Source organism: Dendropsophus ebraccatus, chromosome 13 (genome assembly GCF_027789765.1).
Source record: "Dendropsophus ebraccatus isolate aDenEbr1 chromosome 13, aDenEbr1.pat, whole genome shotgun sequence".
NCBI classification, from domain to species: Eukaryota; Metazoa; Chordata; class Amphibia; order Anura; family Hylidae; genus Dendropsophus; species Dendropsophus ebraccatus.
In genome coordinates this window covers 36,588,997-36,718,199 of record NC_091466.1, presented here as the reverse complement: position 1 = coordinate 36,718,199, position 129,203 = coordinate 36,588,997, and the positions used below count along the sequence as shown (strand labels likewise).

At 44.1% G+C, this 129,203-nt stretch overlaps 1 protein-coding gene across 3 annotated transcripts; it reads left to right on the top strand.

Annotated features, from left to right (window-relative positions):
• The first annotated feature begins 20,853 nt into the window (after positions 1-20,853).
• LOC138770287 (death-associated protein kinase 2-like) lies at positions 20,854-113,535 on the top strand. 3 transcript variants are annotated; one of them, XM_069949268.1, is made up of 14 exons: positions 20,854-21,110; positions 79,806-79,908; positions 82,080-82,151; positions 90,926-91,062; positions 94,482-94,703; positions 98,875-99,013; positions 100,064-100,193; positions 101,712-101,760; positions 102,732-102,758; positions 106,096-106,248; positions 109,244-109,289; positions 109,650-109,739; positions 109,855-109,938; positions 111,707-113,535. In XM_069949268.1, exons 3-14 carry the CDS (start codon positions 82,119-82,121, stop codon positions 111,785-111,787), a joined length of 1,191 nt encoding a protein of 396 aa, XP_069805369.1. In that variant the 5' UTR covers positions 20,854-21,110; positions 79,806-79,908; positions 82,080-82,118; the 3' UTR covers positions 111,788-113,535. The 3 variants fall into 3 exon arrangements, with proteins under 3 accessions (XP_069805369.1, XP_069805371.1, XP_069805370.1); XM_069949269.1 differs by lacking the exon at positions 20,854-21,110 and adding an exon at positions 21,289-21,460; XM_069949270.1 differs by lacking the exon at positions 82,080-82,151.
• Positions 113,536-129,203: the final 15,668 nt, after the last annotated feature.

Genomic DNA, 129,203 nt, shown 5'->3' with positions numbered 1-129,203 from the left:
TTTTAATAGTATTTTTGTCTTGTTTTATAGCGTGCTTGTGGTGTGTTTTTTGTTATTGGCATTTAACTCAAAATGCAGTGTGCACTGGGTAAGGCAGATTTTCTTGCATGGAAAAAGCCTTGCCATAGTAAGACTTTTTGTGAGTTTTATTATTAAACACTTAATAATCAGCATGATTTATTATGTATTTTCTAATGGATTTCCCTGCGGATTATGGGTTAAGTCTATTGGTGACCTTTTTTGCATCAAAATTTTTAATTTAATAAAGCATATTACCTGACATTACATTACCTGTTATGCGACTGACAGGGGTAAACAGCACCATATCCTTAATAAAGATTTTTGTACCTACCCTCTTGGTCCTGGTGACGCTCTGAAAGCCAGTTGTGTTGACGAGAAATGCTTGTTTCTTCTCTTTTTGCACTCATTATGCTAATGAGCAGAGATGAGTCTGACCCGTAGGGTTATTTGGTTGCTTTCCTGGGGGATATACAGTACTTGGAAAAGTGAAAAGCCACTTACTCTGCTCTTATGTTTAGCATTCTATGTATGACCTGCAGTGCATTATACCTCTCAAAACAATGAGGCGCTTTATTGGCTCCTATTTTCTCATGTGAGCGTGTTATAGTGAAAGCCAAATAAACCACAGTGGACAGTCGCTGGTAAAAACAGCAAGTGCCATGACTGCTTCCAATCACAATTCAGTTGAATAGGTACCATGTAATACTACATTTCCCCTGCTGTTTTAGCAGCAATCAAGATCACCATCATTCAGATTTGAACAGTAATCACCTTGAAGGCCTTAGGCTTCTTTCCTACTGTAGATTAATCTCTAATAACAATCTTTATATCACAACTATATGTAGGACTAAACAAAAAAAAAAAGGCTTTCTGACACTGGTCACGTTGTGACCCAGTAAATCCATGTTCCCCTATGAAGTGCTATGAGAAAAACTGAAAAATATTTATAGAAATATCGTATATCCATTCAACAAATGCAGAGGAAATAGTGGAATCTGTGCAAAAATGTGCAACAAACTGCAAGTGACATATAAATTGTGTTTATGCAGATAAGATCATCAATGCCAACAATTGTGGGAAAATGTAAATACAACTCAATAGAAAAATCTGATGCTTTCGAAGGGGATATGGAGATTCCAAATTCTTCTGCAGGCCAAACACAGACTTCCACACGCTGTCCCTTCCTACAGCCAGAATATTCTAGCCTACTACTTCAAAGTGCTAATTCACTCTCTATTATTTCCATAACTCTGTGGATATGCAATAAATACTGGATGTTAGAATGCTTGCCAGTGAGCCAATAGGTATTCTGTAAAGATGATATTGGGATAAAGTCACCAGGACCACCCAATGGCTTGGAGCCCCATTCCCAGCTGAAATTCTGTGCAATAGGGGGGCTATCGGAAGGTTAGATTCGTCTAACCTGCTGATAGTTCCCCTTTCAACAGGTTCACTTAAAGCTTGTACAGATAAAGTAGCTGGAATTCAATGAATTTATAATTATAATACAGGCGACAACATATCAGTGTAAATGAATTATGTTTCTAGGTCACTGTTGTAGTATATAGGCCCCTCTGTGCCCCTGTATAGTGTTAGGACCCCATACTGCCTTCATATGAAAAAACAAAAAGAAGAACAACTCAACTCTGGCAACATAAAAAATGGGACATATAATTTTCCGCTGTTCTTCTGCAGGCCTGGTCTAGGAGCTGAGGGATATCTGGGGGACCATGGTTGCTACCATGCTACCATGTCCATGGAACATACGCCTGTAGTACAGTTATGCTTCCCTAGCTTGCTTCGAAGCGATCTGAGGCAGGTCATTTACTTGGAAATCTTCGCCCAGCCCCGTAAACCACACAGAAAACTTTGGATAGAAAAATCAAGTTCAATTTGGCTGAAATAAGTACTTCGTACGGGACCGCATGGAAATCCACGGCCGCGAGTTTCAACATTTCCGTCCTCAAACAATGGTCTTGTTCGTTTTTCACGGCGCCGTATACGATCCGGCCGTAAGCTCATACGTAGTGTGCACTGTGCGGGCGTATATCGTATACTTTCAAGCGAACACATCAACCTCAAAACTACGTGCGTATATTCGTGGTTCGCACTACGGACGGATTCATACGCAGTGTGAACATAGCCTTAATGTAGAATTCTCCCCTCATGGCTCCATGCGTGTTTTAACCTTACTTACTCCCACCATATATTATCAGCTAGGCAAAACCAAGATCTTAAGTCCGGCCATTCTTGCAACCGCCCACCTTGAATCACATTCTCTATCTTAGTGATCCCTGCTGCAAACATACCAGGAAGGATCCCCAACTTATACACTTCCTTAAAGTTAGAGTTATACCAGATCAGAGTTATTCTAAAATAGCCCTCTGCCCTGACCAGCTCTTTAAATCTATTCCATACCCGAAATATTAGATATGTTAATGGGCTCTGACTATACTTCAAATTCATGGGGCACCCTCCCTCTAAATACTAAAAAAAAATCTGTGTATTTTACATTCCCACTATCCAACAAAAATGTAAAAAAGGGGATTTGATAACACAACCAGACAGTGGGCCCTGGTCTGAACCCACCCACTGTCCCTGCCTAATTGCCTCAGTCGACCCTAGGCGGTCGCAGACAACCACGAAGACGTTCCCTGCTCTGAGTACGTGGAACACAAAACACGACAGACAGACAAAACACAATAGAGAGTAGTGAACAAGCTGAGTCAAACCACACGGGCAACGCGGTACAAAATCTGCATACAAAGAATAGTCACAGGTCAGGCGGGAGGTCAGGAACACGAGTAACCAAGCAGAAGGGAATTAGGACGGGAAACGCAGGAATAGACAGGGGAGAGCTGGGACCAGGGGATACCTAATAGCCAGCGATTTCATACTGGCAATGCTTAGACTTTATACTGGACCAGGAGCCCGGACCAAAGGCTGATTGGTCCAGCCTCCTGAGTCCAGTCTCACGGCAGCTGGTGCACTGCAGGCTGAGCGGCCGGGTGACCTGTCACTCAGCCTGAGTGCAAGACACAGCAGCTGCGTGCCGGCCGGCCGGCTGATAGCCACGTGAGACCACGGCGTCTGACCGCCGGAGCCGAGCTGGAAGGAGACGCCGCTGGAGCCAGGTAAGGTAAGTTCCTGACATTACCCCCCCTCTTATGAGGGGCCTCAGGACCCTTATCTACTGGACCGGGCCTAGACGGGTTCTGAGCATGGTATCGTCGGAGCAACTGAGGAGCGTGCACGTCCCTAAGTGTTACCCATGTACGCTCCTCTGGTCAGAAGCCCTTCCAGTGGACCAAGTACTGTAATGATCCCTGTACCCAACGGGAATCCAGAATTCTCTCCACCTCATATTCCAACTCACCCTGGATGACAAGTGGGGCAGGAGGAAGTGATGGGAACACCGGCGGCACATATTTTTTTAACAGAGCTTTGTGAAACACAGAATGAATTCTTAAAGATGTGGGCAGTTTAAGTCTGAAAGTAACAGGATTAATGATTTCCAGAATGGTATATGGTCCGATGTATTTGGGTGCTAGTTTCCCGGATTGTACCCTTAGTTTAAGATTCTTGGTAGAGAGCCAGATCTTATCACCTACTGCATATTGGTGGCCAAATATGCGTCTTTTGTTAGCATACTTTCGGTAGGATTCTTGGGCTTTAACCAAGCTCTGATGAGCTTGGGCCCAAACTGTGCACAGTTTTGAAAAAATTGCTTCAGCAGAGGGGTTTACAGACTCAGCGGAGTGAATGCATGAGTACCTGGGATTAAAACCATAATTACAAAAAAAAGGCGACATTTTGGTAGAACGTTGCTCATGGTTATTGATTGCAAATTCGTCGAGGGAAATGAAATCACGCCATTTGTCTTGAGTATCTGACACAAAACACCTTAGAAATTGTTCCAGTGACTGGTTGACCCTCTCAGTCTCAGGATAACGAGGTACCCAATTTACCACAAAATTCTCTCCAAAACCTAGCAACAAACTGGACCCCTTTGTTGGAAACAATGTTCTCCGGTACCCCATGCAAGCGCAGAACATGATTGAGAAACAGCGTGGCTAGTAAGCGAGCACTTGGGAGTTTATGTAGTGGGATGAGGTGACACATTTTAGAGAAACGATCCACCACCACCCAAATGACCGTCTTACCCCTAGACTCAGGTAAATCTGTAATAAAATCCATGGATAAATGCGTCCAAGGTCTCGTAGGAACCGGCAGGGGATGTAATAGCCCCTCCGGTGGTCTACGGGGAACCTTAGACCTAGCACAGATTTCACAGGCTTCAACAAATGATTTAACATCACGAGCCCAGGTTGGCCACCAAAGGTGACGCGAGAGCAAGTACTTGCTACCTGCCACCCCCGGATGCCCTGCCAACACAGAACTATGGATCTCCTCCAACACTCTGAGACGAAGATTCGGCGGCACAAACAGGAGAGATTCAGGTGTGTTATGGGCGGCTAGGTCTTGTGACTGCTCGATTAGTGTCACTAGGTCTGGTTGCAGGACGGACACCACAACCCCGGGCCTTAAATACGTATCGACCTGATTTTCGGAACTGTCTTCGAGATCAAAACTGCGGGAGAGGGCGTCAGCCCTGATATTGCGAGAACCAGGTCGATAGGTGATCTAAAAGTTGAATCTAGCAAAGAATAAGGCCCACCGGGCCTGACTTGGAGAAAGACGCTTGGCAGTATCGAGATATACTAAGTTTTTGTGGTCAATTAGTACAGTAACCTTATGCTTGGAACCTTCTAAAAAGTGCCTCCACTCATCAAATGCCATCTTAATGGCTAGTAATTCCCGATTACCAATATCATAGTTGCGTTCTGCTTGCGAGAATTTCCTCAAGAAGTACGTAACTGGCCGGAGGTTCGTAAGGGTGTCTGATCCCTGTGACAAGACTGCTCCCACCCCTACCTCGGATGCGTCCACTTCAACAATGAATGGGCGCTCAAAATCCGGCTGAATCAAAACTGGAGCCTCTGAGAAGCAGTACCGAAGTGTGTCGAAGGCCTTGATAGCCTCTGTGGACCAATGTACCAGATCCGCCCCCTTTTTGGTCAAATCTGTAAGAGGTTTGGCTATCATAGAAAAACCCTTGATGAATTTTCTATAATAATAAGCAAAACCTAAAAACCTTTGTTGCCAGGTCGCTCCCGATTCTCAATGGCTGCTACTTTGATGGGATCCATACTAAACGAATCAGGGGTAATATTATAACCCAAAAACGAGACCTTTTGAATACCGAACTGGCACTTCGACAACTTGGCACAAAGATTATTATGTCTCAGAAGCTCCATTACAGTACGAACATGCTGCAAATGAGTCGCCCAGTCTGAGGAAAACACCAGAATATCATCAAGGTATACAACAAGGAAACGACAAAGGTGTTCCCGAAAAATGTCGTTAACAAAGTGTTGGAAGACCACCGGGGCATTACACAACCCAAAGGGCATGACGAGATACTCGAAGTGACCCTCTGGGGTGTTAAATGCGGTCTTCCATTCATCACCTTCCCTGATGCGAATCAAATTATATGCCCCCCCGCAGGTCGATCTTCAAAAACCATTTAGCACCCACAATCTGATTGAACGAATCGGGGATTAGGGGCAGCGGATGTTGATTCTTAACAGTGATTTTATTTAGTTCCCGATAAACAATACAAGGCCGGAGACCCCCGTCTTTTTTACCCACAAAAAAGAACCCTGCCCCCATGGGGGAAGAGGAGGGACGGATATGACCCTTACGTAGACTGTCTTTAATATATTCCCGCATAGCTTCCCTCTCAGGGCAGGACAAGTTAAAAATGCGACCTCGCGGGTATTTGACACAAGGAACTAAATCTATGGCGCAGTCATACGGTCTGTGGGTTGGCAACACCTCTACCGCCTTCTCATCAAAGACATCAGCATAGTCTGACAAAAATTCGGGAATTTCTCCTTCCTCAGGAGGGCATCCAGAGAGAGACACAGCAATACAATGAGAATCACAACCAGGCCCCCACCGGACCAGTTCCCTGCTCGCCCAATCAAAAACTGGATTATGTGTCTCCAACCATGATAACCCCAGAATTACATCCAATGACAAATTATGCATAAGAAGAAAATCAAGACTTTCAACATGGACCGACCCCACCTTAGCTTCCAGGCATGGGGTCACATATCGTACGTCCCCCTGGGCAAAGGGAGCAGAGTCTGCTCCAGTGACATTAACAGGACGCTGGAGCAGCAGGGGGCATACCTCCAAACCAGAAAAGAACACAGGATTAATTACATTTGCGGAGGATCCAGAATCAATCTGGGTGTACCCATTGATACTTTTACCTCCCAAAGACAGAGAAATAGGTAACAATAGCTTATTTTTGGAGGGTACCTGTGCGCTTGAGAGACCCCCTCGATAATCTCTCAGCCTAGAAGGACACTGTCGGATCTGGTGTCTAGTCTTCCCGCAGTAGAAACACAGATTATTCTGTATGCGATGGGCTCTTCAGGTGCGGACAAGACAGGAAGGGAAGGCTTAGGGTTAGTAAGCGGTGAGACAGGGTTTTTAGGGAAGGGGTACCTCTCTCTCTTTGTCGGTCCCTAAGTCTCCCATCCACCCGAATAGCCAAAGTCATGCTTTCTTCTAGTGAGTTAGGAGGGGGGTATGCCACCAACATATCCTTCAGCCGGTCACTAAGACCTACCCGAAACTGGAATCAGAGGGCCGAGTCGTTCCATGTGGAAAGACCGCTCCACTGTCTGAACTCCGAACAGTATTCTTCCACTGGACGTCGGCCCTGTCTCAACCCAGTCAACTGCTGCTCGGCATTGGCTGCACTGTCCGGGTCGTCATAAAGTAACCCTAATGCCGTAAAAAATTGGTCAGCAGTCTGCAAGTCAGGGGAGTCAGGGGGCAAGGAAAATGCCCACTCTTGCGGTGGCCCTTGGAGGAGGGATATAATGATGCCGGCCTTCTGAGACTTGTCTCCCGATGAACGGGGGCACAATCTAAAAAATAATGGATTGGAAAAAGAGGGATAGCAGGTCCTCAAGACAGACTGAAAAATTAGGAGAGTGATTGGAGAGCGATAGAGTATAGTTATAAAACAAGAAATTTATTAGCTAAAAATGCCCATGATATACATAAATGATGAATGATGTTAAATTAAAATACTAATAAATATCAATAACACATCAGAGTGCAGAATAATAAACAGAATTAAAAATATTCAGTACATTTATGTATATAAAAATATCTCTAAAATAATAGAGATGGGTAGGTGGTAGTCTCTGAATTAGTTTTCTTTATGTAAGTCTCTGAGCCAACCAGCAAGGGGTGATCAGCCCCGAGAGGGTTGGAAGATGGTGAAAACTCAGGACAAAATCCGTAAAATATAAATTAAAAATAAAAATTAATAGAATAAAGGTTGCAATGTCCTTATATGTAATACATATAGATATAGCCGTATATCAGGACTGACACCGCAATGCGATAGTATCGATGGCCCGTTTTGGCAGCAGTAAGGTGTTATATATAAGTATTGCCCGTAATTGCAACAAACAGCAGTTGGTGAATAGATAGATAAATATCACAAGACGGCGTGTCTGTATGAATAGCCAATATGCTGTGGCTTAATGTAGCTTTTACTGATGGTTTGAGTTATTGAAGGTGCTAATAGCACCGCTTACCCGTCTTGGCGTGGAAGGTGCTCCGTGTGGTGTCAGGCCGTTTAGTGGAGTCCCCCGTTGGGAAGTGCTGTTTGGTTCCGGGCGCTTGCGTAAGCGTTTGTGGAGTGCTCACTTTTATGATGTGGCAGTCCTGCGCATGCGTGTAGTCCTCTGTTGCCCGCTGAACCTCGTGGGGATTTGGCGGCTAGTATAAATGTGGACGGCAGGATGAGTATTGGTATAAAAATTCATTAATAGAATGTCGAATGCAGCCACAAGTGACATTCTGTTAATGAATTTTTATACCAATAATGGTGGACTGCAGGCTGAGCGGCCGGGCGACCTGTCACTCAGCCTGAGTGCAAAACACAGCAGCTGCGTGCCGGCCGGCTGATAGTCACGTGAGACCATGGCGTCCCCGGTTACTAGGCCGACTGCCGGAGCCAAGCTGGAAGGAGACGCCGCTGGATCCAGGTAAGGTAAGTTCCTGACATTTGAACTGCAAGAAAATAACTCCTTATATGTGGAATTCCCAAGCCCCCCCTGTCAAGGGGGTGGGATAAAGTGGAAATCTTAATCCTTATTCTCCTTCGCCCCTATATTAAGGAATTAAATATCGCAATTATCCTCCTGTAAGTAGCCTCATCCACCCACAGGGGGGACGCACCCCAGGTATGTAAGATTATAAGAAGACACACAGATTTAATCAATACTATTTTATCCATTATCGTAATTGGAAGCCTATTCCAGATTTCTGCCTTTCTTTCTAGCTCCCGAATCATTGTATTGAGCTTGTGGAAGTCAGCGATCTTACTGCTAATGAATATACACAGATATTTAAATTCCTCATTCTCCTGAATAACTCTAAGATTCTCTGTCACATGAGACCTATAATTCCCTAGAGCAAGGAAGACTGATTTTGCCCAGTTTATCTGTACTCCGGAGAATCTGTCAAAATTCTGAAAGATTTCTGCCACACTTGGAAGGGATCTCTCTGGTTGGGCTAAATACAGAAGGATATAGTCAGCATAGAGAGAGATGATGTCCCCTGCCCCCCTAGCCCCAAAACCCTCAATCGAAGGGTGAGATCTTATAGCAATAGCCAAAGGCTCTACCACTAACACAAACAAAAGCGGGGACAGGGGACACCCCTGCTTCGTGCCCCTTTCAAGCACAAATCCTGCCGTGCTCTCCCCGTTGACCAACATCGATGCCCATGCCTCTTGATACAGAAATTTAACCATCCCTATAAATCTGGACCCCGAAGCTCTCCAACACTGCCCATAGGTATTCCCACTCCACCCTGTCGAATGCTTTAACAGTGCCCCCCCCCCCCCCTCGGGCTTAACCTGGATGTTGCTGAACAGTCTATGAATGTTATATTTGGCCATTCTACCTGGAATAAATCCATTCTGGTCTGGATGAACTATATCAGAGACCACCTTTTTTAACCTGTTGGCAAGGATCTTAGCGTAGAGCTTGATGTCAGTAGTTAACAAAGAAATAGGCCTATAAGACTCAACCATGACCGGGTCTTTTCCCTTCTTAGAAATTAGAAATATCAACACTTCCCTCATAGACTCAGGTAGTTGGCCCTTCTATAGTGCTGACTGCAGGGTTCTGAACAAGGGAGAGAGCATGGCATCCCCAAACCTCCTGTACAACTCGAAAGGGAGTCCATCCTTGCCTGGGGCTGAGTTCCCTTTACAAGTCCTCAAAGCCTCTTTTAGGGTGCGTTCATACCTACCGGATCCGCAGCGGATTTTCATGCTGTACTGTGCTGTGAAGCTCAATGGGTCCCACACACGCAGCGTGCATCCACTGCCTGCATGGGACCCAGCACCTTTAACCCCTGCATCTTGCAGCCCCGGCCCCCTTAAACCCCCGCACGCCCGATTGCCGCTCCGCCCCCCCCCCGCACGCCCGATTGTCGCCCCCCATCCCCCCCGCACGCCTGATCACAGCCCCGCCCGTACGCCCGATCGCAGCCCAGGCCCCCTCCGCACGCGCGATTGCAGCCCGGCCCCGCACGCACGGCCTATCGCAGCCCCGGCCCTGAGCATACATCACCTGCTCGGGCCGTGGCTGTGTGATGCTCTCGGCTCCCCAGCACGGCAGCACTGATGCTGATGGGCAGCGAGGGGGGGCCGGGAGCATCACACAGCAACGGGCCGAGCAGGTGATGTATGCTCAGGGCTGCGGGGCGGCGATCGGACATGTGGGGGTCCGGGGCAGCGATTGGGCGTGCGGGGGGCGGGGGGAGGGCGGGGCGGCGATCGGTGTGGGGGTTTAAGGGGGCCGGGGCTGTAAGCTGCGGGCGGCGCAGGGGTTAAAGGGGCCGGGTCCTATGCAGGTGTATGGGACCCATTGAGCTTTACAGTACAGGATCCGCAGCTGATTTTGCTGCAAACTCGCAGCATGAAAATCCGCTGCGGATCCGGTAGGTGTGAACGCACCCTTAGTTTATACATTTCCAGAGGGGAATCCAGAAATTCCCTCTGGTTGCTGGAGATTCTAGGTAACTCAACCTGGCCAAGAAAGGAATACAATTCCTGCTGTGTGTACCGGGATTCAGACGTATAAAAATTAACATAGTACTCATAAAATTCCTGAGCAATAACTTGAGGGCAGTTACTCAGCCCACCATCCCTAGTTCTAATAGCTGAAATAGTACCACCACCTTTCTGGCTTTTTATAACGGACATTAACAACCTATTTGGTGTACCCGAGTCCCTATATTTTTTATGGTCCAGGAAAGAGAGTCTACTTCTCGCTTTTGCCATCAAATAACCCTTATATTCCCCCTGTGCTGATTCCCATCTCTCCCTATTAATGATATTCGGGGCCTAAATGTAGTGCTCCTCCAACTTTTTCACCTGCTCACACAATCTAACTTCCTCCCTTCGGAATTCTTTATTAATCCCATTAATGTGCTGTATTAAAATACCCCTCAAAAAAGCTTTTGCTGAATCCCATACAATTCCCTCATTGGTGGTGCCCCATTTAAATTAAAAAAAGACAAGAGCAATTTTATAATTCACCACAGTACATATGTATCGATTAACTACATAAGCAGTTAACCAAGTAAAAAAAAATTCCCCATATTAAAAATCAAATCACTCTCTTTTCTCCATGTTTCAAATAAAAACTCGTGCAATATTAACATATTTGGTATCTGATTCCCATTTTTTAAGTTTTCGCCACTTCTCCATTGATTACAATAAGAGCTTCAAAGCAGGACAGCGCAGAAATTAGTGACATGTCAATGGGAGAATGTTATATTTAAGATTAAATCATGCTGTTTTTGTCCATGTGCACATAGTCTAACCTAAATGTATTATTAAAGTTGTATTTAAGGGATTTTTCAGACAAAGCAGGCTGATGAGCTATCCACAGGAGAGGTTATCAGACACTGATTGGCGGGATGCTGAAACCAGACACCCCTGCAGATTAGCTGCTCAGAGCCTGCAGTACAACTGCTTCCAGCCCTGTTCACTCTGTAGGGCACTGAACAGCTGATCAATGGGAGTGCCGAGTATTGGAGTCTGCTGTCAGGGTGACCCAGCAATACCAGACCACCTAGGCCACTGCCTGATCACTGAGAGAACTGTGCAGCCATTCATAAACACACAGGAGCCTTCTTAGCCTGTCTTAAAAACATTGGGCAAGATTCATCCACCAGCCTCACAGTAAGAATGTAAGAACTTAACAGGGAGCGATCTTCTTTAGGGGGGCTGCAGAGGGGGTCCTTCTACTAAAGAGAGACTACACAGGAGGCCAACTACTAAAAAGGGGACCTACACAGGAGGCCATCTTCTATAGGGGACTACACAGGGGGCATGTACTAAATGGGGCACTACACAGGGGGCCAGCAACTATAGGGGGACTACACAGGGGGCCATCTACTATAGGGGGACCTACACAGGGGCCATGTACTATAGGGGGACCTACACAGGGGGCCATCTCCTGGAGGGGGCCCAGGGTGGGTTGACTACCCGGAACCCCGGTACATTTAATCTGGTCAGAACATGGTGATGCAGAGATTTTTTTTTTTTTTTTAAAGAAAATATTGAGAATCATGTTACTAAACTAGTTGTAAATTCTAGTATCATGATGTCCCTAGTTCTAGAAAATGTGCCCACAACAGCACTAACAGGGTACAAAAAACAAACACATATATAACATTATTATTAGTACAACCATTTTCTATGAATGATATAAATAAGAGATGAGCACAACTCAAAGATGCTTGAGTCCAATCAGTCAGCATTTGAATACTGGTGGCTGAAGAAGTAGGATGCAGCCCTAGGGAGTCCTGGAAAACAGCCTATGTCTGTATTCATATTTTCCAGGACACCCTAGGTCTGCATCCACCTTCTTCAGCCACTGGTAATAAAATGCTGAACAATTGGGCTTGAGTTCTGCTTATCTTTAATAATAATGTATATTTCTAAATAACAATCATACATGTACCAAATAACACCAGTATACAAGGAGCAAACAGTATATATATATATATATATTACCAGTACCATTTCCATCACATAATGACTGATATCACCATCATGTTACTGAGGGAAATTAACTATACAAATACTAAGATTCCCCCAATGCTGTGTCCATATAGAGTTAAATACCAGCTGTATACTGGCTCTGTACATTGTATAAGTGATTATAGTGCAGTTACATCTAGCGACTTTAATGGGGCATCTTTTCTGATTGGAGTCCTTCACTTTTCCTTTTCTTCGACATTTGGCCCATTTCTGCCACCATGAAGACGTCTCTTGGCAATCTTTGCAAATTCTGACTAATATTTTAGGCTTTTTGCTCCGGTGCCATCCTCACCTGTATACAAATTTCCTATCTAACAGTGACCCCATTATAGTAGTAAGAACCCCACATTGTGCGCACATATAATAGTAAGGTTCCTACACTGTGCTCCTATATGGTAGTTAGGCCTTCTCTTTGCCCCTATATAGTAAGTTCGTTCTCCTATGTGCCTTAATATAGTATATTCCTCATTGTGTCCCTATACAGTATTGGACCCATGTCTCTGTATATTATTGGACCATTCTGTGCCCCTGCATAATATCATGTCCCTCTGTGTCCCTGTATGGTAGATTGACCCCTCCCCCTTGTATGCCCCCTTTATACTATTAGGCTACCTCTGTGCCACTGTATAGTAGTTAGGCCCCGCTTTCCACTTGTACAGTCCATAGGTCCTTTCTGTGCCCCTGTTTAGAGATAAAATCCCACATGGTCCCACATATGAGCAAGAAAAGAAAAAGAACAAGTCACCTCTGGCACCGCTCTTCCGAATCAATGTGGGTCACACGCATTATGTCTTGTGCATGTTCGTAGCCACGGAGAGCCAAACTTCTGCCTGGAGAGTGGACTTTACCGCTGACCCAGCAGCACCCCTCATAGCAGGAACACTTTAAAGGTGCACACTCCCAGAATGCACACTTCACAGAAGGGACCCTTTTCTTTTGTGGGTCTGCTTACAGTACATCCTCTAGAAAGGATAAGGTGGAGAGATGGAAGCACAAGGCTACTTGTCCCTTTATTGCAGTTTAGGGTAGTTGCAAAATGCCTGACTGTTCTGCGTTTTTCCAAAAGTAGTCCCAAAGACAGGAGGAGCCCTACCAGACACATATCTATGGTATATGCTGCTGAAATCTGTCCCGCTTCAGTCCAAATTGCCAGGATAACCCTCTGACCAGAGCAATTAAGACTGCATGCTGTTTCAGTTTGGACACTAGAGGGCGCTCAATGAAAAAAAATGTTTACACAGCAAACTGTAATGGTTAATATCAGCTGTGGTAATGTATACTGTACGCTTAGTGACCACTTTGAAACTTTATATCCAGCTTTCAGCTTTCATTTTATTCTGTATCTCTGAATTTAAAGGTTTTGTGTGTTGTGTATTTTCCTCATTCACCTCATTTTGCTTTGTATAAAATGTAAACCAGTGTTTCTAAATCTTTTTAAGCTAGGTACCCCTAAATGATAATGCGATGCCCAAGCCCCTAGGGGCCTCTCCGCTGATAGGTGTAGTTACTGGCAGGAGTCGGAGCAGCTGCTGAGCAGAGGATTGTCACGGTTTTGGCATGAGGGTAACACAGCTGAGAACCGGGCTCCTGACCATGCAGAGGCTGGGCATGCGATTCTTCGTTGTCCTTAGTCAGGGCACCAATTATCACACCAATGCCAAGGTTCAGAAACAACGGTAGTTGTATATTTATTGTAACGGTGGTAACTAGTAGCAACAGTCTCTCCGGATGCAACCGGGAATAAGGCAGACTTGGATAAGGCAGAGTAATGGGTGATGCTGCAATAGGCTGTGCTGATAGCGTACTGAATGATGGGAGTCATAGTGATACTGAGGATAAGATGCTGGGTGGAATGCAACTGAGATGAATACTTGCTGTTGATGATTAGAGAAGATGATGAGAGGAATGACTGAAGAACGGCACCCAGATCTGGAGAATAGATGAGAATCTTGAGGACTTGAGAATAGCACACAGCCAGAAATACTTCTTGTGGAACTGGAGCAGCAGAGCACACATATCTCTCTCCTGACAGGGGAGAGAAGTCACACACACAACCATGTCCCTCTGATGGTGGAGGACAAGACTGAGCTAGAACAGGAAGTCACATGGTATTCCCCAGCCAAAGCTCGATGGCCATTGGAGTTACCATGGAAGCAGGGGCAATCACGTGACATCCAGCCATTGCATCATCACACCATTAGGCATATACAGTGAAATATAAATGAGAAGTACCATACTTGAACACTGTGGGGGCGACATAATACCCTTAGGCACTGATACCTGAATATGCATACAAGAAATGAATAGAATAGCAGACCTGAACACTGAGAGGGGTGACACAATACACACAGTTTGCAGTGGACCATAGCTTTCCAGAACATAACTGGTTATAATAAAAGTGTGAGGATAAGAGGGCCTGTTCTGGGACACTGCAATAACATGTTCTAGTTGATTACCCCCTGCTGACAAAATATATTACTGCTGCTATAGGCTTGGTTACAGATTACAGATTAGATCCCCTGTAACAATGACTGATCTGTATGTCCCAGTAAAAATTCCCCCGTAACCAGTAATAATGTCCTCCTATAGTCAGTAACAATGCCCCCTATAGCCAGTAATAATGTCCCCCAACAGACGGTAATAGTTTCTATTGTAGCTAGTAATAATGCCCCCTGTAGCTAGTAACAATGTCCCCCCATAGCCAGTAATAATGCCCCCAGAGCTGTTATTAATGCCTCTTGTAGCCAGTAACAATTCCCTCATAGCCATTAATAAAGCTTCTTGTAGGCATTAACAATCCCCATTTTCTTAACATTTTTTTTTTTTAGCTTACCTCCTCACTGTTGGCACAATGAACTGACATTGTATCCGCTGCCTCTGCCAATAAGTAGAAGCCCCTGGCTGTCAGAATCACTTGTAGGCTCCAGGCATAAAGCAGCCCGCAGTGGCTCAGTAATGCCCAGCAGAGCCATCATACCCCTCATCTCCATTGCCTTGAGACATAAAGGCACAATCACAATGGGTGAGGGCAGAGTTTTCTATCCTTGCCTTAGGCCAAATAAATGAATTTGACCAGTCATTGTAGTGTTGTAGTGCTGGTCTGTGAATATTACAAAAGCATTAAAAATCTATGGAATACAGTAAAAATTCCACATCTTCATAGGGTATTATCCTAAGGCCTCATTCACACGTCTTTAGTTCTGTCCGAAGTTGTGGACCCGCAATTGCGGACAGCACTACACACTCATTAGTTTTAATGGCCCTGATAACATGTCTGTATGTGTTATGGGCCTGTGATCCGTGCCGCAAAATGACCCGCAATGACTATCAATATTCTTCAATGAATAGGTCTGGCACAGCTGCCCCACTATAAAAGTACAGTACCGCAAAGGTTTAAACACTTGTGGCGTGGTTTGTGATCCTGGTCTGTTGCACATCTTCTGTGCATGGACCATATTCATGGATCATGTCAATGCGTTCTAAGGGTGTTATTCTGCATGTAGGCACCACAAGGAGTTAGCTACACAAGTGCTTACTCAGCTATATGATTATTTAAATTACTGTGTACAATTATGTAAGCAGTGAGCCCCCCCCCCCCCCTTGTGGATTTTGGCATTCTTCTGTATGTGCATATTGTACAGTGTATGCCTAAAAAAGCATACCTGAAAGCCTAAAAACATGTCAATAGGGCCTATGTTGCTGGCATATGTTGGGATACCAATATTGCTGACATTTCCCAATTCCCTGCTCTGTTCTAGCACTACCGAAAAGCACTATACAGACCAAGATTCAGTCCCCCCCCCCCCCCCATTTTCTCTATATTCTTATATACAGTGTCACCGCTCCAATGTGCTAGAAGCAGAGCGAGCTGTAATAGCAATGACCCCCTACAGAGGTTGCCGGACACAGCGATTGTGGTTGGCAGCCCCCATATACAGTACACAGGGGGAATGGGACCCTGCTTGGTATAGTGGTGTTCGGCAATTTTATGGTCCATCTCCAGAGTACCCCTTTAACAGCCTTGTGCCAATTAACTTCAATAGATCAATGACTGCAACTATTGGTGCGTTTACACAGACAGATTTATCTGACAGATTTTTGAAGCCAAAACCAGGAACAGACTATAAACAGAGAACAGGCCATATAGGAAAGATTGTGATTTCTCCTCTTTTTAAATCCATTCCTGGCTTTGGCTTTCAAAATTGGTCAGATAAATCTCTCTGTGTAAACGCACCATATGTTTTGTCTATCTTCTCAAACAAATACATTTTGTTATATAGTGTATGTCAGAAGGTTTTTTTGACTGCATTAAGTTAGATACCAGGGACATAGCCCGAAAACATAATGTGGCCTTGATGAGGCCTTAGAAGTTTGATTCTGTTTTCGCTGAATCACACACACAGTATAAATAACTAAAGCTCAAGTTACAGGGAGGAATTCAATAAAACAAGAGAAACACAAGTTACAAAGCCGAGCAAGCAGGAACAAGAGGTCAAGGGCCGAGCCCAGAGGCAGAGCAAATCCACCAGACAAAATAATAGCGCTGAAGCTACATACAAGACATTGATTACGTGTAATAAATGTAGATAAGGATACAAAGTGTAATGCTGACAGATACTGGACTGGAAAAGGGAAACTTATATTATCGTAACTTACATATAGCTATGACTTTGGTCCCAGGATCTGATTAAGGCCTCATTCACACGTCCACAAAATTTGTCCGTAACTACAGATCTGCAGTTTAAAACTAATAGGTTTATACCTGCCTATTTACGTATCCACAATTTTTGGAGATCCGTAAATAGGCAGTGATCAGTGAAAGGTATCCGGATCAATGCGGATCCGCAATTGCGGCATGGATCTCTGTCTAGAATGTAAAGGTCTGTAAATTGCGAACCGCTACAGGGGAACAAAGTGCTTCCCACAGTTGCGGATCTGTGAATGCAGCTTTAGGCGTTGAGATATTTTCAACTGGAAATCCCTGAATGCATAGGCAGAAAACCCAATGGGGTAGATTTATCAAAGGGTGTAAAATTTAGACTGGTGCAAACTGCCCACAGCAACCAATCACAGATCCTCTTTCCTTTCACCAGAGCTGGAAGCTGAGCTGTGATTGGTTGCAGTGGGCATTATTCACCAGGTGTATATTTACACCCTTTGATAAATCTCCCCCAATATCTACACTGCAAGGTCACTTTCTTAGTGGCACCCATGTAGTAGCATGTTGGTCCTTTGGTTTTCACAACCACAGCACTTGATTCCACTAGGTGTTGAAATTGTTCTGAATAAATCTTTGCCCGTGCTGACAGGATGGTTTGTTGCAAGATAGATAGAGGTACAGACATGCTCCGAACAGTTCATTCTACCATGTCTCAGAGATACTCTAAAGGGGTACTCAATATTTCTTTTTCCTGCTAATACTTTGCTTTAATAAAGTTATGTTGAGTGGCAGCAGTAAGAGGCGACGCGTCCCCTCTGCTGCCAACTTTTGTGTCAGGAACTTCAGGGCTATCTAAGAGCCCTTTAACAGTCACGATTTTCATCCAAACTGGCCCTGATCAGATCGGCACTAATTTGCAGTACCTCGACAAGGTGTGAGTAGTCATTTTATTGTTTTTGCGAACATTCATTACTATCGGCCGCATATCTCCTGTTTACGCAAAGAGCTGGAGTGGTCTATAATAATGAGAGAGCATGTTCCCGCTCAGGCTGATCTCCATGGGCTGATTATCAGTGTAATGACGTTTTTAGGAATGTTCCTGGACCCCTGCAGCACAGGGCTATGCAGAGCAGGGTCCCATTCCTTCTCCCATGTACTGTATATACAGTACCTGGGGGGAGGCTGCCCATTGGTATAGCGAAGCAGACTCTCCACAGCAAGTTGTGATTACTATCACTGCTAGCGCTGGAGAGGCTGCCATCTCGTTTGCATAATCGTTAACAATTAACGTTTGCATAATCGTTAACAATTAACGATCTCAAACGACCGCTATTGCGAAAGACCTGAAAACGTTCACTCATTTCCATGGAACGATAACTTATGATCGTATTTGCGATCGCTTCTTCTTCGCTATTTCTTCGCTATTGCGTTCGTATCTACTGCGAACGACCGAACAATGTCTTATTCAATGCAAATGATTTGCAAACGTTTTGTGAACGAGCAACGATAAAAATAGGTCCAGGTCTTATAAAGCGATCAACAATTTCTCATTCAGTCGTTAATCGTTAACTGCATTTCAACTGAACGATTATTGTTTAGATTCGAACGATTTAACGATAATCTGAACGATAATCGTCCGGTGGAATAGGGCCCTTAGTGTCAGGCAGCCTCCTACCAAGTACTGCATATAAGGATATACAGGGGGAAGGGGACCCTGCTCTGGCCCCCTGCCATACTACAGTAATACATAAAGCCCAGGAGTCTGAGTGGTCTTCTCCATTATATTGCTGAGCCTAAGAACTTTCTATGCATCATCTGTATATTTTATGCAGCAGAAATTGTACTTTTGTTTTGGTCTAGTTTGATGACACATACATATGCATTTGGAATTCTTAAGAGGAGGTGACTGAAAATTATACAGATTAATGGCCAGTTCACACTTAGTAAATTCAGCGTAATTCTGAGGAGGAGCTCTCCGCCGTGGAATCCCACCTGCCTTAGTGTCAAATGGTGTCTCTATGGGAGGGCTTGCTCCCCTCTGCTCTTCTCTGCTCTCTGCTCAAAGAATTGACATGCCAGTTCCTTGAACGAAGAGCTGAGGTGCGCAAGCCCTCCCATAGAGACACCGTTTGACACTAAGGCAGGTAGGATTCCACGACAGACAGTTCCGCCACGGAATTCTGCCAAATTTACTCAGTGTGAACTGGCTCTTATAAATTACTCTAAAAATAAAAACTCAAGCCTTCCAGTACTTACCAATTCACACAGGAACTGTCCAGAGCAGTAGCAAAGCTACATAGAAAACCCCTCCTGCATTGGGCAGTTCCTTACGTAGACAGAGGTGGCAGCAGAGAGCACTGTGTCAGACTGGAGAGAATCCTTCACATCCCTTAGGGCACACAGCAGCTGGTCAGATGAAACGTGCATGAGCGCGAGAAACGGCTGTCACACATCCTAGTGTTGTTCGGCATCCTCGCCGCCTACTAGCTACTCGAGTGTTTATGCATCTACTTGATCAATAGGAGACTACATGTGAGTGCCTCCAATCATGTCTATTGGATTCTATCTTCTTGCTGCCTCTCTATAGGGAGAGCGCCCCATTACTTGTATGGATTCCTGCTCCACGTGTGTGCTTTATGCCTCGGGCCAGGTTCACACTGAGCAAAACTAGCGGAATTCTGCAGCAAAATTATCCGCCGCAGAATGCCGTTAGCCTCCCTCTCATAATGGGAGTCTATGGGAGGCGCGCGCTCCTGCTCTGTCCGCGCTGAAGAATGAACATGTTCATTCTTCAGCGCCGACAGAGCAGGAGCGCGCGCCTCCCATAGACTCCCATTATGAGAGGGAGGCTAACGGCATTCCGCTACTTTTGCTCAGTGTGAACCCAGCCTAGCAGTGCCGGTCCACTTTGTCACCTGTATTATTTTATTTCTATTTGAATTGTGGGCACCTTTGGGTATACCTGCAATTCAATGAGCCATAGACCTGTGCAATGTGCGGCCGCCAGCATGGCCATACATTTTGTGCACAGAGGGTTAACTACGGATGTTGTTTGCTGAACTGTGGCCACGTCAACAACGACCCTAGTGCATCTTGTGTCTGAACACTATTGTGGTTGTGGCATTGACAGCTATGTTTAGTGCAGTGCCGGAAAACTACAGCCATTGTTTTAACTGAAAATTATGGCCGTCATTTTTACGCTGTGTGAACATAGCCTTAGCCTGGATAACCCCTTTAATAGGCTGGATATATCCTCTCCATATCTCCAGTAGTCAACACTATAGAGAAGATTTTCTTTCTTCCAGAGAAAAGCTAATTTGCTTTCTTTTTCCTTATGATACATTGCAATGAGACTCCATACACAGCTGGATCTTTTTAATGAGAAACAGTTAGTCTAAGGGTTATTGCCATCCCAGACATTTAAGGCATATCCATAGTATATATCATAAATATGTAATAAGTGCAGGTCCACCTTGAGAACCCACATCTAGATCTCTGACCCTTTAAGGGATGTCAGAATCCCTCTGTTTGTACCTGGACTTGTCATACGCCTGTATCCTAGTGCGCGATTTACGTTTTTGTACTTACAGAAAAGAAAGCAAAATCTACAGCTTTCTAAACATTACAGTATATTACAGTAAGGAAAATGCATCTTCCATAGAATTCAGTGTAGCACCTACATTGGTATAAGCCCTAGGAAGTACAGGTCAGAAGCACTTCATATACAGAAGCAATAATACCGCCATTGCTGCATTGATTATTATTTTTTATTCAGGAGCTTCAAATACTCACAAGGGACGCAAAGAGAATAGGCCTCGGTAGTTGTCACTCTCCCCTGCAGGTAGCAGGCTGCATATCTGTAACACACAGGCGTAATTCCTCATACATACAATGTGTCAGATTATTGTAGGGCTGCACCTTTAAGAGACCAGTCCCTTCCTGGTTGCTGCATACTATCACCATACAGCTTCCCCAGCAAAACATTGCATTCAAGTCTGCCTATTACTATCTGTTACAACAGCTTCCTGACCTCCCCCCCTCCACTACTCTGCAAGGCCCCAACCCTGGAGACAAATATGATCCATCCCTATTCAGAAGACAAACTTCACAGCAGATGAAGCAATTCCACAATGCAGGATGCCCTGTAACATTGATCTGCAGTGACATCCAGCTAGCTGAGCTCTGCTACCCCCTTACAGCTTGGACAAGGTAGGCGCCTCTCACCCCTCATCTGTGCTATGAATTAACACCTTGATGCCATTATTGCTAACTGCAGGGACAAGCTCTGCCTCCTGGGCTCCCCTTAGGGAGTTCCCAGTCATATCAGGGAAACACATCACATTGGGTTTGTATGATAGAAAACAGAAAGCTGCATTCTTTTCCCCTATCTGACTCCTCATTTGGGGGCAGGGATATGAAAAGTTTCTCCAACAGAAAGTGATTAGCTGCAGGCAGTTTACTTCAAACCTAAGCACTGCAGAGAATGGATTTGGGCTGGGGAAGGGGAGATCTTCTGGAGCCAGCACACTGCTAACTACCTATGCAGCCGCCACCGCCTGGTGAGTAACACCTCAAACCTCTGCCAGGCTCTTCTATTGTGCTGGAACATTTGTATCTTGTTTGTAGAATAGTGCAGAATGTTTGTGCTGGGACTGTTACTATGTAGAAACCTGAGAATGAATTTAACCGTTTCCTATCCTTGTATTTACCTGTTTCATAGCCTTGTATTTACCTGTCTCCTATCCTTGAATATTAGGATGGTCATAAGCATTACTGTAATGAGTCCCGCTCTGTTCTCAGCTATACCAAAGGTTTGGCATCCTCCTGGCTATAGTTTAAGCTCTTCCCCATAGGAGATATTGGGCAAATTTGTAATAACTCTTGTTAAAAAAAATCATAACTGGTATATTTTTAATATAATGAGCCATATAAGGGCTTAGTTTTTGCGGGACAAATAGACCTTTTTAATGACATGCTTCACTTGATCATAAAACAAACTACAAAACAGAAAAAAAAAATCTGGGCCAAAATTGTAAAAAAGAAAAACCTGCAGTTCTGCACCTATTGAGGGATTTTGGTCCTACATTGTTCACTTTACAATGAAACTGAAACTGACAGTACGATTACAGCAACACGCAGTTTATATATATATATATATATATATATATATATATATATATATTATTATTATTATTATTATTTTTTTTTTTTTACTAACTTTTTTTTTACGAAAAAAAAAACATGGTTTTTGAATCGCAATAGTCTGACTTCTATAACCTCATCATTTTTCCGTCTACAGAGACATATGGGAGCTTATTTTTACACTAGTAGTTTGTAATGGTACAAGACTGGGGTGGATGGGACATTTTATTTGCTATGATTTTGATATGACCAAAAATATACAATTCTGGCATTTGGTATGTTCAAGCATTTCTGATAATGTAGTGTTAAAAGAAAAATAGACTTATCCTTCATGTACCTGCATTGTTTTAATAACCTGTTGCCTTTGGTTACGCCCACTAAGGCAGCCCATGCTCTGTTTAACTGCAATCCCCAGGAAGTACTGGCAGTTTGTCTCCACTTAGGGCTTATTGCCACGTGCCGTGAAACATGGACAGCATTACGTATCAATATTATGCTAAAAGCGGGAAAAGTGTTTAAATATTTGCGGCTCTGTAATGACACCTCTGCACGGCTGTGCTGTGTTTGGAATTTGTGTTTGTGTTTGGTCGTCAATTGCAGAGAGAAATTACAGATGTGTACAATGGGCCTTAGAAGAGCTACTATATCACAAGTTACTGCTGGCTATGATAGGTACAAGAACACACGGTGGGTCACTGCAGAATGGTCAGTGTCCATGATGGCCCCTATGCACTGCTGAAAGGGATTGCGGAGGGCACTAAACAGGACCAGGGGGCAGTGGAGGAGGTAGCCTGCTCTGATAAATCCCTTGTTCTTTTATATCATGTGATTCATCAGATATCAGGTTAACCTGACTGTAGAATTTAGCCTAGCCTCTTCTGATTCTGGGTTTATAAATGGAGGCCTGTGATTACCGGCAGACCTACAGAAAAATAAAAAGGGGACTGTCACATTAGGAAGCTGCTATTAAAGCAATGTAAAAAGCTAGCCTATTATACGGTTAGTTCTGTACTGACAATTACGCTCCTGGCCCACTTGCTAATGAAATATACTGGTGTACTTTGTTTAACCACTGATACAAGATATTACTCATATCATTCTGACATAAGTCAGAATTGATAGTTTCCATCACCTTCAGGGCCAAGTGTACCATTGTATTAATTGGTTGCTGATGAAATTGGATGAACATGTATTAAATGTTTGGGGAAATAAAACTGCAAGCTTCAAGGGCACCATATTCTGTGTAATAACTAATGTAATGCTTAATTTCTGGCACACTCCTGATAAAGAGATCCCTCATTTTATCACTGGAGCTCCAATAACATCACCAGTAGCAAAAGTCTTGTGACTCCTGCAGCTACTTCTATACTTAGAAAAGATTTCTAGCTGCAGTGGCGTAGCTACCATAGAGGCAGGGTAGTCAGTTGCTATGGGGCCCCTGCAGGAAGGGGGCCTGGGGGAGAAGGTAAAAGCGTGTGTCCATCTGCTTAACCCCTTATGTACTGCAGTGTGTAAGTGACCCAATGTTTACTTACTTGCTACAACACAAAAAAAAGAGTTAACAAGCAGAAGACAGAGATCTCTGCTTCACTGCACTGAAAACTTTGACCTCTGTTCTCCAGCCGAGCAATCAAGTAGGAAAGGAACATGTGCAAAAAGGAAAGGATTTTGCCTCTGGCCACGAGTTTACACTATATATGTGCAGTGCTTTGTGTTGTGCGTAAGGGGGGGGGGCCCTTAAAATTTTTTGCTATGGGGCCCCGTGAATCCTAGCTACATCCCTGTCTAGCTGGAAAGCATAAAGTCATTAGCTCAAGCAACTTTCTGAACTAAAGGCCCTGGGAGCATTCAGTCATATTCATCTCACTGTGGAGTCAGAGCAGAAGTGCTGGGGGTAGATATCTATGCATGTCTCCAAACATTCTATGGAGATCAGAGTCCATGTTGCTCTCTAGGCAATGATTACTTGATTCCCAAAGGAATTTTAGAGGGTTTTTAAGTAGGATCTCCTCATTTGGATTCTGCCTATCACTAAATAGTTATCTGCTTCTTTCTTTTTGATGTATCTGTAGGATCATAAATCTAAAAGTAATTCCTGCCAGATTCCTAATATAGACCATCTATCTTGGTGCAGAACCAGAAGACTCTCTTAGGAATGCTGCACATTGTGAGCCAAGATCTGAAGACCAGAAATGCTTATTTCGTAATTCTGGCATATTTGAGCATAGTCTCTTTGTGTCACGAGCGGATCATTGTTACGGCTATAAGGAAAAGAAACATTCTGGACTTGGAAAGTTGACATTTAGAAGTGCAGTCAAATTGTAGACCGAGCCAATGCATTCTAACTTGTTTACTAATGAGATGGGAGTTGCCAAGGCTGAGTAATTGATTGAATTTAAATATTATAATTTAGCTAAACCACACCCGTACGTGATGTCAAATAGCTGCAATGTCTCTGATGTTGCGTGTGGCTATTCAATGTCGGGACCAGATCCCCACGTTTGGAAGTGGGAAATGAAAAAGTTTCAGTGCCAGAGAGCAGAAGGCTTTAGCCATTTTCTGCTCCTGGACAATTCATTTAATCCTCCAATCTTTGTCAATGAAAATAGTTTACATGTGCTGTCTGGTATTTATTATGAGTTTGCAGATGTTTCATGTAAGACTGTTCATGTTTTCCTTCTCATATAGCCTATGATTGTCCTATTGATCTATTTCCAGGTGGTAAAGTTCCCTAGGGGAGGATATTTTCTTTGTCAGTTCCTGAAACCCAGGTTATGGGGAAATACTTTAAGAAGAACCTGGAAAAGGGATTTATTAATCTCTCCAAATCTTCTGCTGGGGCAGAGTCCTTTTTTGTAACCAAGAAAAGGGGTGCCCTTTGTCAAGATCACCATATGTAATCACTAGGCACCTATATTTTTTTTGTACTGATACCTGTACCTATTTTTACAGGTTTTTTTACATGACAGATTCCTTTAAAAGTAGTAATACCCATTAAAATTAGAGGAGCATACGTGGTTTGTTGTAATATAATTTCCCACGTTCCCCCGCCCCATCACCCCCCCTCGACTCTGCCGATTGGAAATCGTAAAACCTGCTGCTTCTAATAAAAAGTGCTTACAAAATTCAGCTCCACCATACATTAATACATTATCCTGGTCAAGCATTACCATCCATCCTTGGGGAGGATAAGACAGAAGGAGTTTTACAGTTTGCAATTCCACAGGTGTGTAAACAATTATTTAATCTTTATTGCTTCGCCAAGAATCAAAGCACCTGATATACAAGAGTCAATGCATTGTTGTGACTAGAGATAAGCGAACCGGGTTCGAGTCGATCCGAACCCGAAAGTTCGGTATTTGATTAGCGGGGGCTGCTGAACTTGGATAAAGCTCTAAGGTTGTCTGGAAAACATGGATACAGCCAATGACTATATAGATAGATAGTCCAGATAGCCTTAGGGCTTTATCCAAATTCAGCAGCCACCGCTAATCAAATGCCGAAAGTTCGGGTTCAGATGGACTCGAGCATGCTCGAGGTTCGCTCATCTCTAGTTGTGACTACTCCTGGTGATCATTTTCATGGTCATAATACCATTACACATTGTGCTCCATATAAAGAGGTAGTGATCACTTGTAGTGTAGTGATGTCTATTGGATATAACAATACCTGCAAAGTGTTTGCAGTCCTTACTTACTTGCATTCTATGTCTGGTTCCAGCTATCATTTGCAGGTCGTGGGGTTAATGAAGTCAGTGATGTGTAGAAGTGATGTGGCCACTCCATAAAATCTGCCACCCTTTAGAGTCTCCACAAATCTCCCACATGTAAAATAAATTCATTTCGCCTCATGGCAGAATTGGCCAGTTTTCGTGGCATTTTAAGGCTTCCTTCACACTGCCTTAAAATCTTGGAAAAACGCCAAAGAAAGCACCATTGCAGTTTTTTTTGTTTTGTTTCTTTTTTTGCAAAACCGCCAGCCGCCAGATATTAGCTGGAAGTCAATGGAAGTTTTTGATTTGCCTTAGAGTGGTATTACACGGGCCGAGCAGGGCCCGATAATACCTGTAAACGAGCAGCGATCTGCTAGATCGTTGCTCGTTTACTGGGCCTATTACACGGCCCGATAATCGTTTGACAAGAGCTGCAAGGACATCGTTACCGATGTACTTGCAGCCCTTGCTAAACTGGCATACATTACCCATCCACGTTCCAGGGCTGCTTCTGCCGGCCGCTTCTCCCAGGGTCCCGTGCGCGCTCTAGCATCACAGCGGCCTGTCAGCTGGTAGGCCGCTCAGCCAATCACAGGCCGGGACCGCTGCGGCCTGTGATTGGCTGAGCGGCCTATCAGCTGACAGGCCTCTGTGAAGCTAGAGCGCGCGCGGGACCCCAAGAGCAGCCCTGGAATGTGGATGGGTAATGTATATCGTTAGTCGCTGGCCACGCACCGCTATTACACGCAGCGGTGCGCGGTCGGCGCCCGACGAAAATAGGGTCTAACCTATATCAACGATCAGCCGATGATCGTTGTCATCGGCTGATCGTTGCATTTATTACACGGAGCGATAATCGGCCGAATCGGGCCAATTCGGCCGATTATCGTTCCGTGTAATAGTACCCTTAGACACATGGCATTTTTTAAGGGTGATGTTTTTCTCTTCTCCTTGGTGTTTTTAAGGCTCTGTTGCATTTTTGACAAAACGCAGATTGATGGGGGTGTGGTGTTTTTTCTGCAAACTGTGGTGGTTTTCTCCCATAGACTTCAATGGAAGTCGTCTGCTCCAAAGAAAAAAAATGCCTTAGCCTATGTATATGGCGTTTTTTAGTAGCTTTTTTTTCTGGGAGTGAAATGCCACAGTCTGGTCCCCAGGGGTCCAGGCTGTGCTGCTTGCCCCCTTTTCTGAGCTGCTTTGTTAAGAAAAACCTGACAAACACATAAATCTGTTGAAAAATTTCAGAAAAAGATTTGTGGCATAGGTGAGCATCCAATATTGACCTACATTTGTACTTAGTAATATTTCTCTATGTGATGCTTTACCTCTTTTTTTTTTTACATTTTTATTTCCCATGTCAGGAAGGTGCTAAGTTAGCTAAACTGAGAGAAAATCATATATTTGTTGAAATAATGACATGAATTTTAGGTGGAAAGTGTCTCCTTTCGTTATACATAATTTCCCCTGCAGAGTTCTCTATGGATCCAGCTGCAACTAAGACTAGGGGGTAGATTTATCAAACATGGTGTAAAGCATGGGTCTCCAAACTGCGACCCTCCAGATGTTGCAAAACTACATTTCCCATCATGCCTGGACAGCGAAATCCAAAGCTTTAGCTGTCCAGGCATCATGGGAGTTGCAGTTTCGCAACAGCTGGAGGGCCGAAGTTTGGAGACCCATGGTGTAAAGTGACACTGGCTCAGTTGCCCCTAGCAACCAATCAGATTCCACCTTTTATTCCTCACAGACTCTTTAAAAAATGAAAGGTGGAATCTGATTGGTTGCTAGGGGCAACTAAGCCAGTTTCACTTTTAACCATCTTTGATAAATCTCCCCCTAGGTGTTCCCTGATAATCTCTGCAGATCTGCAGATATTTTTAGGATTTGCACATTACTTTTTCTAGATGATGCCAAACTGTAAAGTGGTTATTACAAAAGAGGATAGTATACTGTTTCAGATAAATGTGGATAAGTTGGAGGCTTGGGCTCAACACTAGTGTTGGGCGGACTTCAGAAAAGTGTCTGGTTCGGCCATGTGTAAGTTTATGCACATGGGAAGATTGCCAGGATTTTTTTTTTTTTTACAAAATGGGAAAATATTTTGTTAAACTGACAGGAAAAGGGCATTTTAGTTGACAGACTAGAGGGGAAAAAAGTTTCTACAACAACATAGAGCGGGATTTTTTTTACCGAAAGAGCTGTGAAACAATGGAATTCACTGTCAAAGGAAATTATGAAAAAGTCAATAAAAGTTCAGAAGGGGCCTGGGTACATTTCTAGTGCAATGATATTACAGGTTAGAGGGGTTAGTGATCTGTGGATTTATTCTGATTGCTGGATTTGGAGTCAAAAAGTTATTTTTAAGGGCCCTATTACACGGAACGATAATCGGCCGAATCGGCCCTATCCGGCCGATTATTGTTCCTTGTAATAAACACAACGATCAGCAGATGACAATGATCTTCGGCTGACGGTTGATATAGGTTTGGACCTATAATTGTCTGGCACCGACTTTGCATTGCTACGCGTAATAGCGGTGCGCTGCTGGTGGCTGACCATTTGCAAAGTGCATACATCACCTATCTATGGTCCAGGGCTCCTCTTGTGCTCTGCTTCTCTCTCAATCACTGGCATGGACCGCCGCAGCCGCTCTGCGGTAACAATGTCCATGCAGCCCTTTTACTATTATCGGTCCGTGTAATCTGCTAGATCAACGCTTGTTTACAGTTTTTATCAGGCCCCCATTGCGTCGTGTAATAGTACCCTAACACAACCAAATGTTTTGTCATAAGTGAATGTAGGATAGGAAATATTCAATTACAGGAAACTAGAAAGGCCTAAAGGGCCGACATGTACCCCATATAAACCCCTCTTTAAAACTTAGCTTTTATTGACTCCAGTTAAAACAAACAGTTACTACAGTGTTAGTGATAGATCAGAACTACACCCAGCACACAAGTTTGAACACCAGCCAGGATGGGATTGTTGGCTGGATCCTTCAAAGTTCCAGCACCATGGCAGACAGTAGCCAATGCCAGAGACAGCAGTCAACACAGGGGTCGCCCCGGACCCGGTCGACCTTTAAAGCCAAGGTGCTTTTTGATTGTCATGGTAGTAAAATGGCTGGTCATCTATTACATGGCTTGATGATTGCGCTTATCTGCTGATTGCTGGGTCTATTACACGGGGAGATATCTGCCTAAATTTGCGGGTAATCTCTTTATGTAAGGGCTTATTCCCACATCCACTGTCACTGCTGTGTTGCAGAGATTCAAACAGTTTCCCCGCTCCCGGCATGATGTTGATCCATCAAGCCGGGCGGGGAAACATTCCATTACAGGGCTTTCCCATCCGTAGGGTCCGCAAAGTTATAAACGTGTGAATGTGCCCTAATAGGGCCTTAGGAAAACTATGGGACAGGTTGGGTCATAGAAAAGGTAATAGTGGTAAGCGAACTTGCTGAACCTAAATGCTCGGCATCTAAACCCCAGTGGCTGGAGAAGTTAAATGCAGTCCTAGGGCTGCTGGGAAAACATGGATTTTTTTCAAGACTCCCTAGTCCAACTTTACAAGCCACCAGGAGTGGGCAAGTTCACTTATCGCTAGTTATAGATTAAACTTGGTGGAGTCTTGTCTTTTTTTTTTTAACTTGCCAGCTATGTAACGATATGTGAAGAGTTAACTGAGAAGCAGTAATAGATGGTCTGACCCACACTCCAAGCAAGCGTAGATCTCCTAGATCGCTTACCAAGCCCAATAGATTGCTAGCGATGTTCGCGCAGCCCTTTCCTTTAATCAGCTGTGCATCTCTTAAAGGGGTAGTGCGGCGCTAAGAAATTATTCACAAAATAACACACATTACAAAGTTATACAACTTTGTAATCTATGTTATGTATGTGAATCGCCCCCTTCCCCGTGTTCCCCCACCCCCGCACGTTGACCCGCTAGTGTAGTGTACCATACATACCTGACGCGCGTCGCCCCCGACCCCGATCTTCTGTCAACTACGTAATCTTCGGGAGGCCGGCCGAATCGCTGCAGCCGTCCCTGATGCCGGGGTCCCTCTGCCGCGTCATCGGCTGCTCAGCCACGACTGGCTGAGCATAACTGTGCTCAGCCAATCGCGGCTGAGCAGCTGATGACGCGGATCGGGGACGACGCGCATCAGATATGTATGGTACACTACACTTCCGGGTCCATGTGCGGGGCTGGGGGAACACAGGGAAGGGGGCGATTCACATACATAACATACAATACAAAGTTGTATAACTTTGTAATGTGTGTTATTTTGTGAATAATTTCTTAGCGCCGCCTGCGCCGCACTACCCCTTTAAAGGAAATATACAAAACTGTTGATAGGTGCGTGGAGCTGAGTAGTTGGTGATCTCGCCGCAGGTTTATGTTGCTCCTCTGTGTTGTTTTTCAGTAATTTAATAAAGAAATGAATATGCTAATGAATCCATTAGGAGCCCTGGGGGCATTCCTTTCCCCTTCAGTGTACCATCCTGCCCACCCACCAGCTCTTATGTCCTCCTTCTTATGTATATTCATATTCATTGTGAGATCTCTCTGTTCTCATTTTTGATTGAAAATATCTTTATTACAATCAGTCGTCGTCAGGCATACATAAACTGTGACGCAGCACAGTTCAATAAATAAGACACTACATACTCAGCACCATGGTACAACATACAGCACAGGCTCCCTACGCTATACATCATACCACCCGCTACACTAGCATTCCCGCATACCTTAACAATCCTAAAACAACAAACAATAAAGCAATACAGACAAGTGATGGGGTAAGTATTCATAGTGAAATTTCGCTGTTACTGCGCATGCACAAGATGTGCAGGGTATATGCATAAGTAGACCAACAAAACACAACAATCACTGAACTCAGGGAGAACAGTGAGAAATTCCAATGGAGTACTCATTTACGAGTCTCCATTGATTGTCCCATACAAAATTTAAATATGCAAAAAAGGGGTCCGTGGAGCCTCAGTTACGAGTCTCAAAACACGGGAATAGCCAGTGATTAGTGATATAGTGATTGTTGTGTTTTGTTGGTCTATTTATCATTGCCCCAGTAGCCAGAATCCTGCTCCACACTGACGAGGGGCAAATACCCCGAAACTGCAGTCTGTGGATGGATGCCTAGCCTTGGTAACCCTTGTCTTATGTCGTCATACTCGCCACAGAGTTAGACTTTGACTCACAGGGGCCACCCTGGTGTTTCCCTATTTAGGTCCTAAAGCTCGCAACAGAGTGAGGACCTGAGGGACTACGTATCAGGGTGGTTTGGTGCTCTCCCCACTAGGAGGCACCCCTTGGCAATGGGCTTCCTTCTCTGGAGAGAGGGATATCTGGCTATTCCCGTGTTTTGAGACTCGTAACTGAGGCTCCACGGACCCCTTTTTTGCATATTTAAATTTTGTATGGGACAATCAATGGAGACTCGTAAATGAGTACTCCATTGGAATTTCTCACTGTTCTCCCTGAGTTCAGTGATTGTTGTGTTTTGTTGGTCTATTTATCATTGCCCCAGTAGCCAGAATCCTGCTCCACACTGACGAGGGGCTAATACCCCGAAACTGCAGTCTGTGGATGGATGCCTAGCCTTGGTAACCCTTGTCTTATGTCGTCATACTCGCCACAGAGTTAGACTTTGACTCACAGGGGCCACCCTGGTGTTTCCCTATTTAGGTCCTAAAGCTCGCAACAGAGTGAGGACCTGAGGGACTACGTATCAGGGTGGTTTGGTGCTCTCCCCACTAGGAGGCACCCCTTGGCAATGGGCTTCCTTCTCTGGAGAGAGGGATATCTGGCTATTCCCGTGTTTTGAGACTCGTAACTGAGGCTCCATGGACCCCTTTTTTGCATATTTAAATTTTGTATGGGACAATCAATGGAGACTCGTAAATGAGTACTCCATTGGAATTTCTCACTGTTCTCCCTGAGTTCAGTGATTGTTGTGTTTTGTTGGTCTATTTATCATTGCCCCAGTAGCCAGAATCCTGCTCCACACTGACGAGGGGCAAATACCCGAAACTGCAGTCTGTGGATGGATGCCTAGCCTTGGTAACCCTTGTCTTATGTCGTCATACTCGCCACAGAGTTAGACTTTGACTCACAGGGGCCACCCTGGTGTTTCCCTATTTAGGTCCTAAAGCTCGCAACAGAGTGAGGACCTGAGGGACTACGTATCAGGGTGGTTTGGTGCTCTCCCCACTAGGAGGCACCCCTTGGCAATGGGCTTCCTTCTCTGGAGAGAGGGATATCTGGCTATTCCCGTGTTTTGAGACTCGTAACTGAGGCTCCACGGACCCCTTTTTTGCATATATGCATAAGTAGGAGGATGCAGAAGCCAGTAGGTGGGCAGGACGGTGCAGTGAGGGGCCGAGAAACGCCCCCACCGCTCCTAACGAATTCATCGGTATATTTCTTTTTTATTAAATTACTGAAAAACAGTGCCGAGGAGCAATATAAGAAGACTTGCAGTGGGACTAGCAACTACTTAGCTCCAAGTACCAGAAGGTTCAACATGTTAAAAGACAGCGATCAGCCAATGAGCAAGCATTTGCACGCTCATCTGCTGATCGCTGTCTCAATTACACAGGGAGATATCTGATATCCGTGTAATACGGCCTTAAATATGTTGTCAGTGACCCCGTAATGTCATCTTTCTCTTTTTTTTATCTATATGACCAGGATAATATGTCAAATTATTGTAACCTGATGTGAGACTTCTAGGATCCCTGAGAGGGGGGGGACACTGCTGCAGTAAAGGAATGTAGGGTGGGGGTTTCTCAGGAATGTCACCTTTTGCCATGTTTTATCCTTATACAGGTCTTCAAAGAAAAAAGAAGCTGGGGGGGGTGGGGGTGTCTTCAAGGCGTGGCATGAATGCAGATGGCCTGAAGGGTTTAGCACTTGTAGCCAAGGATCTTGGCAGCTAAAATGTAGGCTCATGAATTGCTCCTCTACAATATCACACAAACCAGTAGCGGAAGTAATCTGAGTGCAGAGAACAATGTGATAATTACCCAAGTTACAAGATGTAAGCTTTCTCTTTGGCTATACAACCCTTTTTATTGTCCCACCAAGACCTCTTTAGCATTTCCTGCACAGCAGGAGCATACCATGTTTTATCCAGTACAGCAGAAGGATCAGATATTTTACAGATCACATGCTTCAGCCTTTTCCTTCCTTCCTTTGACTGCTATTTTTTTTTATCATATGCCCTTCTTATGGTGCGTTTACACAGAGAGATTTATCTGACAGATTTTTGAAGCCAAAGCCAGGAATGGATCAGAAAAGAGGATAGATCCCAGTCTTTCCTTTATGACCTGTTCTCTGTTTATAGTCTGTTCCTGGCTTTGGCTTCAGAGATCTGTCAGATAAATCTCTGTGTGTAAACGCAGCATTAGACAGATAACACAATTTACATGTTGCACATTTGGATTTGCTTATCACCGTCACAAGACAAGATTGTGCGGCAAGGGCTTTTATGGACATTGCTAGCGATGTCCGTGCAGACCTTGCTTTGGTGTCAGTAAGTGGAAAATAATGAACATGCTTGCTTACCCCTCATGGTACCACCGGTGTCCCCCGCTGACTGCAGCTGCCGCAGACACTTCTGAACTCGTCTCTGCAGTGACAGCCCGCTCAGCCAATCACTGACCACAGCGCTGTCCCATCTCATATTGGCCAATGATTGATTGAGGCAGCAGTCACTGTAGAGACTGGTTCGTAAGTGGGGGATGCGGGACACAGAGAGAGTGTGGAGAGGTAAGTATATCTTCTTTATTATTTTCTATATACTGAATCAGCTGTTGGCCATCACCATTTATATTTACACCATCGCGTCACCTATTGACACGGCTGCTGTTGGCTGTGTCAAACAACGGCCGTTGTTCTACATATTCATCCCACCGATACTGCATTATGAGCCGGATGAACATTATTTTAAAATCCTTACAATCCGGCCGCCGTATGGGTATAACTGAGCATCAAGCATTCATTCTCAGTTACACTATGGCAGCAAGACAGCCCCACTGTGTGTGAACTGTTAATTATTTCTGGCCCCTGTTTGGACAACAGCCGTTTTGCACTGATTTTTTTTATATGACAAGAACAGCCGTTGTTTTAATTGGCAACAACAGCCGTTCTTGTCATAAAAAAATATTTAGTGTGAACATAGCCTTAGGGTGCTCTGACACTGTGCAGTTTTGTTGTGCAGTTTTTCAAACTAAGGGCCCTATTCCACTGGACGATTATCGTTCAGATTATCGTTAAATCGTTCGAATCTAAACGATAATCGTTCGGTTGAAATGCAGTTAACGATTAACGACCGAACGAGAAATCGTTGATCGCTTTATAAGACCTGGACCTATTTTTATCGTTGCTCGTTCGCAAATCGTTCGCGTTGAATAAGACATCGTTCGGTCGTTCGCAATAGATACGAATGCAATAGCGAATAAATAGCGAAGAAAAAACGATCGCAATTACGATCATAAGTAACGATTATCGTTCAATGGAAATGAGTGAACGTTTTCAGGTCTTTCGCAATAGTGGTCGTTTGCGATCGTTAATCGTTAATGATATGCAAACGATAATCGTCCAGTGGAATAGGGCCCTTAGTGTCTCCCATTCTCACACCACCTCCTCTCCTCGTCCCCTTACTGTTGGTGTTCCCCAAGGCTCTGTACTTGGGCCTCTTCCCTTCTCCATCTACACCTCTGGCCTGGGACATATCATAGAGTCCCACGGCTTCAGCTACCTCCTCTACACCGATGACACTCAGATCTACCTCTCTGGTCCGGATGTCACCTCTTTGCTATCCAGGATTCCAGAGTGTCTATCGGCCATATCCTCCTTCTTCTCCTCCCGCTTTCTAAAACTCAACATGGACAAAACAGAACTTATCATCTTTCCCCCATCTCGCTCCACCCCTCCTTCTAATCTGTCAATCACTATCAATGGCTGCACTCTGTCCCCTGTCCCCGAAGTCCGCTGCCTTGGGGTCACCTTTGACTCTGCCCTGTCCTTTAAACCACATATTCAGGCCCTGACCACCTCCTGCCGCCTTCACCTCAAAAACATTTCCAGAATCCGCTCTTTCCTCACCCCTGACTCCACCAAACTATTGGTACATGCTCTCATTATCTCCCGCTTGGACTACTGTAACATCCTCCTCTCTGGCCTTCCAGCTAACTCCCTTGATCCCCTCCAGTCTATCCTTAACACTGCTGCCCGACTAATCCACCTTTCCCCTCGCTTTGCCTCTGCCTCTCCCCTCTGCCAATCCCTCCACTGGCTCCCCATTGCCCAACGTATTCACTTTAAACTGTTGACCATGACATCAAGGCCATCCACAACCTGTCCCCTCCGTACATCTCTGACCTGATATCCCGCTACCGTCCCTCACGCAACCTTCGATCCTCCAGTGACCTCCGTCTGCGCTCCCCCCTTGTTCGTACCTCGCACAACCGCCTCAAAGACTTTGCCCGAGCCTCCCCCATACTCTGGAACTCGCTACCCCGACACATCCGTCTCTCATCCACCATCATGTCCTTCAAAAGTAACCTGAAAACCCATCTCTTCAAACTAGGCTACAACATACAATAACTCTGCATCACACTTGAATGGCTACACTTTACCTCCTGTTTCTCTCCCTATACCATATAGATTGTAAGCCCTCCTGGGCAGGGTACTCTTCCCCCATGTACCAGTCTGTCTTTTGCCGTCACGTAATGTTTTCTGATCTTGTATTGTTCCTGCCTGTTGCCTTTCTATTGTATAGTGCTCTGGAATTAAGGGCGCTTTATAAATAAATAATAATAATAAAATAGAAGCAGAGATGTGTCATGGCCGCGGCGGCGTCCCGGGCCCCGGGCCGCCGCCGCGACCGCCATCCTGCCCAGGCAGCTGCCGGGGTCCTGGTGCAGGGACCCGGCGCTGCGGTCTGTTCGGCCCCGGGGGGCGCCTCACCTCGTCCCGCTCCGCCTTCCGTCTGTGCCGGCCGGCGCGCGCGTCCCCGCCTCCTAGGGCGCGCGCGCGCCGGCTGTCTCAGATTTAAAGGGCCAGTCCGTCCCTAATTGATAGTTGCACCCAATCACTCCCAATCACTCCCTATAAATCCCAGCATGCCCTGTCCCCTGTGTTGGAGCCTCTACATGCTTCCCATAGCGTTTGGCCCAGCTCCCTGTTGTTCCTAATACCTGTCCGCTACCTGGTCCCTAGTCCTTGTTCCTGATTCCTGTCCGCTACCCAGTCCCTACTCCTAGTCCCTGGTTCCTGCTTCCCGTCTCTCTGCTGTTCCTGTGTTCAGCCTGTCACCTGCGGTACGCTCACACGCCATTGTCAGTACCTGCTCCTGTCACGCCTCGCCTGCCGTCACCAGCAACCAAGCCAGGGGTAGCGACCTGGGGGTCGCCTGCCGCAGCAAGTCCATCCCGCCTTGCGGCGGGCTCTGGTGAAAACCAGCGGCCCCTTAGACTCCGCTCCCTGGTGAGGTTTGTGCCATCGCTGGTCCCGGTCCAGTGGATCCACTACTCCGGGCGTTACAAGATGTTCTTCTGTAAAGACACCATGTGATGCCCCTGCGTTATATATGGCCCCAGATGATTCACACCTTGTCATCAACACCTTGTGAAGATACGAATCAGAAGGAATGATTCACAGACTCTTCTATACCACACATTACTTCGAGAGGTTTACCGGTCGCATTTATAGGGAAGGGATGACATGAAAGCTGCATATATCTGTTATGTGTAGTGGTATTATTCTATATATTAACTTTATGGTATTCCCAAAGTAGTAGTGGCATCAGAATCATCTATATTGTAAAGCTGAAGTTGTAAAGTGTCAAGCCTGGTCTATTGCAGATACCTGGTCTGTGGTAAGTATCCCACCGAGTGAGTGTGCAACATAATACTGTAACCTGGTCGCTTAATAATGCATAAACATTACAAGTCCTAATAACCAGAAGTTCCGCTGACACAAGTCTATGAGCCCATTGTTCTCTAATAGTTCATCATAGAGCACCCCAAGGCTATGTTCATACTTTATGTACTTTAACATCTTCTTTGGCATCTATTGGGGTAATGTGACTTAAAATTCACTGCCTCGGGTCTTAAACAGGTTGCTGAGTAGAAAATTTATACACAGTAACATATATATATATATATATATATATATATATATATATATATACACTCACCGGCCACTTTATTAATTACACCATGCTAGTAACAAGTGGTCTTTTGCTGCTGTAGCCCACCTGCCTCAAAGTTCGCCGTACTGTGCGTTCAGAGATGCTCTTCTGCCTATCTTGGTTGTAACGGTTGGCTATTTGAGTCACTGTTGTCTTTCTATCAGCTCGAACCAGTCTGCCCATTCTCCTCTGACCTCTGGCATCAACAAGGCATTTCCGCCCACAGAACTGCCGCTCACTGGATGTTTTTTCTTTTTCGGACCATTCTCTGTAAACCCTAGAGATGGTTGTGCGTGAAAATCCCAGTAGATCAGCAGTTTCTGAAATACTCAGACCAGCCCTTCTGGCACCAACAACCATGCCACGTTCAAAGGCCCTCAAATCACCTTTCTTCCCCATACTGATGCTCGGTTTGAACTGCAGGAGATTGTCTTGACCATGTCTACATGCCTAAATGCACTGAGTTGCCGCCATGTGATTGGCTGATTAGAAATTAAGTGGTAACGTGCAGTTAACAAGGTGTACCTAATAAAGTGGCCGGTGAGTGTGTATATATATATATATATAAGAGGCAGTTCTGAAGGCAAAAGGGGGTCCAACCCGTTACTAGCATGGTGTACCTAATAAAGTGGCCGGTGAGTGTATATATATATATATATATATATTTATTTATTTATTTATTTTAAAAGAGGTCAGACTGGGTTTACCCCTTGGCAACACATGCTGTACATGTATATGGCACAGCCAAAATTACTGTGTCCTTGAGGGGTAAAAGAAGAAAAACAACAACAACAACAACAACAACAGTATCCACCTGCCCGGTTCATCACTGCTGCTGTCCTAACACTCACCAGATCCCCACTGATCTCTATTCTAAAGACAGGAAATGTCTCCTCAGCCATTCACTGGCCACAGCAGTTTCCCGCATCAGTCAGTGAGGTCAGTCATTGGCTGAGGAGACCTTTCCAGCCATCTCTTAACTTGAAACAAGACCAAAAAGTCATGCTAGTTTTTAACCTTTTATTTTGTTTAAATTGTTAATATCCCCCCCAAAAAGTTTCTTTTAAGTGCCAATAAATAAAACAGCAAAGCTTAATGAACTCTACAATTTGGCAGAACAGGCAGATTATCTTATGTGGATTGAAACCACCTACCTAAAGTTGATGTCAAACGTGAGAAAAGGCATCTAGATCAAATTTACGCTATACAGTGTACAGTGCATTATCTGGGTCACTATGGTCACAGCCATACCAAATTTGTATAGTTTTTTTTTTAACTATTTCCACTTTGGCACAATAGAAACTATCTCCCTAACAAAAACTGTCGCCATGTTGCAAGATCCATAGCGTTCTTATCTTTTGTGCCACAGAGCTGGTTTTGGGCTAATTTTTTGCGGGAAGATATATCGTTTTTATTGATACCAGGTTTTACATATATTTCTAAAGTGGATTAATTAAATACAGCAATTCTGATGCTGTTTTTTTTTTAATTTACAGCGAGTGTCGTGCAATATAATTAATGATATAGTTTTATAGATTGGGTCGTTACGGACGTGGTGATACCAAACATTTTGGTTTTGCGTTTTTGGGATGTTTTTATGTAACATTTTATTGTATATAAGGAATGTAATGCATTTTTACTATTGGGGGGGCTGGGGGGGTTGCGTTTTGGTGCAAACAGTTTTTTTTACTTTTACACTGGTGTACATTACTGAGATCTCTCCTCTTTTCAAATCCATTCCTGGCTTTGGCTGTAAAAATCTGTCAGATATCTGTTGGTGTAATAGGGCGCTTATACAGATTTGTAAACTACTTTATTTTTTTTTTAAAACTTAAAGCGATTGTACCATCCCCCACGCCCCCAGTGTGCCAAAACCCCTCCCCTATGTGACGCGGCTTCATTGATTGCAATGGAGCAGCGTCACAGAGGGGAGGGTAGAACGTCATACTGGGGGCAGGCGGGCCCTTCTCCAGTGCTTCTCCAAGCACTTCTCCAGTGTTCCAGCCATTCGCTGAAACTGGACCGTGGCGCTGGTCTATTGTTGTTAAAATTTTTAAAGCCATGTATCTGATTGTACATTTGCGTTAAGCCTTCCAGTGGAGTATTCTTTCCAGTCGGACACAGTGCTCTCTGCTGCTACCTCTGTCCATGTCAGGAACTATCCAGAGCAGCGGCAAATCCATATAGAAAACCTCTCCTTCCATGGAAGTTTCTGTCTCGGACAGAGATGTCAGCAGAGAGCACTGTGTCAGACTGGAAAAAATACACCAATAAAAGGCTTGAGCTTTTTAACCCCTTAAGGACCGGGCCTAAAATGGCCTTAAGAACCGAGGCAAATTTTATGAATATGATCTGTGTCACTTTATTAATAACTTGGGACTGCTTTTACCTATCCGGCTGATTCTGAGATTGTTTTCTCGTGACATATGGTACTTTACATTTCTGGTAAATTGGAGTTGATACTTATAACTAATCTTTATGGGGAAAAAACAAAATAACATGAAAAATTTGGAAAAAATGCATTTTTCTAACTTTGAAACTTTTCTGCTCATACAGAAAATGGTTATGCCACATAAATTATATATTAAATAGCATTAGCAACAGGTCTACTTTATGTTGGCAGCATTTATTAAACTATCTTTCATTTGTTTTTAGACAATAGAAAGCTTAAAACACTAGCAGCAATTTTCAAAATTTTCAGTAAAATTTAAAAATCAGATATTTTTAGGGACCTGTTCAGGTTTAGGCTATGTTCACATTGGGTAAGAGACCGGACGTTCCGTGACCCCAGCCGGGGTACTTAAGTACCGGCCGGTGATCTTTCCGGCCTCGGAGCTCCGATGCGGGCGCATCAGCGCGCCCACATCCGAGCTCCCCATAGCACACAGTGAAGCAAGCGGCCGGAGCCGCTCGCTTCACTGTGTGAACTAACAGGTCTATCTGCAGTCAGAAATTTACTGAATTCCAGCCGCAGAAAACTGACCTGTCAGTTCTTCCGGCGCCGCATGGGATCCCATTGAAAATAAGACTATGTTCCACCCCGCAAAACTACAGCCGTAGTTCTGCGGCAAGACCTACGGCCGTAGTTTTACGTAGTGTGAACATAGCCTTAAAGTGTATTTAAGGAAACTGTTTGTTAGAAAGCCCCACAAAGCATCCCATTTCAGAAACTGCACCCCAAACTTTGCAAAAGCACATCCAGAAGGTTTTTTAACCCTTTAGGGGAGTCACAGAAATCAAAGCTAAGTGTGTAAGAAATTTGAAAATTTTAATTTTCTGTGCAGAGATTTTATTGTAATCCAATATCTTTCATAATTGTAAACCTATTACCAGAGAAATGCCCCCCAATATTTATTGCCCCGTTTCTGCAGTTTATAGAAATACCCCATATGTGGCCCTAATGCGCTATTTGACGCAACCACAAGCCTTCACAGATTTTCAGAAAAATGTAGCGTGAAAAAGGAAAAATTCAATTTTTTAAACTAAAACGTTGTTCTACCCTTCAATTTTTCATTTTAAAGAGGATAAAAGAAAAAGAAAATGCCAAACGTGTAGTGCAGTTTCTCCCGAGTACAGAAATACCCCACATATGGACAAAGTGCCAAGCGGGCGCAGGACGAGCCTCCAAAGGGAAGGAGCACCAATTGGCCTATGGAAGCTGAATTTCACTGGAATGGATTTCAAGGGCCATTTCGCATTTACAAAGCTTTCGTGCTGCCAAAACAGTGGACACCAAGTGACCCCATTCTGGAAACTACACCCCTCAAGGAACCTAACAAGGGGTGCAGTGAGCATATGGACCCCACTAGTGATGGGCACAAATGTGGAACATGTGACGTGAAAGGGAAAATTTTCAATTTTTCACTTTCACGGCACAAATGTGGCCGTTATCAAGGGGCCCATATCCTCACTGCACCCCTTGTTAGATTCCTTAAGGGGTGAAGTTTCAGGACTGGGGTCATTTGTGGGGGGTTTCTACTGTCCTGGCAGCACAAAGGCTTTGTAATTGCATCATGGCAAGCCTCTAATAGGAATGGCGGCCATACCTATTTAGTTGTGGAAAAGGGACAATTTTTAATTTATTTGGGGGTATTAGGCCAATTATTAGTTTACAAAACACAGTAATCACTGAACTCAGTGAGAACAGCGAAAAAAATTCCAATGAAGTACTCAATCAAGAGTCTCCACTGATGCCCCCAAAAATGTAAATATGCAAAACAAGAGTCCGTGGAGCCTCAGTTACGAGTCTCAAACACACGGGATAGCCAGATATCTCTAGCCTGTTGCCAACGGGGTGCCTCCACGATGGGGAGAGCACCACACCACCCTGATAAATAACCCCTTAAGTCCCACTCGGTTGCGAGTATTGGAACATAGACAGGGAAACAACAGGGTGGCCCCTTTTGTCAATGTCTAACTCAAGGTGCGAGTATTGCGATCATGACAAGGGCTTGCAAAGGCAGGCTTCCACCCACAGACAGCCGTTTCAGGGTTTTTGCCCCTCGTCAGTGTGGGGTAGGATTCTGGCTAGTTGGGGCAATGAAAAATCAACCAACAAAACACAGTAATCACTGAACTCAGGGAGAACAGCGAAAAAAATTCCAATGAAGTACTCAATCAAGAGTCTCCACTGATGCCCCCAAAAATTTAAATATGCAAAACAAGAGTCCGTGGAGCCTCAGTTACGAGTCTCAAACACACGGGATAGCCAGATATCTCTAGCCTGTTGCCAACGGGGTGCCTCCACGATGGGGAGAGCACCACACCACCCTGATAAATAACCCCAATTATTAGTTTATAAGATTGAAAAGAACAGGAGTCCATCAAATTCAACCTGGGTTGATCCAAAGGAAGGCAAAAAAACCCTTGTGAGGCAGATGACAGTAGCCTCATCACAGGGAAAAAGTTCCTACCCGACTCCAAAATGGCAATCAGAATAATCCATGGATCAACGTGACCCCTGAAATAGGAATAAGGGGAAGAATTTCGAAAATATTGAACTCCAATGACGTGTGGTACGCCTTAAAGCGATCCTGCATGCAGAGGCCGGGGTGATCAGGACAGGCTTCACACTGGAAAATGGTGTCCTTCCTGATCCCCCCCTGTTACGCCACACTCTGCACTTCTTCTGGGGTCTCCAATTATCCTGTGTGCGTGACGTCACCTGGAAAATGTTGCCCTGGTATGATACAGGGTCCTTCATATCCAGAAGCGCTGGGTCCGTTCTATGGCTGCTAAATATTAGGGCTTTATTACTGCTTCTGATATTTTCGGATCGCGCCACAAGCTACAGTAGCTCGGGCAGCGAGGGACGGGAAGAGGGGGTGCTGGTATAAAAGTTATCCCTGTACAGGAGGTAACCTTTATTTAGCAGTGGGAAGATCAGTTCCCAAACGATCTTCCCACTAACTCGGAGGATAGGGGGGCATCTGGGGGCTGGATTCGGGTGTCCCTTCCTTCATACACTCTAAGGGTAAGTGCCGTCGGACTGATGCAGACGAGTGTCTCCTCCGTTGTCATAGACATTCTATGCAAAGGCGGGTTCCGCCCTCTGTTCAAAGAATGAACGTGTTCATTCTTTGGATGGACGACGGAATACACCCGTGCATAACATGGGGTCTATGACATCGGCGCCTGCATCAGTCCGCTGGCAGGTGTCAGCTGCGGAATGCACAAAGGGTTATCCTTCGCCATTTCGCAGTGTGCACGTACCCTAAATCTGTAAGTGTACCCTGAGGTACTCTCACAAAGCTTGTAGAATTTCACGCCATACTGTGATCTCTTATTGGGACGATACTGGCGGAAAAGATGTGTCTGGGGGGCAGCTACGCTACCCCCAGACATGTCACTGGATGATAAGGATGAGGATGAATGGTGGAAAAAAGGATAGCCCCCCCCATTCATCCTCACTGGCTGTTTTGGTGTCGGAGGGAATAATAGCGTATGCCACTGACGCCGAAAACACCCTGGGGGCCATTTTTATATGGGGATTGGTATATGGGGTATGTAAATGTGTAGTGGTGTACTGTAAAACTTTATTTCGTGTAGTGTAATAGTGTTTTTTACATGTTTTTTTAACATTTAGTATAAAAAAAAAACCTACACCAAAAAAGGTGTTGCTGATAAATGACGCACTTATCAGCAGACAGTGGCATTAGGATATAGAAAAAAAAACACCCTGTGCCTAAAAGGAGGAGTTGATGATTAGTGCACGTAAGTGCGCTGCTGATCAGCACTCAGCGGCGATAGGGTGCGTAAAATGGAAAGAAAAAAAAACCACTTTCTTCAACCCTATAGCTACTGATTGACATACAATTATCAGCCACAGTAGCAGTAGGGCAGTAGGACGCAAAAGACGAAAAAATCCGAAGTATGACAACGGGGGAGCCGAGAAAAGCCGAAGATTACCGACGGGACCGAAGGAAAAAGCCGAAGACAGCCGACCAGAAGAAGGACGCCGCAGGACCCAGAAGATATCGCTCCTGACCCTGTCCCCCTTTGTTGGGGGACATTTGTCGCAGTGATCGGGACGTGGCTCCGTGGCCACCATTACTTTTTACAGTACACCAAAGTAACTTTCTGACTCCATTTGATTTAAAAACAATTTTCTCAGGAGTACCCCTTTAAGGTAAATCAGCAATGTTATACAGCAACTTATTCCCCTCTTCCCACATGCATGTTTAGCCATACCTATAATCCACTCTGTGCTGATGACAAACTCTGGCATGACGCAGGCATTATTTAAATTTTAGTAAACAAACTGCTTTAAAAAAAGGAAGCACAAACTAAATGTCAATCCATACTACTATACAAGGACAGCGCAGGGATGAATGAGATAAAAGGTAGGATTATATGACAGACACCAGAGACACCACCGGTTCTTATGCATCAGCACACAAATTTCCTCCAAGTTTGGTATTTTCCAGACACATACTACATTTGGCTATAACTTGAGGAGTAGAAAATTTTTACAGTACTATATTAGGAATTGACTTGACAATCTGTTGCTTAGCAATAAAGCTATATTGATAGAATAAAAAAAAATGTGCTGGTATTCTTGCAATCAAATACAGTAGGTATCAGAATTAGCAACTAATTACAATAAAAAAACAAAAACATTTCTTATATACAAATATATTTAAATGTTTTAATATTCACAAATCAACACTTGAGACAGATTTACCAAAGGGTGTAAACTGGCCGTAACAACCAATCACAGCGTGGTACAATGAAAGCCGAGCTGTGAGCCGTGTTCCCCTCTAATTTGTGCCCTCATTATTAAAGGGGTTATCCAGCGCTACCAAAACATGGCCACTTTTCCCCCTACTGTTGTCTCCAGTTTACTTTAATGGAACTGAGTTTCAAAACCCCACCCAATCTGGAGACAACAGTAAGGGAAAAGTGGCCATGTTTTTGTACTGCTGGATAATCCCTTTAAGGAAAAAATAAGAAAAGGGAAAAGTAAAAAAAACGAAAAACAAAAAAACAGACACTTATTATTATTTATTTTTTTAAAGTGCCCTTGAATCCAGAACGCTATACATATGATCAGGGTTTAATATACAGAACATCCACGTACAGAATGTAACATAAAGTCAAATAAACATAACAGACTGGTATATCGGGAGAGGACAGACAAATTTTAGATGTCCTTCATGACACAAAAACACCTTTTTCATTGGCATGAATTGCATTGGCATTAACACATTAACGCATTAACACATACAATGTACATCAAGCCAAAGACTAAAATAATCACCCCTGGCCGCCAATTTTAGTTCCTTCTTCCCTGGCCTTTGTACTTTTACTAAACATTTTCTGAATCTGGTTATCATCACCCATGTAACGACACTGTCCGTTGAATGCAAGTCTTGGACAGTTTCCCTGGACGGCATAATGTATCAACTCTTTGAATCGCCGCTGCACAATAGAAATATCCCCATAAACATTGAAAAAATAGAGTGTTTTGCTAGGCATACTGTATTCTTTGAGAAGGGGAAGGAGATGACTGATGCCATTTTATCTATCGGCTAGTGTCACCTTTCCATGTAATCCTGCCTGTGATGATAATGATGAGACTGCTGAACTCTACATAACAGGGAGTATCTGGCTTATTAGGATTGGGGCCCTATTAGACAAAGCGAGACCCTGTCAAATCCGGCCGATTCGGCAGATTACCGCCCCTGTGTAATAGAGACAATGATAAGCCAAAGAAGGGGTCGTTGGCTTATCATTGTTGTTTAAGCTAGTTTAAAAATCATCAGCCACTGGCAAAACATCGCTGCGTATCATAGTAATGCCCGGACGACGGCTGAGGGATGTGAATAGAAAATAATAGATTTTATTCCTACTGTCCAGCTTCTGCCCGCACCCTGCAGCTGCTGTCGGTGCTTCTGAGATGGTCCACAAAGTGTTAATCTATTAATGATTTGCTGGACAATCTATATGAATACTACATAACAGCACAGTATAGTATAATCCATCATTATTATGAGCCCGGGTGACCTTGTTCACTCACTGGAGATTTTCTCACACAGTTCAGGCTTCAAACACATAAATCAATATGAATGGAGAAGGATAGAAGGACACTGACAGCCAAGTCATAACTACAATGATCACAGGGTTGGATCTGTCCCTCCCCTATGGGTTTTGTGCCAGTTTGTAGACCTCTCAACAATGACGGGCAAAAAGACTATAAAACTATGTACAAAGTTAACACTATAAAACATAACTTTAAAGCAAAAGTACTAGTTCAGGTAGTGAATTTTTTTTTCACTAGCTGGTCAGCACCAGCATTGGGATCCTGGTGGCATAGTTCATTTTTCAAAGCGCCGTCTGACTCCAGCGATCAGCGCCGCTTTCTTCATGTGCAAAGGGCCACTCTATGCAATGGTGGCGGGGGCCAGTGCCCAAAGTGTAATGATATCGCCTCCCCTTGGTGGCAAACCTCTATTAGAGTCTTATCTGGCAGCATCACTAAGGGGAGGGGATATCATTACACTGGGGGCACCGGCCCACCTCCTTTGCATAGAGGGGATATCATTACACTGGGGGCGCCAGCCCGGCTCCAGTACATAGAGGGGATATCATTACACTGGGAGCGCCAGCCCGCCTCCAGTACATAGAGGGGATATCACTACACTGTGGGTGCCGGCCCGCGATAACCAGGTGGTATTTTGAATAATGGACCGCGCAGCTCACTACCTGAGCTGGTACATTCGAATTAAAGTAAACACATTGTCAGCAGTGTTGTTATTCAAGAGCAAAGGAAAAGCTATACATATCACCTGTCATATAAGAAAAAAAAGGCAAATATAAAGATTCCCAAAGATGTATCTGAACATAGCTTGTCTCAGTGCGCCATTGTTCTGTACCTCGAATGTCAATGTGCCATTGTTCTGCACTACAAGAATCAATACTGTTCTGTACCCCACAGTGTCAGTATGTCATAGCTACCAAGGGACAGCATGCAAATTTATGGGGTGGTTGGGGAAGCTGCTGGCCGAGTGAGTGTGTATAGCCTGCCTGCATAGTTGCGGGGTCAGACCTGTCCTGCTGTGTGGTGTAATCTCAAACACTAACATCATCATGCTGAGACATCATTTTCTCATGCAGCTGAGAACATATAACTGTATGGATACAATACCCCAAACCCTCCTGCATATCCACCCTGGCTATAACCTTTTACAAGAACATGAAAGGGTGAATACTGGAAATTGGAGATAGATAGGATCCCTTTAATTCCTTAAAAACTTTTAATGTGAAACATGACATTAGTTCTGATTTCTTCCAGCAGTACTGTGATCACAGATCCCTCCCCCACACCCCCACAGTCACCCCTAGAGTTCATATCCACAAGCTGTGGGAGACTGTACATCTCACATTGGCAGCTGCTTCACAAGCACACAATCTTTTATGAGATTTCTTTGAAGAAAAAAATAAATAAAAGAGTTAAATGTAATTCGTGTCTCTGTTGGTGCAGGAGAGTTGCTAAATACTAATGGTCCCACTGTTTTACCGCTTGCAAGAAGCCAGCTGCGTGGGAGGAGAGGAGCATCACAAATCTAATATAGATCCATTCACCAAGGATGAAATTGGGGATTTCATACAACCCATAGCAACCAAGCAGAAAGGAGCTTTGATCCATGTGGTGCACAGATTTTTAACAATGTGAACTGTGACGCAAGACGGCATAAAAGACTACTGTCTGAGAATAATGTCACTTAGGGTCACTTAGGAAAAAGCAGAAACATACTGCATGCCGCCATTTTTTTCTGCTTTGATGAAGTGCGACTTCACTATGAATTCTCCACCCAGTGGTCCAAAGAAACAGATTTTAACATGTACCTGTCTCTTCAAAAAGCTTTCAACATGTCATAGAGACAAGTCAAAAGTTTTGATTGGTGGAGTTCTAGTTAGGTGTTCAGACTCCCACTGATCTCAAGGGGGGGGCACACAATTTTTTGAGTCTTTGACTTTCAGCAGGTTCGCTCATCTCTAGTCCACATTTATTTAAGTGAATTATCTACCTAATGGTTGTACAGGACAGAAATCCATCCATCTCTATTGGTTTCTCACAGTAGTAGTAGGCATCTGCTGCCATTCTTGGCTGCTTTTATCAATAATTCATTGGCACATCTATCTTTAACCAATGACAACAACCTTGCCCTGTGATAACACAATGATTACTGTTCCAAGGTGATGGTGCACAACAGTAAAGCTGTCAGCAATGTAACAGAGCTTGTAATAAATCTCTCTTACGGCTGAGGCTATAGCAGGATTGAACAAGAAGAGGTAATGGAGGAGCTGGAGAAACAGCTTTTAAGGTGCTACTGACCAGCATAAGAACAGCTGGATCTTATAAGCTTTAATGTGGAAAAAATGGTGGAAACATCAGAGGACCGAGAGACAGACAACCTGGCGGGAAAAATTTGTAAAGCCACCGAGAAGTTTTAAGGATTAAGAAAAGAGGCGAGAGATTCATTCCAATGTCATTCTGCCTTTACAGAAGTCCTGGAACTTGTCGTTATATTAGAAAGTTTTCTGTTCACGTCACTTGAAGGTCTGAAAAGGTCTCAAAACTTAAGGGGTACTTCACTTAAGAAAATTTAACCCTGTTGAATTGCTACCCATAATTTAAAGTGTCACTGTCGTTATAACTTTCAAAATCTAAATCAACAGTAGATGTGATATAAAGCAAGTTTTCAATTTACATTTATTATTTATTTTTTAGTTATCATGGAAAACACAACACTTCCCGTTATCTGAAACAGTCAGAAAACGTCCTGTGTATCCCAGACCATCTGAGCGTTTACAGAGAGAAGGCAGTCATGTGACTGATGGACACATGGAGCCGTGACTCTCTGTATTGAATTCCTGTGTTTAGTCTGTTTTTTTCAACCAGCAGAAGTCAGAAAATCTGCCTTCAGGAGACTGGACCTGGATTTCTGGTAAGTTCAGCTTTGTTTTACAGCATGATAAAACCAAAAAATAATGAATGTATATTGCAAAACTTTTTTCATTTAGATTTTGAAAGTTAAAAGTGACACAAGTTATAAGTGACAAAGTTATAAGTGACAGTGACACTTTGAGCTTGCTTGTAATAGGTTTCTATTACATAAAATGGGCCATGCAGCACATCCTGACTCGCACTCTGCAGGTGCAGAGAATCCTCACTTCCTGGTCCATCTGGTCCACTTCCTGGTCTCTAATCCTCTGAGCTCCCCCTCCCTTCTGAGACCAAAGTCACATGATCTGTCTCTTCTGTTGCCAGGCAAGCTGTAACACCTCATCTGTAACCCCACCCATCATCAATATCACACCAATCAGTGAGCACCAGGCCAAGGAGAGGGGAAAAAACAAAACAGTGACAACCTACTGAGCAGTATAGGGGAAAGGAAACACAGTTGTTTCTATCTCTCCCTTTCTAATCTATCTATCTAAGTAGATGCATAGATAGATAGATATTTTGTATACAGTGTAAAGCAGAAAAAGATTGAGCAAGCGACGGGCAGATACTACAAGATGAGGTGAATATTTGGCAGATGGCTCTGAGGTGCAATGCATGCTGGGAGATGTAGTTTCCCGCCCAGCACCACCTTGGATAAGGACTGGCTTTTAGAAAAACTTTGGCAGCTAGAAAGACGTGAGGTGGCTCAAAATACTCAGGGGGCTTAGTGAGTAAGACCAGTTAGGTTTGAGAGCATTTTTATTTTTTAGTTCTCAGGTGGAATACGCCTTTAAAGGAGACGTCCGGCCAAAAGTATTTTTTATTTTTGTTATTACTTATAGAAAGCTAGACAAATTTCTAATGTACATTAATTACATTACATTATGGGGAATGCACATATACAGCTATTTCCCTTAATCTATTAGATCATGGAGTATTAGAATTCTCTCAGTGATGTCACGACAAAGGGTGTAATTCCTATGAAGTGTCCAGCAGGGGGTGCACTATATATATCATACATACATATAGAAGTCAATGAGTACCATTGACTTCTATATTATATAGTGCACCCCTACTGGACAATCTATTGAATCAATGTATGTGTATGTAAAAATGTTATGTACAGTACGTTTTGATTGAATACATTTATGGAATACTTTGGGGAGAAAGTGTCCTTGCTCCCCAAAGTATCCCATAAATGTATACATGAATGTATACAATGAATACATTTGGAGGGCACCGAGCAGGGAGGGAGAGAGGTGCCTGTGCATCTACCTCCCCCCTCCCTCCCTGCTCGGTGCTGGGCACATATACACAGTACTACTACTCCCATCCTCTGCTCATAGTATGAGCAGAGGATGGTGGAGTAGTACCTGTGCTATGCCCATTACGCCGCCGCACAGCTGCTCATCACAAGGGCTTCATCATGCCCCCTCCTCCGCTCCCCCTCCGCCCAGCTTCCAATTTCTAACTATTCCGCCGCTCACCACTGCCGCCGCTCTCTGCTCCCACATACCGGTCCACACTCCATGCCGGCCGCGTCAGCCCTCCCCCACCCCGCAGGGAGCACAGCGCTCCCGGTGCTTCCTGTCCCCGGCCAGCATGCAGTGCGGATTGGGAAACGGTATGTGGGAGCAGAGGGCGGCGGTGAGCGGTGGGATAATTAGAAATTGGAAGCTGGGAGGAGGGGGAGCGGAGAAGGGGGCATGATGAAGCCCTTGTGATGAGCAGATGTGCGGTGGCTGCGTAATGGGGATAATGGGCGTAATGATCCTCTGGTCATAGTATGGGAGGAGTAGTACTGTGTATATGTGCTTAGCACCGAGCAGGGAGGGAGGGGGGAGGTAGATGCACAGGCACCTCTCTCCCTCCCTGCTCGGTGCCCTCCAAATGTATTCATTGAATACATTTATGGGATACTTTGGGGTGCAAGGACACTTGCTCCCCAAAGTATTCCATAACTATAATTAATCAAAACGTACTGTACAAAACATTTTTACATACACATCCAGTGATTTAATAGAGTATCCAGAAGGGGTGCACTACATATAGAAGTCAATGGTACTCATTGACTTCTACATATAGTGCGCCCCCTGCTGGACACTCCACAGGAATTACACCCTTCCTTGTGACGTCACGGTTTCTGAGAGAATTCTAACACTCCGTGATCTAATAAATTAAGGGAAATAGCAGTATATGTGCATTTCCCATAATTAATGTACATTAGAAATTTGTCTAACTTTCCATAAGTAATAAGATATTAAAAAATACTTTTGACCGGACTTCTCCTTTAAGTTTCAGCACAAATAGAATGAGACCAAATTAAAGGAAACCTTTCAGGCTGGTTATGCTGCCCCCACTAATGAAGTTCTATATAATGAAATCCCTAGCTGTGAGGCTGTGGTCACACATGGCTCAAAAATGCAACAAAAAGACTATTGGGGAGATTTATTAAACATGGTGTAAAGAAAAACTGGCTCAGCAGCCCCTAGCAACCGATCAGACTCCACTTTTCGTTCCTTACAGACTCTTTGGAAAATGAAAGGTGGATTGCTAGGGGCAACTGAGCCAGTTTCACTTTACAACATGTTTGATAAATCTCCCTAATTGGGTCTAATTCAGGACCTGTAAAATTACATAATTTTATTATCTCATTTTATTGCTTTCCTTTTGTTAGATTATTACTATACTTTTAGCAGACATCCCAAGAACATTATTCTTACAGTGTTAGGTTACGTTGACCCTGTGCATATAAACAATATAACTATCAAGTAATGCAAATGGCCCAACCAGAAGAACACGTTACAATTGGAATGTGTTTCATCATGACTTGTACTACATAGCTACCATACTTCACATGACCATAACCTGAACCTATGCAGTCTAAAATTGTGGCAATGATACATTACACTGATCGTTACAATGAGTCAGTAGGTATGAGTATATGTAAAACCGATCATACTTTCTAGACAGCTGACATTCAGAGGTTTGTTAAAGCGAATGTACCATCAGGTACATTCGCTTTATGTAGTACCCATGTATAGAATGGTGCTAGGGCGGAAAAAAACGCTGCCACAGTCCTTTTTTTGAAACACGGTCCGATTCCCATGTATGGTGCCGTTCTATTCATGGGTACCTGGCGGGCTGGGCCGCCTCCAGTGCTTTACCCCTGGTACCCCTGGTACCCGTGAATAGAACGGCGCTGTACATGGGAACCGGGACACATTTAAAAAAAAGGCCCGCAACACCGGCTTCCGCGCCAGTGCCATTCTATACATGGGTAATACCTAAAGCAAATGTACCTGATGGTACATTTGCTTTAAACTGACAGCTACCTTTCCAAAATCCCCCATACATTTGCATTCTAAATTTACAAGCATACATGGGTTGTTAAAGGAGGATGGGTGAAAACAAAAACATCTACTTACCTCCCCCTCTCCTTTAGGCCGCATTTACACATACTGCATTTGCAGATTTCACACTGCGAGTCTCGCAGCAAAATCTGCTGCGGTTTAAGGTACAGTTATGTCCTATGGCTCTGCATTCTTGCAGCGAATGTTCATTCTTCTGCGAAAATCTAACCCTATTACCTAATAAACTGCCGGACCTTTAAAGAAGCTTATACATTACTTGCCCATGCTCTTGCCTGCTTTTCTGGCTCCCAGGTCACTAACAGCAGCCAATTAGTGCAATGTCCCATCGTTAGGGTCTATTTACACAGAAGGATTATCTGACGGATTATCTGCCAAAGATTTAAAGCCAAAGCCAGTAATGGATTTGAAAAAAGGAGAAATCTCAGGCTTTCTTTTATGACCTGTTCCCTGTTTATAGTCTGTTTCTGGCTTTGGCTTCAAATCTTTGGCAGATAATCTGTCAAATAATCTTTCTGTGTAAATGGACCATAACGCATAACGCCACCAGCTGATTAGGTAATAAGGCAGAGCGGCTACATTCTCGCAGCGGAATGAAAATCCACTGTGAGAATGCCGAGCCATTGGGCATAACTGTACCACATACTGCAGCGGATTTTGCTGCGACACTCACAGCGTGAAATCTGCTGCGAATGTGGTACATATGAGTGCAGCCTTAAAAGGGTTATCCAGTATCAGAGTGACATAAAACAGTGTTATCACTAATAGTACTACATTAGTATAGAGTATATGGGGACCATTAGACAATATTAAATAATATAAAACAATAATTTCCCACGGTATATGATGAGTAGAACATGGCAGACAGGAAATGGCCGTTCAGCATAGTGCATAGCAAAGTATATTATTATTATTAACAATCTATAGTAAACCGTATAGTGTGGTCTATGCTGAGCAGCCATTTCCCGAGGGAACGGCAAGTCAATAGAAGTTGTTATAACAATGATGGCCAACAGCGAGTGGCCCGGCAACCAGCAGCAGGGCGGGACAAGTATACAGCACTTTTATGCAGTATCATAGTAGATTAGTAGTTTATGCTAGACAGCTCCTTTAGGATACCATGGAGGGAGAGGGTTGAGGGGATTTGAAAAATTGCAATAATGCATTATGGTGTCCTGTTGATCGCATCACACAGTATATCGTAAAATGCATCTTGTAGACACACTACATATAATACTTACAAAATACATATAATAAAAATAATTTCATTATACTAAAAATACACACAAATGTTGGTCACAAAATGTATTCTGTATTGTAAAATATTGTACGACTAAAATGCATCATAAACAAAGGACAAAATAACATAAAAGTCATCACAAGCAGCCTGAAAAAATCGGTCTTAAAAATGTAACCTTACCTTGGATTTCACTTGGTCCCTAATCTAACCATAAACGGACTCCTTTCTGAATTTCTTTTCCTATCAGTTGTCATTGATTTTCCTGTCATAAAATCAGCCTACAACAGGCAGAATTCCTGACCAAGTCTCTACGTGTCCCGAGTTACAGAAAGGACAAAGTGAGGAGTTCAGAAAATTTGCATTGGGGAACGCCCATTTATCTGTCATCATGACTTCACACAACAAATTCTCCCCATTCCGGGCTCCTCCAGACTTAGCCTCCAATTATGGGTATAAATATATCAATGAAATAACTCCTAATCCTATTATTATTGTACCCAGCGTCACCACGTGTGTGTCCTTTCTTCCTTTGATGGGTCTTGTTATTCACAATAATTAGCTGGGTGACACACTGGTGTGATATGATACCTAGATATCCACCTACAGTGCAGGAACAAGACAGCTTAATTAGCTTCCTATGACACTGGCTTCATTGTCTACTACACAACATAAAATATAATAATTAACAGCTTCTGCAATATGGGTCCATCAGGCTAGGGTTAAGGGCCTATTACACTAAATGATTATCGGCTGTACTTAGCCTATATCGTCCGTTACAGCCGATAATCGTCTGGTGTAATAGAAGACAACAATCAGCCAACATGAACACCGCTATCATCTATGAGCTGCCCGGACAAACTAGAGATCACCCGGGCAGCCCCCCCCAGCTCTCACCCGCTCACTGCCAGCGCGTGTAATAGTGTCGGCAGCGAGCGAAGAACAAGGAGCAAATAAGTGCTGACAGCGCTTGTTTGCTCCTCAATATCACAACGTGTAATAGGAGCTTTACACGGCATGACAGGAAGTCTCATCCAAGTCGTTCTTTGCTATAAAAAAAAAGTTGCAAGCAGGTCCCACTTTACATGCATGGAGGCCAGTAATGGTAGTTACAACTAATGGTAGTTGTAACCAAAAAATACATGAACGCTGATTTTTTTGCGAATGTCAAGTCACAGTCACACTATGTTGTATATTGCAATGCAAAAACATTATGTGCATCTATGTGAAACCAAAATCACTATGTAGCCTTTGCCTTAAAGAGGTACTCTGGGCTGGAGTTATTTTTATTGTATGGGCAGGGAAAAGGTGGAAATAGAGGCCGCCGGTCACTTACCTCCCGGATCGCGCCGCCCTGTTCTCCTGTCCCACTGCCGATTCATGGTCTGAACCACGGCTTCAGATGTGACGTCTCAAGGCAGCTCAGCCATTCAGCAATGGTAGCGTAGTCCCGCCTCGGCTGCTGAATAGCTGAGCTGCCTTGAGACGTCACATATCAAGCCGCAGCTCAGACCAGGAAGCGGTAGCGGGACGGAAGGCGCGATCCAGGACCCTGCGCTGGAACCGGGAGAAGTAAGTGACCGGCGGCCTCTATATCCACCCCCTCCCTGGCCATAAATAAAAATAACCCCAGCCCGGAGTACCCCTAGTTCACCCTCAACTAGAAATTAGAATGGGCCTGTGGCCAGTGTTTGAAACCTCTGCTTCTTACAGGTGATGCTGCTAGTCATGACGTACAAGGCCATCCACAACCTGTCCCCTCTGTACAGCTCTTCCGGATATCCCACTACTGTCCCTCACGCAACCGCCGATCCTCCAGTCACCTCCTTTTGTGTTCCCACTTGTTCTTACCTCACAAGTAACCTGAAAACCCAGCTCTTCTAACTAGGCTACAACTTACAGTATAACAATTCTGCATCGCACTTGACCGGCTTTCTCTCCCCATACCTTAAAGATTGTAACCCCTCCCGGGCAGGGTCTCTTCACCCATGTGATAGTCTGCCATTTGCCCTCATGTAATGTGTTTTTGATCTGGTATTGTTCCTGTTTGTTACCCTTATTGCTTGTATAGCGCTCTGGAACAAAGGGCGCTTTATAAATAATAATAATAAAAATAATAATAACAACAATAGTCCAAGTGGGCACAATCTTACTTTTCTGTATGTGAATTGGCTCTAGTGATGTACTGGATTAAACTACCTGTCCTTATTCTTCATATAAAATATTAATGAGAAATCAATAAAAACAGTTAGTGGCTTAATGACCCAGCTCATTTTTCAAAACTGACCTGTCTCACTTACGAGGTTACAGCTCCATGATGCTTTAACTGGTCTATTAACGGGAGCTCAGGTCCAGTCAACAGAACACGGTCTGTGAACGGACAGACTTCTGCCGACATGTTAATGCCCCCTAAATATGGGATTATTTAGGAATTAGGCAGAAATGGAGACAGTAATAGACAAGATGGTCAAGGCAGGCAGCACAGGTTTGGAGTCAACAATCTAGGTCAGACACAGAACAGTATGGAAAAGAAGGGTTCAAGCTGAGAGAGAATCCAGAAGACAGGTAAAGGTTAATATATGGATAGTGAAATCTCATACAGCACACCTTCACTATAGACACTATAGAAACACAAACAATGCTCGGGCCCAAGGGAGCAGGTGGAGATGGCCTAGATAGGTGATGCTGAGGTGGGATTAGAAAGGGAACAGCACCTGCTCCTTCTGTAACTTAAAGAGACAGTGCATGCACACTATTGGTCAGAACTGGAACTGTGGGCAGAAGAGAAGAAAAAAAAATGTAAGCGCAAACTACCTCTTCTCTAGTTGAAAGAATACCGTTTCTATCAAGATCAAGAGGCTGACACATGCAGTAGCAATCAAAGGGCAAGTTTAACTAACACACAGCTCATAAAAGTGGATGTTGTAAAAGATCAGCTAATATCATTCACACATGTGTATTCAAATCAGCCGTCCTCCAGACTACTGTTTCCAACTAACCAAATCAGATTCTCCTCCAAAATGATGAAGCTGTGTCTATGGCTGTGTTCACACATGCATTCACATAGCATTTTCATTGCATTACTGCACCATTTAAGTACTTGGATGATTGATTGCCCACTTAGCCAATCAGTGATTGGGGTGCACCAGTCAGTGACTGGCTGAGCAGGAAATCAATCCACCCTCCAGTGAGACTGCAGCTGGGGAAGCCAGATACATGATGTTAATACAATGATACTCCAATGTGTAAGAACATACCCTTAGGGCCATATGAGACGTTCCTATGCCCCAGTAATACAGTAGCAGAAAGATTTTAACAGTTTTGGAGCTTCCAGCATCATGATAAATAATGATGCCGGGAGCTTTGAACAGCGTTTTGTAGCACATGGAACATGCACAGAAAGTGAGTATTGCCACATGAAAAAAACTCTGAAGGCTGTCTGTTTTCATGGCAGAGATTTCCCAATTTCTGGTCAGTCTTTTATTGCCGCACTATAATGGCTGATAATCCCAAGGGTATGGTCAATTAAGTGATGATTTACAATGAAGTAATGCCGCAATAAAATAAAATGATTGTTTACGTCAATAAAATGATGCAGTAACGCAATGTGAATGCACGTGTGAGCCTTAGGGTATGTTCATACATGTTGGAGTTTCATTGCGTTAATGCAATGAAGGATGGCTGGACGGCAATTAAATGATTACTGCAATGAAGTGATGCAGCGCTGCAATGAAATGATCAATTACTGCAATTAAAGGGGTGAAAATGTTTTTCTTTCAAATCAGCTGTTTTCAGAAAGTTATATAGATTTGTAATTTACTTCTTTTTGCTAAGTACTCTTTATACTTATCAACTGCTGTATGTCCTGCAGAAAATGTTGTTTTCTTTTCAGTCTGACACTGTGCTCTCTGCTGCCACCTCTGTCAGAGACAGGAACTGTCCAGAGCAGTAGCAAATCCCCATAGAAAACCTTTCCTGCTCTGGACAGTTCCTGTCTCTGAGATATCAGTAGAGAGCACTGTGTCAGACTAAAAAGAAAACAGCATTAACTGCAGGACATACAGCAGCTGATAAGTATGGGAATACTTGCGTTTAGTTGGAGGAAAGATCACAAGAAACATGAGAAAATATTGCTTTACTAAAAGAATAGTATATGCTTAGAATGAACTTCCAGCAGTAGCAGGTACATCTACAATCACTGAATTTATACACGCCAGGGATAAACATCTAGCTATCCTAACTTAATACAAAAGGAAATAATATCCAAGGGCAGACTAGATCTTTTAGGTCTTTTTATGCTGATAGTCTTCTAGATTTCTAACTGCAACATTTCTTTGCTTTTCCAGTTTCACCTCACAAATATTTTTTTCAGTTTCACTGTACATTTTGGAACAGACAAGTCTTTAGGATGCCGTCACATGTACCGTATCGCTGCAGATTTCACGCTGCGAGTTCTGCAGCGAAATCCGTTGTCATACTGAGTACTGCTATGGCCTATGGGCTCTACATTCTCACAGCAGATTTTCATTGCACTGGGAGAATGTGACCACGACCTACATAACAAGCGAATGCATTACTTGCCCATGCTCTAGCCTGCTTCTCCGAATCCCAGGTCACTGAGGTTCCGCAGTGTGCTGTCCCACCATAGCCACTGATTGGCTGAGCGGGACAGAAGTGACCCGAGAGCCGGAGAAGCAAGCTGGAGTGCAAACAGGTAGTATATTTGCAATGGGGTGACCCTGCTGGGGGTAGTAGTAGTTGTTGGTAGTGGTAGGTAGGACCCGGGTTGCCACTTGACAGATGTTATGGTCACGGTTATGGCACAAGGGAAGGTGACTAACCCATTGGCCATCTTGTGCCAATGATGTCATCTTCGGACGGACGGCTGAACCGCTCCGACCGTCCCTAGTGCCGGCCGCCCTCTGCCGCGTCATCAGCGATTGGCTGAGCACAGTTATGCTCAGCCAATCACGGTTCGGCCGTCCGTCCGAAGATGACATTATTGGCACAAGATGGCAGACGGGGGTCGGCAAGAAGCAGGTATGTATAGAGCACTACACTTCTGGGTCTGGTGTGGGTGGGGGGAAACACGGGGAAGGGAGCGATTCACCAACATAACATACATTACAAAAGTTGTATAACTTTGTAATGTGTTATTTAGTGAATAATTGTTTAGCGCCGCACTACCCATTTAAGGCTGTGCTGTCCTGCTCTGTGGTGAGTCTCTCCATAAGATGGCTGACATGGAGGAGCATGTGAAAATGCCTTAATGAAAATTGGCTGCTTCATTAGAGGTTAAATGGGTTGTCTCAATTTACAACATTTATAGCCTATAGACAGGGAATAGGACATCAATGTCTGATCGGTGGGGTGGCGATTGGCAAATCATCCTGTGGATATTCCATCAATGTTATAAATCCAGAAACCCCTTTAAGCCTGGTAATGCCAATTACACGGACAGTCAATATAGAGAGAATTGCAGAGGCCACATAATCAATTAGGATCTATTTATATAAACAAAGAAAAGCAACAAAACTGAGAATGCGGGAAAACAGCCTCATTGTTTGGTTCTGGCGTAGCTTCAGGCTTCATCAATCACTAGCCCTTCTGGTTGTAATTAATGTGAAGAAAACATTTCAGGGGTTTCTGGAGGCCAGATCTGACAAACAGATGTAGTCAGCAGACTTCAATACAACAAGCCTTTCATTAAGTAACATTAACAACTTGCAGACTTCAAGGAGAACAGCAAACAAAGAGAAAATACCAAAAACTATATTGACAAACAAGATAAACAGTACATTGTCCGGCCATTACAGCCCATAATGACATTACAAATACCAGCAAATAACAAACATTCCAGAAATCACATCAGGGAATTTTATATTTTTTTGTGACTTCTGGGTGTCAACAGCTTAGTAACTTACTGGGCTCATACTCTGTGTAGTTTTGCTGCAGTTTCGTTGTGCAGCTTTGAAGCCAAAACAAGTTACGGATCATAATGAATTCGTCTGTATCCATGTTTTCCAGCATTCGACATTTGCAGCCGCAAGGAATCAAATGCTAAGCGTTCACTTTAGGATAACATTGCTGAACTTGAATATTTTGGTTCGCTCCACCTTAATATACAACATTTCTGGTGTGAAGAAGATTTCAAAAAAATTATTAAAAAAAATTATTAAAAAGTAGCATCTGTTCTGTATTTTATCTGGTTATGATCCACATCTGGCTTTAGGGCCCTATTCCACTGGACGATTATCGTTTCAATCCACATAAGATAATCTGCCTGTTCTGCCAAATTGTAGAGTTCATTAAGCTTTGCTGTTTTATTTATTGGCACTTAAAAGAAACTTTTTGGGGGGGATATTAACAATTTAAACAAAATAAAAGGTTAAAAACTAGCATGACTTTTTGGTCTTGTTTCAAGTTAAGAGATGGCTGGAAAGGTCTCCTCAGCCAATGACTGACCTCACTGACTGATGCGGGAAACTGCTGTGGCCAGTGAATGGCTGAGGAGACATTTCCTGTCTTTAGAATAGAGATCAGTGGGGATCTGGTGAGTGTTAGGACAGCAGCAGTGATGAACCGGGCAGGTGGATACTGTTGTTGTTGTTGTTGTTGTTGTTTTTCTTCTTTTACCCCTCAAGGACACAGTAATTTTGGCTGTGCCATATACATGTACAGCATGTGTTGCCAAGGGGTAAACCCAGTCTGACCTCTTTTAAAATAAATAAATAAATAAATATATATATATATATATACACTCACCGGCCACTTTATTAGGTACACCATGCTAGTAACGGGTTGGACCCCCTTTTGCCTTCAGAACTGCCTCTTATATATATATATATATACACACTCACCGGCCACTTTATTAGGTACACCTTGTTAACTGCACGTTACCACTTAATTTCTAATCAGCCAATCACATGGCGGCAACTCAGTGCATTTAGGCATGTAGACATGGTCAAGACAATCTCCTGCAGTTCAAACCGAGCATCAGTATGGGGAAGAAAGGTGATTTGAGGGCCTTTGAACGTGGCATGGTTGTTGGTGCCAGAAGGGCTGGTCTGAGTATTTCAGAAACTGCTGATCTACTGGGATTTTCACGCACAACCATCTCTAGGGTTTACAGAGAATGGTCCGAAAAAGAAAAAACATCCAGTGAGCGGCAGTTCTGTGGGCGGAAATGCCTTGTTGATGCCAGAGGTCAGAGGAGAATGGGCAGACTGGTTCGAGCTGATAGAAAGACAACAGTGACTCAAATAGCCAACCGTTACAACCAAGATAGGCAGAAGAGCATCTCTGAACGCACAGTACGGCGAACTTTGAGGCAGGTGGGCTACAGCAGCAAAAGACCACTTGTTACTAGCATGGTGTAATTAATAAAGTGGCCGGTGAGTGTATATATATATATATATATATATATATATATATATATATATATATATGTTACTGTGTATAAATTTTCTACTCAGCAACCTGTTTAAGACCCGAGGCAGTGAATTTTAAGTCACATTACCCCAATAGATGCCAAAGAAGATGTTAAAGTACATAAAGTATGAACATAGCCTTGGGGTGCTCTATGATGAACTATTAGAGAACAATGGGCTCATAGACTTGTGTCAGCGGAACTTCTGGTTATTAGGACTTGTAATGTTTATGCATTATTAAGCGACCAGGTTACAGTATTATGTTGCACACTCACTCGGTGGGATACTTACCACAGACCAGGTATCTGCAATAGACCAGGCTTGACACTTTACAACTTCAGCTTTACAATATAGATGATTCTGATGCCACTACTACTTTGGGAATACCATAAAGTTAATATATAGAATAATACCACTACACATAACAGATATATGCAGCTTTCATGTCATCCCTTCCCTATAAATGCGACCGGTAAACCTCTCGAAGTAATGTGTGGTATAGAAGAGTCTGTGAATCATTCCTTCTGATTCGTATCTTCACAAGGTGTTGATGACAAGGTGTGAATCATCTGGGGCCATATATAACGCAGGGGCATCACATGGTGTCTTTACAGAAGAACATCTCTGCTTCTATTTTATTATTATTATTTATTTATAAAGCGCCCTTAATTCCAGAGCACTATACAATAGAAAGGCAACAGGCAGGAACAATACAAGATCAGAAAACATTACGTGACGGCAAAAGACAGACTGGTACATGGGGGAAGAGTACCCTGCCCAGGAGGGCTTACAATCTATATGGTATAGGGAGAGAAACAGGAGGTAAAGTGTAGCCATTCAAGTGTGATGCAGAGTTATTGTATGTTGTAGCCTAGTTTGAAGAGATGGGTTTTCAGGTTACTTTTGAAGGACATGATGGTGGATGAGAGACGGATGTGTCGGGGTAGCGAGTTCCAGAGTATGGGGGAGGCTCGGGCAAAGTCTTTGAGGCGGTTGTGCGAGGTACGAACAAGGGGGGAGCGCAGACGGAGGTCACTGGAGGATCGAAGGTTGCGTGAGGGACGGTAGCGGGATATCAGGTCAGAGATGTACGGAGGGGACAGGTTGTGGATGGCCTTGATGTCATGGTCAACAGTTTAAAGTGAATACGTTGGGCAATGGGGAGCCAGTGGAGGGATTGGCAGAGGGGAGAGGCAGAGGCAAAGCGAGGGGAAAGGTGGATTAGTCGGGCAGCAGTGTTAAGGATAGACTGGAGGGGATCAAGGGAGTTAGCTGGAAGGCCAGAGAGGAGGATGTTACAGTAGTCCAAGCGGGAGATAATGAGAGCATGTACCAATAGTTTGGTGGAGTCAGGGGTGAGGAAAGAGCGGATTCTGGAAATGTTTTTGAGGTGAAGGCGGCAGGAGGTGGTCAGGGCCTGAATATGTGGTTTAAAGGACAGGGCAGAGTCAAAGGTGACCCCAAGGCAGCGGACTTCGGGGACAGGGGACAGAGTGCAGCCATTGATAGTGATTGACAGATTAGAAGGAGGGGTGGAGCGAGATGGGGGAAAGATGATAAGTTCTGTTTTGTCCATGTTGAGTTTTAGAAAGCGGGAGGAGAAGAAGGAGGATATGGCCGATAGACACTCTGGAATCCTGGATAGCAAAGAGGTGACATCCGGACCAGAGAGGTAGATCTGAGTGTCATCGGTGTAGAGGAGGTAGCTGAAGCCGTGGGACTCTATGATATGTCCCAGGCCAGAGGTGTAGATGGAGAAGGGAAGAGGCCCAAGTACAGAGCCTTGGGGAACACCAACAGTAAGGGGACGAGGAGAGGAGGTGGTGTGAGAATGGGAGACACTAAAAGTGCGGTTGGAGAGGTAAGAGGAGATCCAGGAGAGGGCTAGGCTAGGGATGAGAGGATTTATAAGAGGAGAAAATGGTCAACTGTGCCGAAGGCAGAAGATAGGTCAAGGAGAAGGAGCACAGAATATTGGCGCGAGGTTTTGGCAGTCAGCAGGTCATTAGCCACTTTGGTGAGGGCGGTTTCTGTGGAGTGGTGGGGGCGGAAGCCAGATTGCAGGGAGTCAAAAAGCGAGTTGGATGAAAAATGGGAGGAAAGTTCATGGTAGACATGTTGTTCCAGGAGTTTTGAGGCAAAGGGGAGAAGAGAGATGGGGCGGTAGCTGGATAAGGAGGTAGGATCAAGGGATGGCTTTTTGAGGATGGGTGTGATGGTTGCATGTTTGTATAGAGATGGGAAGACGCCAGAAGTTAGTGATAGATTAAAGAGATGGGTTAGTGCTGGGACAAGTGCTGAGGAGAGGTTGGGGATAAGGTGGGATGGAATTGGGTCAAGTGCGCAGGTGGTGAGATGTGATGTGGAGAGTAGTTTGGAGAGATGTTCTTCTGTGATGGTGGAAAGGTGAGTTAGTGGGGACGGGCAGGACTGTGAGGTGAAGCTTACCCTGATGTCATCGATTTTCTGCTTGAAGAATGTGGCGAAGTCCTCAGAAGAGATGAGGGATGTGGGGGGTGGCAGTGGGGGGCGGAGAAGAGAGTTGAAGGTGTTAAACAGTTGCAGAGGGAAGAAAAGTAGTCCTGTTTAGCAGAGGTGAGGGCAGATTTGAACTCAAGGAGTGCTCTCCTGTATGTTTTCAGAGGACATTAGACTTTTTCCTCTGAAATCCAGACAGGAAAATTATTCTATAGGAGTTTTGTAATGAACTGGCTAGTATATAGCAAGGAGCGGCTGGGCATTCTTTCAGAGATATCACAGAATTACAATGTCTCTTCATAAAATGACCTATTGTTCAGAGCCAGATTTTATCTTAAACATATTTTTTGGTGTTTTTATTCTTTAATCTATATTATAAAATAATCCTAAAATCTTGCAGTTTAATCCTCACCACTGTTCCGGCCAATAATCATTTTGTGTAATAGGTCATGCTTTAAATCAGTGATCAGCCGACATGCACGATGTTGGTTGATTGTTGATTTAAAACATGACCTAAATAATGATACCAATAGCGTCAGTCTGCTGGCTGTCGTTCCGTGCAATACGAGCAGCAGCAGATTGGCGGTCTCTCGTATAGGCCACCCCAAATGAGCTAAAGATCTTTCAGGAAGCCCCTCCCATAGCTCTTCACCGCTCCTTCCCGCTTGCTGTCGGTGCGTGTAATAGCACAGACAGCGAGCGAGGAATGAGGAGAAAGCGAGCGGTGACCTGACATATTGGCACTCGCTTGCTCCTAAATATCGGGCCGTCTAAGCGGCCCTAAGCCTAAAAGTGATCTAAAATTTCCCGTTCTGTCTGTGATAAGGAGAAGGCTGCACTAATGTGATCTGTACAGCATTACAGTTAAAGCCCTATTACACGGAACGATTATCGGTTCTCACCTCTCAAAAAAATCCATCATATCTGAGGTTGCTGTGTGCCAGACCAAGAAATCTATGTCAGTTCTGATGTCGAATAGATTGAAGCTACAATTTGCTCCTCTGTGCAGAGGCCATGGCTCCTTTCATGCAAATCTACATTGATCTTCCCTCCAACTTGATCATTGGGGCACAGACCAGTGAAAAATTGCAACATTCTTAGCAAGTTGGGGCTCTGTGCAAACAGTCACATACCTTGGTGAGTGTCCTCCAATAGGTATTGATCAGAGCTCAGCCTCCCCCTCCCTGTGGAATGACCTCTTCAAAGGTCGAGGAATATGTGCAGTAACATTTCACATTCATGTCTGTGGAACAGCTTCTGTTACCTACTGTATGACCATAGTGCTAGGAGTAAAGTATATCTCTAGTAATATATAAAATACAATAGAAAAATAGAAAGATTTGAAAAAAAGAACATGTTTCAGCATCTGGCTCTAATCAGTAAAAAAAAATTGATATATTCACTTGTCTGCCAACGTAGTCATCAGATGCTGTGCCACTCTGGCAACCATCCTGCCTGAATACCAGAGTCATGCTGCACTACCTGATGACCATAGGTGTAAACCTGTAATCGCCAGCAACCCAGTCACACACTGCATCTTTCTATGACCACTTGCAACCTGCAGTGCCGTTCTGAACCAGCCTGTATTGCTATGTGATATCTATTAATATGCTATAGTATACCATTAACCTCAGTAATAAATTACACCAGCCATTGCCCACACATTGTGCCAACCTCTGATTCCTAAAAACGTTCTACAACCTATAACAATACACTGTCTTGGACTGTGCCACAGTAAATCAGACAGCAGAAACAAGCTGGGCAAACTAACCAGCCCCAGGGACACTCAGCCAGCCTGCCAGTTCCAGGTACACTCTGTGCCAGTCTGTACGGAAATCAGAAGTCACAGAGGAATGAGGGGATTTTATTCCTGTTCTCGTTACCTTGGGTAACATTATCCTACTGTAAATTGTAAGCCTATTAGAATATACAGTTTCTAATCCACCCCCTCCCCTGATGTATACAGTATAGAGTCTGAACAGGATGTTTGTTTTTATTTCTGCTGGACAAACCTTTTGTTTCCCCTTTTCTGGTAAATTATTTCCAGTGATGTCATAGAAGCATTCTCATAAAACACAGCATGTAGCTATGGTCGATATATACATCAGTATGATCAGTATGTTCTCAAGCCTAAAGGGCCTATTACACTGGTCGTCAGAGGAGCAAACAAGCGCTCTCAGCGCTCGTTTGCTCCTCGTTTCCCGCTCGCTGCTGCCGCTATTCAACGCGGCTGCAGCGAGCGGGTGAGTGGGGGCTGCCCGGGTGATCGTTAGATCGTCCAGGCAGACCATAGGATATAGCAGCGTCTGCTGCCAACGCTCCTATTCAACGGAGCGACGGCAGCAGATCGCTGCTATATCATTCGCTTGTTTTTCAACATGTTGAAAAACAAGCGACTGCAACGATCAGCCGACATGATTGATGTCGGCTGATCGTTGCACTCTATTGCACGGGACGATTATCGTCCATAGCGGCCGAATACGGACGATAATTGTTCCGTGGAATAGGGCCTTAGGGTGCCATTTGTAAGAAGGTCATTGAAATTCCTGCCACTACTTCTACTACTTTACATTTTATGGCTTCCTTCATAGACCTGTAATGCACACATCATATACTAGATTCTGTAATACAAAGAGACTAGTAGAAGGAGATAGAGGAAGTGTAGTTATAAATAAAAAGTAATCAGGCAACAGGGAACTATATTTACACGTTCAGTCTCATGTATGTTATTGGTGCCATTTCCTCCTTGATATTTTCGTAGTGAAGTCATTCCTCAGTGATCTTCAATGTTAATGATACATTACAGTGCCGCTTCCAGCATGATATTGATACATGATGCGAGGAAGCACACCACTAGAGGACTTTCCCATCTGTAGTGTTCGTAAAATACGGGACGTGGGAATAAACCCTTAGAGGAGACGCACACACACATACACATGTTCTGCCGTTCCTGAAATGCCTTCAAAATACTACATAATAATAATAATTAATAATAATGACAATAGTAATAATAATAAAAATAAATAATAATAATAATAATAATAATAATAATTGATACTTAATGTTATATTTTATAATATAGTCCCTTTGCAATGTCCAGACAATGTTGTATATGTCAACACCTTCCTCAAGGTGGCATCCCAAGTCCGGAGCTATTTTTCTTTTAAAGGTTAAACAGACTTGCAGGACAGGTCATAGAAATCCTTGGCTCTACCCCCAGCTTTTGGAGAACCATTAATCACCTGTCCCCTACCCCACTATCCACCTAAACCCCAGATTGTTTTCGAGGCATGGTAGACTTAGGGCTATTTTCGATAAAGCAATTTTCAACAATTAATGATAACAAACAAGACCGTTCACCATATTACACAGAACCATAGCCATTAGTTACGATCAGTACTATGATCGTGTACCCTATCTGATCCCAGCAAATGAAAGAACTATGTGGAATTACACTGATTGATTAGTGAACAAATTTGGAATTACAGTGAATGAATTTGAGTTTGTTCCAGGACCGTGCTTGTAATCCAAATCACTCTTAAACCAAAGCAAATTTTCCCATAAGGAATCATTGAAATGCAGACAAATGTTCCACCAAAAATAATGATTTTTTTATTTTGAATATCATGTATAACATCATATGACATATCTAGCTTTCTAAATGTTTAAGTTACTGTAGAGTATAGCCAAGCAGCATGTGGTGTATAATGTATAGTAAGTGCATAAGAATGAAAAAACAGCAGCAGTTTGTAGATACAGAATGGAGCTGCAGATCCTTGTAATGCAGTAGCGTAGTACAACAGGCTAGAATAGAGAAGCAGAGCTGCTGTCAGGTCTGTGTGGTCTCATGACCGCAATAGGAAAGGGGTGTGTGTTCAGCATGGACCAATCAGGAAGTGAGAATCACAGAGCTCCTGTAAGATGACAGTGACAGAAGCTTTTCTATACAGCAGTGTGGATGGCTGAGTGTAAGTGCAGGCATATTATAGCAGCAGTGTGTATAGCTAATTGTAAGTGCAGGCACATTATAGCAGGAAAGGAGCGGATGGGAAACAAGGGCTGACAGAGACTGCAGGAAGCACAAGGAATGAGCAGAACGGAGGTGGGCTCATAAATGCAGCACTCTCTGTGCAGGGAGAGAGGGGTTACAGCTATAAAGAGATTACCTCCACAGTCCTGTTCCCTGATGCAAGCCCTAGCCTGAAGTGGATCTGCCATGATTTGGAAGGTGAGAAAAGCTTCCTGGGTCAGAGTACAGTGCTGTAGACCTCCTAAGCAGACCATGCCCCTCCACTTTCCCTTCAACCCAGTACAAGGAGCTCTTAAACCAAAGCAATGCTCTTAAACCAAGTTACAACTGTGAGCTCTTCTTGCAAAACCCTCTATATCCAAGTTACTCTTAACTTTACTTAAACTAAAGTACCACTGTAAATAGAATAAAATGGGTCCAAAATCGGCTACAAAAATAGTGGACGTTCTAAACCTTGATGACCAAGCATTTTTCTTCATTATGTTTAACGCCACTTTCCACAAATCCTTGTCGACTTTTTGGGTGAAGTTGTAGTTTAATGTTCACTTAAAGGGGAACTCTCAGCAGGTTAGACGAATGTAACCTGCTGATAGCCACCTTTAGTGTTGGGGACACTGAGGAGGAAGGTATGTCTCTTCCTCCTTGGCGTCGGTCCCATGCCGTTAGTCGGGGTAAACTTTACTCCAAAGCACCGTTAAGAGTACTGCTGCTTCATCCGGCCTGTCTCTTCTAATAATAATCAATTAAATGGGCTGGCCAGATGGCGCAGCAGTGCTCCTAATGGTGCTCCGAAGCAGAGTTTACCCGGCTAACAGTGCAGAACTAGCGCCAAGGAGAAAGGTAAGATATATACCTTCCTCCTCAGTTTCCCTGGCGCTATAGGGGGCCATCAGCAGGTTAGAGGCATCTTACTTGCTGATAGTTCCCCTTTATGCATGTCCGGTGTGTTGTGCTGTGTCAGTTCTGCTGTGGAGGGAGCGCCATTACAGAGCCTGCTCCTGGTTAAGGTGCATAATATTTGATTATTATACCATCAAAGTTTTCTGTGTAAATAGGGTTTTTTCTAACTTTTCTCATTCCATGATAAAGTCTTTGGCGAAATATGTAGAAATTGTTGGGACACTGAGGTATCTGTCTCTGTAGGTACTATAAAGTCCGCCGAGAGATGCCGGGAGGCTCCGAAGCTAGCAGGAGCCTGGAGCAGTTGATGTATGCTCCAGGGCTGCCCCCGGCCCGAAGCATACATTACCTGCTCGGTGCCGCGGCTGTGTGAAGCTCCCCACTCCCCTCACTCCTCATCAGCCAATCAGTGCACGGTAGCGCGGTGTCAGCCGGGTGAGGTGAGCTTCCGGCAGAAAGCCTGTTACACAAAGGCAAGGAAGCTCACAGCAGCAGCCCGTGATGCCCGGACTTCCTGCTCGGCAGCGGTGCACAGTGACGTCATCACGCCGAGCAGGGGAGAAGTCCGGGCACAGCGGGCTTGCTGCTGTGAGCTTCCGTACCTGTGTGTAACAGGCTGTCTGCCGGAAGCTCACCTGGCCAGCCTACCCAGCCAGACCCTCGACCGATCCCCCTGCCCCCCAGCTTCTCTCCCTGCCCCTCCAGCTTCTCTCCCTGCCCCTCGGCCGATCCCCCTGCCTCCCAGCTTCTCTCCCTGCCCCCCCAGCCTCTCTCCCTGCCCCCCAGCTTCTCTACCTGCCCCCCCAGCTTCTCTCCCTGCCCCCCAGCTTCTCTCCCTGCCCCCCCCAGATTCTCTCCCTGCCCCCCCCAGCCTCTCTCCCTGCCCCCCCAGCCTCTCTCCCTGCCCCCCCAGCCTCTCTCCCTGCCCCCTCCCAGATTCTCTCCCTGTCCCTCCTGCTTCTCCCCCTGCCCCTATCACCCCAGCTGCCCTATCTTCTCCCCCTGCCCCCCAGCTTCTCCCGTCACCCCAGCTGCTCCCCCTGTACCCTGCCCCTATCACCCCAGCTGCCCCCCATCTTCTCCCTCTGCCCCCCAGCTTCTCCCCTGTCACCACAGCTGCTCCCCCAGCTTCTCCCCCTCCCCCTGTCAGTGTCACCCCAGCTGCTCCTCCTGTCACCCCAGCTGCTTCCCGTCACCCCAGCTGCTCCCCCGTCCATGCCCCCCTTGCTGCTCTCCTTGCCCCCCTAACTGCTCCCCCTCCCCAGTCACCCCAGCTACTCCCCCTGTCACCCCAGCTGCCTTCCCTTCCCCAGTCACCCCCAGCTGCCCCCAGCTGTATAAATGTTGGGGGTTCTGAGAGTATTAGTTCGACTGAAAATGTTTTTTAGGGTCAGTTCACACTTACAGACTCGCAGCATAAATCTGGCTGCGAGACGTCTAGGTTCTGGCAGATCACTGTCACTACATACTCGCAGCTGTCTGAACGACCGCTTCGTGTATGTAATCCTGCCGGCCCCTTAACCCCTTCTGCTGCGGCCCGGCTCCCGCTCTGTATACATTACAGTACTGCTCTCCCACCTCGCCAATCAGTGTGTTGCCCAGCCGCAGCCACTGATTGGCCGGGCGGGAGAGCAGTACGCCGGGACCCCGTGCAGTGAGGAGAGGTAATGTATACAGAGCGGGAGCGGAGCGGGAGCCAGGCGGCAGCAGAAGGGGTTAAGGGGCCGGCAGAATTACATACACGCAGCGGTCGTTCAGACAGCTGCGAGTATGTAGTGAGAGGGAACTGCCAGGACCTGACAGACTCGCAGCCAGATTTACGCTGTGAGTCTGTACATGTGAATTGACCCTTAGGGTGCCCTCACACCTAGCGACTCGCAGGGTAAATTACGCTGCGAGTCAGGTAGGTCCTGGCAGATCACTTTCACTACATACACGCAGCGGTCTGAACGACCGCTGCGTGTATGTAATTCTGCCGGCCCCTTAACCCATTCAACTCCCGCCCGGACCCCGCTCCCACTCCGCTGTATACATTACCTGTCCTTGCTGCACGGGACCCGGCGTACTGCTCTCCCGCCCGGCCAATCAGTGGCTGCGGCAGGGCAACACACTGATTGGCCGGGCGGGAGAGCAGTACGCCGGGACTCGTACAGCGAGGAGAGGTAATGTATACAGCAGAGTGGGAGCGGGGTCTGGGCAGGAGCTGAATGGGTTAAGGGGCCGGCAGAATTACATACACACAGCGGTCGTTCAGACCGCTGCATGTATGTAGTGAAAGTGATCTGCCAGAACCTAGACGTCTCGCAGCGAAATTTACGCTGCGAGTCGTTAGGTGTGAAGGCACCCTTAGGAAGGATTTGTCACAGATGGGGGTGGGGGGAGTGGGGGGCCTCCAACAAAATTGTCACCCGGGGCCTCCACCAACCTTAATCCGGCCCTGCTGATGAGGAGCGAGGGGATCCCGGGGCTTCACACAGCCGTGGCGCCAAGCAGGTAATGTATACTTCGGGCCGGGGAGACGGGCGGCCGGGGGTTAAAGTGGCCTGGTCACATATCTGCAGTGGAATGAAAATTTCGCTGCAAACTCGCAGCGTGAAATCTGCTGTGGATCTGGTACGTGTAGAGGCACCCTAAGTCTTCCAGTACTTACTATATGCCCTGCAGGAAGTAGAGTTGTTTTCTATTTTGACACAATGCTCTCTGTTGCCTGTCTAGAAACCGTCTAGAGCAGTACAAAAATCCCCACAGAAAACTACTGCTCTGTACAGTCCCTGACATGTACAGAGGTGGCAGCAGAGAGCACAGACTCAGACAAGTAACTTACAAATCTGTGTAACTTTCTGACACCAGTTACTTAAAAAAAAATAATTAATTTCTCCAGAGTTCCCCCATTTATTCACACGCAGTACATTAAAACCAAAATATAACCGTAAAATGTGTATGAAATGCAGGCATATTTAGAATCTAATAATATGCTAAAGCGAACGGACCACAAGTTTTACTAAATAAAGATTTCTACACAACCTGATTGATGTCCATTACCTGGGGGCACTGGGCTCACCTCCAGTGCACTGAACTAAACGGAGGAGATCTCAGAACCAGGTGGCAAAATCAGTAATGGATGGCATCGTTAGAATCTGCAGATAGGTAAAGGAGATACACGGTACCTATTATGGTTTCTATAGCAAGTTTACACCAGGGTCTATTTTACACATTTTTAGCAATATGGGCCTAAATCTGTATATTCCGGTGAAAAAAAAAGGCAAAGAGAGGATCAAAAAAGTTGTCGAATGGAAGGGGCGTTTTGTAGGTATATGTTCAGGGAGCCAATGAGGTGATTGCAGGTATTGTTTTTAATCCGCCATTTACCAGGCATAAGCCTTAACACGTCCCTGCCCAGACATACCCTTTAAATATCATAAAACGTTTAATAGGGTTGGGAAGAGAAGTGTTTGAATGAAGATGAAAAAAGGAAAATAATATAAGGGCTAGAGGAACCATCTTGCCTTTTTCGGATGACAATTTTGGTTTCTGATAATGCCGCTGTATACAGTGCCTACACCCTTCTGATGCCTCTCTGAGAATTCCCTCCTTATCACACCTGCAAACTGCTTTATGAAAACATGATCAGAAGTTTACATTGGCTGCTGATGGCTTCCTGTTGAGAGTTGCTGGTTGTAGATTATTAGGGAGCGGCCTAATATAACACTATTATGTCAGTGTAAGTTGATGGACAGGTTTAACTGGGTATGGTGGAATCTATATGATTAGCATATGTGTGCGCGTTATTAGGCTATGTTCACATTACGTGAACACCCGGCCTGGTCACGGAACGGCCGGTCTTAGCCCGGATCATCCCGGCCGGTAACGGCCGGGTGATCTTTCCGGCCGCGGAGCTCTGATGCGGGCGCATCAGCATGCGCCCGCATCAGAGCTTCCCATAGCCCACAGTGAAGCAAGCGTCCGGAGCCGTTTGCTTCACTGTGTGAACTGACAGGGCTCTCTGCGGCCGGAATTCATTGAATATAAACTTCTGCTGATGTGCCATGCGAGCTGAAAATTACCGCTCGGGATAGACAGTATAGGCCGATATTCTTAGGGTACCTTAACACAGTGAGATTTATCTGACAGATTTTTGAAACCAAAGCTAGGAACAGACTATAAACAGAGAACAGGTCATAAAGGAAAGACTGAAAGTTCTCCTCTTTTCAAAACCATTCCTGGCTTTGGCTTAAAAAAACCTGTCAGTTAAATTTCTCTGTGTAAAGGCACCTTTAGGTGTGCTATTATGCTGTGTCCTGGATACTCACATTATTTTTTTATTTTTTTGGTAAGTGGAGGCTAATGCTGAAATTGCCATCTTCCACACATGACCTGGAGGCAGCTCTGTCTGTAGGAGCGTCTAGGCAATCCTTGGACATATACAGTGAAGGAAAGCATGGATTAAATATGTTATATCTATTAGCTTTCCTCCCAGCTTAAAGGGATATTGTCACCCCCTTTTCATATAAGGACTTCTCAGCACCATTCTTAGGGTGCGTTCACACGTACAGGATCTGCAGCAGATTTGAAGTTGCAGATTCAATGCAAAGTAACTCTGGGCCATCAGATCTGCTGCAGATCCTGTACGAGTGAACGCACCCTTAAAGTTATTTTTTGGACATTTCATTATTATTTTTACTTTTACTATTACACATTTCATTATTATTATCTTATTATTCATTATCTTATTCATCTTATTCTTATTTCTTATTAATCTTATTTGTTAATGTGGAGAAGAACAACGTGTGCTGTTTAGCCCACATGCAGTGAACTTCCTGAAATTTTCCGTCAGCTCTTTCTGATCTGGCCAGTTCTGATAATGTCTCAGAAAGGCAGAGTGTAGACCTCCAAGTCAGCCCATTATGAAGATCCCACAAAGGTGGGGGGCCTAGACCAGGGCCGTCTTACCCATTGGGCATGGTAGGCGGCTGCCCGGGGGCCCTTGCGTCCTAGGGGGCCCCTGCCCGCTGTGACATATTCCCTGTCCCCGGTCCCCAAGCAAAAGCTCCTTGTAGGTATTGTGCCTGTGCTGCCGTCAGCCGCTCCCCCTTCCCCCCCCCAGCCGACGTGACATCTTCCTTGTCCCTGGTCTGCACGGCGCAAGCCCCCCCTTGTAGGTGCTGTGCAGTGCCTGTGCTCTGAGTCCTGCCGTCAGCTGCAAAGCCCCCCGCAAACCCCTACACCCCCCACCCCCCCGCGCACGGGGGGGGGGGGGCAATTCGCACCTCTCAGGGGCCCATAATGCTGTTAAGACGGTCATTGCCTAGATGGCAATGACGTCACGGGGATGGGGCCTACAGCACTGATGTAGGCTGGGATATGGGGCACGACGGCTGCCATACATTTTCAGGCTGGGTTCACACTACGTATATTTCAGTCAGTATTGTGGTCCTCATATTGCAACCAAAACCAGGAGTGGATTAAAAACACAGAAAGGCTCTGTCCACACAATTTTGAAATTGAGTGGATGGCCGCCATATAACAGTAAATAACTGCCATTATTTCAATATAACAGCCGTTGTTTTAAAATAACAGCAAATATTTGCCATTAAATGGCGGCCATCCACTCATTGTGTGGACAGAGCCTTTCTGTGTTTTCAGTCCACTCCTGGTTTTGGTTGCAATATGAGGACCACAATACTGACTGAAATATACGTAGTGTGAACCCAGCCTTAAGCAGAGAGACCACCAAGAAATCCTTTATACAGTAAGATATGAAATGGCCAGAATATAACCTTAAGACTGATGCTGAGAACTCAATATATGGAAAGGGGGTGACAATTTCACTTTAAGTGGCAGGTCATGTACTAAATTGTGACCACCACATTCAGGCAAAACATGGCAACATCAATACCATTGTGAAACTATTGGCTTTTGCTAGTAACTTAGTACTTGCCCAGCAACCCAGCAACACGGCTCAACCTCTTGAACTGTCAGGTAACCTCATAAATGCTGCAGTCACTACTGACCAGTGTGAATGATGATGTTGGTCAGTGACGGTGAGCATTAGCTTTGTGCCCCCACACATTTAATAATGCCCCTTTTTGTACTCCCAAACAGTCGTGACGACTGCCCTTTATACACCATACATTATTGATGCTCCTCACCCCTTTTTGCCCCTATAAAAAGTATTTTCCCCCCCTTGGTCATACAGTTGTAAGCAGCAATTACCAGGATGGAAAGAGACTGGGGCTGTTCGATCCTAAACCTCATAGTAGCTGCATGGTCTTCCTCCATAGGGGGCATGCCCTTGCCTGCCAGTGTAGTAGGAGTTAAGCTCTGATACCTTTTATATGAGAGGAGAAGAGCAGTCTTTATCCTTCGTCTGTAACTTTTTACTTGGCGTACATCCCATCATGAACGAAGCCTCTGCCAGGACTCCACAGTCTTACAGGGTATTTTTACACTGTGTTGCACTCTCTGAAGTGACATTTTGGAGTTGGCTTCAGTTCCCTTGGGTGTGCGTTTAAAGCTTCTAGTGTCCATGGACCAGAGACAAGATACCCTCCTTATAGACTCCTGATAGCTGTTCTCAGATAAGATGAGAGAGGACACCAGCCTGCGTCACAGGCCGAGCAGGAAGACACTAATCTCTATTCATAGCACTATTAGTTCTCTACTCCCCGTCCCCTAATACAATACAGAAAACAAGCGTTCCCACCCCAATCATAATACAGCAAACAAGCATTCTCAACCAATCATAATACAGCAAACAAGCATTCTCAACCAATCATAATACAGCAAACAAGCATTCTCAACCAATCATAATACAGCAAACAAGCATTCTCAACCAATCATAATACAGCAAACAAGCATTCTCAACCAATCATAATACAGCAAACAAGCATTCTCACCCCAATCATAATACAGCAAATACCAAGTCAATCCGTTCCAGCTTAAATAAATAATGACTGTTATGACATAGTTAAATGGGCACTGTCATTATAACTTTCAAAATCTAAGCGACAGGAATCCTTTACCATGTATAAGAGATCTTTTATCACTAGTTGTAGAATGTACTCGAGAGATTTTACGATTTCAGGCACTACATTCCAGGTTTACTGTCTTCTTTGCTGAGAGACCCCTTATTATTTAGCAAAAAATATCTCCTCGGGCACCAAGGTTTCTGAAGCTACTTTATTTGAATACCCATGCAAACAAACCCCTCCAATCAAAAGGTTGGTAACTGACAATTACAACAATATAATCCAACCCACACGAAAGCTCTATGCTAAAACATACTTATGTTATAAGTTCCTTTTACACAGGCCAGGGACCCCCACTGCCGACAATCGGGCCATGTAAAAGATTCAGGAAGCAGCCAACGAACAAGAAATGTCACATTCTTCGTCCGATTGTTTTGCCTATAAAGTTATGTTTTGTCACGTTTTATTAAACAGGTTTGGATACGTATTTAAAGAAGGCTACAAACTAAGATACAACACAGATTATTTAATATAAAAACTGGATAAAGAAACAATAGTATGATATTGGATACAGGTTTAGACAAAGTACACAAAAACAAAGTTAGACTGACATACGTATGCTGTAAGGGTATGTTTACACAGAATAAATGTGGCAGAATTCCATGTCAATTTTTAGCTCAGTAGCAGAGGCGTGCAAGCCCTCCCATAGACCTGCTATGGCACACTGAGGCAGGCGGGATTCCGCAATGGAGAGTACTGCCCTGGAATTCTGCCACATTTACTCAGTGAGAACATACCCTGAACTGGGGTTGCTAGGTGTTGTTAGCAGTGGGCTAGGTGTGGTGGTATCAACTAAGAATTTGTCACGGTGGCCAGGAGTGGTGATGCCCACCACCGGGTATACAAGCACTGGGGTTTGTAAAGGTAGAACCAGGTGTGTGTAGGTGCAACGAGTATTAATGAGCACAGAGTCCAGCTCTAAAACAAGGATAACACTTTACTTATACTCTTACTCATTCAGTGCAATACAGTTAATAGTTTTCAATAGGAAGTGCGTCAAAAATAATCACAGCAATACAGTGTCCTTTCTCTTGATGTACAACACAGAAAGTTTCGCTTTGGGTTGATGAGATTACAGATTGTGTCTGAAGTAGTGTAGCTGAGTTGAGTTGGTTAGGGGGGCTGTTTTGGGGACCTTGCCTACATAGTGCAGTACTCTGCTGGGATAGTTTGTTGTGACTTTGTGTAGAATAAGACTCTCGCACTGACGGTTAAGATAAGAAGAAGAAGAAGACCGTTATGTGCCAAACAAGTTCAGCAAGTGTCAGGTTTGGTAGTATGAGTCCATGGCTTGAACAACCGGGCAAAGCTAACCTCTCAAGACTACCCAAGTAGGCCAAGCAAAAGCCATTGGGGTACTTCAGCTTATGCTATTTGCTCCTCTGAAGACTGTTTGTAGAATTGGATAGTTCTTAATAATATAAAGATCCCTGGCATAGGCAAGGTTAAACCCAGGTGACAGTTACCCCACCTTTCAGTTTACCTGTGCTTGGTAATTTTCTCACAAATTCTTAAAAGAACTGATTCTCTCTCCAACTAACATAAAAACCCTCCCACCAGAAACTAAGTTTCCTATAAAGGGATGACCGGGACGAACCTCATGCTAGAATAGGTGAGGTGTAAGAGTGTGATAGATAAAAACAGTGTGTGCCACCCAAGCTAGTGATTGGCTAACACATAACAGTGAAACAAACCTAGTTAACCCTTTCCTTTCAGCTGTGCACAAAGAACAGGGGGGAGTGAGACACCAAGTGGTGATGGTGTGGAAAGGCACCCATCATTCCAGAGTAGTGACAACTTACCCCTTGTTCTTCCCAAACAACTGAGGAAGGTTCCTGCCAGGCTGCTCAGGTTTAGTGGCGTCAAACTGTCTGACAGCTTCTAATTGGCAGTTTACTGCAACACATTGTATGGCTGAAGTACATAGAAGAATAGCTGCCATCAGACGCTCGGAATATCTAACAGCTTCCATCTTACTGAACGATCCATGGGATGTCTGTATATATACTTGTGATTAATGTTACACACTAGTTCCCCCCTTTCTGTTCCCCTTGTCTCTGTGTCTTGTCCTGTCTTCCTTATTTTCAAGTAGAACTTCAAACCATTTCTGGTATGTTGTTTCCTGTGTACCTAATGTCATTAGTTGTCTCCAAGACCTAGATCCTCCTGTTCACTCTATTTCCAGTAAGGTACTTAATAGTTTTTCTAAATTATAATATTTTTGGATTATTATCTTCTTGTCAAATTCTGATACACTGTAACTACTGGATTTACATTTTCCAATTATTGTTATGAAAAGTTGTTAATGCAGTCGTAACTATGTTCATGTATATTCTTTGAATATTCGTAAACGCGTTCATCTCTATATACTATAAACGATAAGTGTTTACACTGAAAGACTTGAGAATGATTAACTATGATTTTGAGGTCAGCTTAGAAGATGCTATCAATGACATACGAACGATTTTTCGTTTGTAGTTCAATTGATGCAGCGTTTACACCAGAGGATTATTGCCTAAATTTTAGCGATAATCGGCTTGTGTAGAAAGGCCCTTAAGGAAATATTCACACATACAGGATCTGCTGCAGATATGCGTGTGCATATACAGTGGTGCATTGGATTACGAGCATAATTCGTTCCAGGGCCATGCTTGTAATCCAAATCCACTCTTATACCAAAGCAAATTTTCCCATAAGAAATCACTAAAATGAAGACAATTGGTTCCACACTAGAGATGAGCGAACCTTGAGCATGCTCGAGTCCATCTGAACCCGATCGTTCGGCATTTGATTAGCGGTGGCTGCTGAAGTTGGATAAAGCCCTAAGGCTATGTGGAAAACATGGATATAGTCATTGGCTGTATCCATGTTTTCCAGACAACAAAGCTTTATCCAATTTCAGCAGCTCCCGCTAATCAAATGCCAATTGCTTGGGTTCGGATGGACTCGAGCATGCTCGAGGTTCCCTCACCTCTATTCCACACTCTAAAAATAATGTTTTTTTTATTCTGAATAACATGTTGAACAGATAAATCAAACTATGAGAAACAGCTGAATATGTCATATTATAAGTTACTGTACAGTATAGCAGTCAGCATGCATTATTCAGTGCATAAACCTGAAAAAGCATCAGCAGTTTAAGATACAGGATGGAGCTGCAGATCCCTATAGTTCAGTACAACAGGCAAGAATGGAGAAGCAGGGCTGCTTTCAGAGGTCTTTGTGGTCACATGATGACAATGGAGAAGGGGGGGGGGGGGTCAGCATGGACCAGGAAGTAAGAATCACAGAGCTGTGCAGGAGGACAGTGACAGAAAATTTTCTATACAGCAGTGTGAATGGCTGAGTGTGAATGCTGACACATTGGTGTGTAAGTGTAAGTGCAAGCACATTATAGCAGTAATGGAGAGGATGGGAAACACAAGGAATGACAGAGACTGCAGGGAGCATGAAGGAATGAGCAGGGCAGATGTGGGAACATACATGCAGCACTCTCTGTCCGGGGACAGAAGGGTTACAGCTATAAAGAGATTACCTCCACAGTCCTGTCCCCTGATTTAAGCCTCAGCCTGAAGTGGATCTGCTATGATTTGGAAGGTGGGGAAGACTTTCTAGGTCAGAGTACAGTGCTGTAGAGCACCCTGTGCAGACCGTGCCGCTACCCCACTCGCCCTCCCATCCTCTTAACAGAAAATTTTAGTCCTAATTAGAGATGAGCGAACCTAGAGCATGCTCGAGTCCATCCGAACCCGATCGTTCAGCATTTGATTAGCGGTGGCTGCTGAAGTTGGATAAAGCTCTGTTGTCTGGAAAACATGCCAATGACTATATCCATGTTTTTCACATAGCCTTAGGGCTTTATCCAACTTCAGCAGCCACCGCTAATCAAATGCCGAACGTTCGGGTTCAGATGGACTCGAGCATGTTTGAGGTTCGCTCATTTCTAGTCCTAATTAAAATGTAGGAGAGGAGCATTTTAGCCTGTGGCTTTCATGTTACTACCCACTGTTGGGAATTGCAGTACAGGTGAGAAAAGAAAAGAGTTTCCTATGATTAGCAGAGGGCTACAACCCTCAGCATCCACACCAGCACATCCATTAACCTTCTGCACTTTTCTTGGGTTGCGGCACATAGCTTTTTCTATTCCTGCCTTAAAAAACACCTGTGTAAATGTGTGATGCTGTTTTGTGGTGTTTTTCTTTAACATTCTTCAGGAGAGATTCTTGAACCACATGATCAAAAAATGCAACTAAATGCATGTAGTCAAATATACCATTTTGGAAGAATGCCACAAAAACTGCTTTCTTCCCTACACAGTTCTTTTATATAACCCCATCTCCTGGGAGTCTATCCTCCTTTAATTATACAGCAATATTTCTCAACCATTTTGTCTTTATTTACTATACAGGAAGAGAGATCAGTCTGGTATTGCTGAAAAGTTTTGCTTTCGTACCCAGCGCACTTAGGGCCCTATTCCACTGGACGATTATCGTTCAGATTATCGTTAAATCGTTCGAATCTAAACGATAATCGTTCGGTTGAAATGCAGTTAACGATTAACGACCGAACGAGAAATCGTTGATCGCTTTATAAGACCTGGACCTATTTTTATCGTTGCTCGTTCGCAAATCGTTCGCGTTGAATAAGACATCGTTCGGTCGTTAGCAATAGATACGAATGCAATAGCGAATAAATAGCGAAGAAAAAACGATCGCAATTACGATCATAAGTAACGATTATCGTTCAATGGAAATGAGTGAACGTTTTCAGGTCTTTCGCAATAGTGGTCGTTTGCGATCGTTAATCGTTAATGATATGCAAACGATAATCGTCCAGTGGAATAGGGCCCTTAGTCTACTAATGATTCCGCCAACTGACTGACAAGATCTTCTTTATTTTTCCTTTCCAGGTCTTCACTTTGTTGCCAAAAATCTACCGGACAAGGTTCTCGGGGAAATAGTTCAGTGCGGCAGCGCAGGATCATGTTTTGAGAATTGAGGAGATCTTGAGGTGTAAGTGATTGCTGATTTCCCTGTGTTGTTCAGGTTGCATAACCTGTTCTTTCTCTGCTGTAACATGAAGTGACTTGTTCTAATACAGAAATGATGTTGCTCTGTGATGTAAATCCAGCTAATAATTTGTGAGAAGGTGTACAAATGCTAAGTGTGTGTGTGTGCGTATATATTTCTCAAGCACTCTTGTATCACTGGAGGGTATGCACTTCACAGCATGTGAAGTTTCTATTGTGACAGATCCTGTTTAAACCTCTAAAATGTTTCCCATATAAAGAGCACAGTACAGAGATCAGACACTGTACCGTACAGACGGGTTTGTGAAGTTCAAGGTCTTTTCATTAAAAGATAAAGTAACATCTTTCATTTCCATAGTAATAACAGATAAGAAGTATAATTGCCAAGAAATTGCAGGTTTTTGTGTTTAGTTCTTCAGCAGGTCCCTTGTTTCAGGACTGTTTAAAATATCTGTCTACAGTCACAATAAGCACACAAACATAAAAGAAAACCTCTGCCAGTACGCACATTCAGTGAGAAATGGAATCGACAATACCTAGTGCTCACAAAGTGGTTGTCACATTTGAACACCATTCAGCCCCTGTTAATACCACCATAATATTGCCTCTCATATAGTACTATATAACTGTTATCTTACTGTCTCCTATGTACATGAATAGAACTACTGTACTACTCCCCATATATGCAACAATATACAATTATACTGTCCCTATATACAAGAATATACCTACTTTATATAATACTGTCCCCAGGATATGCACAATATAATATGGTGTCCATGTAACAGAATATAATTACTTTAAAAATTCTTTCTACATACAAAAATAAAACTATTATACTGACTTCCATGTATAAAAATATAACTACAATATTGCTGATCCCATAATATTCCTATGTACAAAATATGACTACTATAATACTGCTTACTATGTACGGGAATATAACCACTGTAATACTGCCCCAGTGTACAAGGACGTAACTACTATAGGACTGCCCCTATGTTTAAAAATATGACTACTATATTACTGCTCTCTATGTTCAAGATTATATTTAGCAGAAACTGACCCCGTATCCTTATTAAATGAGTAGTTAGAATTTATAATTTTTTTTTATTGTTTTTTTTTTTATTTTAAAAGTTTTTATTAGTCAAGGTCTGATTGTTTAGACCCTGGGCGATCAGAGGAATAAGCTGTTGCGCGATCCTCTCCTAATACTGTATCAATGTGAAGAGATGTGTCCCATAGACATTCATTATGTGTTTGTCTCCTCCAGTGACACAGAACCGGGAACTAGACCCCGACCGATTATTTTCATGACAGTGCCTCTTTAAAGGGGTTTTTCAGCGCTACAAAAACATGGCCACTTTCTTCCAGCAACAGCACCACTCTGGTCTCCAGTTCAGGTGGGGTTTAAAGAGGATGTACCACCAAGTACATCCTCTTTAAGCTGAACCCACGGATCAAACGGCGCTGTCATGGGGAAGCCGGTGCCGCGGCCAGTTTTTCGGACCACAGCCCGGTTCCCGTGCACAGCGCTGTGCTATGCACCGGAATCGGCCGGTGCTCAAGCACTGGAGTTAGGCCGGCCCACCCCCAGTGGGAGGAAATTTCTTCCCCTGTATGACGCGGCTCCCTTAGAATGAATGGAGCCGCGTCATACAGGGGAGGGAATTCCCTCCCACTGGGGGCCGGCCGGCCTACCTCCAGTGCTTGAGCACTGTCCGGTTTCGGTGCATAGTACGGCGCCGTGCACGGGACCGCGGCACTGGTTTCCCCGTGATGGCGCTGTTCGATCCGTTGGTTCAGCTTAAAGAGGATGTATCTGGTGGTACATCCTATTTAAGCTCCATTTACTTCAATGGAACTGAGTTACAGAACCCCACCCAAACTCCAAACTGAAGACAAAAGTGGTGCTGTCTCTGGAAAAAAGTGGCCATGTTTTTGTAGAGCTGGATAACCCCTTTTAATAATAATTTCCATTCTTTATGTACATTGTTAAAAATATATACAGAATTAATGTACCTTACCTTAAAAGGCAACAAATCAGGAGAACCCGTTTTTAGGTCAGTTTTTCTGTATAACAGTCAATATTAGGAAAGACTGGTAACAGGGTTCTGCAATTTGAGGCTAACTATTGATGTTTTGTATTTTCAGCCATTGGTACAGATTGGCAGGGTACCAGATCTTGCCAGTATGGGGGAAAGGGGCCCTTCAGGGGGGCCAAAGGTGAGATTGTTCCTTAGGGAGCAAAAGACTATGATACTAAAGGTGGCTGGGCATTGCTGACCATAATCAATGGCTGGGCATTGCTGATCATGGCTCTGCTTTGTTAACTGATTTAGATTGCATCTCTGCCAATGGGCATTAAATTGCTCCACTCACATTTGCGTGTGTGCTTGCTTGCTATGACTACCACATGACCTGCTTCCTGCATTTTCACATCATACATTGTATATCTGTAATAGTCCATAAACCAAATACAGGTATGCCTGCGGTTACTTCTACGCATTAAGGAACCTGTCACCATGAAAAAGCCTAACTAATCTATTAGCATCATGTTATAGACCAGAAGGAGCTGAGCTGATTGAGATATATCTGTATGGGAAAACATTTAGTATAACTTGTGGTTTATTGATAGAAATTTCTGATGTTTCCAAAGATTGCAGTCTATTGAGTGACACCGCCCACTGGACTCCATATACTGAATTTTTTCCCATACAGATATATATATCGATCTGCTCAGTTCTTCCTGCTCTATAACATGATGGAGATAGTGATAGACTACATAGCATTGTCTTGGTGACAGGTTCCCTTTCATGTGGAGCACTGGGTTGAATTTTCATTTAGGTAGTCAGGGCCATATTTACAGCTATATGCAAAAGGGGAGCCCGGAGCCCGTGGAGCTAGGCAGCTAGGCACTCAGAAAAAGCTACATGTGTTATATGCAGATTGCCAATGGTTCTCAGCCCTATACACAGAAAGTAGTGAAATCAATCAAAAATCCATAACATAAGCGAATGTAAATGTACAAGTAATATTCTCCTCTTTTCTGATCCATATTGATTCATCCAAGGTGGTGGTGGGGGAGGGGGTGGTGATTTTTTTTTTCTTCAGGCCACAATATGGCTATCACAGCTGTCTTAAAGGTATTTTTTCACTTAATAAAGTGTTGCTTTGTATGTAAAGTAGGCATGTGAAGGGAGGACAAAACAGATAATAAAGTTGCAGTGTCCCAGAACAGCCCTTCTTATGCTCACACTTTTATTGTAACCTGTTCTGTTCTGGAAAGCTATGGTCCACTGCAAACTGCGTGTATTGTGTCACCCTTCTCAGTATTGAGGTCTGCTATTTCATTCATTTATTGCATGTGTATTCAGGTATCAGTGTCTAAAGGTATTATGTCGCCCGGTTACCAGCTGTATCACCCTCATGCCTACACCGTGGCCATAATATCCTACAGCTGCCCCGGTTCCTGCCTGTTAGCACCATCTAAACTGCGGAGTGGCCCCTAGGGGCCAGGGTATCGCAAAGTGGTAGATCGGAATATAGTGGTTGGTGGAAAAATGGACTGTAAACAAACAATAAGAGCAGTGGATAGAGAGATTCATGTCTTACAAACTTGCAATGAAATCAAATATACCCTCAAGAATTCAATAAATTACATAACCGATATTAAATTTGGCAACTTAAAGGGGATGTGTCACCTACATGTTCTTTTTTTCTAATCTGTTTTTATTTTCTAGTTGTAATTTTTTTATATCATTTTTTTGTACATTGTTATGGTGGCAGCCATATTGCCAAACATCATTTAGTGACAGGGAGCTGCTATTGTCTTATACTGGTGCTCTCTATCTAATGTCACCTGATGCTGTAATGTTGTACAAATCACTTTACAGCTGCCTCCTCTTATCCCTACAAACAGAGCAGGAAGTCACAGCTTTGTTTTACCCCAGTGGTCAGAATTATTTTATAATATAGATAGAAAAATGGAAAATTAGAAAGAAACATAATCAGAAAACATATTTAACATAAAGGTTTGATTTAAACAATAGGTAATTTTCTGATTACACATTCCCTTTATAGTGTTCACTAATGTTCACTAATGCCAGCTGTCTAGCAGGCAAAGTGAATGAGCTTAAAGCGACTCAGTACCCACAATCTGACTCCCCCAAACCATTTGTACCTTCGGATAGCTCCTTTAAATCCAAGATCTGTCCTGGGGTCCGTTCGGCAGGTGATGCAGTTATTGTCCTAAAAAACTACTTAAAAACTTGCAGCCCATGCCCTACGGGAGTATCTGTGCCCTAACTTTGCACAACCCCTCAGTCCCTTCTCCCCACCCTCTCCATCATTAGGAATGCCACTGGAACATTTTCTCCATGCTGAACACTGCACAGCTGCTTAACTATCCAGCCCATGTTAGCATTAACATTCCTAATGATGAAGAGAGCGGGGAGGAGGGACGGAGGGGTGGTGCAAAGTTAGGGCACAGACACGCTCGTTGGGGTTCAGAAGGCATTATTACTGCATAGGTATAATAAAGTTATTATTATTGTATGAGGGCACAGTGTGGGCAATAGTAATCAGTGGGGCTACTGTTGGGGTATTATTTGTGATTAGGATTACAGTAGTATTCATTATTAATGAATGAGGAGGAGTAGTTGGGACATTCTTAGTAAGGACAATATCACTGTAAGTCATCATGGCCATCTAAATCAGATGGAGAAGGAAATGGAAAGAGAATGCCTCCAGTCAGAGAAGACATCACTTGTGAATCACTGGATGTAACTGTTATCACTTATACAGGCTCCAGAGGAGCTCCTATATAATACTAGAATATATCACTGTATTGAAGAATATATAGGGTTATATTGGTGTGTACAGTATTTGTGCTCATGATGTGATATAAAAGCAGCACTGTAGTACTGGACACATTATTTGGAGATGGGGATGATCTATCTATGGGTAAAGGTTCCATTAGAAGAGCTACTAGATATGCCTGCAATTCTGCTATAGAACATGCTTGGGGCTCTTTAGATCCTATCAATGCCCCTGGTGTGTCCTTTCTGTTAGCAAGAGCAGCAATGATGAAAATATAGCATTAAACATAAGCTTTGCCGCAGTAAAGTGAAATACAGTGCAGCAATCCAAGCTAACAGCAGCTGCACTTTTGCCAAAGTGACAGCCCCATAGCTTGGCACAGGAAAGCGTTAAAGGGATACTGTGGAGGAAAAAAATTGTTTCTAAATCAGCTGGTGCCAAACAATTATATAGATTTGTAAATTACGTCTACCGCCTCCATTCTTGTTAGAAACTATTTACTATGGGGATTTTGTTACTCCTACGACTGATAGACGTCAGGAAGTTCTAACGCAAGTGCCACCCCATCTTATTTGAACTATTAATTTTGAGGTAATTGGAAAACCTTGCCAGTGAATCTGCAACTATACACATACACTAAAAGATGATGGTCCACCTAGGCTCCTTGCCGACACATAAGCACAACAGTAGACCAATGGAACAATAAAAGGGCCATATATATAGGTGTAGCTCCACCTTAAATACTGGTATATACTGACTAAAACGACATTGTTAGCCTCCGTCTGACAATAGACCCCTATGGACGTATTTAGATTGTACAACAACATATTTCTCAACATACGTGCTAAACATGTAGGCAAGCCATGCTATGAATGGGACTTTATCCTTCTCGTTCCCCAGGCCATCAGCGATACTGTCCGGTCACCCCCAGACCTACATTCTTTCTGCATGCATTTGGATTGAGTTCCTTTTCAAAATTTCCACTGACAGAGCTGTTTTTGCTCCTTTTGACTTTATGAACTTTGCTGATCACCACTCGGGATTATGGATAAAGCGTAGGGTCAATCAGAGTGGGAAATTCTGATTTACTCATTGAAGCTGACTATGAAATAAATTTACAGTGGGGGCTTCTATGGTAATGGATTGCCAATAGATCATGGGGCCTGAGCTGCAGTTTTTCTAGAAGATAAGGTAGAAGAAGAACATATGATTTCATCTTGGGTCTGCTGATCTTTTGGGACCCATTCCAGGCAGAGTTCAGTGAGTTCAAGTTTTGATCGGCTGAGCTGCATTTGGTTACAGGGAGTCTGAGGTAGTCTGAAATCTACCACTTTCTTCTATAGTTTAGGCTGCTGCTCTGCCCCTTCTTTTTGAGACTTTTCTTGTTCATAATGGCTGCATAAGCAGAAGCCCACCACAAGTCAGAAACTTAGCGAGGCTGGGCAGGCTAAAATGTTACCCATAAGAACCCTACTTCTTCTTGTATTAGGACTGTCTTCCGGGTTCATAGATGTAATAAACTGAAATGCCTCATCATTATTATTTTATGAAGCTGGTGGTCAGGTGACCTAATAGATTAGCTTTAAAGGGAAACTATAAGCAGGTTAGATGAATCTAACCTTCTGATATTTCCCCTTTATGCACTTACCTTCATCCTCAGCACTCTGTGGACAAAAGAGATATTTCAGCAGGTTAGATTTGTCTAACCTGCTCATAGTTTCCCCTCTAATTTTTTAACTGGTATCTGAGCTTAGCTGTTTTTTTTTAAAGAGAAAACCAACAGAGTTCTGGGTTTAACTTTTAAGGGTAAATTCACACAGACGTCTCGCATAAAAAAAACGCAGCTAATCAGCAATACATTTATTATTATTCTTATTATTAATAAGTGAATTGCGGATTAGCTGTGGATTAGCTGCGTTTTTTTTATGCGAGACGCCCGTGTGAATTTACCCTAAAGAGTTATTCCGACTTATATTTGTGCTACAAGATAGGATAGGTGTCAGATTGTGGAGGGTCTGACTACTGGTGCGTAACTCTTTGCCACTCTGTCTGAAATAAAAACCTGACACACTTTTAAGGCAAATAGCAACCAATCACAGCTCCGCTTTCATGAACCAGGATTGGTTGCTAGGGAGCGGAGGTGTGCATACATGACTTACCACTCCATTTATAAGAAAGACTCAGGGCAGCACTCTTCAGATTGTGTGTGTATGTGGAAGGGGTTTCAGCGATCACACCCCCCACGCCCTCCACAATTTGATACTCAGAAAGAATACTCCTTTAAGTGTAAATGGAGAAGTAATCATAATTTTGCCTAGACTGTTGTGTAAACCAGGACGCAAAGGGGGTAGAATTCAAGTAAGCTACACCTAAATATGCCTATTTTGGAGGTCCTGTCGATGGGGCTGAAATAAGCAGATTTAAAGCGAATGTACCATTTTTTCCATTATCAAATTAGCGCCGGTGCGGGGTTTCCAGTGGCGCAGCCCTTTTTTTGAAATGCCACCCAGTTCCCGCATTCTGTGATGGTCTTTTTCTGTGCGTCAGCCTAGTTTAAAGCACTTGGGGGAGCCCAATACCCCCCATTATGACGATACCCCTCCCCTCTGTGACGCGGCTTCATTAGAATCAATGGAGTCCCGTCACAGAGGGGAGGGGATATGGACACACTGAGGGGCGGTGGGCCCACCCCCAGTGCGCAGAGCTGGGTCGGTGCATGGCAAAAGAGCATTGCCAAGTGCAGAAACTGGGCGGCATTTCAAAACAGTAATTCACTTTCAGGGGTTATAATTAATGGTTTTCTGCATGTCTTTGAGGCCTCAGTCTTGCACCTTGTATGCGTTGCTTTGCTTCTCCACATTATGGCGTGATTGCCATCAGGTCAATCAGTGCACACAATGATCTTCCATACGCATGCAGCACAGATTCTTCTTGTCGTATCACATATATATGCTTCTTTGATTACTGAGTTCCAAATCACGCATGGAAGGAATGAAATGATCCATATTATCCTTTGTGAGAACTAAAAATAATAGGGATCATGTGAAGAGAAAACTAAAATCATAAATGGTGATATTACTTGTGACAACCAGCCAGCCTGGCACTGCATATGTGAACCTTTTTATTTACCAGTTGTGTTTCATGAAGAATTTTAGCATTTCATCTGTTGTTTCGAGAAGATTTATGCTATTTCTTATGTTGTATAGGTTCCATATGTCCAGGGAATTCTGTGCGCATCTGTGCAGCAGTTTGTATATAAGAATTCCTTACTATTTTTATTCATCATTTAATCTTTGTTTCTGGTTTGCGCTAATTTCAGTTCTCTACCTGTCGTATAGGGAATGGATGTTTACAGTGTGGTTACTGTGTATTGTAGGTCTGATGAATTTGTAGGTTCATAAAACACTTGCTGAGAAGATGAATCACACATAATATATGCAGTATATGTATATAATAGTATAGCAGGAGGAAGTGATTATAACCACAAAGATAAAAAAAAGTCCTATCATGTTCATAGTAGTTGGCATAAGACAGGGCCGTAGCTAGGGTGCCGAGACCAGGGGGGGCGCCATCACAGGGAGCAGAGAGAGAAGGATCCCAGTGGATGAGGCAGCCTGGAAGCGTCAGTGTGAGGAGACCTCACTGGGTGCGCGCACACAGCTCCCAGGCAAGCCCCGCCCCGGCCGGACTTCATTGGCTGCTCCACTCCGGGCTTCCTATCAGTTAAAATCAGACCCTGCCGGACCCCCGACCCTAATCCGAGCGTTTAGTATTAGGGTTGGGGTTGGGGGTCGGATTAGGGTTACGTCCCATTGATTCTCATGTCTAACCCTCCCCACAGCCCCAACCCTAACCCTCCTGATTAGCACCAACCCCGAGGGTTAGGGTTAGGGTTGTTGTGTGGGGAGGGGATAGTTAGATGATTTTAGTAACCCTAATCTGACCCCCAACCCTAACCCTAATACTAAACGCTCGGATTAGGGTCGGGGGTCCGGCAGGATCTGATTTTAACTGATAGGAATCCCGGAGTGGAGCAACCAATGAAATTCGTCCAGGGCGGGGCTTGCCTGGGAGCTGTGTGCGCACACCCAGTGAGGTCCGGGATTTATGAGATTTAGTCACTACCCAGGAGACAGTGCTGGAAAGAGATGGTGAAGGACCTTGACATGTGACTATGATGCCACCGCAGGTCCTGTATGTTCACTGCACTATAGAGGAGGAAGAAGAAAGAAGATACAGGTGTGTGGAGAGGGGAGGACAATCAGGGGTGCACAGTGTGGGGAGGGGGGTGATGGTTGCCCAGTGTGGAGTGAGGAGGGGGGCAGGGGGGTACAGGGTGACACCAGTCTGGGATGGGGGAGACACACAAGAGTGTCCAGTGTTTATTTAGGGGTCTGGTCTGGTTGTACATTCTATACTTAACCCCTTAATAACTGCCCTCTCCAAATATATATCACATTTATATAAACCTTGCCTACTATCTGCAGGCATAGGGAACCTTGGCTCTCCAGCTGTTGCAGAACTACAACTCCCATCATGTCTGGACAGCCAAAGTTTTAGATTTGTCCATGTATGATGAGAGTTGTAGTTTTGCAACAGCTGGAGAGCCAAAGTTCCCTACACTATAAAGCAGCTGTATCTGTATATACAGTGACCATGATAGAGTCATTTTTCTAAATTATTTTTATTTTGAATTTGGTGATACCTTACTGGAGGTGACGGAATACCTTACTGGAGGTGACGGAATACCTTACTGGAGGTATTGCTGCTGCTGTTGTCTCTGCTGCTGAGTGGAGTTGATCGAACATCGGGAAATCCTAGGTTCTATAGAATTCAAACATTTATGAACCTGCCGCATTAGATTGCTGATGCCTTCCCAGTCCGTGGGGAAGGAGGAGACTGCCCGGGTACTGACTGGAATTCCGAGATTCAGCCTAGGTAATAGCCTAGGTAATAGGCTGAATCCCGGATTTCCAGTCAGTACCCGGACACTCTCCTCCTTCCCCCAGACCGGGAAGGCATCGGCAATCTAATGCGGCAGGTTCGTGAGTGTTCGAGTTCAATCAAACCTAGGATTTCCCGAGATTTGATCGACTCTACTGCTGAGCGTACCTGTGCATTAGGAGACGGCACCACAGAATCACATTACACTGGGGGTCAGACTGGACATAGATCAGGAAGCTTCGCTTCCTAATTCACAGGTACAGACAGTAGGGAGTGGAGACAACGGCGCCTCCTCAGTTACAGACAACAGGGAGCAGAGACAATGGTGCCCCCTCAGGTACAGATAGCAGGGAGCGGAGACAACGGCGCCTCCTCAGGTACAGACAGCAGGTAGCGGAGACAACGGCGCCTCCACAGGTACAGACAGCAGGGAGCGGTGACAACAGCGCCTCCTCAGGTACAGACAGCAGGGAGCGGAGACAATGGCGCCTCTGTTAAGGTACTTAGGGACCAAATTAGGGTACTTAGGGCCCAGAGCTGCCTGATAATCATTCTTCATAGAAACATTCCAGGTACACAGTAAATATGACATTATTTATCCCATATTGTGAACACCACACTAGTGCTGCCAGGATAGATGAGCGAATTGCTCATCCAAACTTCATTAAAAAAAAATATAAAGGCACACTACGTATATTTCAGTCAGTATTGTGGTCCTCATATTGCAACCAAAACCAGGAGTGGATTAAAAACACAGAAAGGCTATGTTCACACAATGTTGAAATTGAGTGGATGGCCGCCATATAACTGCCATTATTTCAATACAACAGCCGTTGTTTTAAAATAACAGCAAATATTTGCCATTAAATGGCGGCCATCCACTCAATTTCAACATGGTGTAAACATAGCCTTTCTGTGTTTTCAATCCACTCCTGGTTTTGGTTGCAATATGAGGACCACAATACTGACTGAAATATATGTAGTGTGAACCCAGCCATATACTGCATATGTTATATACCAAGGACGACATGGGCCCCCTTGTGCTTACTGTGCACACAGGAGAGGGGAGGGGGGGCGCAAAATTGAATCTTTGCCCCGGGTGCAGGAGACCCTAGCTACACCTCTGCATAAGATCAGTGTACAATGTCCCAACGTCAGGAGACTCTGCTTTGTTCTCTCAAAGCAGCATATCAAAGTTATTGTTTGTAGCTAATCGTATCTCTTCTCCTTCTAAGTCCTCGGAAGAAATACGGTTCTCTGGAGATGATGAGGAACTTGTAAATTTAGAAGACGAAGTTTTTAATCCAAACATGACCTCTTTCAAGCATGAGAATGTGGAGGACCTCTATGAGCTGCTAGAGAAGTTGGGCAGGTGAGTGTGTTTTACTCTCTTTGTAGTGGAAGGCTGCATGGTGAATTATTTGCAGTGATGATATCACCTGTCTACTGGTTTGTCTGTAGCCATCACATCTGGTTACAGTACATCTGTATACTGCATGTGTCACCATAGGCTGAACTTTATAAAAAACTAGAGAATATGTTTCTTGTATAACCCCAACATCATCTAACCACTGAAGTTCATTGGTGGAAATACTTAAATAATATTTACCTTATCAAGACTTTATTATTTATTATTTTATACTGTACTGTACAATAATTCCCAGAAAGCATTGGTTTGCCACAGTTCTCCATCACAGTGCTCCCATCCTGCCTACTCCCTAACACTCCTGCCAGTTCTCTGCCCAAAGCTGTTGCAGAAGATACATTGAGCTTGAAGGCCCTATTCCACGGAGCGATTATCGTTCATAAACTCGCTCCAACGACCGCATGTTAACGATAATCATTCCGTGGAATAGCTGTAAACGAGCGAACGACAACTGCAAAATTATTGGTGAGTCGTTCAAAATAGTTTTTCAGCATGTCGAAAAAAAATCGTTGGTCTTTGAAAGATAATTCGCTAATCGGTTAGTAAAATTAGAAATCTTTTAGTCGTTCGTAAAAAGGTTTAAAAAAAGTAGGTGTGTCGTATGGTCATGATCACCCCGGCGAACGTTTTAAACGACCACAAAATAATCGTTACACTACATATATCGTTCACGTTCCCACGTGTGTTATGTGTTATCGTTCGCTAAAAAAAAACGTTTTGTGATCGTTAACAAGCGGTCGTTGGATCGAGTTTATGAACAATAATCGTTCCGTGGAATAGGGCCTTTAGACAATACACATTTTGTTGTTCTTCTGTTTTGAACTTCCTGTCAGTGACAAATGATGCAAGAGCACGCTGGAGCCTGTACTACTGACCTAATGATCACCCCTCGGCTCTAAAAGCAGTGGTCTGACTGTTTATATATATATATATATATATATATATATATATATATATATATATACAGGTTATATATATGTATGTATATATATAGTATATGTACACAGTATATATACACAATGAAGGACATTTATGAAAAATTGCGCCAGGGCCTTATGCCACAGAGAAGGTGCAGAGATTATTCAGCGGTCGGGAAAAAAAAATTTATATACTGTATATTTATTACCTAACTGAATGTGAAGCATTTTTATAGTCTATGCAATTGTATTAGACTAATTTATTGTTGCCCAAAAATGTAAAAATGTAATATTTGAGCAGCCGTTCACCACCTCTTGACCAGGTGTAACATTTACTCCTGTTTGAGTTTTTGCGCAAGTCGGAATAATTGTGCAAATTCACAAAGGTTTTTTCCCACAATAGATAAATTTCACACAAAAGAAGCCTGCAATAAAAGAAGGCACACAAAAAAATTAGCTATTAGACTGAAGGATAAATGTCTGCCTGTGTTTTGCGTTTTAAGATATATCACTCAATGCTACTGATTTCAGGGGGGTATAATATGACCTGAGGGGTATAAATTGGAATAAGCTAATTTATACTCCTGGGTATAATCTAGCCTAGGCCACGCTAACCCCTCGGTATAGTCTGGTCTGTAGGTATAGTCTGGCCTGTTACAGCAGGACACTGCTGCAGTCACTGATCGGGGAGTTCCTGCTGGATCATGATGACACAGGAAGCCGGAAGAAACTGGAGGTTCATTTTGGCCGGAGTCCTCCTTTGACTCTCTACGACTTGCCATATACAAGGTATAAGGTAAAATCGCACTGGACTATTATCAAGTATGAAAGCAGAATTTAAGGAAACAGAAATCACCTGGGTCATGCGTCATCAGATTATAGGAAAAACACTTTTAGTGGGGTCCTACATCCTTGTTACACGTACGATATGTGACCATGGTGTAAGACCAGACATTTCAGTTTATTGCCCTCAGAACAAAGAAATTGTGTACTGCTTTGATCTGTATCACTTCATTCTCTTGAAGCCTTTGATTTATTAACTATCCATGCTAGAATCTATAAATTATGTATAAACTGCTCAATAATTCAGTAATTTAAACAAAACTCGCAAAAGGGAAAAAAGCCTAGAAACACATAACTGACACTAAAATGAAATAAAACCTTGTAGTGACGGAAGTCACGATGGACCAGTTAATATTCAGATTGTTCCTTATTATACAACGTAGCTCTAAAAACGTTTAACATACATTTGGTAAGTAGAAGTTAATGAAAAAGAACATATAAAAAAAATCAGTGTTTGAATACAACAAAGAATAACATGTAGAACATGACTGTAAATTGAATAGAGATCAAATCGTCACATTGGTCATCATTCTTAGACCTTCATAAATTCTCACATTTTGAACCAGAAACCAAATAAATAACTATATATTGCACGCCACACAGTTCTTACAATGCCATTATATAGTGCTCAAATAACACCATCATATTCAATTGATATAACCAGTCATCCAGTACTCGCATTATACCATTATGTATTTCTTTACCATCATGTGATACTTTATGTGAGGTTCTTCACATCATCCACAAGCTCAGATACTGCACACTAATATATACCTGAATAAAACTTGTCTGTGTCTTCTTTCGGCTTCATTATATCTCTTAATTGTGTCACCTAGGCGGGGCTTCACGGCAGGTGGGCCCATTCCGCAGCCAGGAGATGGGGCCCAACTACCATGAAGTCCCATTTAGGTGACACTATTAACAGATAAAATGAAGGGTGTGTAAGGGGGGTGACAGTATCACTTTAAGTATTACAACTGTACATTGTCCAAATATTAATTGGAAAAATTGTTCTGGAGACTTGCCGGTTAGATTAAAGAGTCTCAAGGTCAGGCTGCAGGCAGACAGCTGTAGAGAATGTATTGTATATCTGATCAGAACTTGTAGCACTTGGTATTATAAGCATATCTCAGCTGACATCCACAACATCATGTCCTATAAACAGAAAATGTTATCTTTTCCTATTGTCCTACATGTAACCCATCACTTACAGGCCTGTTTCCATCCTGTTAAAGGAAATTGGTCCGTCTCCTAAAACAAGCCCTAATCTGTGCCCTATGTACTGATTTAAGCTATAGCAAACACTATCCTAACGTGATATGTGCATTATGCCCCACATTGTCACCAGCTAATCTAAAACCTACTGGTATAGAATGGGTTTCCTGTTTAATAGATTATATGATGAGGGAACATGATGCATCACACAATTCCCATAAAAAGCCTCTCCTTCTTTGAACAGTTCCAGTCATGAACAGAGGTGGCAGCACAGAACACACTAAAAAGAAAACTCCACTTCCTGTAGGACATACAGTGCCAGTTAATTTTTTCTCCAGAGTACCCCCTTTAATCCTACTTTTTAACATCACAATCTTTTTGGTTTTACAGTGGTCACTTTGGAGAGGTAAAGAAATGTAAAGAGAAAAGTACCGGAACCTTCTACGCTGGGAAGTTCATCAAGACCCGCAAATGCAAAGGAAGCAGACTGGGGCTTGACCGCGATCAAATAGAAAGAGAGGTGTTTATTCTGCAGCAACTGGAGCACCCCAATATCATGAGGTTACATGATGTCTTCGCCAGCAAAGCAGAAATGGTGCTGATTCTGGAACTGTAGGTACCAGACAGAACTGTAGTACATTGTAAGCCAAAGATGTAAAATTCTGTGTTGTGTGTGTTTGCGCTTACTGTACTGTGCCCATGGCTGTTCTTCTTTCCCAACTCTGAACTCCTCCCACACACAATGGAGGAGTTCAGGTTCGGGAAAGCTGTCAGAAGTTGGCCCCTCCAGTTATTTCTCACTTTGATTGGTCTGTCTGTAATTACAGACCAATCGCAGTGATCCCCTGCCAGGGCAAGTAGTGATAGGTCCTTGGTTGGTTGATGGGACCTTTCACCACTCGCTCAAAGTTTTCCACAGAGACAGTTTAATTCTTTCACATACATGTACCGGGGGTTGCGCTAACATGCAGCAACCCCAGATGTTCATGAATGTGAAAATTGGTTTTAGAAGGACAGACCCATGCAAATATGAGCACCAATGCAGTAGATTGAGATTGATGCCTGTTTATGTAGATTGATGCCTGTTTAGGTGCGTTTTAGGCTGAGTCAAGTCCATGTGCTGGAGGCAAATATCTGTATAGAAAGCCTGGCAATGCTAATCATATGTCAAAGCCCAGACAGTCAATTTAGAAAAAATTGCAGAGGACACATAACCGCAACAAAAATGCATTGTAGACTGCACATCTCCTTTTCACATATCGATATTGCTGTTGACTATAAAATGACTAACTATATATGTAAGCAGTGTTCAGCTTACCGCCAACACCACTGCCCTGTTCAATTCAACCCCCCCCCCCCCACATACTCAAATACATCACAGAAAACCTGCAGAGTTGGCATAGGGGTATGTTCACTTGGTTTGGCAGTTGTTCTATCTTTAGGCTATGTTCACATTACGCAAAAGTACGGCCGTTGTTGCCATCGGCAACAACGGTCGTACTTTGTGCACGGTGGAACAATGCCTTAATTTCTATGGGATCCCGGCCGGAGCGTATACACATCGTATACGCTCCGGCCGGGATCCCATTCGGGGCCGCAAATAACTGACATGTCCGTTTTCTGCGGCCGCAATTCAATGAATTGCGTCCGTAGGAAACCCTGTCAGTTCACACAGTGAAGCGAGCAGCTTCGGCCGCTCGCTTCACTGTGTGCTATGGGAAGTTCTGATGCGGGCACGCTGATGCGCCCACATCAGAACACTATGGCCATAAAGATCATCCAGCCGGTCTAATACGTTGTGTGAACATAGCCTTAAAATGTATGTGTTACCTCAAATACTCTACTTATTACAGGCCTTGCCAATCAGCTTGCCCCTGTTCTTCTTCTGACAACTTTCTTCTCTCCTCACAAAATTCATATGGGCGCACAAACCTGCTAGACTGGCTAAATCCAACGCTTTATTGTACCAAAGTGCAAGATGGAATGGGCCTCCCCAACCTCTACCTGTATTATGTAGCAGCTCGTCTTTCTAGGGTGCTGGATTGCCACAGACATACCCCTTCTAAACTATGGGTTCAACTAGAATCTGCCCTCTTCCCTGGTCTTCCTTGTTACTGTCCCTTGGCTTGCTGCCTCCTCATGGCAGGGTCTCACCTCACCATTGTCTCTACACAAAAATCTGCCACAAACACGTCTCCTCCGGGTTCATAGCCCCTTACCCTTCTACGCTCTTCCCCATTCTGTGCAATCTGGCGTTTCCTCGTGGGAAAGAGGACCCTGTATTTCATAAATGGTGCAGAGCAGGCAGTTTTATGGCTAAGACCTTCTTACAAGCCTCCTTGTGGCTCTCTTTCTGCTTTAAAGGCCCTTATGGATCCCTGCCTCCTGGGACTCTGGAGGGCTCTTCAACTACACCACTTTCTCCTACCTCTTCTTACTCCTTTCCACGATTGCTAACATGCTTTGAAACTCTCTCTAGCCTCTGCCCATCTCTGACATTCCCTCTCTATTATTTAGGCCACGTTGGTCTCCCTGCCGGAGCAACCCGGTTCTCCATACCTGACCGCTTGGAAGTCCGATCTCGGTCTCTCTCTTTTAGAAGCGCAGGTCTCATGTGTTAACTTTTACGCATTTTTCCTTGATTTCGTTTAGCATGGGGATTTAAACTGATTTCTAGATGGTACCGTGTTCCTACCCATCTCCACCGGATCTTACCTAAAGTCTCGCCAATGTGCTGCAGGAACTGCAACAAGGAAGGCACATTCCTAGATACTTTTTGGAGCTGTCCTTTTGGATGGAGTTGTGAGGCCTGGCCTCCAACCTTCACAGACTTCCAGCTGCCCTTTACCCCACCTTTTTTTTTCCTCCTGCCCATCTTCGAGATTGTAGTCAAGACATACTATGAAGACTAATTTACTGACACTGATGAATATAGAACCTTTGTAGCTCAGTGAGCGTGTCTCTCTGTTTCTCTTTCTATCTTTCTCTCTTTCTTCCTTTCTCCCCCTAGCTGCTCTCTATGTGCTCAGAACCAATAAGGTGGGCCTTTGGCCCTTGTTTGGCACACTATGTTTATTTCTGTGTAATGCCCATCCTTTGTGCTATCCATGTAATTATTAATGCCTTGTTGACGCTGCTTGTCATTTTAGTTATGTAAACCGTAAAGTAATTTTGTCTCTGGCTATAGCTCCAAAAGAGTCCCATTGGTTTTTGATGTTGCACCGATTAGTATGAAAATATTTTTGGAGTGTGTATGTATTCTCCATGGATATAGCAGATGTCTTCCATCTTTTTACAGTCCAGCTGTGCATTTCAAATCATCTGCTGATGCCCAAATAAAATCTATTATACTGGACAAATCCAGTGTCCAGCCCTTAGGTAAACAGGGATGGGCGGCTTCTTGTTTACACAGCTGCTTGCGGTTTGGGTGGCCCATTTATCAATTACATTGGAGACAACACTTTTATTGAGAAAATGCGAAAAACATCCCCATTATTGTGCTTGTGCTCTCATTTCCCCTGTTGTTCTTGTCGCTTTGCAGAGGGATTGTATTACTAAATCTGACTGTAAAACATTTAGTCCATGGAGTAAGCTTGTCTGTGTTATTACTGTTAGCAGGGCTGAAGGCTAAGCAGCCCTACAGTATCTGAGATGCATACACGTAGGTGCAAAAGTATTCACCCCACATCCTGATGTCTATTATGTCTATCTGACTATTTGTGTATGTTCCAGACATGCTTTGTAAATAGTTTTTCATAGACTTAAATATTAACCTATCCTTAGCCTTTTTTACTGGCAATCCATTGGGGTTCATAGAGGGGGTATTCTTAGGCCAGCAAACGCCCGTTTTAATTTCTTTATGCTCTATTAATTTCAAAGCCCTGCATATAGCAAGCAGGCCACATCTTAGGCTACGTTCACACGTAGCAAAAGTTGTGGAATTCTTCGCTGCAAAATGCCACCAGCCTCCCTGTCATAATGTCAGTCTATGGGAGGCTCACTCGCCTCCTCTCTCAGCGCTGAAGAATCACAGGGAGGCTGGCCATTTTTCACAGGGAATTCCGCCACTTTTGCTACGTGTGAACGTAGCCTTTAAGAGAGATTCCCATCTAAGCTAGTTATGCCCTACCTACAGCATATGGAATAATAGGCATTATCTCTGGATTATTATGGGTGCCAACTGTCAGACCCCCTAGAATTACCTAGAATGTCTGACAGTTGGGACGCCAAATGATCTAGAGAATGGGGTCAAAATTGTAATTGGAATGTAAGGAGTGCACCGCTCATATATAGCCCTAAGTAGGGCCTCTGAAGCTTGGAGGCCTCAAACACTCAGCTTGTCAGTGTTCAAGGAGGGGTCCCATAGAGAATGCATAGGGCACTGACCGCACATGAATCGTGCACTCTGTTCATTACGGGGACCATTTTCTTCTCAGAATTGCTAGGGGTCTCGGCAGTTAGGGACCAGCTGATCAGACTGTTACCCCCAATAGTGTGAATGGAGGAATAACATTTTGAGATGGGTACTCCCCTTGGCCTGTCATGTCTACTTAAATTAATGTCTAATCCACATAATGCATAAAAGCATTGGGTATTCTAGATTGAGAGGTGGTATTGGCAGCCAAATTGTCCCCTCTCTTACCTCCAATATGCCACCATCATATGGTATATGGAAATGTGTTACCTATAATAGATAACTTCAGGAGTTGACAACTTGCCGGGTGATAAAATGCATGTAACTTATTACCATTTCTGACCTTGCCATCCTCTATTGTATTGATAGGATCAGAGGGGGAGAGCTATTTGATTTCATAGCAGAAAAGGAAGCACTGTCAGAGGAGGATGCCATTGTGTTCCTGGAGCAGATACTGAAAGGAGTCGCCTATATGCATTCCAAAAGCATTGCACACTTTGACCTAAAGGTAACCTGTCCTAAACTGTTTGCCACTAGAACTTTTTTTTAATTTTGGCTTTCTCCTTTTTTTTTTAACATGTTCATGACAATGCCATTTTGCTTAGGCCATTAAAACTCCCTTAGCAGCATAGATACAGTTCATATCACATTTTAAATATCTCTTCTAAGGCTATGTTCAATACAAAATGTAAAAATAAGTGCAGATGTAGTTTCCCAGTACAAGTCTTGCTCCACCTGTCAAAAGGTAACTCTGTTAGGTGTCTTTCTGCACCATCACCACTGGGTGTCTCACTCCCCCCTGTCTCTGTGTACAGCTGAAGGTATGCTCCACTGTTATCTGTTGTCCAGTCACTAGCCTGTGTGCCACACACTGTTCTCACTATTTTTTGGCACACTTTCATATACAACAAAGCTTATGACTGTATTGCACTCAAGAGTATTCAAGTAAAGTGTTATCCGTGTTGTGCTGGACTCATTACTCTCTGCCGCACCTGCTCCCACACATTGTGCTACCTTTACAGAGCCCAATGCCAGTGTGTCCGTGGTGGGTATCATTACACCTGGCCACCATGACACATGCTTTGATGACTAGTGTTGAAAGACAGTGTTTCCACATTAATTATTTTTAACGTAAATGCAATGTGGGAGCACAGCCCAACACTTACTTCCCCTGTTCCTAGAGGCGTTGGTTTGGGGTGCCAGTACTAAAAGTGCCTAGGGCACATTAATTCCAAATACAGGCCTGGCTTTGGGGTATATGCGTATACTAACACACTTACACACACACACACTTTGTGCCGATATAAATATCCTGTGTGCACCGCTGGTTTAAACTGGGTTTAGTTTAGGTCGAGTTTGTCGGGTGTGTGTGTGCTATGAGGTGATACTAGGATCTGGGTATGTAAGGAGTGGCAGACATAGGTAGAATCCTGACCCCATAAACTACAGCACGGAAAGCATCAGAGAATCATTTACATACTGCTCCTCACTGCCATTGTGCCTCAGGATAAAAGATTTTCTTTTAAATTTCTTTCCATTGTCTCTATTTTTCTTTTAGCCTGAAAACATTATGCTATTAGAGAAAGATGTGCCACACCCAAAGATAAAAATTATCGACTTTGGACTGGCCCAAAAAATTGAAGATGGAGCAGTATTTAAGAGCCTCTGTGGGACACCTCAGTATATTGGTAATGTACAGGCACAGCGGTCTCTATACATTACCCACACATACAATATTCAAGAGCTACTTTGTAATTTCAAGGCCTGCACCACTGAACCTTTCAAAGTAGATTTTCCAGTGAACTGAATTTGGTCTGCTAATTCATGACAGGATTATCAAGGGTATTAACCACCAAATTGGCAGTACAATTTCCCACCAGCTGCTATAGGAAGCTCCTCAGGGGTGGGTCTTAATGAATAAATCTAATTGTAGTTGTGCTTTTATTTGTACAATATATATTGATGGAGCAGGCCTACACAATGGCTCAGATTTACTAAAACTTTCTGTGTGCAAACTTAGGGCCCGTATACACTACGGAATCGATGCAGAGTCCGTGCGGAATTTCGGCGCCAATTCCATAGAGTGAACGGGCCCTTAGGGTACTATTACACGGAACGATAATCGGACGAATTGGCCCGATTCGGCCGATTATCGCTCTATGTAATAAATGCATGCGTTGATATAGGTTAAACCCCTATTCCACGGGTCGTTTAAAGGAGCAATATCGTTCGTATTCGGCCGATATCGGCCGCTACGAACGATATTCGTCCCGTGGAATAGAGTGCAACGATCAGCCGACATCGTTCATGTCGGCTGATCGTTGCAGTCGCTTGTTTTTCAACATGTTGAAAAACAAGCGACTGACATAGCAGCGATCTGCTGCCGTCGCTCCGTTGAATAGGATCGTCGGCAGCAGATGCTGCTATATCCTATGGGCTGCCCGGACGATCAGCGATCCTCCGAGCAGCCCCTCCCGCACTCACCCGCTCGCTGCAGCTGCGTTGAATAGCGGCGGCAGCGAGCGGGGAACGAGGAGCAAACGAGCTCCTCCAAACGACTCGTGGAATAGGGGCATTAGACCCTATTTTTGTCGGGCACCGACCGCGCACTGCTGCGTGTAATAGCGGTGCGTGGCCGGCGATTAACGATATACATTACCCATCCACGTTCCAGGGCTGCTCCTGCCGTCCGCTTCTCCCGAGGTCCCGCGCGCGCTCTAGCTTCACAGAGGCCTGTCAGCTGATAGGCCGCTCAGCCAATCACAGGCCGCAGCGGTCCCGGCCTGTGATTGGCTGAGCGGCCTACCAGCTGACAGGCCGCTGTGAAGCTAGAGCGAGCACGGGACCCTGGGAGAAGCGGACGGCAGGAGCAGCCCTGGAACGTGGATGGGTAATGTATGCCAGTTTAGCAAGGGCTGCAAGGACATCGGTAACGATGTCCTTGCAGCTCTTGTCAAACGATTATCGGGCCGTGTAATAGGCCCAGTAAACGAGCAACGATCTAGCAGATCGCTGCTCGTTTACAGGTATTATCGGGCCCTGCTCGGCCCGTGTAATACCACCCTTAGAGTAGACAGTCTTCAAATGTGCCAGATTTATCAATGTGGCAGGGTCCTTTAGGGTTAATATATGAATATGACAAAACACAATTACTGACAAATCAAAGGCAAAAGTAATTCCATTGATTAAATGTGTTTGTTACACAGCTCCAGAAGTTATAAATTATGAACCATTAGGACCACCGACAGATATGTGGTAAGTTTTTTACAGCCTACATATACTGACATCACACCATGATACTTACTAACTCAATCAATTATACAGGTAACTTGCTCTGTAGTGATGTTTGCTGTACATACTGCAAAAGCTCTCAGATGTATCCATCTGCCATATGTCATTCTGGCTTCTGCCAGGCTCAAATATTTTGTAATACCTTTCTGGTGTATGGCATAGCATTATTATCTACTCCATTCCATACAGAGGTTACCCGTAATATTAATACTGCATTTGGAATTAGATAAGTACTAAGGACTAAGGACCCAATTACAAGGGGCAGTTATTGGCCGAACCGGTCAATATTGCCCTGTGTAATAAGCCCAGCAATGAACAAGCAAACACTTTTTGTCAGGTTAAAAAATCCTTGTACAGTGTCCCAGAGCAGTTATCCACTGCTTTATTTATGCAGATTTATGCCATAAAGGTCTTAAACCTTATCAGGATAGACTTAAAAGGGGAACTATCAGCAGGTTACATGAATCTAACCTGCTGATAGCCCCCTATAATGACGCCCAAGGTGAAGGTATGCCTCTTACCTTTTATCCTCTGTGCCGTTCCTGTGCACTTAGTCATTTACTTCTTTGGTAAGACCAGAGGAGCACTGCTCCGCCCCCCCCCCCCCCCCCATAGCAAAGATCCAGCCCCCGTTGATTATAATTAGTAGGAGGTAGGTGGCTGGGGGTGAATAGGCGCTATGGGGAGGCACAGGAAGGGGAACAGTGCCAAGGATGAAGAGGCATTCACAATAGTGGGCTATTTGCATGTTAGAATCATCTAACCTACTGATAGTTCCTCTTAGTTCCTCACATAACCCCTTTAAGCCATGTCGGATCTACTGCATGGAAGGCTGTTATAGCAGATTTTTCATGGCAGGCATAGCTACAGCCAACAATGATGCCATAATGATATGTATTTTTTTAATCTTAATTGTGCTGTTTCTTGTTTTACAGGAGTATTGGAGTTATTACATATATACTGTAAGTACACACACCAACAATGATGAATGTTTCTTAAAACAGCAGAAAACGTGTATGTTTTGCAAATAAACCTAATTTGAAATGGTGGGTGTTTGAATAGTTTTCTAGCCTCAGCCTTCAGTGAAGCAAAGAAACTCATGATCATGTAAATTTTTCAGATTTGTGATCTACTACTCATCATGTGTAAATGTACATGTGTCTATAGTACCCTACAGGGGCGGATTAACTTTTCCATAGGCCCCGGGCTGTTCACCAGGCCTGGGCCCCCCCACCCCACTGTAACTATGGCAACACTAGCCTGGCGTTCATAGTACAGTATAGATAATGTCATTATGTCCTGATTTGTGCAAAATTGCCATAAAAAACTGTGATTTTTTGCAAATCATGGCGGAAGTGTAGCCAGGAGACAGTACACCACTGAAAGTATAAGTCTTTTTGGGTGGTCATGGGCCCCCCAGAAGCTCAGGGCTCCGGGCTGCCGCCCGGAACGCCCCTATTATAATCCGCTACTGGTACCCTAAAGTAGTTCTGACCTACACACAATCCTGGTCCTCAGCCCAGAAGAGCTCAGTGCTAATGATACCAAGGACGTAGCTAAATTGTTCTTTTTAACAATGCTCGCAGCAGATTGTGCTCCTTATTTGGACCACATTGTATTAATTCTTTCTAGTCCTATAGAGATGTTTAGTGTCATCACAGTTATATTCCCAACTCAATAATACCGCCATGAAACTGTATGGCTCTCTACTGCTTTTACATGTATACTGCTTTTATCTGCTTTTATCTGAAAGCAGCCAGTCAGCGGTCACCTGAATGAACCTGGCATTTTGTGTTCCAATCCCTGCAGTCAGAGGTCAGTCATTGGACAGGGAAAAGTCAGGCAAAGCAGGTCTAACTGAATCCTGGCCAGTTGGATAAGTGAGGACAAGAGTGGTGTTGTTTCTGTAAGAAAGCAGGAACACTTTAAACAACAACAGTAAAAAAAAAAACTGTGCATCGTCTTGTTTTGTGGCCTATCCTGCTTTTTCTGCCTGTGGAGTTATGTGGCAGGTTGTTTTCTGGACTGTGAGTTCTTGTTGGGACTGTTTGAGCAGAGAAGTTAATTTTTGTTTACTTTTTATTCATTTTTTCAAACTGGTGTCAGAAAGTTATATAGGTTTGTAATTTACTTCTTTTTAAAAATCTTAAGTCTTCAAATACTTATCAGCTGCTGTATGTTCTGCGGGAAATGTTGTTTTCTTTCCAGTCTGACACAGTGCTCTCTGCTGACATCTCTGTCCGAGACAGGAACTGTCCAGAGCAGGAGAGGTTTTCTATGAAAATTTGTTGCTGCTCTCGACAGTTCCTATCTCAGATAGAGATGTCAGCAGAGAGCACTGTGTCAGCCTGAAAAGAATACATCACTTCCTGCAGGAAATACAGCAGCTGATAAGTATGGGAAGACTTGAGACTTTTGAATAGAAGTAAATTACAAATCTATATAACTTAAGCCATGTGGGAACTACTGCATGGAAGGCTGTTCTAGCAGATTTGTCATGGCAGGCATAGAGGCCTAGTGAAGAGTGCTGACCAGACCCCCTGGACCTCCACTGATGCAGTATATTACGATGTAGTTTCTGTAGTCGCTATCAATCACAACATCGATCATTAATGGTAGGTGTCTGCTGAAAATTGAAATGTTTGTCAGGAATGAGATTTAGTAAGTACAGTGGTGCATTGGATTAAGAGCATAATTTGTTGTGGGACTGTGCTTGTAATCCAAATAACTCTTAAACCAAAGCAAATTTTCCCATAAGGAATTATTGAAATGCAGACAATTGGTTCCCCACCCCAAAAATAATGATTTTTTTTTTATTCTGAATAACATGCAAAACAAATCAGGAAGTGAGAATCACAGAAATGTGCAGGAAGACAGTGACAGAATCCTCTCTATACAGATGGGAAACAGCTATGTCCTGTCCCTTCATGCAAGCCCCAGCCTGAAGTGGATATGCCATGATTTGGAAGGTGAGGGAGACTTCCTGGGTCAGAGTACAGTGCTGTAGACCTCGCTATGCAGACCATGCACCTCCTCCACTCGCCCTCCCACCCAGTACAGGGAGCTCTTAAACCAAAGCAATGCTCTTAAACCAAATTACAATTTTGAAAAACTGTGAGCTCTTCTTGCAAAACACTCTCAATCCAAGTTACTCTTAAACCAAGGTACCACTGTATTGTGATTTGAGCCCTTATTAGGATATTGGCAGACATATTTAGCACAGTATACTGATCTCCTTGCATTTCTTATAGTGAGTATTCATGGTAAATCTCTTCTTGATTGTATATCCTCCTCTCCTGATTCTCCCTTTAGTGTATATTATGTGGAGGTTTGGCATGGTGTTGCACGTTCCTTGGCACCTGTGTGTGAGAGAGGGGATTTTTTCTGGTACGTTCCTTGGCACTTGAGCATTTGTCCTCAGATAAATTGGTATAACCATCTGAGGATTCATATTCAGAAGAGAACATAATGTGGGAATTATTTGGAAATGTGTTTGTTTCTTTTTTTTTAATATAGACTTAGGACGGTGCAAACTTATTAAAATAGTCTTTTTCTTCTTGGGCAAACATAGATCTGTTTGTGTGCATTATAACTTCCTCACGTTCACTGATGTTATCCTGCAGTAAAGGGATGGAAGGCTATTTTTACAGATCAGGGCCAGGTACTGAGACAGGTTTGCCTGAGCTAACAGCCCAAACATTCGGCTGCAGCCCTAGGGAGTCCCAGAAAACATAGGTACAGCCATAGGGTCCTAGGCCTCCAGCCAACTTCTCCAGGCACTGGTAGTCAAATGCAGGGTGCTTGGACTCAGACGAACCCAAGTGTACTCAAGGTTCTCTCACCTCTGAAGGCTACTAAACAGGGAGGCATTTTGGATCATCACCCTGGAATAAAGGCTACCACAGGGACTTAAAGGGTTTTTTCAGAGGAAAACCAATTGATGGCCTATTCACAGGATAGGCCATTCATAGCTGATCACTGGGGTGGCGACATCCATGTTATTGAAGCACAGTTCACATTTACACCTTCTGGATCCATATACATGTGTTCATGAATGGTGCTACTGATATGTAGAATCTGTGTGTATATATAGCTTCTTTATATTCAAATGGTCATCTATTGTTATATGTGAATATGAAAATAAAAGAAGTGGGGTCAGTTTGTGGTTTTGTGATACCTAGGCTGTATAAGCCACCTTCATTTTCAACTGTTATGAGTAATGTAAGAACCCCATTAGCTTCCTATTGTCATTACTGTGGAAGGGGTATAGTGTGGTAACTTTAGTCTTTTCTCTTGCAGACTTAGTGGTTTGTCGCCATTTCAAGGGGAAACAGATGAAGAAACACTGACAAATGTGGTGTCGGGGAACTACGAATTTGATGACCGATATTTTAAAGACACCAGTGACATGGCCAAGGAATTTATTCAGCAGCTGCTAGTTAAAGACCCCAGGTAGGTCTCTGGTAGGTCCAGGTAGGTGTCTGTTTTATCAGCCATGTACAGTTAGAGAAAGTATTTCTGGTTTCATTTACATTGATGGCCTAATGTTAAAGTGGTATTTCCATCTTATTGAATTACCTCCAATTCAAAAGACAGGGGGCAAAAAGGATATTGGTGGGGGTTTACTGCAGAGCCTTGGAATTAACGGAGTGCACACAAAATGTGTCTAGATGGGTAAGTGGCTGAGTGATAGGAAACAGATACGGTTAAGTTGTGTCACTGTTTGCCACAGCAGCCAGTGGTCTACTAAAGGCCTTCAGGCATGTCATGAATATTACATCATGACACCGGCAAGGTGTGATAGCATATGGCAGAATGACACTGAGCGGCAAGCGGTTGGGTGCTGTTCAAGCGGTTGGGTGGGGTAAAAACGTTTTAAATAAAAAATATACAAAAAAAATCCTCTGTATTAAAAATTAGGAACAACCAACATTTCACATTTTAAAATAAATAATCTAAACTGCAAATAATAAAAAAAAAATCTAACATCACTAGCAGAGCAAACGGTAACAAACGCTTGCCATGCAGAGGCTGCCGTACAGAGCAGCAGTGACAGGCAGCTTCTCCTTAGATCTCCTATCAACATTTATACTGACAGGATAATACAGTGTAGTATATTAACAATCAAAAGATTACATGTCAAAGTCCCTTTGTGGGCTAATTAAAAGTAAAAAAAAAAGTTTTGGAAGATATAATTTTATTATATGAAATATACCCCCCACATAACATAAAATACCACTACACAATTTTTGCTTACAAAATAATTGTTATATCAAAGATAAAAAAAATCACTGCATCCATAATGATCAGGGTTATATTATTATCTAATATTATTTATCCCACATGGTGAATGCTCTGAAAATAAAAATTAAAAAAGTATACTAGACTTCCTGTATTTTGTTAATTTGCCTTAAAAAAAAAGAAATGAAAGCAATCAACAAGTCATATGTATCATAAGATTGTACTACAATATAGGGCAAACATTATGGCACATGTTAATTCTTTGGGCGGACGGGGGATTGAGTTTGAGAATATCATTGGAGCCAATTGGATAGGCTGCGCTGCCTCCACTTGAAATTTCTCCGCATATTCTGTAGTGGGAACATACCTTTACACAACACGACCTGTGTTTGGGGCCGGCAATAGCCCACCTCACCTGCTGAGTGGCTGAGCACACTGGCCCCAAACACAGGTGCTGTACAAAAGGGCCAGCACCATGGGGACAATAGTGTTGGGGGGAACAAGGACGGTAAGTATTGTTTTTTATTATTAACCCCTTAAGGTCAAAGCCTATTTTCGTTTTTGCGCTTTTGCTTATTCCATTTTAAGTTTAAAAGTCCATAGCGCTTGCATTTTTTCATCTAGAGACGTATATGAGCGCTTATTTTTTGCGAAACCAATTGTACTTTGCAATGACAGGCATTATTTTTCCATAACATATGCTGCGAAACTGGAAAAAAATCATTTGCGCTGTCAAATTGAAAAAAAAAACGAATTTGTTTTGATTTCGGGGAGTTTTGCATTTACGCCGTCCGTCCTATGGTAAAACTGACTTGTTATGCATGTTCCTCAAGTCGTTACGATTACTATGATATATAACATGTATAACTTATATTGTATCGGATGGCCTGTAAAAAATTCAAACCATTGTTAACAAATATACGTTCCTTAAAATCGCTCCATTCCCAGGCTTCTAGCGCTTTTATCCTTTGGTCTATGGGGCTGTGTGAGGTGTCAGTTTTTGCGCCATGATGTGTTCTTTCTATCGGTACCTTGATTGCGCATATACGACTTTTTGATTGTTTTTTATTAAATTTTTTCTGGATTTGATGCGACCAAAAATGCGCAATTTTGCACTTTGGAATTTTTTTGCGCTGACGCCGTTTACCGTGCGAGATTAGGAATGTGATTAATTAATAGTTCGGGCGATTACGCGCGCGGCGATACTAAATATGTTTATTTATTTATTAATTTATATTTATAAAATGGGAAAAGGGGGGTGATTTGGACTTTTATTAGGGGAGGGGATTTTTTATTAATAAAAACACTTTTTTACTTTTTTTTTACTGTAACTAGAAGCCCCCCTGGGGGACTTGTATATAGACAGCACTGATCTCTCAAAGAGATCAATGCTGTGTATATACACAGCAAAGATCGATTAGATTGGTCATAGATTACTATGGCCTGCTGCTATTGCCGAGCCGGGATCAGCGTCATTCCGACGCTGAGGCCCGGCACGGGCAGAAGAACGGATCTCCCCCCCGCGATCGCATCGCGGGGGGGAGATCCGTCCCACTAGACACCAGGGACGTGAGGTTTGAAGCCTCTAAGTGCAGCTGTCAGGTTTGACAGCTGCACCTAGAGGCTTAATTAGCCGGCGCGGCAACGGGACTCGCGCCGGCTAATAGAGGCACTGCCCGGCTGCACGTGTCAGCCGGGATCAGCGCCGTTCAGAGCGGGGTCCCGGCGGGACCCCGCTCTGAACACCCCGAGCGGCACCATGACGTATAAGATACGTCATGGGTCGCTAAGGGGTTAATATCCTCAGGCAATACACATTCTTAGAGGGAAAAAAACAGAAAACACATTAAGGGTGCGTTCACACCTACAGGATCTGCAGCAGATCTGCAGCAGATTTGATGCTGTGTTCAGTTATTTAAAGGGAAATCTGCTGCAGAAAATCAGCTGCAGATCCTGTAGGTGTGAACGCTGTGTATATGGTGGGTGTGTTTGTACCCTTAACAAATAACCACCTGCCATGTATATCATGCAGTACAGAAGTGCAATTATTCATTATCAGTAGCCGTATAAAATGAGAACTAAGAAGAACAGTAACTATTCACAAGTTGTGCTTTATCAGACCATAAGAAAACTCTTATACCTACTATACAGGTAGATATTCATACACATCTTTCAGTTTATGTAATCATCCCTTTTTTGTCTGCAGGGATAGGATGACCGCAGTGGAGTGTCTCATTCATCCTTGGATTAAGGTTGGTTATATATACATGTATATATTTTTTTTTTTAATAAAAAGGCTTGTTTGTGTTTGTTCATATGAGGGTCTCATGCTTCACCTCCTGTTGGAAGATAAAGGGTACTACATGGTTTTGGAGTGTATTAAAGTGAGTGTGAATCAATTTAAAAAACACAGACAAGGCAAAAATAACAATACAGATTATATAGTTGCTGTTGTAATATCTATGTCAAAAATAATGTTGACACTGTGAGTTGTTGTTTTTTTCTTCCCTTTTGAGTGTATGCTGTTCCTTCATTTAGCCAGAAGGTGGCATTGTAGTACTGTACTAAACAAACACACTGCATCTAATTCTTTGTACTAATTCTGTATGCAGCCACTGACCAGGAAGCAGGCAGCTAACAGGAGTCGATCTTCCATCAATATAAAGAATTTCAGAAAGTTTAATGCACGACGGAAATGGAAGGTAAGATTTTTGATGTTTTTGAACAGAGGGAAATTTGTTGATTTCCATTAGCCCATAGACATGCAAGATTGCTGATTAACCACATCATTGATTGTGATATCACTGTTTTCTTCAGCTTTCCTATAACATGGTTTCAGCCTGTAACAGACTCTGCCGAATGAAGCTGCTTTGTAATCCTGCAAAAGATGAGGAGGAGTTGGTAAGTAACAAAGTAAACCTATGCACTGGCCTTAGTTCTACACAGCAGCCAGACTAAACAAGTAGAACTGTAGTGTGAAACATGGCGCTGCAAGGAGGACGTGGATTGTAGACTAAGCAGGGGTCACTGGTTGTAGTTATTTGCAAGTTTTGGTGGATTTACCCCATGGTATGCACTTAAAGGGATATTCTTATCTCAACTAATATAGTTATACTTGTTGGGTTTGTCAAGATAAATATTTTTGTAAATACAATCATTTAGCAAACTTGCCTCCTTCTCCTGATATGCTGCTCTTTCCCCTCCCATTGTTGACAGCTTGTTTTCTAGGTTACAGACCACCGCTCTGCTCTAAAAGCAGTGGTCTGGCTGGTGAATATATAGCTGGTCTGTAACCTAGACAATCAGCTGTCAACAATGGGAGTGAAAGAACAGCATATCAAGAGGAGATGCCAAGATTGCTAAATGAATGTATTTGCAAATAATATTTAACTTTACGTGCTCTACATGTATAACTATATTAGTAGAGTTTAGAATACCCATTTAAGAAAAAGAAGGTGAAGCATGACATTAAAGAGGCGTGACCACTGCTGCCTTTCAAATATATGATGAATTATGTCACCCTGATTTTTCACCAATACTTTCAAAACAATTCCCTACCTAACAATTCTCTGTTGTCCCTATAAATTTAATGTAGACTACAGTGGTAGCCATGCTTTTATTCACCGGGGCAAAGATTTCTTTAGGTCAGAGAAAGACCATCCCATACTTGCTTAAAATAAAAAGACCCAAATATCTGTAATGAGCACAGGTAACATATGCAGCTAAGCTGGGTTCTGATCCCCTATACTCCAGTCATAAAAAAAAATGTGCACAATAAACCCACTGAAATATGTCAGTATATACCTAAATTAAATTCCATATTGTGGAATCAGGAAACACAAACAAGTACAAACACCCAAGTGCTCAACCTGAACCCCAGATTAAGTCTCTAGACTGTCACTCAAACTAGACCATGAAGGGTGTTTTTTCGCAGGAGTTTAAGTTTAGGAGTTGCTGGAAGACTAGAGGAACCATACAGGTGAGTATAGCTTTTTGTTTGGTTGTTTGTTTTAATTACAGATGAAGTGGGTAGTAGTATGATGATGGAGGGGCAGGAGCATGAAAGGGATAGTAGTATGATGACGGAGGGGTAGGAGAATGAAGTGGTGGTAGTAGTATGATGATGAAGGGGTAGTAGTATGATAATATTGGTTGCAGCTGCATCATATGGGCACAAACTACTAGTATATACAGTCCTTCAGTAGAGAGCTATCTCTGGGTCACAGCCTGTATGCTGCTCTGAGTGGGGAGTGTAATATATTGAGGACCTGACACTAGGGTGTGTAATATACTGGGGACCTGACAGTGGGGTGTGTAATATACTGGGGACCTGATACTGGGCTGTGTAATATACTGGGGACCAGATACTGAAGTGCTCCCAAAACACTGGTGACAAGCCACACCTGCAAACCCTCCCAACAATGGGCCACACCCAGCAGAGACCACACTCACAATAAGCCATACCCCTTGTTGTCAACGCTAAAGTGTCACTGGAAACAATTGTCAAATATTGGCAACTATGCATGTATCAATCTCGGCGCTTAGCACAATCTTGAAAATAATGTGCACTTTTTCATCAAGTTTGTGCCATTTAGGCAGATGGGGGACGAAGAGGTAGCACGGCATTGCTACATTTATCACATTTATCCCTGTACCTGGTGTATTGCAGAGGCAGTGTGAAAGTGACCAGGAGGACGAGAAGACAAAGCCAGCCACTCTTCTACGTAGGCGTCTTAGCAGCTGCTCTTGAGACAAATGGTTGCCCTCCTTCCTGAATAGTAAACAGTCTAGTTGTCCACAAGCAGTGGGCTGAAGATACAGACAAGACCCAAGGAGACACTTGGGAAAATGGAGATGTACTGCTACTGAAATACTAGAAGGAGGCATAGATGGACTTTATTATGTCTTAGCCTCGATCCCAGGGGCAACTGATCTGCCTGCATGTGATTCAACTAAACCAGCATGTGGTATGGCTTAACTGTGTGCTGCCGGGCAACTGTGCAGACATCATGGTTTGACAGTGGCAGAAGCTAGTCATGCTTTGATGTGCAAATATTATGTTCATGAGTTGTTGTTTTTTTTTGTTTCTATATATGAAGCTGCACGTTTATATAGGGAATAGTGGTAACCTTTACCCTAAAGACCCTTCAGTAATTTAAATATGACTTTGAATACTAAGTGTGTTGTCATGACACAGGTCACATCATGTTGTTTTTAGTTATAATTCATTTTGAACCTTTGAGTTTAAAGGAGTTCTCCGGTTTTATGTAAAATAAAAATAAAAGAATTTTATATAAAATTTTATGTAAAAATTTTTTTTTTTATTCTAATATACTATTTGTCTCCATTTCTCACCATTTGTTACACAAATTACTGTTAGTGAAAGGAGACACTATTGTTCAGAGCTGAAAGCCCATTGTGACTTAAGGTGGCCATACACTTTGAATAACTGACAGTCGCACAGTTATCGTTCCTGCTGTCCCTCCTCTTCATACGCAGAAACGTTCGGCACAGCAAAGTGTTCCTGTTTTCTATGGGGACGGGAGGGGTAAGCTGCAGCCAGAGCACTCTGGCTGCGACTTATCTCTCCTTGAACAGAGGTGTTGGGCGCTGATTTTCCATCATGACTGATCCTATTACCACCGATCGCCTCTGTTGGTGGTCATTCGGGAAAACCTCATACACCTTAGATTGACGTGTAAACCCCCAGCAAGTGGTGGGTACAGCAGACTAAACTCTAAGGACCGTATTACATAGTCCAATGTGCAGTGTAACCGAGCAATGATCTGCTAGATTGGCACTCGCTCACAGAGTCTATTACACGGCTCGACGATCATGCAGCAAGGGCTGGTCAGACATTGTTAACAATGTCCGTGCAGCCCTTCCTGCATATGTAAAAAATATTAAAGTTATACTTGCATGTCCATCCTCCCTGGTGTCCTTCTGGCTTATCCCTGCTCACCGCAGCCGACAGTGGCACTTAGCCAGGCTACTTAGCCTATCGCGCCAGTGACTGGCTGAGTGGCCTTTGACTTCAGAGACTGCTTTAGACTTGCCAGCAGCAGGTGCGTTGAGCAGCCAGAAGGACAGTGGGGAGCATGGAGAGGTAAGTTTAGCTTTATTATTTTCTAAATATTATGATTTTTAAACTTGATGAAAGACAATGATCAGCCAATGATCGGTTCCTCGGCTGATGGTTGTCTTTATTACAGGGTATGATATCGGTCCGATCTGGCCACTCCATGTAATAGGACCCTAAGGTGTATGAGGGCCTTTAGTCCTGTTGAAATGATGAGAAATGAAAGCATAAAGTATATGATAAAGTTGCAGAAGATTTAATTAGACAATTTATGTAGATAAAAGCGGAGGGCCCCTTTAGGGTGTGTCATTTTTTAATCATGGTATAAAGTTATATTTTTGGAGCCAGAAGTGTAATGATTGAGCTTGTCCTGTTTACTTATCTGACTTTTGTATTAAAGGAAAGAAGTGTAAAATCTTCTTCTTTTTTTGTGTTCATTTGACCATGTCTAAGCAGGAAATTAAGAGAACCTCCCATGAGGTCCTATAATGGCCGTAGTACTGTTTATATAAAAGGTGTTACTTGTATGCCTCTGCTATAACACATTCTGTCTGGTATTCTGGTTCTTTAAAACATGGGGAGAGGTGAGCTAAGACACAGAGAGACAGCTTTGGTGGTGGCTTATCTCTCTTTATACAAAAGGGGTAGGATATCAAACACGTAGACAAATCTAACCTGCTGATATCTTTCTATTGCGCACAGGGCACTAAGGATGAAGGTATGTCTTTCACCTTCATCCCTGGTGCTGCTCCTTTAGTTGTGTGTCTGGTAAAGCTGTTTGGAGCACTGCCCCGATGCCAGAAAACCGATTCTCCCACGACTGGCCGGATCGGCGGAGGGCTGGGCAGTGCAGTGCTCCAAATGGTCTTACCGGATAGAAAAGTAAACTACTCAATACAGGGAGAACGGTGCAGAGGATGAAGGTAAGACACATACCTTCATCTCAGCGCCCTGTGCGCAATAGGAAGCTATCAGCTAGTTACCCTTTAATGTGTATGCGGGGATGTGACATCAGAAAGTCAAGTTTTTTAATGGTAAACATATTTTTTAAGAAGTTTTGGTGATTTTTTTTTTCTAATTTACTTGTTTCCTATGTTATGAAATAACATATGCTATGCTATGAAATAATCCTAAAATACTGCAGTTTTCATTCTGACAGATAAGCCTAAAACTAAGCTGAGATTTCTGTACTGATCTTTTTCCAGCAGTGCCCTCCTTATCATCACCGACAGAATTACAGTAAAAGGTGACACCAATGTATAGATAATGGAATTCACAATACACGTAACTGATGTGGTTTCATGTATCTCGTTGTAGCATTGTATAGGACTACTTTCCTTTAAAAAGGGATTAATATTTTTTTAAATGCTTTTATGTTGCCCCAGTTCATTTGAAATGATAAGCAACTTTGAAAAGAATAAACCACTTTGTGTATGCAGCTCCTATGCAGACCTCTGTTTCCATGGTTATAGACTACTAACAGACCCTATGTGGATCTTGCGGTCTCTCCAGTCTTGTTTCCTCTTAGTCCTCCAGTAATGGACTAACTGATCATAGTGGGTCAGACAAACACCAGGCTTGTAGTTTGTTTTTAGGAATACATGTAGCTCTGCTTAGGAGCTGTATACATGAAATAAGATTAAAGACTACTTGTAAAGCTAGTAGTTGCAAAAATGTACTTGTCCTTTAATACCTTACTGGCTGTCAATACACCTTTTTTAGTGACCTTTAGACTGCTTATACCACAGAACTGTCTTTTTATGACAATGTAGCATAAGCCAGTCTTTGTATTAACAGCCAGACATTGGTATTTGGAAAACCATTACAGCTTAGCCATTTAACTTAGATGCCGCAGTCAATAGTCACTATGGCATCTTAGTGGTTTCAGGGGAGGGCGCTCCCTATGAAAGCCAGTCTGGCACCTACAGTATTAACCCCTTGCCTCCGCAGCCTGTTTTGGCCTTAATGACCAAGCTCATTTTTCAAAATCTGACCTGTCTCAATTTATGCGCTTATAGCTCAGTGATGCTTTAACGTATGCTAGCGATTCTGAGATTGTTTTTTTTGTCACATATGGCACTTTATATTAGTGGCAAAATTTGGTCACTACTTTGTGTGTTTTTTGTGAAAAACATCAAAATATCATGAAAAATTTGAAAATTTTGCATTTTATGAACTTCTGAAATTCTCTGCTTCTAAAAAAGGAAGTCACAGCACATAAATTAGTTACTAAATCACATTACCAATATGTCCTCTTTATTCTGGCATAATTTGGGAAACATATTTTACTTTTTTAGGCTGTTATGGGGCTTAGAAATTTATTAGCAAATTATCACATTTTGTGAAAGTTTCCAAAACTGATTTTTTTTAGGGACCAGTTCTTTTTTTAAGTTGATTTAGGAGGCTTGTATGCTGTAAAACCCCATAAGTGACCCCATTTTGGAAACTAGACACCTTAAAGAATTAATCTAGGGGTATAATGAGCATTTTAACCCTACAGGGGCTGGAGGAAAGTATTCACAATTAGGCCTTAAAGAAATCGAAAATTTTAATTTTCCAATAATATATATGTTTAGATTAAAGTTTCTCCTTTTCAAAAGGAACATGAGAGAATCTGCACCCCACAATTTGTACCACAGGTTCTCTTGAGTACAACGGTACCCCATATGTGGGCGTAAACCACTGTATGGGCACACAGCGGGGCTCAGAAGGGAAGGAGCGCCAATTAGCATTTTCAGTGCAGATTTTGCTGAAGAAGTTTCTGAGCGCCAGGTGCGTTTGCAGCGCCCCTGTAGTGCCCGTAGAAGAGAACCCCCCCAAAAGTCACCCCATTTTGGAAAGTACACCCCTCAAAGAATTCATCTTGGGGTGTGGTGACCATTTTGACCCCACAGGTATTAGAGGAAAGTATTTAAAATTAGACAGTAAAAATGAAAAACTCGAATTTTTCCAATAATATGTTCGTTTAGTTTAAAATTTCTCAATTTCACAAGGAACATGAAAGAATCCGCACCCCAAAATTTGTAACGCAGGTTCTCCTGAGTACAACGGTACCCCATATGGGGGCATAAACCACTGTATGGGCACACAGGAGGGCTCAGAAGGAAGGGAGCGCCAATTAGCATTTTCAGTTCAGATTTTGCTGAAGAAGTTTCTGAGCCCCAGGTGCGTTTGCAGTGTCCCTGTAGTGTCCGCAGAAGAGAACCCCCTCATAAGTCACCCCATTTTAGAAAGTGCACCCCTCAAAGAATTCATCTTGGGGTGTGTTGACCATTTTGACCCCACAGGTATTAGAGGAAAGTATTAAAAATAAGACAGTAAAATTGAAAAACTTGAATTTTTCCAATAATATGTTTGTTTAGTTTGAAATTTCTCAATTTCACGAGGAACAGGAGAGAAGCTGCATGCCCAAATCTGTAACGCAGGTTCCCCTGAGTAGAACGGTACCCCATATGTGGGCATAAACCACTGTATGGGCACCCAGCCGGGCTCAGAAGGGAAGGAGCGCCAATTAGCATTTTCAGTGCAGATTTTTCCGAAGAAGTTTCTGAGCGCCAGGTGCGTTTGCAGAGCCCCTGTAGTGTCAGCAGAAGAGAACCCCCCCAAAAGTCACCCCATTTAGGAAAGTACACCGTTCAAAGAATTCATCTTGGGGTGCAGTGAGCGGTTTGACCCCACAGGTATTAGAGGAAAGTATTCAAAATAAGACAGTAAAAATGAAAAACTCGAATTTTTCCAATATATGTTCGTTTAGTTTAAAATTTCTCAATTTCACGAGGAATGGGAGAAAAAATGTACCCCAAAATCTGTAACGCAGGTTCTCCTGAGTACAACGGTACCCCATATGTGGGCATAAACCACTGTATGGGCACACAGCAGGGCTCAGTAGGAAGGGAGCGCCAATTTGCTGGAGCAAAACCGCAGCTAGTAATGGTTATTAGAATAGCGCAGTTACTAAAATACAAAAAAAAAATGAGATTACAGGTAATGTGGGGTGGTTACGGATAATCTGCGGTGGTTACGGGCAACCTGCGGTGGTTACGGGCAAGAGGGGTGGTAACGGGCAACGTGGGGTGGTTACGGATAAACTGAAGTGCTTATAGGTAATCTGGGATGGGAACCTGTAACGTGCGGTGGTCGGGGGCAACGTGCGGTGGTCGGGGGCAACGTGCGGTGGTCGGGGGCAACGCGCGGTGGTCGGGGGCAACGTGCGGTGGTCGGGGGCAACGTGCGGTGGTCGGGGGCAACGTGCGGTGGTCAGAGGCAACGTGCGGTGGTCAGAGGCAACGTGCGGTGGTCAGAGGCAACGTGCGGTGGTCAGAGGCAATCTGGGGGGAATTACATGTGATTAGGGGCAACCTGGGGGGGTTACAGACAATCTGCGGTGGTTACGGGCAACATGGGGTGGTTACAGACAATCTGGGGTGGTTACGGATAAACGGAAGTGCTTATAGGTAATCAGGGGTGGGTACATGTAATTTTGGGTGGTTACGGCAATCTGGAGGGGGTCACTGGCAACGTGTGTGAGTTAGAGGCAACGTGCAGTGGTTAGAGGCAACATGCGGTGGTTACGTGCAATATGCGGGGTTACGGGCAATCGGGGCTGATTACGAACCATCTGGAGGGGCTCACTGGCAATTTGGGGTGGTTACAGGCAACGTGCGGTGGTTATGGGCAACGTGCGGTGGTTACGGGCAACATGCGGTGGTTATAGGCAACGTGCGGTGGTTAGTGGCAACGTGCGGTGGTTATGGGCAACGTGCGGTGGTTAGTGGCAACGTGCGGTGGTTAGTGGCAACGTGCGGTGGTTAGTGGCAACGTGCGGTGGTTAGTGGCAACGTGCGGTGGTTATGGGCAACGTGCGGTGGTTAGTGGCAACGTGCGGTGGTTAGTGGCAACGTGCGGTGGTTAGTGGCAACGTGCGGTGGTTATGGGCAACGTGCGGTGGTTATGGGCAACGTGCGGTGGTTATGGGCAACGTGCGGTGGTTATAGGCAACGTGCGGTGATTACGGGCAATCTGGGGTGGATACGGGCAATCTGGGGCGGATATGGGCAACCTGCGGTGGTTACGGGTAATTTGGGGGGGCTAGGGGTAATCTGGGAGTAAACTGCAATTATTACTATAATAAAAAGTGTGTGTTTTATTTTTTTGTATGTTTGTCACTTTTTGTACTTTATACATTAATTTTCACTGTATTACTATGATTACTGTGATATTTTCTATCACAGTAATCATAGTTCAGTGACAGAGACCAAATTGGTCTTTGTCACTTTAAATTTTCAGAGCTAACTGCTTCTGGAGCGCATGCGCACTTCAGAATCAGCCTGGACGTCGAGGAGGACGGAGCTCCGTGGATCAGGTAACGTATGTGGGGAAGGGGGGGTGACTGGGGGACGGGGGTGACTGGGGGGGTGGGGGGCGACTTGGGGGGGGGCACGGTGACACTTTTTATCCCCTGTCACCAATGATTTATGGTGACAGGGGATAAAAAGTGCCGGCAGCACTGGGAACAGGCGATCGGCGGTATATAGTATATACCGCCGATCGCCTGCTCCGGGACCACACGGGGGGGGTCCCCGATCACTGCCCCATGCTCTCCGCTACCTCCGGTGGCGGAGAGCATGGGGCTTTGATCACTTATTCATTTCCATCCCTGCGAACAAACATCGTTTGTTCGCAGGGATGGGGGCGGCCATCTTGGATCTGATGGCCACCCGGGTAGGGTGATCGGGGGGCTGATCTGGGGTCTGAGGGGACATTTTTCATCTCCCCCCACCGTGGATTCACGGTGGGGGGAGATGAAAGCTATCGGCGGCGCCGGTAATGCCCGGTACCGGCGGATCGCCGCTAAAGAGGTAGTAGCGGCGATCCGCCGGTATCGGAGGACGAGGGGAGGGGGCCGGGGGACACACTGTTAGTGGCGGTGGGGGGAGGCAGCGTTCTGCAGCCTCCCCCCGCCGCCCGATCGGCGGGGGACACTGAATCTCCCCATAGACGCTGCGGTCGCATTGACCGCGGCGTTTATGGGGTTAACTGCCCGGGGGGGAGCGCGGCTCCCCTCCGGGCAGTGGCAGCAGGAGGATGCTGTGTGACACAGCCTCCTCCTGCTGCCCGATCTCACCCAGGGACAGAGGGGGGAGGCAGGGAAAGCATGACGTCCAGGGACGTCATGATGCATGCTGCCACTGCTTTTCATGACGTCCCTGGACGTCATATTGGGGGAAGGGGTTAAAGTATGGGGGGCGTGGATTGGCTGCTAAGTAAGATGGCCGCTTAATCCAGGAGCTCCTTCTTTATGGCTACAACCACAGCAACTAATGGCGCTCGCCCAGCATTCCTCCCTACCTGACCAGCGCTGATTTTACCCAGATGGCCTCCAGAGAGAGGCAAAAGTGGAGCTAGGCTCCGCAAGCCAGCAGAATTTTACTGGTCTCTGGAGCGGGAGGAAAAGCAAGATGGCGCCTGGGATCGGAAAGCAGAGAAGCGCTTGCTGTAGCAAACTGTTGGTTCATGCGGCGATCTGCAGAAGCTGATGAGAATGGCTCCTGGAAGTTGATTATCTCCATCTTAAATTCAAGTGGACTATGACCCCCCTCCTGGTGATATTGTTTATCTGCTGTTCTAGCAGGTTATTTTTACAATGGAAAGCTTGTATTTGTTGTTATACTATTTTCAGTATTCTATGTTTAGAGTGTTGTTTATGTTCGGGGAACCCTATGTCGTTTTTTCGCTGCTCCAACCCACCCGCTGAACAGAGCTGTAAGTCTGTGCTGGCGGTTTATTTAGCTTTACTCTTACCGCCATGGTCATACAATTGATGTGCCTTAAGGTAAAGGGCTTAACAGACCCCCAAAAAGATCCTATATGTGGTCAATTGTTAAGAAGTCAGGGTGCAATGTGTTCTGTGCGCAGGAAATGCACCTATTACTAGAGGATGCTCATCGGGTATCTAACAGGGCATTCCCCCACGTATTTCAGGCTCATTTTTCAAAGAAATCCAGGGGCACTTTTACCGCCATTAAAAACTCAGTGGCATTCCAGCTGATTGACACTAAATATGATTTAAATGGACGCTATGTTATTTCGATAGGTAGCCTCAATAATATACTGTGCACTGTTGTGTTAGTGTAACAAAAGACATGGCCTATTTCTTAACATTGTCCTTAAAATAGTGGATAAATGTAAGCAAGGTTGCCTTATTTTATGCAGTGACTTCAATACAGTGCCAGATCCTGACTGAGACACATAACCCCTGACAAGATGGAGGACTGCGGAGTTTAGAAACATCCTTCATGCACATGACTTATATGATGTTTGGAGAGCACATCATGAATCAGAAAAAGATTTCAGCTTCCACTCCTCGGCACACAATAGTTATGTGCGCCTTGACTTATTTTTGGTAGATAGGAATACACTGACTAGAATTTTTTCCTCTTCAATAGGCTTAATATCGTGGTCCGACCACACACTGGCTTCCTGGAAGAGCTGGATTTTACACGTTGTAGTTATCTGTGGCGGGTCAATTGTTTCTTATTACATCACCCAGAATATTATAAAATAATAGAGAGCGACTTATGTACTTATTTTAGTGCCAATCTGTCAGAAGGGGTGGAATGCCCATAAGGCCTTCATTAGGGAGACATTTATTAAATTGGGAAGCAGATTTAAAAAAACTGCAGGAAGCGGAACTTAATGCTATATTATCAGAACTTGCTACATCAGAAAACCTAAACAAATCGCAACAATCCCCACACCACAATGAGGACTTAAAGCGAGTCTGTACCCACAATCTGACCCCCCCCCAAACCACTTGTACCTTCAGATAGCTACTTTTAATCCAAGATCTGTCCTGGCGTCCGTTCAGCAGGTCATGCAGTTATTTTCCTAAAAAAACAACTTTTAAACGTGCAGCCCTGTGTCAAATTGGCGTGGCCTAGAATTCCCATGCCCTAGAATTGCGACACCCCTCTGTCCCTCCTCCCCGCCCTCTTGATCATTAGGAATGCCACGGGAACATTTTCTCCTATTTCTCACCTGTGTGAACACTGCACATTGACTGGATCGTTATGGCACCTGTGCAGTGTTCAAACAGGTGAGGAATAGGAGAAAATGTTCTAGGGGCATTCCTAATGATGAGAAGGGCGGGGAGGAGGGATGGAGGGGCGTCACAATCCTATTTCACAGACATTCTAGGCCATGCCAATTTGACACACGGCTGCAAGATTAAAAGTTGTTTTTTAGGACAATAACTGCACCACCTGCCGAACAGACCCCAGGATGGATCTTGGATTAAAAGCAGCTATCTGAAGGTACAAGCGGTTTTGGGGGGGGGGGTCAGATTGTGGGTACAGAGTCGCTTTAATAAAGTTTAGACTGAAACTGTGGGATCACTTATTTATGTTTTTTGAAAAGAGATCCCGGAAATTGAAAGCTAGGTATTATTGCTACAATAATAAAACAGGCAAACTGTTGGCCTCTAGACTAAAAGCTGAAAGCTAAAATTTCCTTCCTGTGGACACCTGCTGCAGAGTATTACACCCGACAGACTATAGAACAGTATACAGCAGTGATATCAGATACCAGGTGTACACAGATGCTGCAAAGTATTACTCCCCGCAGACTATAGAAGAGTATACAGCAGTGATATCAGATGCCAGGTGTACACAGATGATACACAGAGTATTACACTTTGCATACTATAGAAGAGAATACAGCAGTGATATCAGATACCAGGTGTACACAGATGCTGCAGAGTATTACACCCTGCAGACTATAGAAGAGTATTAAGCAGTGATATGAGATACCAGGTGTACACAAATGGTGCAGAGTATTACACTCTACAGACTATTTGGAATAGACCATTGGACCATACATACAGCCACGGCGCAGGACTCACAAAATAACTGCAAGGACCTCACAGGTGTCCATCTTGGGCGTTTATTCACACTAGGCTTAAAAATGAGCGACGCGTTTCGGTGTCGGACTGACACCTTTATCAACCTCCTCCTCACTGCTAAACGCCTAGCCTTGGCGTTTAGCAGTGAAGAGGAGGTTGATAAAGGTGTCAGTCCGACACCGACTGTATGTATGGTCCAATGGTCTATTCCAAACTGCCTTTTCGTGCTTTGACATCAGGACGGGTGCCGGGAGCAGAGAACCAGAAGCCAGGCAGCGGACTAACCCAACAAAAACGCCTACTAGTGTTGTGCCTATGATTTGCACAACACCACCAGGTTAGTTTGGTCATCTCACAAGTAATTTTCCCACTGTTATTGTTTATGCTACACTATATTAGCGCCCCTCTTTGTCCATATATGTTGTTCGTCTGCCTTACTCTACAGACTATAGAAGAGAATACAGCAGTGATATCAGATACCAGGTGTACAAAGATGTTGCAGAGTATTACAACCTGCCCACTATAGAAGAGTATACAGCAGTGATATCACATACCAGGTGTACACAGATGCTGCAGAGTATTAAACCCTGCAGACTATAGAAGAGAATAGGGTAGTGATATCAGGTGTACACAGATGCTACAGAGTATTGCTCCCTGCAGACGATAGAAGAGTACATGGCAGTGATATCAGATACCAAGTGTAGATAGATGCTGCCGAGTATTAGACCATGCAGTTTATAGAACAGAATACAGCAGTGATATCAGATACATAGTGTCCTTTATAGAGATGACTGGTCACCACACATGGTATATACTGTATACTGCACCATACACCTGTATCTAAGAACATAGTATCACCTCTATACAGATCACTGGTCACCACACATGGTATACACTGTATACTGATTTATACACCAGTAAATAAGAACATACTGCCCTCTATACAGATCACTGCTCACCACACATGGTATATACTGTATACTGCACTATACACCTGTATATAAGAACATAGTATCACCTCTATACAGATGACTGGTCACCACAGATGGTATATACTGTATACTGCACCATACACCTGTATATAAGAACATACTGTCCTCTATAGAGATGACTGGTCACTGCACATGGTATATACTGTATACAGATGACTGGTAACCACACAAGGTATATACTGTGTACAGATGACTGGTCACCACACATGGTATACACAGGGGATGAGCTGCAGGAAGGCACCATTCCTGTGCAGCATCTCCCATTACACATAGGTCTTGGCTCCTGGCAGCCTCCTCTTTCCCCTCAGGCTCTCTAGCTGCAGGAGTCTCCTCCCTGCCAGGCCCTGGAGCTGGGAGGAGAAAGCTGCCTCTAGTGGCTGCAGGCAGAATATACAGCCTCCAGCCAAAACTGCCACAGCACATTGCTTTGATCTATAAGCCTGAGTTTTTATGCATTGGGGGGGTTACAGGATGTCACGGGGATGGGGCATTTCCCAGGACATTGTAGTGTATAGAGCACAGAGTAATGTATGTGCGGATTATATAGAGGGGCAGTATACAGTGTTATCATGCACAGGAGATTGCACATCTATTATCTGTCATATTAACTATTAGTGCTGACATTGTCTCCACATTGCACTTACATGAAGACATCGCTAGTTATTGTTGGCCCCTCCCCCACACACGATTAAATCACACATGGCTCCTGTACTGCTTGTAATGACATCACACACAGTATATAAGCAGCTGAATAGCTCTTCTCAATATAAAGTATCTCTTCAAGTTTCAGCAGAGTACACAGCTACATTGGGTTGGGGCTCCTCTGACAAACTCTTCTACTCTACTCTCCAAGCTCCGCTACAACTACCAATCTTCTACTCTACCTCTACAGCACCTCCTTAACCCCTTAACGACCGCAGGCGTAAATGTACATCCCCAAAGCCCGTGCCTTAACGCAAACTGGCGTACATTTACATGTACACACGCAGCTATCGGGGAAGATGGCTTGCTATAATGTATAGCAGGTCATCATAGCTTGTCGGCACAGGGGTGGTTAACACCCCCCGTGCTGACGATCGCCGCTATTGGCTGATCAATTCAGATCAGCCAATAGCGGCGATCTGCAGCTTTCCGGGTCATCGGTGACCCAGAAAGCAATGGCACCGACCGCCATTACTGTTAAAAGTAATGGTGGCCAAGGTGCCACGTCCCGATCACCGTGATCGACCGGCCGATCACGGCGATATAAGTCCCCAAAAAGTGTTAAATAGCTGAGGTGTCCCCAGCAGGTATTGGCACATACTCACCTGATCCCGGCGCCCCGATCGCGTCTTCCGGGTCCCGATCGCGTCCGCTTCTTCAGTCAGCGTCTTCGTCAATTTCCGTCAGTCCGGCTCGGCTCCCTTCGGCAATTTCCGGAATTCGGGTCCTACTGCCCCCTAGCGGCTGATAAGTGTATATTATACACTTATCAGTTGCTATAGGGTTGAAGAAAGTTTTAGGTTTTTTTTACATTTTTTTTCCAATTTTTTATTTTCCACACCCTATCGCCGCTGAGTGCTGATCAGCATCGCACATAAGTGCGCCGCTGATCAGCAACTCCTCCTTTTTGGGGTAGGGTGTTTTTTTCCTATATCCTACCGCCACTGTCTGCTGATAAGTACCGCACATAAGTGCGGCATTTATCAGCAACTCCTTTCTTGGCGTAGGTTTTTTTTTTATACTTAATGTTAAAAAAAACACGTAAAAAACACTATTACACTACACAAAATACATTTTTACACTACACCACTACACATTTACATACCCCATATACTAATCCCCGTATAAAGATCGCTCCCAGGGTGTTTTCGGTGGCGGAGGCTTATGCTATTATTGCCTCCGAGCCTGAAACAGCCAGTGAGGATGAATGGGGGGATCCTTTTTTCCTCCATTCATCCTCATCATCCAGTGACGTGTCTGGGGGGTAGCGTAGCGTACGCTGCCCCCCAGACATGTCTTTTCCGCCAGTACCGTCCCAATAAGAGTTGACGGTAAGGCGTGAAATTCTACAAACTCTGTGAGAGAACCTCAGGGTACACTTACAGATTTAAGAGTACATGCACATGTAGTGACCCACAAGGCACTACAAAGTTTTATCTGCAATATGACATGTGCTTTGTAGAAAGTAACTGTATAATGCTTTATCATTGGTGTCCAGCAGGTGGCAGTGCATTGCCAACATGTTGACAGTGAGCATTGGGACCCAGCAGCCTTCCACCTCAAGTGTGTTGCCTAGGCAACAGTAGGAGGTCTTACAGGTCCTGAGAGGAGTTGAGTAGATGTAGTCGGTGAGGAGGAGCAGACACGTGCTCTCCATCATAGTCAGATATAAGCAGTTGTGTGCTGATTAAAAACTTCAAGTAAGTGAAGTAACCTGCTGAGTGCAGAGCAGGTAAAGCAAGGAGAGAGAGAGAGAGAGAGAGAGAGAGAGAGAGAGAGGAGATATTCTAACCAGCCAGATAAAGGCTATAACCACTAAGGCAGAGGGAACCCAATGCTCACTTCATGCAGCCTGACTGGAGAGTGACTGAACACCATTCCAATGTGCTGTATTACTGTGTAAACCAGAAAGTAAAGTCCCTCAGTTATATCAACGTCTATTCATTGTCTCCAAACACTGGAAACCAACCACCTCATTGCTGTGACGACCGCCCGGGGCCTTAGGAGAGCCAGGACCGCTAAGGTAGGAGTAAAGCACCGTGACACTATTGCCCCTGACAACACCACCGGCACCCTATCTGGTCCTAATAGAGCCTCCAGTCCACCGTGCGGACGTTGCAAAATGGCGTCACGAACAGGATCGAGACTTCTGCGCCTTGATCCATCAGTACCCTACTAATATCCAGGTGTGCCCCCCTGACAGAGACTGAGATTACAAACCCCTATAGTGACTTTTACCTGCTTAAAACAGCTGAATACTGCATTCACTAATTCACACTGGCAGAAGAGGGGTTAATCGGCCATTTTAAGAGATTAGACTGCCCTCCTGCTGCTCATATATGGAGGGAGGCTGTGTGCTGGACTGTGGTATTACATGCTGTGTCTGTGTGGATTGCTTACAAGTCTCCCTGTGAATAAAATCTATGCTAAAGCCCCCTCTATAAGTGTCTCTTACAGAAATAAGAGTTCAGCAAGCTGCTTGACCAGAGGAGCCAACCTTCTTAAAGGGGAGCACAAAAATACAGCCGGCATTGTGTGAAAGGAACCCAGCTAGGCTGTACACTCAGCAAGCTCCTAAGTCCCTGGAGTCCAGGATTTCATGCTGTGGACACATGAGTGAGTACTATTGGGGGAATAAAGCAGGGAAAAGTCTGTTTGAAGTATTAGCTATCTCCCTGAGTTGCACATTCTCCATAAACAAGTTGCTGCATTTATTCTTAAAGGAGCCACGTCCCAATTTCCTGCCCGTTGCCCATAGCAACGCTTCAAAAAAAAAAGTTAGCTCAATTTAAATCTGCTAGGCTGGTGCAGAATGTTGAGGACAATGTTGGACCGCGAAGACAACACCCAAGTGGGCCACAGCAGTTCTTCAGCTCCCATTACACCCAGCTGCATTATGCAAATAAGTATGCCATACTATCCAGGCGCATCATGGTATCCTCATTATGATGGAACACCTGGTACCCTTCAAGAATTTAGAGAAAAAATGCAAAGTCATTTTAAACTGTGCTCTGTTACTGAAGAACAGAAAGTTGAAATTTTGATCAACCAATTACAAGGACCTGCACTCCGTGAGGTCAAGTCCTGGCCTGGACATGAGCGCCAAAACAGTAAACAGATCCTAGACCGACTGAGTGTTACCTTTGAGTCTAGAACTGCTTCTGAGCTTAAGAAGCGTTTCTTTGGGATGAGACAACACCCCAAGGAGTCGCTTAGAGACTATTCCCTGACCCTGCAGGAAGCATGGCAAGCTGTTATTTGGGTCGATCCTCATGAAGCAGTAGGTCAAGATCAAACCCTTCGTGAACAGTTTATTGAAGGTGTGTTAGACAGGACTCACAGGAGCCAGTTGAAAATGTTGTCCGTACAACATCCAAATGCTTCTTTCCTAGAATTTAAAGAACTAGCCATAGAAATACTAGAGGAGAAATCTCTGCCAGAATGGCAAGAAGATAACAGAAGTGTGACGACTCCCATACCAGCACCTGTAAGTCTGATGGTTGAACAGAGTGCTCAGTCCCCGACTGCTCAAGTCTCACATTGCGCTAAAGCTATGGAAAAAGTAGAGAATGAAGCAACACTGGCTAACCAAATATCACACCTCACTGAAGCAATGGAAAGAATGATGAAGCGGATGGATCGACTAGAAAACCCCTCTAGACAAGGAAGAGAAAGTCCTCCCATACGGAACCGAGAGCGACCACCACCACCTACAAGAGAAAGACAGTGGCAACCACCGGTTAGACGCTCAGATACCTGGTATCTGAGTACCAGAGGATTACAGTGTAAATATTGTCACCGCAAAGGGCACCGTGAGGAAGATTGCTGGCAGTTAAACGACAATCCCCTGAGGCTGCGGGACACCCCTCAGGTGGAGAGGCGATAGGTCCCAGAGATGCTACATGGATGCCAAAGTATGTGGGTTCTAGGCCTACAGTCGAAGTCAGCATTAACGGTGTGAGCTTCCCTGCCTTGATTGACACTGGATCTCAAGTGACCACTATAAGGGCCGCAGCATTTGAAAAGTGTAGTAATGGGGCACAGTTAACAAAAACTCCAGAAGCCTTGCTCCACATCATCGCTACTAATGGAAAATCTGTACTCATACACGGGTATTGGAGGCCAACCTTGCAGATTGGCGACACAGAACTTCCCCGACAAGGAGTGATCGTGATTCAGGTCCCTGAGGATGAAAACTTCTCAGTGATCTTGGGCACCAACGTACTCCGCCATTGCTATACTGAAGTGCTGGAAGCCCTACGAAAGACTTTATTAAATGTGCCTAGAGGCTCTCAGAAGGCCATCCATAAAACTATGAAAGTGCTGGCAGCTCAGCAGAGGTTCACTAATATCAAAAGAGAAATATGCCGTGCTCGCATCAAAGACTCTCAACCAATCCGGCTGCAACCTGGCACTGAGACTATGGTGTGGTGTAAAGCTTCCATGGGACTACAAGGACAAGATTACCCGGCATTGATAGAACCGACCCTAATAGGAGATGACATACCTGTCATGGCGGCTAGAAGTCTTGTGACAGTATCTCGTGGCCAAGTACCCATTCGTTTGTTGAACCTTAGCAACCAGCCAGTGGACTTGAGAAAGTATCAGGCAGTAGCCAGCTTGTACAGTATTCATCAGGAAGATCTGCTTGAAACGTCTGTTACTGCTGCCCAACAAACTTCAGCAGGCAATTCAACTGAAGATCCAGATTCACAATCCTGGCTGTCTGAACTAAGTATCGGTGATGACACCACCTCCACTGAACAGATTCAAGGTGTGCTGGAGGTAGCCAAGCAACATCATCAAGTCTTCAGCAAACATCCTATGGACTATGGACAGACCAGTTTAATCCAGCATACCATACCAACCGGTACGCATCCTCCTATCAGGGAGAGATACCGGCCTGTGCCTCCTGCCATGTACCAACAAGTGAAGAAAATGGTCCAAGATATGAAAACCACCAACATTGTCCAGGATAGCCACAGTCCCTGGGCTGCTCCCCTAGTCCTAGTAAGGAAGAAGGACGGAACAATCCGCTTCTGTGTGGACTATCGTAAGGTCAACAACATAACGCGTAAGGACGCCTATCCATTGCCTCGGATAGAGGAGTCACTTGCAGCTTTAGGCTCTGCAGCCTTCTTCTCAACTCTGGATCAGACCAGTGGCTACTGGCAAGTTCCCATGGCACGGGAGGACAAAGAGAAAACCGCCTTTACTACCCCGATGGGCCTCTTTGAATTCAACTACATGCCATTCGGGCTCTGCAATGCTCCCGGAACTTTTCAGAGATTGATGGAGAGATGTCTAGGACATTGGAACTTTGAGACAGTCCTATTGTACTTGGATGACGTAATAGTGTACTCCAAAACCTATGAAGAACACCTACAGCATCTGGCGGAAGTGCTTAAAAATCTTGCGCGGCATGGGTTGAAAGTTAAGCCTTCAAAGTGTTACTTATTGAAACCACAAGTGAAATACCTTGGTCATGTTGTGA

What these genes read in the sequence shown, in the direction of transcription:
- LOC138770287 (XM_069949268.1), top strand. Translation starts at nt 82,119, where the DNA reads ATGGGGGAAAGGGGCCCTTCAGGGGGGCCAAAG. An exon ending in GCCCTTCAGGGGGGCCAAAG is followed by an intron (nt 82,152 to 90,925) that starts GTGAGATTGTTC and finishes TCTCCTTCTAAG; the next exon opens with TCCTCGGAAGAAATACGGTT. An exon ending in TTGCACACTTTGACCTAAAG is followed by an intron (nt 99,014 to 100,063) that starts GTAACCTGTCCT and finishes TTTTTCTTTTAG; the next exon opens with CCTGAAAACATTATGCTATT.